General features: G+C 38.3%; 2 protein-coding genes across 3 annotated transcripts; one reads left to right on the forward strand and one right to left on the reverse strand.

The window, feature by feature from the left end:
- Nucleotides 1-9,100: 9,100 nt before the first annotated feature.
- DCLRE1A (DNA cross-link repair 1A) lies at nt 9,101-29,581 on the reverse strand. Its single transcript, XM_090278637.1, has 9 exons — nt 29,007-29,581; nt 25,544-27,229; nt 23,917-24,050; nt 22,716-22,834; nt 19,820-19,960; nt 18,173-18,318; nt 17,261-17,415; nt 11,282-11,423; nt 9,101-9,925 (listed from the first exon to the last, which is right to left on the reverse strand). The coding sequence occupies exons 1-9, from the start codon at nt 29,467-29,469 to the stop codon at nt 9,765-9,767; spliced, it is 3,147 nt and encodes a 1,048-aa protein (XP_090134763.1). The 5' UTR covers nt 29,470-29,581; the 3' UTR covers nt 9,101-9,764.
- Nucleotides 29,582-30,958: 1,377 nt separating this feature from the next.
- On the forward strand, nt 30,959-89,028 carry NHLRC2 (NHL repeat containing 2). Of its 2 annotated transcripts, none has more exons than XM_090278638.1 (12): nt 30,959-31,384; nt 34,238-34,390; nt 47,161-47,616; nt 50,836-50,957; nt 57,383-57,512; nt 68,298-68,397; nt 72,840-73,071; nt 73,619-73,741; nt 74,632-74,841; nt 75,847-76,066; nt 81,620-82,412; nt 88,821-89,028. In XM_090278638.1, the coding sequence occupies exons 1-11, from the start codon at nt 31,207-31,209 to the stop codon at nt 81,874-81,876; spliced, it is 2,181 nt and encodes a 726-aa protein (XP_090134764.1). In that variant the 5' UTR covers nt 30,959-31,206; the 3' UTR covers nt 81,877-82,412; nt 88,821-89,028. The 2 variants fall into 2 exon arrangements, with proteins under 2 accessions (XP_090134764.1, XP_090134765.1); XM_090278639.1 differs by lacking the exon at nt 88,821-89,028 and adding an exon at nt 85,687-85,846.
- Nucleotides 89,029-126,083: the final 37,055 nt, after the last annotated feature.

Genomic DNA, 126,083 nt, shown 5'->3' on the forward strand with positions numbered 1-126,083 from the left:
CCCCAATGGAAACTTCCAGGAACTGATTGTCAAGATTAGTCACCAGGAGTAACTCCCCGCCTAGGAATGGAGCAGAGCTTTTGAAGTAGTAGTTGGGGAATGTGAGGGTAGCACGCGTAATTTAAGAGTTAGCTAACACAGACAAAGCTATTTACAAGCAAGGTCTTTCATTCTTTTATCAGTGAAGCAAACCAGCTGCCCTGTTAGCCTTGACACTGTAATCTGACCAGTAAAATGGCAGTTGGTTAACAACATCCTCTCACCAAGCCAGGAAATGATGAAAAATGTCTCCATGGACCCCTTTAGCAATAAACAGAGGGACATGCTTAGTATCTTTTGAGCATTTAGCTGTTGGCAGTGAGCAGAAAGAAGCTGCAAAAACAGATGAAGGATTAACAGTGGGGTTTGTATCCTGGCGGTTGGTTGGTGGGTTTGCATCCGTCTTCCTGGTGGCTGAAGAGCTTGTCTTCAGAGAATCATCCAGAAAAAGAGAATGGAACTTTGAAAAGCTGTTCTATTTTTAAATTTTTGATTTATTGTTGTTCTATTACAGTTGTCCCACTTTTCCCCCCATTGCTCCCCCTCACCCAGCCCACCCCTTCTCCCACAGTCAGCCCCTCCCCGTTGTCCATGTCCATGAGTCATTTATACAGGCTCCTTGACTAGACCCTTCCCTTACTTACCCCTCTTCTCTCCCTCCTGCCCTCCCTGCTGGTAACTGTTACTCTGCTCCTTGTTTACATGCCTCTGGTTCAATTTTGCTCATTTGTTTGTGTTGTTCATTAGTCTCCTATATTAGGTGATATCATATGGTCTTTTTCTTTCACTGCCTGGCTTATTTTCCTAAGCACAATTCTCTCTAGTTCCATCCATGTTATCGCAAATGGCAGGAGTTCCTTCTTTCTGCTACACAGTATTCCATTGTGTAAATGTACCACAGTTTTTTGATCCACTCATCTACAGATGGGCACTTAGGTTGTTTCCAGCACTTGGCTATTGTAACCAGTGCTGCTATGAACATAGTGATGCATAAGTTCTTTTGAATTGGGGTTTCAGGCTCTTGGGGTATAATGCTAGCAGTGGAATCACTGGTTCAAAAGGTAGTTCCATTTCTAGTTTTTTGAGGAAATTCCATACTGTTCTCCACAGTGGCTGCACCAGTCTGCATTCCCATCAATGGTGCACCAGGGTTCCCGTTTCTCCACATCCTCGCCAGCACTTGTTGTTTGTTGATTTGTTGATGACGGCCATTCTGTCTGGTGTGAGGTGGCATCTCATTGTGGTTTTAATTTGCATCTCTGATGGCTAGTGATGTTGAGCATCCTTTCATATGCCTATGGACCCTCTGTATGTCCTCCTTGGAGAAATGTTTTTCAGGTGAAAAGCTGTTTTTTGCCAAAAACCTAACAGCTCTGTCCTCCTGTGTTCCCATTAGGGACCAGACCTCTCTGTGTCTTGCCTTGCCAAATAGGGACTTCATCTTCCATGTGGGAACCTGGCTATGATAAGCCTGAAGAGGGAATCCCAAGCACAGGGACAGGAATGGGATGCAGGAAGTGGGCAGTTCTTACTCAAGGTCACTCAACATTTTATATGTTTCACTTCCAATTCTCCCCAAAGCCACTTCAAACTTTCAAATGCTTCCTTTTCGTTCATGCCTCTTGGACTGCCAATTTATTCTAGGTGCAGGGGAGGAGCAAATATTGAAGTGTATTATCAGCCAATGGAATCAGCAAAGAGGTTCCACAGATCTGCCAAAGCCTACCCAATGGAGCACATCACTAGGCTGACTCTGGGAACTGCAGTACTGAGCTGCAAAGCATTCCTTGGTAACTGATGTAACATATAGGTCTTACCAATTGGCATCAACACCTTATGAAAACGAGTCCCCTGCATCTGTGGAGTTGTTCTGTTCACTGTACCCTGAGAATGCTAGAGAATGAATGTGCTACACTTACTCTCATTACTATGGACAGGCTATTCTGTTGCTACTGCCCCCTGGCCCCGTTTGAGAGTTAACACTACCATTTTAGTTAATACCACTATAAGGGACTGATTCTCCCATTGCTCTACTTCCAAGACCTCAAACCTAAGTTGGAGGAAGTTCTGCTATTTATAGCCAAGAAAAAATACAACGAATAAACGAAACGAATTGGCTCAGAACCTTTTCTCATCCAATGTATTTTAATATTGTAGAACATGTGCATTGTGATAAGTAGCTTGACCAAAACAATCCTGTCCAAGTCCTGCAAACGTATGAAACACTCTGAAAAAGAAAATAAAAAAGCAACTGAGCTAACAGACTCATAGTAGAGGCATGGCCTAGAGATCAATCAGCTCTCTGGTTCCAGTAGAGGAAACAGACCTATTTCAGTAATTCAGGGAAGTGAATTAATTTGGCCAAGGTCACAGAATTAGTTGGCAGAAAAAAGGTCTAAATTATAGTCTCTGGAAACTAAGCCAAAGGTTTTCATTACTACACCCGCTGGATCAGCAAGATCTCCTCTCGAAGAGTTCGAAATCACTTACAAGTTGTATGTATGATGATGCTACCAAGGGCCTTTTGCAGAGCTAACCTCCAACCCCTCCGATCATCACAAAATGGTGTTAGTGTTCCCAGCTCACTTGGCTAATTTCACCACGTTCAATGGGAGCTGGAAAAATTCCCCTTTCTTTGGTTGGTGGCCATTCGAACCAAAAGGTTTTCATCATCAAAGAGCCATGCTGGGGAGTGAAGGTGCTTTACCCACTTATGTTCATCTCTAAAAGCTACTCAAGACCTGCCATCCATCATTTTATCTGCTCCTGTCCGGGCTGCTGTGAGGGACCATCATTCCCCTGTGGAATGCTGACTTGGCTTTATCTCTAGGAGTTTCCAACTGTGATGTCTCATATGCTCCCCAAAACTATCAGGGTCAGTGGCTGCCTGAGGTCTCATTCATTCAGACATTGAAGAGCTGCTAAGACCTGTATTTGCTATTGAAATCTACAGCACATACTTGATGCCTGCCACCCAGAAGGTGCTCAGTAGAATGTTTTTTGAATGAACATTTTGATGACAAAACAGGGGGTAAACAATTAGAAACATGTTGTCTCAACACAGTACATGCCACCACAAAACACCAGGCCCTTAACTTCCCTGTGCCATCTGCCAGATCACTGGCTGCTCCCAAGAGTTATTATAAAGAGAAAATCATGAGTAGAAGCAAGAAACCAGGTTGGTTAATTAGAAAAAAAAAGTAATAATATTATGGAGCTGTGATAAAAAGAGAATTGATGGCCTGAGGGAAGAAAGACGGCAAGAACATTTGGAAAACTACACAATCCAAATGTCAATCAATGATCAAGAACTTGACAGCAGCTTAATTCTTAGTTATAAACGCAATTATCCTTCTCTGGGTCTGTGTGTGTGTGTCTTCATTCTGGGAAAGATGCACAAGATGCACAGGAACTGTGGATGTGATCAGAAGGCAGGGACAGCCAAGTGTGTGAAGGACTGGTTTTGAGGGAGCCACATGATGGGCCAGCATACACACGTCCCTGTCAGCTCACTGATAAGACACTGATTACGAATGTGACCAAGTGGAAAAACCTCCCCACTGCCAAGCTAGTCATTGGAACTTTGATAAGAAGGTGACAATTTAGTAGTGGATACAAGTTCAGAGATGCATTAAAATTAAAGGGGGGAAAACTAAGGAGGAAGGAAAGGTCACAGATCACTCCATCAGTCTCCTGAACACAAGAAAATGGTGCACAATCTCGTTAATTTTGCTGTATATTCTAAAACTCCCCAGGCGATTGTCACTAACAACCTCTTTGTTCTAAATACACAGGCATTTTCAGACCTGATCTTCAAGCTCATTGGCAGCATTCCTCAATGCTGACTGTCCCTTCTCTTGTGACACCCAATTTCCCCTTTCCTCTCTGGTTCCTATTTACTCTCCGACATGGCCTCTGTCCTTTAATCTGGGAGTTACTGGGAGGCTCTGTTCTATCTTCTCCTCCCACCCAACGTATATATCTAATGGAATATTATCCCCTCTCTGACTAAAGGTACCATTTTTATGCTGGCGACTCTCAGACCTATTCCTGGCCAAGCCCTGGCAGCCCTGGAGATCCAACTGCTCACTGACTGACTTCACATGAATGAGCACCAGGAATCCATAACCCTCCAGTCCAAGTTACTTTACCGGTCTCCCTCTACTCCTCTCTGCACTAGATGGGGCTTTGATGTGTGCAGGCAAACAGGTCCCTTTAGTCTGACGACACCTGGTCTCTGAAGACTTCCGTAAGGAATCCAAGCCCCTTCCTCTGCCCAGCAGAGTGTCTTACACATAATTAGCATCTAGTAAATGTTCCCTGAATGAACAAACTAAGTTACCCAAAGAGGATTCAAATAAACTTGTTCCTACTATGCATTAAAAAACGATTTCCAGCTTCTACCATTAAGTATCAAGCAGTGGAAAAGACTAGACAGTTAACATCAACCACCATTCCTAGCCTGGACGCAGACAGGAAGCAAAAGGGTATTTAACATTTTCCTTAACTGTTTATTTGGCAAAGCAAGGGTAATGTAACCAAACCCACCTCTCTCCTCTTGTCCAGGGATTTTCAACGGTGATAAAAAAGAAAACAACTTTATGCTGACCTTCTAATGACTCCTGACTTATCTCACCTGCTCTTTGTCAGAAACATGTTTAAAATTTTAATACATATGAATAAATTACTAGGACACAACCTGGAATAAGTATAGAGTTCTTATATAAAAGTAAACAGCTTTGAAACAAAAAGATTATTTATTCTCATGACATGTGAATAGCTGAGTTGTTTAAAACACTATGCTTTTATTATGCACTTTTAAAGAACTTGATGTTCACCAGGAAATATATAATAATAGGGTTTAGGGCTAAAGGGGACCAAGTAAGTTATTTATTTTATTATCTAGCTTTCCAAAAAGATCTCAAATAGCAAGCTGCAAGTTTAAAGTTTAAAAACAGAATAATGATTTACATTTACATGTTCACATGACCATTGTGGGCCACTTTTATAAATGACACTGCTTATTCAAGGTCAGCTGATGTTACCTACCCTGATATTCGAAACCTTCCTATCTCAAGTCTTCCTTTCCAACTTATAAAGATCACTTGGCTTCCTTCTGCAAGTGGAGGCAGTAAGTCTGTCTTATCTGCACTGCATATAACCACTTCATGACACCTGCATGCTGCTATGCATTGATAAATTTATCTTGTTTTCAACTCAAATAATTCTCACTGGACTAAAACTGTAGGCTTGTCATTATTAAACATCATCATCTTCTAGCAAATCTAGGCCGATGTCTATAAAACTGACAATTTTGCTTCAGTTTAAATAATACATTTTAGAACAAGCATTTAACTGAGTGTTTTGTAAAGTGTCCTCTTTCAAAAGGTTAGTAAAAAAAAATAGTCAACACCATTTGTCTTAGGGAAACAAATAAAAACCACAAGATACCACTTCACACCCACCAACACGACTGGAATCAAAAAGGCAGACAAGTGTTGGTGAGGATGGGGAGAGATTGGAGCCCTCTCACACTGCCAGTGGGAATGAAAAATGATATAGTCATCTGGGAAAACAATTTGACAGCCCCTCAAAAAATTTACACATAGTTATCATATGACCCAGCTGTTCCACTTCTATATATGTCCAAGAGAAATAAAAATATATGTCCACACAAAAGCTTGTACAAAAATGTTAAAGCAGTGTTATCATAATAGTCAAAATGTGGAAACAACCCACATATCCACCAAGAGATGAACAAAATGTACTATTTTCAAACAATGGAATATGAGTTGGCCATAAAAAAATGAAGTACTACTACATGTCAAACATGGGTGAAACTTGAAAACATTGTTAAGTCAAAAAATTCAAAGATCACACACCATGCATTACGTTCCATTTATATGAAAAGTCCAGAATAAGTAAACCTATAGTTACAAAGATTAGTTGTGTGGTGATGGTGGTGGGGTAGGGGGATGAGGACGAGGGAACAACTACTAATGGGCATGGAATTTCTTTTTGAGTGATAAAAATAACCTGAAGTTGACTAGGTGATGGTTGCACAATTCTAGTTAAGTATGCTAGAAACCACTGTATCGCACAATGTGTTATATGGTATGTGAAATTATATCTCAATAAAGTTGTTAAACAAGAGTTCGGCACTCTTTCCATGAATAAAAGACATTAATAAAAAAATTGGCTGATTTAGCAAAACAAGGGTATGTGGCCTTTATTCCCCCTTCCAGATAACTGTTGTTTTTAGTTCATTTACAATTTTATCTGTTTATCTCATGGGATACATAATCAGAGCTCAAAGCCACAACAGGAAGTCCAAAACAGTTCTTTCAAACAAACTTAAAAAAAAAAAAAGTTTAATAACATTATATAATAGTGTATTAAAGCACTGCTTTGATGCGATTTTATGATCTTAAGCTCTTGCTTTCCATTTTGCAATAACAAAAGGGCTTATACAGATAACAATTTGACTTTCCAAAATTTTTTTCCTTGGGAAAAATGTCTGTCATATTTAAGGCAAAACAAATAGTGTACTTAGGTGTTTTTAAATCCCCACAACACCAAGAACTGTGTGGGGCACAGGGCAGCTAATCAATAAGGAGTGTTCATTGATAGAATATAAGTTCCTAGAGGGAGAATTCAAACGCTCAATGACTGATTTTAGTGATAAACAGCTCGACCAAAAAGAGAAGCTTATCCTCTAAATTTTTCCTACATTGAAATGGACTTTAAATAACAGATATTTCAATGCACCAAAACAATCAACTGAGTAGTTTCAATATATTTTTTGTTGTCAGTGGTTCTTCTGGAATAAGACTATTTTCATTGGAAGAAAACACATAAAACAATTTGGAAAGTCAAATTCTTAAAGTATAGATGATGCATTTTTCTCACGGTTTATTCCAGGTTCATTCAAGCATTTACAATCTATTAGCACTGTCTCTGGACCAGACAGTGAAAAAGATGCTAGCTCATAAAATGAATACGATATGGGCCCTGTCCTCAGAGTGTTCGCAGTGCCTTGCGGTGAGGATCTCAAAGGATCTGGGTTTGGTGCTTCAGAAAAGCTGGGTCTAAGTAGCTCTACATTGGTGAACCTGGTAGTTCTTGAATATGTACGCTCTTAAATTCAGGTTGTGATATTTATGTTTCAAAGTATATTCAAAAAAAGCTATAACATTAATTTAGAAAACCATTTGAATTCACCAACAGCAATAAAACCAAAAACAAACAAAAACGCCCAGACATAGTGAGATGTTATGAACCAGCAGGGACTAGGGTGAGGCAAAAGAGGTTTTATACTCCGTAACATATGATTTATAAATTATATCTGGCTTACCAAAAATGGAACTGGGAAATCATTAGGCGAAGGAGTTACTACAGAAAGAGGTTATATCTACTTTTTGAAGGAAAGGGAAAATACTAAGGGAAAGATGAAACAATTAGCATATTGAAATAATTACCAAGTTAAGCTTCCAACTTTTCAGATAAGTAATTCTCATGTCCAAACTGTTCTACTATTATCTATAACCATTAAATTATGATTTTGCTTACTTCATATAATGTCTTTACTGGAATTTTTCTAAGATCAATACTAAATGAACTGAATGAAAAGTACTAAGTCCACCAGAAAAGTTATAAGTCACCATCAATACTCTTTCAAGACAAATCACTTTGGGGACTAATACTGAGGAAGATTCTCTTTCGTTCCTTAGTCTAGTTAGTGACAGTTATTCAGGACCAAATAAGGAAATTCTGAATGTATTTGGTTCACAGGAATAGAATTCAGTAACTGAACAAAGCATTAATTTATTGTTCTGAAAACCAGAACATTAATAAATATAGAGTAAGTGATAAATAACTGAGATCTAAAAGACACTGACATCAAGTAGAAAATATTTTCCTATTACATCAAAGTCATGGGAACTTGAAATCCGCCTGTCGTCGCTGCATCTGGTAGTTCAATGCTCAATGCCAGATAAGATGGTAAAAGGCTTTCTGAAGAGTTCCAAATACATATATAGTAAAACATCTTGCCCTATGTTGGCTTAACTCTATTTCTCCTTCTCTATACGCATTTAGAATACTCAAGAGCTATCATCCACTTATTTTGGATTATTTGAAGTAATTTCTTCTTTCATTTCACTTTAAAATTGAAAATTTTCACCTATCAAAATGTTAGGTATTAGAGCTAAAAATTTCACATACAGCACTCAACAGAGCCTAGAAAAGTTTGGTTGTGATTGTGACTGACTTATAAAACTATTTGGGATGGTCCCTAAATGAGCCTTTGTAGATTCTTCAGAAATAGCAGCAAAACAAATCATTCCAAGCAGCCATAAATAGTGCTGTTTGAGTACAAAGATGTTTTTGTGTTGAATAATTAAAGACTGTGGCTGCTCTTTAACATGCCTGGATTATCAAAGTAAAACATTCAAAATCATTAAAACCTGTTTATCAACAAAGAATGATAATTCAAGGAAAAAAAGATTACTCAAATAATAAATAAAAAAGACCCCAAATGATCTAACCATCTGTTTTATGTTAAAAATATAAAATTTGTCGAATCTTTAAAGGTTTTTTTCTAATTATGACTTAACTTATAAAAAGCTTAAGGCACCAAGCCCAAACAAATTAAAATAATTTTAACTATATAACTGAAGTTAACTGAGAACAGTTAAATTGAATTCATTGCAAGTGTGCCCCTAAAAGCTTTTTCTCCCCTAATGTGACCCCTACAACTCTTACTTCCATAACAAAGTAAAATCCAAGCTCACGAAAATAAAGTTCATGGAGAATAATATCCTTCGGCTGTCTGGGGTCATTACTGAAAATAATTTTCCATGACAAAATTTACTAAGAACTCCCTAAATTAATGTCACCACTAGAGGTAACATAAAAATACACATAAGCACACATGCACATATTCATTCTGTTAGCCATTTTCATATTTAAACCCAATAAAAAACATTTTAACATGCATTGGCCTAAATTTCCATTTTGAATCAGTTATTTATTCTGTACTGCAGAGATCAAGATTCACAAATAAATTATAAAATTTACTTAAAAAAACACTGCAATCTAAACTTTAGTTATCTGATATCTTGAGTAAACAGTTCAGGTAAACATCACCCATGCAAACTTTCCTCCATCCTTTATTGGGTGATTATCTAGGCTCCTTGAATCATCTTTGTCAGAGTAAAATGTTGAATTACTTTTACTGAAATTTTATAAAATTGCATGAAAGGCAGAGTTAGAAATCCTAAAAACCAAGACACTATATAGCAAGTTTAAGATTAATTTTTTAATTTACATATACATATAATATAAAAGATTTATCTCATAAAAATAAGTTCCATATTAAAAAATTTTAAAGATACATAATTATTTATATATACTGTTTTCAATCTAATTATCCATTACAATGAATCCTTTTGGACCCTGAATCTGCCTTTACTTCCTTTGTAAAGGATGGATGCAGAATATAACTGCCCCCACTGGGATGGGCAAGAATCAAGGGTACCAGGGAGGCCTGCCTCAGTTATCACTGATGATACTGAGAGGCACTCGGTACCATGAACATATTATTCAAATGTAATTAAGAAAATAAGCTATATGAGTGATCTTCATGAGGGTTTTCACATAAATATTTAATTATTAACAAGCTATACCTAAGTTACTTAACTACTTCTAACTCCTTAGAGGTAACATCAATATCCAGCTTCCAATTTCCATTCTTTAAAATATTTCTCCATTGTGCTCCTATATTTGAAAGTGCCAACGTTCACAGTAGGAATGATTTTCTGGGGTTTCAGCCACTGAACAAAACGTTTCATCTCTAGATAGCTGCTGTGTTCACTATAAGGGATTCCTAGAATACAAAAGAAAAGATTGCCTACTAAAAATCAAATTAATTAAAAAAAAAAAATCACAAGCTCAAAATAAAAGGAAAGCAATCACAGTATTTTTGTCAAAAACTCCTTGATGCTTGATTTCTGATAATAAAATTTACCTTTTATGAAACAAAGATTAAATAACATTAAAACGATACAAAACTTTGAACAGTAAAAAATTCTATTACTTTTCTATGTAGACAATAATATGCATTCCTATGGATTCTTATTTATAAATAGGCTTTTCTTTTTAAGTAATTTTTGCCTTTAAGCACTTTGCTTAGCTATGAAATTTCAAGAAAATCCTAGATGAAATGTGAGTGAAATTTGAACAAGCAGAATAGACTTGCTTTCCATACCAAGAAAGCAAATTCCAGTCCCCAAGCTTTGCACACATAAAAAATAAGCAAACAGAAAACAAATTAAGTCCTTTAAAAAAATCCCAAAATGACAACAAGCTCACAACTATCAACAACTGAATCTAAAAAATAAGAACAAAATCCAACGAAGCAAACCAGAACAGGAACAGAAATCATAGGCATGGGGATCATTTGGAGGATTATCAGCTGGGAGGGGGGAAGGGGAGGAATGGGGAAATGATGCAGGGATTAAGCATAATCGGTTGGTACAAAATAGACAGGGGGAAGTTAAGAATAATATAGGAAAGGGGGAAGCCAAAGAACTTATACACACGACCCATGGGCATGAACTAAGGGGGGGTGGGATTGCTGGAGGGAAGGGGGTACTGGGCGGAGGGGAGCAAAGGGGGAAAAATTGGGACTACTGTAACAACATAATCAATAAAATATACTTAAAAAAAAAAACAACCCTTCATCTTCTTTACTGTAGGTCAAGTACTATAGAAACAGGGAGAAAGGGCCCTGTGCTGAGTGAAGTAGGGTTTCCATCAGCCATTATCGTAAAGAGCCCGTTTCTGAGGACAATGGGAAACCTCCTCCAAGAGATGAGAAAAAGTCGAGACTGCAGCTCTGCCACCACGTCTACCCAGTCTTCCTGCTCTGGTTTCACTGCGCCATCTACGCGTGCAGCACACAGTTGCGCCACCCTCCTTTCAAGTAGTTCTAAAATCTCCTCTCCGTCTCACTGATCTCCCCGAACAACAGGATCTCTACTAAGTCAATGTCTATTTACCAGGTCATACTCCTTTATATCAGTTTATAATGTAATGAAGGCACAGGTTTAGCATTCCCAGAGCAATCTGAAACTCTTAAATTGTTAAAGGTTCTTTCATGCCTGTTTTTCTTGCATCTTTCATTTTATAGCCCTTCTAAACAATGTAATTATACATGTGAGAAGTGAGAAAATCATTATACCATATATTGAGATGTTTCCTTTGGTCTGGGGTACAACATCTGTGATATTCATTAACTTATTAGAATGGGTCCATCCTGTTGGTCGAAAAGCCAAAATCTGATCATATCTCCCATCATACATCTTCAAATGACTCTGTAAACCCTGTGAAATAAAAATAGGAGATCGATCTAATGGTCAGGGAAGATGGGCTATGTGGAAGGAAACAATGACTAAAGATGTTACATTGGCAGAGTCACAGAAGTTTTCACGTGGTAAACATTAGCCTGCAACAATCTAGTGTCCTACTTAAAAAAAATTAAAAATCGCTGAAAAATATTTTTACCTTTACTTATTTCAAGTTAAGCAGGCTTAGAACAGTCTGAAAAAAACTAAGATGGGACAACTTTAAACCTAAGTAAGTATATATTTCAAAATTACAATCTAGCCCTGGCTGGAATGGCTCAGTTGGTTGGGTGCCATCCTGTACACCAAAAAGTCACAGGTTCAGTTCCTGGTCAGGTCACACACCTAGGTTGTGGGTTCAGACCCTGCTCAGGGCACACACAAAAGGCCTCTCACATCAATGTTTCTTTCCCTTTCTTCTTCTTTCCCTTACACTCTCGCTAAAATGAATAAGCATGTCCTCAGGTGAGGATTTAGAAAATTACATTTCAGATGGCTACCAAAATAAAACACACCTCTCTAAATGCTACTAATATTAGGATATTAAAATCGGAGATATGGCCTGTGAACCAAGTGTCACTGGTTCAGTTCCCAGCCAGGGCACATAACTAGGCTGCACGTCATCTGGTTGGGGGCGCAAGTGAGAGGCAACCACACAGTGATGTTTCTCTCCCTCTCTTTCTCCTTTCCTTTCTCTCTAAAAATAATTAATTAATTAATTAATTTAATTAAATGAAAAAAATCGCAGATACTAGGGTCTAGTAGCATTCCTACTGGATACAAATATTAATCCTGATAAATATGAATCCAAACATATCCCCATGCATGTACACCAACAGAGGATGGACAGATGAATAGAAAGATGGAAATAATTTTATATACTCAACACGGACATGCATTTTAAAGAGGCACAGTGGTAGTCTTCTCAGGTTCCACCTTTAAGTATGAACTAGAATAATATTAAAACTTTTCATGCTGCTACATTTGGAATATGCGTCCCAAACAAATCATGAGAAGAAAATAAAACTTTCCAAACTAAAGTCATTTTAAGTGATGACATTTGATACAATTCTTAGAAAATCAATAACCGAAGTTCAATCTTTGAAAAACAAAAGAAATCCAGTTAAAGATAATAATGGCACAAGGGATATAAAAAAAAGTCTAATACTCTTAGTCTTCAGACTAAACCCAGAGTTTCAAAGGCTTGGTGTAAATTCATAGTAAAATCCAAGTTTTCTTTAAAATAATAAAAACATCTAAACCGCACATAGCATCATCTTGGATTTCCAAAAGTCTCCTTTTTCCTCCCTAATCATACATATTCTGAACTATTGAAGTGTTCTAAAAGATGCTGCTCTCCACGCATCCATCTACCTAGTCACTCATCCAGAAGTATCTGGTCCGGCATTAGTGCCAGGTGCCGCTGTCAGTGCGGTGAAGGAGGGACACGGCCTTCATCGTCCGGAAGCTCACAGCCTCGGTGGGGAAGGAGACAGCCAATAAACCCCACCTTCTGGGTCTTTTTAAATGGAAGCTCTCTGCCCTTTCTTAGCTTTTTATAACTTTCATCATCTAATATACCACCAGCACCCTTAGGAGCCTTACAATTTGACCTTTTCACAAATAACTCATTTTTTCAGTATAAATTCTTAGAAATGGAATTGTTGAGTTAAAGGATTTACCCCTAATTTCTACTACTATTCAAGCAGACAACAGTGCCAATTTCTCTGTCAGCATAGAAATATTACCTTTAAAATATGCTAATTTGGTAGAAGACAAACATGTCACTGTCATTTCACTTTTATGTTTAATTACTAGGAAGGGGCTGAACATTTATTGTGTTTATCAGACATATCTCACTGACAATAACAATCCTTTCATTTTTCTTTCCTATTAAACAATGATCTTTTATTAATTTGAAGTCAATGCAAGAATAAATACCATTAAACAATCATATTTCTTACCAACTACTGCTTCCCTCCTCACCAAGTTTAAGTTATACACATATAACTAAGTTTTCATTACACGATCCCTAGCTTTGCAAATGTTCTTGCTTAGTCTAGAAACCAGCAAATGTAATGCAGTTTGCTCAATTCCTAATCTTTTCCCCTTGTCCTCACAAAGAAAAGGAAATAACAGGAAACAGAGGTTTAGAGTAATTACACATGCAATACCATAAGCTGAGAATCCAACTTTCATCAAACTTATCTATTCATATTTATCTCGGCAAAAACACTCAGGAGAATTAAATGAGAAGTAATTTTTGCTTTTCAAAAGACAAATTAGTTACCATGAAAACAACATTAACCTGTGCCACAAACAAAAACATGCTAATATTATATAAGCCAAACACACCGAAAAGATTACCAATAGCAACTTGTCATTAATTAGCCACAGAGAACTACAATCATGAGAGATTTTATTAAAAAAGAATGAGTTAGTGAACATAAGTTCCTGATCTATGACTTGTCTTTGTTTATTGGTAACCAGTTTGTGTTCCATATATGTCACTAGAATTATTTTTTCAGTACGCAAATAATCATCTGTAAAATTGTTATAATGTTGTACCACATTCAATTAGGTTAAATCAGGGTGGTAGTAATATCTACATAATGTACATATTGTAAACGTGCGATGTTGAACTAGATAGCATGAATGGTATTATTTACATATAGAGTTTTTAAGGCTTTCAAGAGCGCTTTAGAAAGCCTGGAAATTGTATCAGATTATATTTTTACAAAAAGTCATTAGCTCTGATGCAACAACTATTTTTGGCTGGTAAAAGAATGGCTTTAAGTACTAACTAAAATATAGCTTCATGGTAACCATCAACTTCTGCTCTGTGTTTTGAAGATAAGAAATCATCAAAAAATGTTAACATTGTTACTTTACTGGAGGAAGGGGAAGGTCTCCTGAAGGCAATACTAATAACAAATGACAAATACAGAAAAGTAGACAATGATTTCAGATCATTCCTTTTTCCAAAACACTTTAAAAAAAAAAACAACTGATTGAAAATGTATACATATTTTAGATTTAGATAGTGGTGATGGTCATACAACTTTATGAATATACCAAAAACCACTGAACTGTCCATTGGGGGGGAGTGGGGGGGGATAAGACTGGATTGGCAGTTATCTGCCTTGAAGATAAAAACAAAAAAGGAATGAATTAGAGGTGAAGAGAGGGAGACCAGAAGCACACACAGGTGACGGCTGTGAAGAAGAGCCCCACGTGTTGCTGGCGAGAGGGAAGCACACAAGGTAGCTTGTTTTCTTGTTTGTTTGTTTGTTAGCTGGAAGAGAAGAGGAATTTCATGCTGTGAGGGACATGTGAGAGAAGGTATGTGAGAGAAGGGAATAATAAATGAAGTTAGGTTTCTGGTAAGGATCTGGAAGCACCATTAGGTGGATTTATTAGCCTGAAAGAGGAAAAGGGTCACCTCTTCCTCTGTGACATCTCCCTTGCAACCTACAGCCTTTGCAGACTGTTTGTACTGATAGGCATTGCCTGCTTTTAGAGATCGTATATTTACAAATCCAAACTTCAATGAGAATTAACTCTTCAAACAACTGCAAACTCAAGTTCCATTTTTCATGCAGGAACTCACGTCAGTTTGAATGGCTCAGAAGGACAGTGGTCCCTCTCTGTAACACTGTTCACGCATTGCAGCCTCACTGTATCGCGGGGCTTTTTAAAATATTATATTTAATAAGTTATCGTGGATTTTTCGCTCTATCGCGGGATTTTGTGGTACTGTACAGTAAATACTAAAATAAATGTAAGGTTCCTACTTTGCGGATTTTCACCTACCGCGGGGGGGTCTAGAACGTAATACCCGCGATAAGTGAGGGATCACTGTATTTGCATCATCCCCCAAAGAAACGTCGTACCCATTAAGTCACACCACATTCCCTCTCCCGCAAGCCCTGACAACTACTATCTACCTACTCTCTCTACAGTTACCTGTTCTGGACAGTTCATACAAAAGGAATTACACAAAGTCTGCTTCCTTCACGTGGCATAATGTTCTCAAGGCTAACTCGTACTGTAGCATATTTAGTACTTCGTTACTTTTTATAGCTGCATAATAGTCCTATTTTATGACCATATCATGTTTTGTTTATCCATTCACCATTTGATGGGCACTTGAGTTGTTATTATGAATAATGCTGCTATGAACGATCCTGTAGAAATTTCTGTGTAGACATGCTGTCAAATTTCCAGGGCACATACCTGGGACTGGAATTGCTGGGTGATATGGTCACTCTGTTTAACTCGTTAAGAAATTATCCAACTGTTTTCCACAGCAGCCACAACATTTTACAATCTCACCAGCAATGAATGAGATTTCTAATTTCTCTGTATCAACACCAACAATTGGTGTTGCCTGTCTTTTTTTATTACAGCTATCCTAGTGAGTGTGAGGCGGTACCTCATGGCCGTTTTGAGTGGCAATTCCCTGCTGGCTAACAATATTGAGCCTCTTTGCATGTGCTTACAGGCCACTTGTGTAACTTCCTCATTCATTCCTTGGGCGCGGGCCATCTGGCTTTCTCCAATACCACTTCACTGCAGCAATTCTTATATAGGTCACCAAAGATCTGCCGTATTGCCCTTCTTTCCCTGTAAGACCCCTCCGCAGCATGGAGCCCTTTTAAATACTCTTGTAAAGGTCTCATTTCCATAATACTCAGACTCCTCCATCTCCACTCTCTTCCTAAATGGATAAGTTGTTCAAATGGAACCAACTAAGTTAGAAAAGTTTTAAATAAAATAATTTAAAAATGCTATAGCCTCTTCAAGATAACTTTATTTTATGGTTCATCACCATCTCATTAGCCTCCACACAAACAAAGTGGATGCTTCCCAAATTTAAAATAAGTTTGCGAGGCTGGCATAAAAACCAACGAACAAAACTCTGACTTGATTATCCCTGAAATTTCTTATGAATGATACACTCATAAAAAAAAGGCCATAAAAATTTTACCTTAACCTTATGAACCAGTTAGAATTTCCTTACTCAGGGGATAGACCTAAAATGTGCATTTTCTTTACAAAATACCTGTTACTATTTGTAAGACAGACACAGTGATCCGTACCCAAGCTAGTTCAAAAAGTTATTTCATGAACATTATAGAAAAAAATTAAAATACATCTTTTTGTGTACATTATGCTCTGAATCATTTTTAATACACAGGTTTGGTGTATTTAATTGCTAGGTGTCAAAACATTAGCAAGTGGAATAAATATGAATATATGAATAATTCTGACTAGCCCTCTCAAATCATAATGGGGTTGCGTCTCATGTATCTTAATTTACACCTCAGAATGAACACTGGGACTTCCTCTTAAGATGTACTTCCACTATTTTATTTAATCCTCACAAGTAAATTTCCAACATATATCAATGCTCTAAGGGCTTGCTTTTAACACAGAATAGGCTTGAGAAAAAGTAAGAACTCCTTAGAATTTTCCACTTACCTCCCCACTCACCCAGGAAGAACTGGAGAAGACCTAAGAACAGGAGGTGTGAGTGCCCAGACCTGCTGCCTTTGTGTATTTCCTTACGCCAGTTCTCTAATCCTTAACCTCCTTGTGGGCATGTGAGTTACAATAGAGAGCTGCACACACAAAAAACTAAAAACATTTTAAATTCCCCTTAAAAGATTTTCTAGGGCAAATTGACTATAGGTGATGACTTCACTGTAACTGGATTCCTCTAAGTTAAATGCAGGTAAATGGAATTCTAGTTTACAATCATCGGATTACCTTTTCTAGTTCATCCAAAAAAGACGTATCTCTTGGGTGCTTACCTTAAAATTTATCTGCATCATCGGAAGAAGGTGAACCAGTGAACTGCACATGTCTGTAGTGATGAAGGAATTAATTTCCGGTATATTGAGGCACTGCAATGTTTTATATTTTTCTCGGGACATGCCCACCTTTGAACATAAAACTTCAGCAATGGCTATAGACAAAGAAAAACGTTAAAAATACTAAGATTATAGCTTATGGAAAAAAAAAAAATTACAACTTAACCAAATTTTAAAATTAGAATTTACCAAATAAAAAGGAATTCAAACCATTCACTTTTGCCATATCTTAAAAAGGCTAATTTTGTTGGTGAACTGTGGAATAAGTTGTGAGAAAACCAAAGCATTTATTTTTAAAAACCTAGTCTTTAAACTCTGCAAAATATGTAAAGAAAGGGGTAGAAGAAGCGAAGAAACCAAATTTGGAGGAGTTAAAACCCTGGTTTCATCACTTCGTATCTTAATGTAAGAAGAAATGGAAAGTACTTTGCAAAATAGTTCAGTACTATTTAGATAAATTACAGTTACATATCCAGGAATCATTTAGGAACAAAAATTAAAACTATTCGCTAAGATAATTGATGGTTATCATCGAAGAATGCAGTAACACAGCTATGTATTAGACAGCTTTCAAAGTTGATTAAAATACTAACGGTGCTCAGGCATTTGCTCTATAAACATTTGTAGATATAAAGGTTACCATAAACACACATCAAATGTTTCCATTCAGTTAAGCCTTTCAAAGTTTAAATGAATTAAACTCTACCAAATTTTCCTTCAACTTCGAAGGTAATATTAAACCATTTCAGGAAAGAAATATCAAGCACAAGAACAGAGACTGAAAGCACTTTATGCAAAAAGGAGCTGATCTTTATAATATATTAATGTAAATTAGATACAGCTAACACCCACCTAGGAAGACTTTCTCTTTTCCAATAGAATAAGTGCCGCAGACAACAAGAGTCCGTGGGTTTAGAGTTACAGCCTCAAAGGCAGTGTTGATGGCAAACTGGATAACCTCTTGCTGAGACGGAAAGCAGTATTCTGGGCTGCAATATCTGTAATATGGAAATATGGTACTTATTAAAAGAGCAACAAGGCAGCCATAGTATAAATTGGATGCTGTTTTAGAAAATAAGTGCTAACAAAATTACAAACAACAGAGCATAATATATTAACCCCACTGCAAGTTATCTCCCTGGGGTTAAAAATTTGTTACCAGCTATTGATAACTTAGAATAGGAGTAGGCATTTTCAGTATACTTTTTTTCATTATGTTTATCACCTTCAAATAAAGAAATTGCCTCTTTTTTTCTTCAAAAATATTTCTAGCTAGCCAGCTATTTTAGCTCTGAATTGTATATATAGTTCAATATCTTCTTTAACCCCAATCACCATCAAAGAAAATCTATTGATAGGGATATCTTTGGAGTAAAGAATTCTGCTATAGTAAAAAAATACTATTAAAATATTAAAATGAAACATAAATTTAATGAAGTAGTTTTAAATCAAACAGTTAATATTCTTCTCTTCTTAGGAGATACAGGAATATATATATAGCATTATAGGAATATAACAAATCCAGTGGGTATACCTCAACACAATAATAGCCACTAAAAAACTAACCCTAAGACTACTATCTATATATATTTAGATGAAAATTAAGTGCTTTTTCACTAAAAGTCATAAAGTACAAACACCAAAATCATATTTTTCCCAATTTTCAAAACTGTTTTTTTTTTTTTTTTTTTTGCTGATCAGCCATCAGACTAGAAAAAATAATCTTAATCCTTTCTCCTACAAAAAACCTAAAAAGAAATTCAGAATTGTATGTAGAATAGTACTAAGTATCAAGAAAAGGGTTTATTAAACTTACTATTTTCTTAATTTACCCAGTGTTTAAAGTATATATAAAGGAATGGAAAAATAACTAGTGTTTGAAAACAGGATGTGGAAAGACCATCTTTTACTAAAATATGCTATCCAAACTCATTTCTCCTTGAAACAGGTTGAAATAGGTAACATAATTAATTTCTAACAAATTGGTGAGGTATTTTAATATATAATAAAAAGATAATGGTTTATACCATTATGCTTATAGCACTCAGAAATTCAAAGTTGTCACTTGGGAATTACCTTTTAAGAATAAAACAAATTCTGTATATTACTATAGAATCATACTTTAGCCTCAGTTTTCTCTTCACAATTATACTCTGTAGGTACAGATATTTTGAAAGGATGACATAAAAGGGTGTTTTCCTAAAGTTTGCCCCCAATGTTTTTTTTCTTGTTTCAGTAATAGGACTCTCACATAAACCATATTTTCAAAAGGAAATTATAAGAAAAACAGAGCTGCAGTCAGTTAAGACTTGTAATCCCAAACCTGTCCTTAAGCAAGTGTTTGTTTTCAAACAGCATCCCTCTGATAAATAGCCTCAAAATGATAAATGACAAAAAGCCATAGTTTTGATTACCTAAGCAAATGCTCAAATTATTCACAATACACACGGCCAACGCTGTCTGTGGGAAAAGAAAGCACAAAAACAAAGCTTCTCTTACGTGGTATCTAAATACAGCGTGTGGACTTTCTGGCCAGCAAGAAGCGAACGTTCCATGGTGGGATCGGCTCGGAAGTCTCCGGTATGTAATATGACATTACCATTAGGAAGATAAAAAAGGATCATGACAGCACCTGGACAGCTGAACACAAACATTTCAAAGAGACAGTCTTAACACAGGGGAGGCATCGAAACAAAGAGGACGTATTTCAATATCAAGTTAATACACTTTATTAGCTGACCGCGATGACAAAGCATTGTACTACAGAGAAAATGGAGCACTTTAATTAAGGAAGTTTACATTAAAAAGACAACAATGATGACAACAAAACCTGGTGTGCCAGAAAAGATTAATTCCACAGGTCTGGTTTCTCAACCTCCACACATTCCCAAGAAAGGCCCGTCTTTAGGACTTGTCCTTGGGGGGTGAGTTCTGAGTCCTTGGTTATGCATGCCTGAGGCCTGCGCCATGGGTCATTAGTGGGCCAGAGAGAGTTTAGGCCAACAATGTGCTCTAGGTGAATTTCTGTTTTTGCTCTAGGGGACTGGAGTCTGAGTAGCTGAAATCAACCTCAGTCAGGTCCTACATGGTTGACCCTCAATAAAAACAAAGGCAGCAAGGCTCCAGTGAGCGTCTGTGGTTAGCAACACCATCTGTGTGTCATTACCCATTGTCGCTGGCAGAATTAAGCACACCTGTGCCACTCCACTAGAGGAGGACACCTACAAACTTGTGCCTGGTTTCTCCAGGATTCACCCCCATTGCCTTTTCCCCTTGCTGATTTTAATCTCCATTTGTTCCCTGTGATAAACTGTGCAAGATTAAAAGCTTTGCTGAGTGCTGTGAGTCCTTGTAGTGAACCACTGAGTCTAAAGGTAGTCTTAGGGACCCCTGACACAATGGGGTTTGGAAATTACAGCCAAAACACAGGAATTTTCATTTTAAATTCCAAGAAAACACAGGAAATAATTACACTTATAATTAAAACCTTCCCCTTACCTCCTTCCTCCAAAACTTCAGACCCTAATAACTTTACTGGGTAATTCTATCAAATACTTAGGGAAAAATAATATCAAATATGACAACCATCTTTCAGAAAATAAGAGGAGTGAAAATTTCATGAGGCCAGCATTATCCTGATAGTAAAACCAGACAAAAGCATTATAAAAAAATAAAGGCCTATATCCATCACAAAAACAGACATAAAATTCCCTAGCAAAATATTAGCATATCAAATCCAGCAATCTGTTTTTTTGAAAGGGTAATACATGAAGACCAAGTGGGTTTTATTCCAGCGATGCAAGGCTGGCTTCACCTTCAAAAACTCCAACATTGTAATTTACCATGTTAACATTAGAAAGGAGAAAAATCATATGAACACATCGATACCAAAGCAGCATTTGACAAAATTCAACACCTATTCATGATTACAAACTCTCAGCAGCCTAGCAAGAGATAGGAAATTCCTCAACTTCATAAAAGGCATCTGTTAACATCATGCTTAATGGAGAAAGAATTGAAAGCTTTTCCCTGTAAGATCAGGAACAAGGCAGTATGTCTGCCCTCATCATTCCTATCCAACATGGTACTGAAGGTCTGAGCCAGTACAATACACAAGAGGGGAAAAATGCACTCCAAATAGAAAGAAGCGAAACATAACTTCCTTTACTCACAGATGGCATGATTGCATATACAGAAAACTTTCAAGAGTCTACAAAAAACCTATTACAACTGATTAGCAAGTTTAGCAAGATCTGGGGATACGAAGTCAATAACAAAAAGCAGTTGCCTATCAAGAGGTGAGGATCTGAGATAAACCGTAGGGTATCCATACAACAGATACCACTCAACAATGAAAATATGAACACACTACTAATACACAAAAACATGACCAGCGACAGAAACCAGACATAAAAGAGTAGACACTGTGATATCATTTAGATAAACCCCTAGGAAAGACAAATATAATCCATAGTGATAGGAACCAGATCAATGGTGTCCTGGGCCGGAGGCGGGGGTTGGGGATTCATGGAGAAAAGAGCACAGGGGAACCTTTTGGAGGGGGAAAATTTTTCTCTATTTTTATTGTGGCAAAAATTATGTGGGTGCACACTTTTGCCAAAATTCAGCGAACACTTAAAATAAGAATAATTTTATTAATGAAAATTATACCTAAATAAAGTTGACTTAAAAAAAGTAGAACTGGACTTGTTGTAATTAGTAATTTTAAAAAAATCAGCAGGAAAGTTAGCAGACCGGAAAGGCAACCTGAAGGAAGAGCATTGGCCTCGATTTTAGGAGACCTAGATTTAGTCTTAATTTAATTCTCTAAGCATCTATGATCCCCGATATACGTGAGGCTAACACTCTGTGAGAAGTAGAGAGAAGCCAAGTTGATAGTGGCATTTTTGCAATGTGAATAAGTGACAGTACTTCACATTTTTTAAAAATGAAGGAAAGAGGAAAACCATTTCCAAAAAAAAAAGTTTTCCAGTTCTTTAGTGTTAAAAGTCAGAAAAATTTACTTAAAGGGCAAAGAAAACCCTCTAGTATCTGCATGGAGTACCAGCTGTTCATTTATATAAGTGATATTAAAAGAAATGGCAAAAGGTTATCTCTTAAAAAACAGCAGCAATGTTAACATATTTTTAAAAAGATAAGGGGTCTCATGTCAAGCACAGTCATTTAAACTGGATAAAAAATGGGTTAAATAATATTAAGATCTCTACATTTACTCTTTGATTCTGTAACTGGGTACATTATTTTTTTCAAGAGGAGAAACGTGTAAGTCAAGCCTATATGTTTCAAAAAAAAAGTTCTTAAGTAATCATGCTAATGTGTCTTCCTTTTGAATATTAAAAAAATAGGCTGTTATTTAGGTAAGTTTAATACTTACTGATTGGCATCAAGCAAAACAACTTTGATACCATTCACCATACATTCGGTGTCCATTGGTAATGGATGGATATATTGTTCTTTCACATGAAGTTTGCTCTTCAACAAATTGCCAGTTATCTGAAAAACCAAATGCACTTATTGCTGATCCAATAAAACATTAAATAAGTATTTATTTCATATCTAGTTTGGAGCCCAAGCATCATGATAATCTCCCTGTTCTCTCCCACTTACATCATCCAATGTAAATCCTCCAGAATGCCAGGGAAAACTTCCTAAGATGGCGGTGTCACAGCTCTGCTTCAATACTGTCACTGGCTCTTTCTTATCTGTGAAAAGTCCAGCCCTGGCATGACATACACAGCCCTTCATGATCTGATCCCTGCCCATTTCTGCCGGATTATCTCCTAGTATGCCCCGTCTTGTGTTTAGCCAATCTGAAATACCTGAAGTGCCTGGAACGGTCTGTTTCTCAGACGTCTGCCTTTTTATAACAAACTCCACTCTCCCCCTGGAATGCTCTCTCCCCTCTTTTCTCTGCCTGGTTCTGGAATCGAACAACCTGTTTTAATTTCTGGTTCTGCTATTACCACCTCTGGGATTTGAGGTATGTCACTTAACCTCAGTTACTTCGTTAATAAAAAGAGGATAACTCAAGAATGCCGTGAGAATTAAACCAAATTCTAGCCAAAGGCCTTAGTAGTATGCATTGAAATGTCCACCTTTCAAGATATCTCTTTCATCATGAAACTTTCTCTAACCTTAGCCTGGGACAGAGTAAAGCACTCTTTTCTCCCCACTTCCAGGCAACTCTGTTCACTTTTCTATTACAGTACTGATCCCACCCTGGTATTATTTGTGAATGTGTCCTCTAAGGCTGTAAGCTCCTTGAAGTTAGCTACTTTGCCTTGAATTATTTTTTAGGTACTCAATAAATGCTTACTAAATGAAACTTAGATTCTTTTTAGTACATTGTGAAGTGGCTTATCTATTGTTTCCATATGCTAAAAATATATATTTTTCAACTTTTATAACTATTGACAACAACTCACTGAATTTTAGATTCTCAATGTGGAATCTGTTTTCTCGTATCTTGTCTAGTAGAATGGTAAATCTTACAATTTTAATTATTCCTTTTTAACCAAACTGCTTAGAAATTCACTGCACTCCACAAATTCATAATTTAAAATACTAAAACTTACCTCACTACAGTAAACTGGAAATGTGAAGTTCTTAGACAATCCAGCATAATGATCAGCATGGAAATGGGTGAGAAAATAGGCTGTGCAACCTTCCACCGATCCATACTGAAAGGCATCAACTGTGAAGCCAGTTCCTGCAGTGAAAATACCAATACAACCGCTTGAGCAACACCAACAAAGAAAAACATACTCGGTTTGATTACAAATACTGAACCCTCTAACATCTTCACATCTCACTTCGAACTTAACTTTATAATTTAACTTAAAACTTATACCAGATTAAGTCAGGAAAGATGATACTAGAGATGAAAAAGTCTTCTAAGTTTCCACTAAATGTCCCAGTATAGGCTTTTTTAGTGAATAATTATACAAAAAAAAAAAAAAATCAAAATACTAAACTACAAACCAATTACTTTTTTGTTATTTTGAATATTATTTCTTTGAATATTTTCCCAATACTTACTGGGCACCTAAATTCCTTTACTTTTGCAAAATAGCCAAAAGAGAATGCTAATTTTTGTTTGAAACATGAATGCTCAATGAGGGTGACAGTGACAGGTTTCTAAGGGGACAAACTAATTGCAGGCCAAATAATCTTACAGATTACAACAGTCTGTGGCCCTGCAAAGGGCCACAGTACAGTAACAGATAAACAGCATATCAGTAGTATTTAAATTTCATTGTGCAGGGTGGGAAACAAGAAAAAAAATGCCTTAAAAAGTCTCCATAGAGAAGCAATAATAAAAATAATAAAAGGGTTGAGCTGTTCTAAAATGTGTTCATGAAAGAAATACCGAAGTGTGTTCATGAAATACCCAATTACATATGCAAGCAAAAAAGCAAATGATTCTACTGAGATGTATCAACAAAGGGATACTAGTTTTAGACTTATGTAAAATACAGAAAATCAAAATAATTATTCAAAACAAAACTAGTGCTATGATATACAAAAATGCTATTCTCTACATATTTTGAACAAATTATAGCTCTAAATCATCAATAAAGCACTTTAAAAAAATCTTTCTGAAACCAAGTATACTTTGGCAGTGTTCTTTTATATTCTTTTCAGAAGAAGAGTTATTGGTTCCTTCAATAACAAAATTCATTTCACCACCCATTTTTTCTACTAACTCTTCTATGAAGACATGAAAAATTACAAGGATATAAAAAGGCTGAGAAATTAAGTCACAATGTGGTTTTTAAAATGTTTGGCATTTATGATGCTGACCTGTATAACCTGTGACATTTTCTGTTTTGGAAGCTAGTTAGTGCTTTGCGTTTCTCTTAAGTGCTTAGAGACTGTCTTTTATTATAGTTATTTTATAGAGAGCTTTTCCTCCTTCTGTATTAAGTGGATCTTTTCTAGTCTTTGTCAAATCTATAATGCCAACCAAACTAGCACAGTACCTTGTATACAGAATATGTTGAATCAAACTTTACTGAATGGAACAAAAAGATTAAATACACATACACAAAAAAATCTGTTACAAGTCAGTGAAGTATCATAAAACAAAATAAAGCAAACACAAAGCTTGTTTCATGCAAATACATACACTGGGCAATAAACATCAAATTCAAAACAGTTGATTTTTTTGTAGATACAATAAGCATTGATATTTCAACTTACCAGGTATTTTCTTATAGAATGGACATGTCCTTCTTCTTACTTCTCTTGCATCAGATAATTGCGGGATTTTCCTGTTGCCTCTGTGCAGCCTGCCACAAGCTGACTTTATGAAAACTTCGTCTCTGCTTAAATTGCCTGCCTCAGCTTTTATCTTGTTAATAATGTAATCTGACCTCTTCCGCGGTGTTCCTTCCTGTGGTGAGTCTGACTTTTTAAACCTCTTTCTTCGATGCTGCGACCTCTCGCTAGGAAGTTCCACAGCTTGCCAGTTCTCATTTAAATTCTTTGCATCCAATTCTAAGTCACTTAAAGATTTTTCTGCTTTCCTCTTGCACTGCCGGGCGCTCTTGTTAGGACTTACGACTGGCTTTAGATTCATCCTTTCTACTACACTTTCCTCCACCAATTTCTCTTGTCTTTTAGGTGGTAGACCAAAATACACACCTATATCCATTTGTTTCATTACCTTGGTAGCAGGGGGTGTAGCATTAGAACGAAGACCAGATGGCAACATTTTCAAAGACTTAGCAGCAGTGGGGGTACTAGAAAATGTCTCTGTATTTAAAACCGGGACTTGACTGCCTAGCACACCACCTACTGCCTTTCTACAGAAACATGCTGAGTCAGTATTATTCTTAGCACTGAAAGTCTTACTGGATAACTCTCTAATTTTACTTTGGGTTGGATGGAGAGAAAAACACCTTCCTCCCTGGCTTTCAAAAGCTTCTGACGTTTTACTCTTAAGTAATGGAAGAGAATTTTGATTGTGAACAGCTGATTCTCCAATTACCTGTTTCTGTTTATTTGAGGGAAATGACCGAAGTTCTGGCTCATCAGGTTTTGCTTTAGTGGCTTGATAACTAGACGAAGCAAGCCCCCCTGCTAACGCACGTGGAAAAAACAAGAAACCATCATCGGTGTATGGTGGCTCACGACACAAAATACTCTTGTTTTGGAAAAGTTGAGATGAATTATTCCAAGTGTCCTGTGTATACAATTCTTCATTGTATTTATCTTGAGTTAGGATGCTATTCGCTTCGGGGCCTCTGTCCTCCTGATCCCTCAGTAAGGGACAGTGGAAGTTTTTAAACAAACAGCTGTTGTCAACATCCTCTAGGGTGCCATCTTCCGCGCTTTCTGTAAAAAGTAGTTCCTGTTGTGAATCATCCAGCTGTTCATCCACATCAGAGGCTTCTTCATCACTCTGAAGCGGAGAGTAGGAGATTTCACAGTCGCCGAAGTTGTTTTCCGGCAACGGCGAATTTCTGCCTTCCGAGGTGTTTCGGCTGCCTAAGTGCTCAGCAAGAGGCAACCCCACTCCTCCCAGCGTGTCGTTAGTAACACATTGTGTAAACTGTGGAGCTTGTTGGGATGTTGGGGTATTTGTCCAAGAGGAAATCTTTCTCTTGGTTTCAGTTGGAGATTGAGATTTTCTCAGACATTGTGTCACCGACAAGGGATCAACTGAAACATTTTTGAAGTTCTCAGTTAGTTTTTGAGCTGGAGACCATTTTTCCTCAAGGCTACAGAGCAAGCCTGAATTAGTCTCAGTGAAACTACCACCTGACCCACGTGATGGGCTGCTGAAAGGACTTTTACTAGCCCTACTTTGAGCTAGCAGGAGGTGAGTGTATCTCTTGTAGTGAGAAGGAATTGTTGAAGTACACAGAAGACCGTCAGGACACTCTGAAAATTGTAATAAAGAAACTAAGTATTAGAGTATCAAGGTCTGGACTACGTTTTGACAGTACTTGCATTATAAAATAACACGTAAGTGCAAAGTCATCAACCCTGCTTTGAGGCCTTAGGACAACAGCTATCTTTACACACATCAAAAGATCGGCATAAAACAATCCAGTCTGTGTTTGCAAGGTGCTAGTTATTATCTTTAAATCAAACAAATATGAGCTTCCTCAAAATCCATGCCGTGCAATACGTATTTCTGAAACAGATGTTACAAATTGACACCATCAGTTTCACTCCTTCACTGTTGCTCAGGCAAGAAAGAATAAAGACTGATGTATCTCCCACAGAACCAAAGTTCTACCCCAATTTTTCTTATGGAGCCACACAGATTTATGACAATCGTAGCAGCAAATTAGATTCCATTCTTTCATAGTCACACTGTATACAATAATAACAATCTTAATTAGTTATAGCTGTTCATACCCTGGACAATTTAGATTCTGTTCTAAGATCTGAAATTCAATTTGATAAACTGATTAATAATAAGGCTTTAATTACCTGAAAACCATTCCCCGTCATATCGTTATGATTGAGTAACGTTCTGTAAACCATCTTGGCCTATCCCCTTCTATGTTTATTTGTTAATGATCCCTTCTGCTCCCTTGCCCCCCTCCAAATGTTACATTAAATTAGAAGACTTGTTGCTTAAAACTTAAAACTGCCTCATAAAATAATTTGTTATAGACTATTTAGAACAGTTTAGTCAGTTTAAAAAAATCTCTTTGAGGTGGTTTCATCTGTAAGACATTTCACCCTGAGGTGTGCACCATGAGATTCCAGCTTCCATTTCTGGTTTTCAGGCCACTTAAAAGCAAATTAGTAACATTTGATGAGGCTTCCACTTGCTATACTTTTATGAGAAAGGCTAATGCCAAATTTTAAGAGTTCTTAGGCATCTTCACACAGAACTTTAAAATGACAGGCTAATAACAACATGTCTTCTGAGTCATATTTAACATGAAAGCTATCCTATTATTACTTTATTGAATTTTAATTCTTTGAGATTTAAAATACTAATGTACTGTGTATATTACTATAAAATATACAAATCATAACCCATTCTCCATATACCCCAAGTTGAATTTTCTACATTTTAAACATGACATTATATATCTTAAGAGACAAAAACATAGCACTACTTCAGTTACCAATTGGCACATTTTTATGATTAGAATCTTAATAAACTGAGACTCCTTCCCAGTTCCTCTTCCTATACATTAGTTAGAGGCATCCAACATAACCACATTTGGAAGGCTGGATTATATTCATAATTCTCTTAAAGTCTGTTTCATAAAAGAACAGAATGCACAAGTTGTTGAACATTTAAGAACCCTCACCGAGAAAATGTCAATACCACCTACTTTGTGCAGGTGTTGTGAGAGTCAAGTAAGTAAACAAAGTGAAAGTACCTAGCATATGTGCTTAATTAGCACTTATGAAAAATAACTGAGATGTTTAGGGACTTTTATGAAATAAGATGCATTTGGACTGTTTTCAAAATTCTTTACAATTATACCTTTGGCTGTTAGCTTCTTTTACCTGTCCCAAGAAAGGTAAACACGCATTACCTTGTTTGCTTCTAGGGTTAAATCATTTGTCCTTAAGAGTGTCTCATCTCTCTTTTGGTTTATTGCTTCCCTTGCTTGTTTCACTGGACTGATATGCCTGGCCTACTGTAGGTCTCTTTAAAGACCACTAATGTCTTTTGTGATCTTACCTGTTCCAGAGACTGGTGGAGAATCCAAACACTCAAACACATGCCATCGAGGTGTCTGGCCTAATAGGGAGGAAAAAGGCAGCTGACAGTTTGGGCAGTATCCATCATAAACTACACGCATCTTTGGAGACACCTGTTTGCTTTTGCTAGTCCTACTGCGCTTTCCTGGAGTGGTCTCCTTGCCTTGGGACAGCTGGGTACCATCTTCACAGCTAGAATTCTGACAAGAAACTACAGAAATCTGACTATCTGTTTCTCCAAGGCACATTTCAGAGTCCTTCACCTTCTCTTTAGCGTCCACAGTTGTTTTATTTCTGTTTCGTTTTGACTGGTACTTCCCATCTGTGGCTTTTTTGTCAGATTTTGGAATATTCTCAGAGCAATTATTTGTGTGGACTCGTTTTGGTTTTCTTTTGGATTTATATTCCCAGATGTCTTCTTCAGAAAAAGTGTCTTCTAACATGGCAAAATGATTTTAATCATTAAAAGAAGCACAAATCTTAAGTAAATTGAGTCTCCTTCTTGTTACAAAATTTTTAAGTGGAATTATTTTGCCGTAAAAAAAGTAACAAAATATGGGGGGAAAATGGAACAACTGTAATTGAAAAACCAAAAAATAAAATTAAAAAATAAAGTTACAAAATACCCACTAGCTTGATGGGAATATAAAGGTCTGGTAATGAATATATTGGCAAATGACAAACCTTATACCTGAGAACACCTATTACAATAAAATTAAGAGAATCTACCACAGGAGTAGCATCTGAGAAGTTTTCTATTTGTGGCTACTATTTCATTCCGTTACCGTGCCTTTTCCAGGACTTGATTCATAGAAATTAGAATCAGTAATAGTTTGAAAAGTAAGTCCTAATGGGAGTCTTAGAACGAGCTTTGTAACACTGTTATAAAGCTCCTATCAGTTCTCTTTCAACTAGACAACTGTCCAAATAATTCACAAATCCACCCAAAGTCCCTGGGCGATTGGCTCAGCAGGTGTTTCAAACACTAAATCTACCTCAGTTCGCTAATTAACCCTAGTCCCTCCATAATCAAACGGGTATGTGGTTCCCAATACACATAACTGCCCATATCCATGACTCGTGGATATTCAACAACTTCAGTTTCCTGGGTCTGTCCACCATCTTCCTCCAGCAGCAATGAACAAACACTGCACAGTAAACAAAATTCAAATACGTTAAGTCGTGCCTGCACTGAGGCTACACGTCTAAGTCCGGACAGCAGAGGTGGCCAGCCCTCTCTCCACCAGCCTCAGAACCAAGGGTCACCTGCCCGTTGCCTTGCACGGGCTCCACCTGCCCCGCACGCTGAGGCTGCCAGAGCAGAGAACAGGGATTTTATTCCCTCCAAGGCTGGAAGCGAATGAGCTGCTAGCACGGCTCACGCCATAAAAGCAATCTCAGCCCTCCGCTTCTGAGGACGGAAGCCGGGCACTCAGCGATCCTCGCCGCAGCCCACCTGTCCCCAGCACCCCTGGGAGCAGCCCCAGCTGCGTCTGCTCCCCCGGCGTCCCCACCACCTCCGCTCAGCTGACAACGTATTCATGCCCGCACTTTCAGCACTGCAGGGCGACAAATGACTGGACTTGGGTATAAGCCAAAGCCACTGGCCAGTCACCCCCAACTTTGAAAAGCCTCTCTTGAGACTGTCCCTACTCCTTTACCTTTCCTGTCTTGGCGGGAACGGCTTCCTGTTGCCAGTGTTGTGTCGAATCGGCTGGTTCCGGTCTAAGAGCCGGACTTTAGAAAGAGTAAAAAAAAAACCAAAACTATACCTTTTTAAGTCCTGCGGATTAATTTCATCTTATTTTTTGTCCTAAAAGTGAAAGGTGGGGGCGGGGAGTGGTGGTTCTTCTACAGCTTCTAGAACGCTAAACGGAGGCCTTTCCCTGTTGAATCTGCCGTTCCGAATGTCCAGGCGCCGCTGTGGCCGAAGGATTTCCTAGGGGCGGGGTGGTTTGGGGCGGTAGTTTAACTACGTGCCCGGGAATTGGCGACGAGTTGCAGTAACTTTAGTATTTGAATGCATGCTTACAAAAGAAAAAAGTGCCCTTCGTGCGGTCCGTGGAGAGTGACGTGAATGTGCCGTTCTGAAACCGAAGGCCACAAAGCGCCCCCTCCGCCTTCGCAGACGAGCGCATCCCGCGGGCCGGGCGGCCGCCCCTGGACTGTCCGGAGACAACATGGCGGGCCCCGGAGCCCGGAGCTGCAGCCTCTCGGGCCTGCTGCCGGCTCAGACGTCGCTGGAGTACGCCCTGCTGGACGCTGTCACCCAGGAGGAAAAGGACAGCCTCATCTACCAGTATCTGCAGAAGGTGGACGGCTGGGAGCAGGACTTGTCAGTGCCCGAGTTTCCGGAAGGTGAGGGGCTGGCTTCGGGGTGGGGACCCCTCCGGAACCTCCCCTTTTCTCGGGGACGGCTCCCTCCCCTTGAAGCGGTGAGCGAGGCGGGATGGTGCCGGGCGCTTTTTCCCGGCGGGAGCCGCCGCTCTCGGGCTCTGCCATTCCCAGGTGTCCCGCAGCGGCGGGGGCCCCGTCGGGACCTTAGGTGGTCAACGAACTAGACGTCCCAGGACCGTGTAGTGGCCCCAGTAAGCCGAGATCATTAGCCCCTGCCACCGCGTCCTTTCAGGCTGGTCGCGCCTCATCTCTGTTGTCATCTTTCTGCATCATACTAGCTACCATTTATGAACCACTTCTTAGGTGATGCATAGTTCTCATTACTTCAGGGACCTTATCTTATCGAATCCTCCCTACCACCCATGGAGGTGCTCTTCTGACTCGTCCTCTTTTACAGTCGAGGAAACTGAGGCCCAGGAAGCCTAAGTTTATTTGCCGAGGGCCTCACAACGACTCCCTCCCAGGGTCGGATGATAGAGACCCAAGATCGGCCGGGTTCTCCGCTGAGCCACACACTTCTCTGTTCCAAGTCATGAAACTTGTCATTTTAAACATTGCAACCCCACGTGGCTCGTCTCCAAGGCGTGAACCCCGGCGCCCTGAGAGCTTGGAACACGAGGGAGCTGGTATTCCCAGCGCCGCTATTTGTGAAGCCCGTCTCGCTATGCCCAGTGAAAGCCTGCTTTCCCTTCTTTGGTCGGGACTGTCGTTGTTTTGCCTGGCGGTGTTGGCATGTCTCCTGGCGTGACACCGAAACCGCATGTATAGTTAATCGGTTGGATGGGGCAGGGTTCAGTATCTCACGGGAGGTAGCTACTGTGTATCGGAACCTTACCTCTGACAACAGTCTTGTGTGTCTTTCCAAGCCCTTTGCTCCCACCTTGAAATGTGTTGTTTTTGTCCCCCTCTTTTATTAAGCCTGTACCGGAATTGAAATATTGTGGAATTCTTACAAAGAAATTGGGAGCATGAGTGCTTATCCCATCAAAGGATCTTTAAAAGATGATATACCTATGTGCGTATTCTTTTAGAAGTTTGTGAGAAGTTATACACTGTTACAAAAGAGCAGGCCATCAGCTAGGATTTAGGCCAATGTTTTTATTTTCTGGGCTTGTTTGTATTTACAATGACTGTATTTTATTACCATGAGATTTGACCTCTGTGACTGGCAAATAATGTAAGAAAATATTCATGCTTCCCGTTTGACGTAGTCAGATGTCTTACTGGGCCTAATTACTGAGGACAGAATTGTAGAGATGAAGTTTTTTTTCTTGGTTTCTTTATCAGTAAACTGTAATCAAGATGTCATAAACAACTCTTGTCTCAAAAACAGTATGTTGTGTTCATTTCTTAAGAAAGACATGCTTATGGGAAACACTGGTATAATGGATGGTCAGGCAGACCTAGGATTAAATCCCAGTTATTCCATTTGTTAGCTGCATGATTTTGAGCAAGTTACTTACTTCTCACTTACAAAATAGAATGTGTATTTACCTTTCATGTTTAGTATATGGACTGGAGGTTATACATGTATCTAAAGTTCTTAGTCCATAGGCGAGTTCAATAAATGTTATCAGCTCTTCAAATTATAGTTATTGTAATTATTGTTTTTATGAAGTTTATTATTAAGCCTGAGAGGCACCTAGCACAGTAACTGACATATAATAATATTTTCCCTATCCACCAGTCTAGGTCACTCTTGACGATTTGCAGAAAATAAATTTAAAAAATAGATTCATAAATATTTTGCAACTAGAATGTAAAATATACATTAATTAGTTTGAAGTTTTATATGACCATTTGATCTGGCATACAGTTAACACTTTATTAAAATGGTTAATTTAGAGGTCACTGTACCTTAAGACTTCTCTAGTTTGGATGAAGTGACAAAAATGGTGATTTGATTTGAAGTTTGTTTTTTCTTCTTTTTAGAATTTTGTTATAATTGAGTAACTCCAGTTACTGTTATTAGTCATTAGCTGTTATTATGCACCTGTTCTCCCTAACTCTGGCTTTCAGTTTCTGTAAAGTATTTCCAAATACCTGCTTTAAGGTATAATCAAATATTGTATGTCAACTATACTTTAAAAATGTATAATTGTTATAGTAGCTGCATTTATTTATGAGTAACAAACTCATTATCTTTGTTTTCTTAAGTTGGTTACATGAAGATGCTGTACTTTTAATATTAGTTTAACAAAATCTATCTTCATAGTACATAGTTAAAATTGTAAATAATGGTCAAGTAATTATAAATTCCAATTTGCAAAAGTATAGATTGAGATTTTATTTGGAGTGAAGGGAACACACCTTATCAGTATTAATGTTGCTTCCATAAGAACTGTGTTTTGTTGGACTTTGTATAAAATATTTTGTTTTTAAGGTCTCATTCAAATCTAGAGTACTTCTGCTCTTTCTCTTATAAAATTGGCTTAGGCATTTTGTGTGTTTATCCTTTTATTTGAACACTTTGTTCCCTTTTGACTTTTATTCTCAGTAACCCATTTGTACCTAATTGTGTACTTAGGCCTTCTTAGTATTTGGTATTTCCTCTTGTTTTTACCTGAATGTTTTGATCTTATTTTCTTTCACACACAGACTATTAATACACGATTTCTGGAAGAATTTGGTAGCTTGTCGTTGCTATATTTGTAGACTGCCTCATTGCAGCCTCTTTACCATCTTGTTCCCCTATCCACCCCCCTCACCCGCATCCTCTCCTTAGAAATAAGTGGTTCACATTTTAATGAAAAGTTTTAGATAAGTTGTTGTCTTCTTCTTTAGTCATGATAACTTACTTTGTGTAAATTTCAGGATTAGAATGGCTGAACACGGAAGGGCCTATTTCTGTCTACAAGGATCTCTGTGGGAAAGTGGTCATCCTTGATTTCTTCACCTACTGCTGCATAAACTGCATTCACCTATTGCCTGATCTCCATGCCTTAGAACACACCTACTCTGATAAAGGTAACTGCTTTTTTAATTGCTTTCTAGCAGATGATTGTGGCATAGGCACTGGAAGAGGAGCTGACTCATTTGCTCATGGGAGAATGAACATTTGGCAAGACTTCAGTAATTCTAAAAGTAATTCCTAATCTATAAATTCAGGACCTCATGTACCTTCTCAAGAAGAGTTAAGCTTAGTGATAACGGAACCAACATTGAGGATATTTAGAATATTTTTCTCTAAGTATAAGACGTAAGGTACTTTTTTTCACAATGAAGTATTTTTAAAAGGTCAGTTTATGTATCTAGACTTACCTGATTTATTCTATTAAAAAATTAAATATGTGACTCTGACTTCATACTCCTCTCAAGAATGGTGAAAAAGGGTTTAAAGTTCTTTTCCCCCCACATACCAGTGAACAAAGGCACACATTTTTTTCCCTTAAATTCTCATCTGAGGACATGCTTACTGATTTTAGAGAGAGGGGATGGGAAGGAGGAACAAGAGGGAGTGAAATATCAATGTGAGAGAGAAATATCAATTGGCTGCCTTTCCTAAGCGCTCTGATTGGGAAGAACCCACAGCCCAGGCATGTGTCCTGACCAGGAATTGAATGCTTATCCTTCTGGTTTGCTGGACAACACCCAACCAACAGCCACACCAGCCAGGACAGGTTTAAAGTTCTTAATAGGAAATGTGATTATTCTTACTTTAATTTCAAATGACATGAACAACAGTGGAATGCAGAATATTATAACAGATACTTTTTCTTTGACCTGCTTTATGACAGATGTCTTCTAAAGCACACAAGGAAATCCTTTCATGGTATTGCAGATTCTGAAGATGTAAGAGATTATACTTAGTATTTGTTTAGAAGTTTGAAATTTTTTCAGAGTCTTTTTTTGTTTGTTTGTTTTGTTCTTCCTAAAACAGAGCATTGGTGGCGGGGTGGGGGTTGGAAGGGGGCAATAAATAAAATTAAAGGTTCCATGTAATTAGGCTGACATTAACTGAAGCGCTGCTCTTGGATAAAAAAGAGGGTTCACTGATCTTGTGAGTGAAGAGGAGAACAGAGTATACATGTACAAGATGAAGGATATCGTGAAACTTAAAAAAAAGGGAGTGATAAAATCTTCAGTGTTAGTGAAACTTCAGTTGTTTTCCGATTGTAACAGGTTGTATCTTGAAATTACTGAACAATACAATTTATCAAGAACTCAAATATTCCCAGTAGCCAAATCGTGTTTTTAAAACTGTATTTGTATGGATTTAAGAAATATGAGTATCTCATCTCTTAGGCTTTGAATGCCTACGTGTCTTGTTCAAGTCCATGTAAATAAATACATTTATCAAACGTGTATTATGTATAAGGTACTCTGCTAATTGCTGGGGAAATATGTATCAAAGTTGAATGAAAAGCTTTATGGAACCTGAGGAAAGGAGTAACTCACTTTGCCTAAAAGCATTGGAAAAGATTTCTCAGAGAAAGAGAAAATTAAGACGGAACTGGGAAAATGAGCAGCAGTGCGGCTGAAAATGATAATGGGCCAGGAGGGACGCTCCTGGTGGAGGAGGCAACAGGTAGACAAACAGGAAAGCACAGAAGACTATCTTTCTAGGGGGCTCCTGGGAAAACTGGAAGGTAGGTTAGGTTTGGATCATATTGTGAAAGGCTTTGTATAATATTCTTAATAATTTGGACTTTTCCCTTCATTGAAGATACAGAGATATTAAAAGTTTTCAATTTGTTTTTTGTTTTAATAGAAGAATCTTGTAATGAAATTTTGAGTTTTAGAGAGGCGCTGCAGACTGGGTTAAGAATGCCAGGGTTAACTATTTCCATACTTAAGATACCCCTTAAAGACTGTCTATGGTTAACTTTCTTGGTTAACCCCATACCTGGAACACATTCAGTGACTTCTTAGAAGGTATCTATAAAATTTTTACTACTTTACTGGAAACATCATTTTTATAGCACGTTATATAATAATAGGGAAAAAAACACCTATTTTTACATACACTTCTGAAAAGTAAAATACTTTTTAAATGGTCTCAACATTATAATCTCAAAGAAACATTATTTCAGTAATCCACTACTATTTGAAAATGCTGGTAACTTAAAAGATTTTTATATTGCTCAGAAGATAAATTCAGTTCATAGTCACAAAAGCAGGCATGCCCAGAGATTTTTACATCAAAGGTCAGCGAGATGTCACTTAACTTTATTGGCTCTCTTGCAGGTAGGTGTCTTGTCTCACTAACTTTATTGGCTCTCTTGCAGCTAGGTGTCTTGTCTCACTACTATCTGCTCTGTTTCTGAACATATTTGCAGCAGTGCTAATAGTTCTAGAAAGTGACATTCAGCAGCCCATTTTCAATTCGTAAGATCTTCAGGTCATTTTATCAGTAAGCCAGAATTGCTCAGCTTTACAAGGAAGTCCTTATTAATTCAGAACACCTTGAAAGAGGTCCAGTTTAATACCCAATGTCCTTCATCCAATTTAATACCCAGTTTCCTTCTTCTGTAAAGCATCTTTTAAAGTCAGGTTTGTTATGGTGACCAGTATCACTTTTTCAGTAGCATGGGGGAAATTATAATGCCAAAGAGTCTAAAGCAAAAAGTAAAAAGATATACTGTACTTAATAGTTATGAATGGCCCTGGTCTTCAGACATTGTTTAAGAAATGGCCCTGGCCAGTGTAGCTTAGTTGGTTGGGCATCAGCCTGCAAAGTGAAAGGTCACCAGTTCAGTTCCTGGTCAGGGCACATGCCTGGGTTGGGGCCCATCCCTGGTCAGGGTGCGTGCTAGAGGCAACCAATCAGTTTCTCTTCCCCTCTTTCTCCGTGTCTTCCCCTCTCTCTAAAATAAATAAAAAAAGTTTTAAATGCAGCTATGCCCTGAGGTTGTTATTAATTCTTAACAGTTCAGTTCACATTTCTATTACACTGACAGCTACCTTGGTGGGGTATTTTTTTCCTTTTCTACTTGAGAGTTTCTAAGTTTCTCTTACCTTTTCATGCTGGATACATTAATGGTATGTTATTATATAATACCCAGTTTTAACACAATGGCTATTATGTAAGGAAAGGCATTCTTGTTTTGTAAGGAAATGACTATTAGAAAAACTTGGTATATTTTAAAATGTGATTGCCAGGTGTACATTAATATATAATTAAATAAGACTTTTAAAAACCTAGATGCCATACTACTGCTAAATAAATGCTGGTATTCTCATTATGAGCATATACTATTTTTCTGTTTTATACTTTATTGAAAATGCATTTTTAATTTTATGGTGAAGCTAAACCTTTCAAGCAGCCAGTATATGATTTCATTTTGTGTTAGGGTTCCTAAAACCACCACCGGATTCAATGATTCTTTAGGAGGACTCACAAGATGTAGCACGTAGTTGTGTTCATGACTATAATTTATTATAGCAAAAGGAAAAAGCAGAATTGGCAAAGGGAAAAGACTCAGTCCTTCCTGTATGATTAACAGGAAAAGCAAAATATTTTAAGAAAAATATCTGTATTAAGGTTTTTGACACTGAAAAAATGGTAGGCATCATTACTTGGCAATTGTCCTTGTAAGAAGATGAATATAAATATTTATTTAGATAATATGATATAGTTCATATTGTCAATGTAAGAATGTCTAAACCTGTAGAGAATTTTTATGAGTTTGAGCCAAACTGATGACATACATGAAACAAGATCTCAAATGTTCAGAGAATGACAGCTTTGCAGTTTCTTTTATACATTTGGAATCGAGGGAAAGTAAGGAAGATTACCTGAAGGTAGGAGGAAGTAAGGTGGGGACTACAGCATAGTTAACAAGGTAATGTGCTCCCTTGACATTGGTTATACCTCTCTTCCCATTCTTTCTATTACTTATAGTTTGTCTTCTTTTTTTTCTTTTTTTTTTTACACAAAAGGTGACTTACTCTCTAGTCATTACATTTTGTCTATACATTTTTGTACACTTTGTTTTTTTCATGTAACAGCTTGAAAAAAGCAAAGTGTATAAAAATCCTGGCAGTCACTCCATATGGCGAACTTCCTGATTATTTTTAATAGCTGTATAATACTTCATTGTGATTATGTATATATGTACGTGTATTTATTCAGCCCCTCTCCTAGCTTAAGTATTGTCTCTTAGGATGTTTCTAATATTCAGTAGTTACAAATAATGGATAATCTTGTGGATATATTTTTGCATTGCTGGTGGTGTATCTTAAGGGTAAATTCCTAGAAGTGGGATTGCTGGGTCAAAGTTACATGCATTTAAAGTTGTGTTTGATATTGCCAAATTCCACACCAGGAAAATTACCCAGTTTGGCTTCCTAGTCGCAGTGTATGAGTGAATACTTTTTAATTTTTATTGATCTAAAGTAAGAAATGAATGGCATCTTGGTGTAGTTCTCAATGCATTTTAGAGTGGGGTCAAACATCTTTTTGTGTGTTTATGGCTGTTTATTGTAAATGGGGTCTTGTCAATCATTATATTCTCTAACTGGTTATTGTATAGGTATATAAAGGCTATTGATTTTCATGTGTTAATTTTATATTCTGCTACTTTCTGAATGTTGTATTTTTTGGTTTAGTTTTATAATTGATTCTCTGGGGCTTCCCTATCATACTCTAGTATCTGCAAAGAAACTTTCCAGTTTTTTTTTTTTTAAGTATATTTCATTGATTATGTTATTACAGCTGTCCTAATATTTCCCACTTTGCCCCTCCCCTTCACCCAGTACCCCCTTCCATTTAGCAATTGGCCACCCTGTAGTTCATGTCCATGGGTCATGCATATAAGGTCTTCAGCTTCTCAGTTTCCTATACTATTCTTGACATCCTCCTATTTTGTACCTACCAATTATGCTTCTTAATTCCTGCACCTTCCTCCCTCCTTTCTCCCCTTTATCCCTTCCCGCTGATAACCCACCAAATGATCTCCATATCTATGATTCTGTTCCTGTTTCAGTTGTTTGCTTAGTTTGTTTTTGTTTTTTAGATTCAGTTGTTGATACTTGTTAGCTTGTTGTCATTTTAATGCTCATAGTTTTGATCTTCTTTTTCTTAAATAAGTCCCTCTAAAATTTCATATAAGGGCCTATTGATGATGAACTCCTTTAGCTTTACCTTGTCTGGGAAGCACTTTATCTGCCCTTCCATTCTAAATGATAGCTTTGCTGGATAGAGTAATCTTGGTTCTAGGTCCTTGCTTTTTATTACTTTGAATACTTCCTGCCAGTGCCTTCTTGCCTGCAGTTTCTTTTGACAAATCAGCTGATGGTCTTATGGGAACTCCTTTGTAGGTAACTCTGTGCTTTTTTTTTCACTTGCTGCTTTTAAGATTCACTCTTTATCTTTAACCATTGGCATGTTAATTATGATGTGTCTTGGTGTGGTCCTCTTTGGATCTAGCTTGTTTGGGACTCTCTGTGCTTCCTGGACTTGTATGTCTTATTTACTTCACCAAATTAGGGAAAGTTCCTTTCATTATTTTTTCAAATAAGTTTTTACTTTCTTGCTCTTCCTCCTCTCCTTCTGGCATCCCTATGATTGGTATGTTGGCACTTTTGGAGATATCCCAGAGTCTTCTTACTCTGTCCTTGTATTTTTTTAATTCTCGATTCTTCATTCTGTTCTGGTTGACTGTTTATTTCTTCATTATGTTTGAAATAGTTGATTTGAACCCCAGTTTCCTCCCCTTCACTGGTGGTTCCCTGTGGATTTTTCTTTATTTCATTTAGTGTAGCCTTTATTTTTTCCCTTATGCTTTTGCCATACTCAGTGACTTCTCTGAGCATCCTTATTACCAGTGTTTTGAACTCTGCATCCTAGGTTGGCTATTTCCATTTCATTTTGTTCTTTTTCTGGGGTTTTGTTTCGTTCTTTCATTTGAGCTGTATTTCTTTGTCTCCTCAATTTGTTAGCCTCCCTGTGTTTGTTTCTGTGTATTAGGTAGAGCTGCTTTGACTCCCTGTCTTGGCACACCTGTTAGGTTGTATGGGACAGAGCCTTAGGTAATCACCATAATGGGGCAACCCGTTTCACCGCTATGTGGCTCTGTATGTGGGGGAGGGGTTGGGGAGGGCACAGTGCTGCTGCTTGGATGCTGGAGGCTTGCTCAGCACTCACCCCATTTCCAATCACTTCACTCACTTCCCGTATATGACTGGTACCCCTCCAACTGTTGCCCTGGTGGTGTTTCCCAAAGTGGGTTCGTTTATGTACGTTCTAGTACTGTGCAAGCCCTTTAAATGGACTTTCCTGAAAGACCAGCAATCTCTTCCCTGCCTCAAACCCCACTGGTTTTTATAGCCAGAAGTTATGAGGCTTTATTTTCCTGATGCCGAAACCGAGGCTTCGTTCTCTGGTGGGGCTGGGATCTCTCCACCCACCACATGTGAATGTGGGACCGTCCGTTCTACCAGCTTTCACCACCTTGCCGCCACCTACCATGTGGCTTCTTTAAGTCCTTGGTTGTTGGACTTTCATTCAATTTGATTTTCTGGCAGTTTGGGTGTTTTTTGTTTTGAGGTTAGTTGTGATCCTTCTTACGGTTATGCAGTGGGGCAAAGTATGTCTACTTATGCCTCCATTTTGACCGGAAGTCAAATTTTCCAGTTGTTATGCATGTAATTGATTTCTCATTTTTCTCCATTAAGTAGGAGGCTGGTTTTAGGACTTAGTTATATTTATTAGTCAATTAACAAAGTATTAAAGGATAAAATTTAAGAAAATTACATTTCAATAAACTTGATGCTAAAAACAAGAATTTATCTATGCTGCTTCTGGATTTGGAGGAAAACAGTGGCCACCTGACTTTGAGTCTTTTTCTTTCTGCTCCCCTCCAAACATAACAAGGAGAGTAAATAGACCACACTTGATCCTACATTCATCAATAGTAGGAGACAAAGAATATCATGGCCTTCACATTACCTGTAAGTTGGGAAATAAACTGAATTTCATTAAAGGTCCTGCTACTGCAAGCCTGCAGGTACTGAGAACAGGGACAGGGAGGCTTAAGAGATCCATGGAAAAAGTGGTGCAGAGTTCTTGGGCAAAGCACAGATTAACCCCTTGCCTGCAGAAAGAGAAACCCCAATACTACGTACAAAACTGAACACTGGTTTGTATACCAGATCATACCACCAGCTGTTGAAAAAGGGAGGGATTAGGAACAGGAGCCTCAGAGAAGCATTGCTTCTGGGTGAGAATCAGATGTATAGATGTGTGGTTTCTCTTGGAAATAGCCTAGTGAAGAGATAAAGGACACTAAGAGTAAAAAGTTAAGGATCCTACAGGAACTAAGGAATAATACACATCAACCTCGCCTTCCAACAGTGCTATCCAAAAATGAAGCTGCACAGAAAAGGGGAAATGTCAGAAGAGGGCACTCTCAAACTGAGAGCCCTGTCCATGAAATGAATAAGAATATTAAAAACTGGAAAAAGCTGAAAATGTGACTCAAAGTTGAAATGCTGATGACAATTCTCACTTAAAAAGCAATTACAAAGTTGGCAAAAACTGTAACATGATTTTTCAATTCAATTATGTAGTATCCTCAGACAGCTTTTAGGAATAATGAAAATGCAACTTGAATCAGAAATTCAAAAACGAAGAACAGAAATGGACCAAAAAGGGGGTGGGGTGGAAATGTGTTGCTTGAACTCAAAAAAAGAAACAGAAGGAAAAGGTCAGAATTATATTAGAAGTTAAGACTAAATTTCAAGGTGTCTAAGGGACAATAAATTCATATAAAAATGGAATCAGGAGCATTGAACTAAAGCAGTGGGGGAGAAACTTAGGGAATAAAAATGAGCTAAAGAAAGAAGTAAAAAAATTTAGGAAATGATTGACTTGGAAGACAGGAGAGATCCAACATAAGACTACTTGGAGACTCTGAAGAATAAATTCAGAACAACTTACTGGAGCTAATATGTAAATTAGAATCCAGGAAAATGTTCTGGAAATAAAATAAGCCTTGAATCTATATACTTAAAGGTCCTACCAGATACCAGGGGAATTTGACCTAGAACATCCCAAGAGGTATCCTAGTAAAAATATTACACTTTAATGTTGTTTTAAAAAAATCATCAGAGCCTCCAGGAAAAAAGACTTTTAAAGGCATGTAAATTACACTGGACAGACTTCACAAATGTATAAAGGAAGGCAACAGGAGAGCAACATTTTTCAAGACTCTTTAAGTACTGAAAGTACAAACCAAGGAAAATGCATTCAAACAGCTGTCTTTTAAGAATCAATTAGGGTTATAGCAAAATTTTGAATGTGCAAGAACTCAGAATACTGTGTGCACATGTGAATCTACGTTCTGGTGAATCTACTTAAGGGAGAGCAGCTTTAACTGGGGATGACTAAGGAAACTACCAAATGGATGACTATTTCATACGTGTGTTTGTAGAGATAGGACAAAAATGAGGATGTAGAGTTGTGGTCTATCAGGGTTTGATAAGAGAAGCAGAAACACTAAAAGTAGTGAAATAATAAAGGAGTTATTTTAGGCATTTAATCTTTATATAATTGTGGGAGCTGGTTATCTAGTCTACATGTGACTACTGTGTCTTAGTGCCTCAACTTGAAGTCTGCAGGTCAGGCAATTGAAAAGGAAAGATGGATATGAAGTAGGGCAGAGCAAGGGCAAGCTGCAACGTGCAAGCCTGAGCTGGAACCCATGTAAGTTTCTAACTTAAATATGAGGTGACCAGCAGCGTAAGTTGGTGCCCTTCTTCATGGAGCTAAACACTCACCTGGTCTAAGATACAGAGATGCTGAGGGAGATTTGGCAGGAGCTGGTGCAACTGTGGGTCTTAGCTGCTACCTCACAACCAATAAGGTGAGCCAGCAGAAAATCTGTGAGGATAGAGCCTGGTGTAACCTTTTCTTTCCTTTCTTCTTCTTTTTTTTTTGCTAAGTAACTTATAATTTACCTGAAAAGAGAAAAGGAAGTAGGTAATACAGTACACATATATGTGGCTTATTATTGTGCCAGGTATTATGCTAAGGATGTGACATGAATTATCAACTTTAAACTCAAATATTAAGTGAGGAAGATCCTCACAGCCCCCAGTTTTTACAAATTTATTTTTTACTGAGGTATCACTGGTGTATGAGTTTCAAGTGTACAACATTGTGAATTGACATCTGTACATACTACATTATTTTCACCGCCAAAAGTCAAGCTACCATCCGTTGCCATACAGTTGATCCCCTTTTCCATTCTCCTTCCCCTCTGTGGTCTGCCTCTGTAAGTTTGTTTTTATTTTATTTTGTTTATTTGTTGTTTTTTTGTTTCTGTATTCCACATATGAATGAAATCGTGCATTATTTCTCTTTTTCCATCTGACTTAGTTCACTTAGGATAATACTCTCAAGGTTTATTCATGTTGTCACAGAAGACAGAATTTCACCTTTTTTATGGCAAATAGTATCCCATTGTGTGGGTGTGTATATCACATCACATCTTTTTTATCCATTCACCTTTCAGCGGACGCTTAAGTTATTTTGATTTCTTATCTGTTGTAAATAATGCTGCTATAAACATGGGGGAGTATATATCTTTATGAATTCGTCTTTTTGTATTTGTCTGATACATATCCCGAAATGGAATCACTGAGTCATTTGGTAGTTCTGGTCTTAAAATTTTTGAGGACTCTCCATACTGTTTTCCATACTGGTTGCACTAAGTTACATTCCCACCAACAGTGTACAAGGGGGTTCCCTTTTTCCTGTATCCTCTCTTAACACTCGTTGTTTCTTGTCTTTTGGTGATAGCCATTCTAACAGGTGTGGGGTGATACGTTATTATGGTTTTGATTTGCATTTCCCTGATAATTAGTGATGTTGAATATATTTTCATGTGCCTGTGGCCATCTGCATGTCTTTGGGAAGATATCTGTTCAGGTCCTCTGCACATATTTTAATTGGGTTGTTTGATTTTTTTTGTTGTTGAGAGGATGAGTTCTTTATATATTTTGATATCAACTCCTTACAGGATGTATGATTTGAAAATATCTTTTCCCATTGGTAGGTTGCCTTTTCATTGTGTTTATAGTTTTCTTTGCTCTGTGCACACTTTTTAGTTTGATGTAGTCTTATTTGTTTATTTTTGCTTTTATTGCCTTTGCTCTTAGTGTCAAATCCTCCCCCGCAACAAAATCATGACCAAGACTGATGCGAAGTAGCTTACTGCCTGTGTTTTCTTCTAGGAGTTTTATAGTTTCAGGTTTTGTGTTCAAGTCTTTGAGTTATATTTTGTGTTTAATCTTCACGTATTTGTGACTTTTTCAGTTTCTTCTTGTAGTTGACTTTTAGTTTCATACTGTAGTGGTCAGAAAAGATGCTTGATATGATTTCATTTTTCTTAAATTTATTGAAAATTATTTTGTGTCCTAATTTACAGGTTACCCTTGAGAATATTCCATGTGCACTTGAGAAGAATGTGTTGTCGCTTTTGGATGGACGTTTTGTACATATGTATATTAAGTCTATCTGGTGTAATATGTTCTTTAAGGCCACCATTTTCTTGTTGATTTTTTTGTCTGGATGATCTATCCATTGATGTAAATGTATATCTTTAATCAAATTTTTGGAGTTTTGGCATTATTCAAATACTTTTTTCTGCCCTAATCATATCTCTACTTCTGGATCCCAGTTACACACATATGAGATCTTTTGGGACTGTTTCCTGTCCACAGGTGCCTGAGATTCTGTTCTTTTTCCCCCTTTACTCTTTTTTCTTTGTGTTCTTTAGATTGGATCATTTCTATTGAACTGTCTATTTTTTAAGGGTAATAACTGAATCATTTCTGTTTTCTTGATCAACCCACAATTCTTCCCCAGTTACAAAGAATAATAGACTGTTGCAAGAGGTAGGACAGGGCAATATTATGAAGACAGATATGAATATATAATAGTTAACACTGCTGTAAGGGAAAATAAAACAGCACAGTTTATGTCTTATTACTGTTACTGATAATAACATTAATGCAGCAGCCTCAGAAATGGAGGTCTCTCTTTTTTTTTTTTTTGTTTACCAAGCAGTAGATAAAGGGATTTGCAAATGTCGCTTTCAAATCTTGCGACAGCCCTTTGAGGCGAGCTTACTCAGGCTCTTGAGCCGTCCTTAGGTTCATTGACTTTCCGCTGTCCTCTCCTTTCTGCTATTGAGTTCATCCAGTGAATTTATTTCAAATATGGTTTTTTCAGTTCTAAAATTTGTATGTAGTTCTTTTTTTCACAGTTTCTGTTTCTCTGTTTATATTCTTTTACCTTTTCATTTCAAGAGTATTTACCTCATGGAGGATAGTTTTCGTAGCTCCTTTAAAGACTGTGTGTACTAACTGAAACATCTGCTTCGTTTTGGTGTCAGGATCAGTCCGTTGTATTGTTTTTCTTTGACAATAGGTTGCATTACCTTGTTCTCTGAATGTCAGGTAAGTTTGCATTGTATCCTGGACCTGGAAACGTAATGATGTGCAGGCTCTGGGTCTTGTTATAAACCTCTGGGGGATACTGACAGGGTTGTTTTGGTAGATATTCAACCCCATTAGTTCAGACTAAGTTTTTTCTCATCTTTCATCATCTCTGTCTCTCCTTCCATCAACTTAGTTAATTCAATTCTCAGTTCTCCAAGCATTTGCTGTACATTCTGGGACTGTCTCACACGTGTAGTTGAGGAGTTAAGCTGAGACTTGTGAGTCGTTAAACTCAGAAGTAGGGAATCACCTTCTCTAGCTCTTTCCCTCAGGGCTTCTCCCGTCCTCTTCCTGATTCTTTGGGCTAGAAACATAGTGGGGGTTCTAGTGGAGTTTTAGCCACATGTGTGGCTTCAAAACCTCAGTGCAAAGCCATGAGAAGGGAAGCAAAAAAACCAAACAAACAAAAAAAGAACTGGAAACACCTTCATATGGTCTGCTTTTCCAGATGTCTAAGAGACTCATGCTTTTGTTTACTTTTTCAGTCCTCAGGTCGGGTATGAGTATGTGTGTGATTTGGTTTAGCTGTAAATTGAAGGATGAGCTGTTTTATTTCTTCATTCTGGTTTGTATAGCTTTGATGGGTGTGTTGGGAAATTGTAATTTACATAGCCATTATTACCTCTACTACCTTGGTAATCAATATTGATTTTTTTTCTCTGAATTTAGCCTAACACTTCCTTTTTTCCCCCTGTACTATTTTCTTGACATACTATAGTAAATATAAGAAATACGTTATTAGTTTTTAGCAGTTTTGCTATCTACAATAAGGCTTGTACTAAAAATTACATATTAGAAATTTTAAATAAATCAAATACCTTATATTATGGAAATATCTTGCTTGTGTCATTGTTAATCTATAATATAGTTAGGTAAGAAAAATTTAGAACAATGTGATAGTAAATACCAACAAAAAACAGTCATAGAAACTGAATTTCAAAGAGGCTCACAACAGATGGGGGAGAAGTTAACAAAATTTCAACATCTTCATATAAAAATAGTGTTGTTGTTTTTTTAAAGCCTTGTCTAGATTAAGGACACAAAGGGTTTTAATCCTGAAATAGTCACCTGACTTTGATCATATGTTTTTATGTAGTTATTAAGATTGTCATGAGATTTAAATATTAATTTTTATACATGTGTTGGAGACACTAATTTAGTTCTGCCTTTTTTCTTGTTTTTATCTCTGGACTATATATATTTATTAATGACCCAACACATAATGTGTGGATGATGCTATTCGGACTTTAATACTTCATAATATTTAACTTCTGGTTTCTTTCATTTAGATGGCCTTCTGATCGTTGGTGTTCACTCAGCTAAGTTTCCAAATGAAAAGGTCCTGGACAACATCAGGAGTGCTGTCCTTCGGTATGACATCACCCACCCTGTGGTTAATGATGCAGAGGCCAGCCTTTGGCAAGAACTGGAGGTGTCCTGCTGGCCAACCCTGCTCGTACTCGGACCCCGTGGAAACATGCTGTTTTCTCTCATTGGAGAGGGACACAAAGATAAATTATTTTCGTATACTTCGATAGCTTTAAAGTATTACAAAGACAGGGGACAGATCAGAGATAATAAAATTGGAATAAAGCTCTATAAAGATTCTTTGCCACCTTCACCACTGCTGTTTCCTGGCAAAGTAACAGTAGACCATGTTTCTAAGAGATTGGTAATATCAGACACTGGACATCATAGAATTTTGGTCGTCGGGAAGAATGGACAAATTCAGTACAGCATTGGAGGTAAAGTTTGTTTCTCATTATGATATGTAATGTATTTTTAGTAAAGTTGAAGGAAATGTATTAAAATTGAAATTTATAAATAAGAACTAATTATAGAAGGGTAGTTTGCATTGACTTTTAACTTCATGAAATTGTGTTGTTAATTACTGTGTGATATCTGAATTAATCTCACTCCCTCGAAAAACAAAGATACCTACAGAGCCCCATTCAAATCAAAAGAATGAAATCTTTAATACTTTTGAAAGTATATTTGTATATCATCTTTTTCTTTTTTCAAAAAACTACCATACTTACTGTATTTTATGAAACTATTATAGTAAGTCCTCATTTAACATAATCAGTAGGTTCTTCAAGTGAAATGACATATAACAAAACAAATTTTAATAGGCTAATTGATATAAAGAAGCAGTCAATTAAGTTCCTATAGAATGTCATCACTGTTATAATAAAACAATGCTGAATGTTATTTGAGGACCTACTCTATACTCCATATACATTTTAGGTTTGGAGCATTTTGAATGGAAGTATTATATTTAACTTTCCATCAAAATATAACCATATTTTTATTTTTTAAAGTCTGGGACAGTACCCTAGGAACTTCAGACTTAGATTATAAAATAAATAACCTAGGATTTGTATATAATTTTACTTTTCTTTCCTTCCGTGAGAACTTAAGCATACTTTTGGATCATTTCCCTTTGAGTGTAGCAAAATATAAGTATCATTCAAGCACAAATCATTTTGTTCCATATCTCCCTGTCCATAGAGCTGCATAATTAATAAAATCTTACTCATTTCTAATAATTTGTTATTATTAACAACATATTAGTCAGAGAAAAGTGATTCATCTCTGCAGTCCCTCTTTAGTAACACATGCAGCATTAGTATGTAAAGTAGTAATACCTGCATTCCTAATGCAAATAAACTAATCATACTCCTAACCCCTGGTGCTGTTCTTCCTCTGCCAAGCTATTATTCCCTTTGCTCTTCAATTTTTTGTTTCTTATTTCTTGTTTTTGTTAGAGTATGTGTGTTTTATGTTGCTTATTTTGTTTAGCAACTTAGTATTTTGGTTTATGATATGCACTTAGGAGAATTGTTACTCAATATCTGTTGTAGCAGGTTGAATTGAAATGGTTACAAGAGTTTTTAGTAGATTCTATAATTTTCAAAATAGTGTATGTGAATTTTTTTTGAACAGAAGAGAATTTCTATTTTACTTGTGGGTCAGACACATTCTTTTTTTCCCCTCACCCGAGGACATGATTATTGATTTTAGAAAGAAGAAGGGAGGGAGAGAGAGAGGGAGAGAAGCAATGATTGGTTACCTCTCGTATGTGCCCCAACCAGTGACCTAACCCACAACCTGGCATGTGCCCTGACCAGGAATTGAATCTGTGACCTTTTGGTCAACCGGATGACGCTCCAACCAACTGAGCCACACCAGCCAGGGCGAATATTTTTTGTTAAAACAGAGAACTAGCAACAAGCTGGCTTTTCCAAACATGTTTCTAGGAATACTGTTTGTTACCTTGTAATAAATTAATAGTTATATAGAATTTTTACAAAGGAATTCTGTGGTCCGATTTACTCAGGAAACACTAGTTCGATATGGTGGTGGTGGTTTCACCATACTTCTCTTGTCTTTTACTCTGCTAATGTACTTCCTAAACAACAGCACACAATACCTTCTAATTGTAAAAGACCACAGTTCTCTCCCTTTTTTCCCAACAAGGAACTCTCACCACCAACAATAATAGTATTATTAAGAACAATAATAATAGTAGAACTGTTGATACTAGTAATAACAATATTGGTAATAACAGTAATACATACATGTCTGTATTATTCTAAACACTTGACCTGTGTTATTTAGTTAGTCCTCCCAGTGCTATGAGTTAGTTGTATTGTTAGTTCCATTTTACAGAAGACAAACTGAGTCACCAAGAACTTGCCCAGATCATCAGCCTGGAAGATGTAGAGCTGGGATTTCAACCAAGTCTTTTGGGCTCTTGAATCATGTTCCTGTCCACTGCATTATGCTATTGCCTCTCTTCCTAACATCTTGGGGACAAGGGAGTTCTGCAAAACATAGTTTGGAAATGCTGACTTAGAGGCTTTGAATGGCTTGTCCTCTGGTCAAAGAAATAACAACTATTTCATTACACTGTGTACTCTCCACTCTTGAAACTACATGTATTACCAAGGCTAAAAATAGGCCATTAGACCAGAATCACTGTCTCTTATAGTGTTTATAAGATATTATAGAACTCTGTGGCAAAGTGAAGTAGTAAATGAAGGATTCTTAACCTAGGGTTTAGGGACTATTAAGAAATGTTTGAGTGGACTTGAGGGTCTAGGAACCCCTTGAAATTATTTGCAACATTTTATGGGTATGTGTATTTTTCTATAAGGAAAGGTTTCATAATTTTCATTGTACAGTTGACCCTTCAGCAATGTGGGGCTTAGGGGTGCCGACATCCATGCAGGAGAAAATTCACATGCAACTTTTGACTTCTCCAAAACTGAACTACTAATAGCCTAAACTAATAGTCTGCTGTTGACCAGAGCCTTACTGATAACATAAATAATCAATTAACACAAATTTTATATATTATGTTATATACTGTATTCTTACAATAAAGCTAGAGTAAAATGTTAAGAAAATCGTAAGGAAAATACATTTACAACATTTATTTAAAAAAATTCACATAAGGAGCTCCTTCCTACTTATTAGACAGGAATGCTGCCTGATTCAGGAATCACTCAATAAAGCCAATTAGATCTTTAAATGTAAAGTAAATTTAAAAATCCATGTATGAGTGGACCCACACAGTTCAAACCTGTGTTGTTCAAGGGTCAGTGGTATTATCAAATGAGTGCATCTTCCCAAATTGTTAAATATACGTCTAGGTGCTAAAAGATTAAAATTGTATTTAATTCTTTCTAGTCTTGGTAATAAGTAATTGAGATGCTTTTAAAAGTATTTTCTTTTGATATATGTTATGGTAGTTAAGTGCACTAGTAACCATTTTCCAATAAATCCTGTCATTAGCAACACTTGTTACTCTGGAGAAAAAGAGAGATCTTAGGAAACATTTTAGTGTTTTTGTAGAAATATCTTGTTGTTTATATTAAAATCCCAGCTTTAAAGACAATTTTTATTTTGGGGGTTTTATTGAGTTGAAAAATTTTGTCTTATGGCTTTCTGTCTTTTAGGACCCAATCCTGGAAGAAAAGATGGAATATTTTCAGAGTCAAGTTTTAATTCACCACAGGGTGTAGCCATAATGAACAATGTCATATATGTGGCAGATACTGAAAACCACCTTATAAGAAAGGTAATTTTTCATTTTAAATGAAGTTTTAATACTTCCAGTCAGAAAAACTGATATTTACATGCTACATTAAATATTTAAAGTGAGAAGGTGATTCTTTAAATACCTCAGGTCATCTTTATTCAGCTGTTTTCAGAGTTACTGGTTTTATTTTTATTCTTAGGTGTCTTGTTCTGTGAATCAGAAAATAAACTCATCAGTCAAGTCCCTTTTTTGTCCTGTTTCTCAAAGTCATGTGCCTAATCACCCAAAAGCTCATTTTGTGATATTTTCTGAACCACTGTTTGTAAAGTGGTGTTGTATTCTTTTTCATTTACATTTTCTGAAACCTAGGGAAAAAGATCATACCACTTCCTGCCTTTTTTCGGCTCTTTTGCTTCGCTTGCAAATATTTATCAGCCAATTAAAAATTGTTTTATCTCATGATAAAAGTAATATGTAATCTTGTTTTTAAAAGGTGAATTAATACATAAAGGTAAAAAAAAAAGCCCCTGATCGTTTATTCCAGCTCCCCACAGGTAACCAACCATTATTAAATTTTCCAGAAATTTTGTACTCATGTACAAATAAACTTACAGTAAAAAGACTGACTCTAGACAATCCTTCTATACTTATATAATCTTCTGCAGTCTTTTTTTAACTTACTTTTTCCATATTAGTCACATGAATGATACGACTGCATCATATCCACTGTAGAGGTATGTAGTTATCTTAAACATTCCTTGTTGATGAATATTTTGACTGTAATCTAGTGGTCTTTAAGTTGCTGTCCCTTTTGAAAATGAGTAAGCTTCTCTAACCCATTCTGCCTAAACATACTGTTTCAGATACTGCCTTCCTTTTCCATTGATATTTTTGCCCATTTTATTTAACAATATTATCACACATTATACATATAATATTTGCTGCTCTGTAAATTTCCACGAGGGCGTAAAATTTATTTTCCTTACCTCTGAAATCCTAAGCATCTCCTTGCCTACAGTGGGTGTTCAGTAGGTATTTCTTGAATGAATTTCTGAGCAAAGAACGAATTTCTGAGCAAAGAACATCTTTTTGCAGAAGTATTTTCTGAAGTCTATATTTCTATTAATCTGAAAGGTGTTACATGAAAAAAGGACTTTTTGGATTTATTAATTAAAGCAGATTTAGTTTTTTGAAAGTCTTGGAGACTGTCTTCTTAGAGACTCATATGCTAATGCATTGTGAACACATTGGTTAGGGGATGTATGCAGCAGTATCTCTAACATACTGGGCCAAGGATCACTTTTTAGGCAGAACTTTTCATAGGACTAATGATTTCATGGGATGTATTTTGCAAAAAGGGGTTTCCTGCTGTTACTAAGTCCTTAAAGGTCAGTATTTATAATTATCTTTTGGGGGTTGTAGGCTTCTTTAATTTATCATAGTCTCATAACTATCTTAACCAGGGTATTGAAGTAGTAAATATTTACCCTGTAACATTGAGGGGACACGTGGCCTTTTTCAATTGTATGTTATTCTCGTGCTCTAGAACTTACTGGATTTTGAAGTATTGACTGCATTTCAAATACTTTTTAAGTAGCAGAATCACAGATTTAGGTTACCTGAAGTTATTTTTATATTATGTGACTTAATTTAGTTTCTGCAAAAATAGGAAGTGAAATGAAATTGTTATTTCTTCCTTTCTTTTTCAAAATATTTATTTTACTTTTAAGACCTCATTTACAGAGGAGTGATCATAATCATACATTTACAGCTCATATTTTACCATGTAGACCTGCCTCTTGTTTAGAATAGTTTTTTTTCTTAACTTATAATTTCCTCTTCATCCCCATTCCCATTTTTTTCTGCATAAATACATTACAGACAGTCATTCTGATATGTTTAATGCACCTTTTTATTTGTATTTGACCTTGTAAAACATGTAGTGTTTTGTGTATTTTTTAACAAATTATACATTTTATGTAGCATTAAATTTCAAGTATAGAGTAAATTTAACAAGTTGTGCAATCATAACCATAAACCATCTTTAGAACATTTTTACCCTCCCAGTAAGAACCTTCATATCCAATATAGTTAATACCCATTCCCACTCACAGCACTAATCTTTATAGAGACAGAAAGTCTCTTGAGCATTACATATAAGTTAAGAGTCATAACATATATAGTCCTTTGTGTTTGGTTTCTGTCATTCTACATAATGCTTTTGAGGCTGATCTATAGTTTATCCCTTTGTATTGTTGAGTAGCATTCCATTGTATGGCTGTACCACATCATGTCTGTCCATTCACCTGTTCATGAACGTTTAGAGTGTTTCCAGTTTTTGACTATTAGAATAAATAATTCTTGTACAAGTTTTGTGTGGACATAATTTTTTATTTTTTGTGGGTTGATACTTATGTACGCAAGTTGTTGAGTCATATGTTTTATACTTTGTTTTAACTTTTTGAGAAACTGCTGAACTGTTTTCCCAGTAGTTGCCCCATTTTACCTTTCTACCCACAATATAGATGGGTTCTAATTTCTCTATATTTTCACCATACTTGTGAATTTTCCATTTTTTTAAATTCTAGCCATCCTACTAGGTATGAAGTGGTTTCTCATGCTTTTGATATGCATTTCCCTAATGGGTAATGATGTCAATCAAGCATCTTTTCCTATGCTTATGGACCACTTGCATATCTTCCTTTGAGAAGTGTCTATTCAGATTCTTTGCCAGTTTTTAAATTGTGTTATTTGTGTTTTTTTATTATTGAGTTGTAAGAGTTCTTTATATATTCTAGCTACAAATCGCTTTCTGTGGTTTTCCTTGTTACTTTTTTAATCATGTTTTTGAATTTTAAATTTTGATGATTCCCAATTTATTGGTTTTTCTTTCATTGCTTACGCTTTTGGTATCAAAATGTAAAAATCCATTGCCAAATTCAAGGTCACAAAAATTTACTCTTTTTTTTTTTTTTCCCAGAGTTTTATAGTTCTGACTCTTACACTTAGGTCTTTGATGCATTTTGACTTAGTTTTTGTATATGGTGTGAGGTGTAGGAATCCAGTTCATTCTTTTGCATGTGGGTATCAAATTCCCCCAGAACCATTTTTTGAAGAGACTGTTCCTTCTCCATTGAATAATCATGGCAAACTTGTAGAAAATCAGTTATTCATACATTCATTGTTTTATTTCTGAATTTTCAAGTCTATTCCATGGATCTATACCACATTGGTTGGATTGCTGTGACTTTTAGTAAGTTTTGAAGTCATTTAAGTATGACTTCTCACAGTCTTATTTTTCAATTATCATTTGGTTATTCTGGGTCCCTTAAAATTCCCTATGAATTTTAGAATCAGCTTATCCATTTCTGCAAAAAACTCCTGTTTGATTCTCGTATAAATAATTATGTTGTTTGCAAAAAACAAATGGCAGGTTTATATTTTCCCTTCTTTATGCCCTTCCTGTTTTATTATATTGCTGGATCGAATCTTTATTGCTTTTGAATATCAGCAGTGATAGTGGGTATTTTGTCATGCTCATTATCATAAAGGGAATATGTGTAAATTTTCTCCAGTGTTTAAGTTTCTGTAGCTTTGGGAAAAAATATGGATGAAGCAAAGGGACTTTATATTCCTAGTTGCTAAGAATTATTTTATTATATAATTTTATAAAGTAAATTTCCTACATTTATTGAAGTAATTATGTAAATTTTTTGCCCTCAGTATGTTGATGTGATTAATTATATTAATGGATTATTTTATGTTAAACCATCTTTTCATTCCTGGGATAAACCTTAATGATAAATTTGTTAAAGTCAAGTTGGATTTGATTATCCAAAATTATATTTAGTATTTAAAAATTCATGTTTATAAATTAAATAGCTCTATATCTTCTTGTACTATTGTAACCTGGTTTTGGAATCAAGAGCTGGTTAGTTTTCTTTCTTTTTCTTTTTCTTTTTTCCTACTTTTGGAAAAATTTGTCTAACGTAGGAATTAATATTTCTGAACATTCATTAGAATGCTCCAGTAACATCACCTGGACCCGGGGCTTTCTGCAAGAGGAATTCTTTGGTTGTTAGGTCAATTTCTATGATACATTTCTTAAATCAAGATTATTTCAAGGGCCTATTCCTAGCTGCCTATTGCATTTTTTCAGTAAAAATATAGATAAGGTTATATTAGTATTCTTTACAATTTTAAAAGATTTTAGAGATGTCACTAAAAATAATGCTGGAGGATATTGCTACATCAGTGTAATTCATCCTAGTAAAGGATCGAAGATAATAACTGATTACTATATGTATTCAGAAAAGCATTTAAAAACATGTAATACCTATTCATGATAAAAATTAGCAAACTTGAGAAGGAAATGAACATTGTGAATATGATAAAGGGCATCTACAAAATGCCTCTAGCTACACTAAATGCAAAATATTGAATGCTTTTCCTGTTAAGATTGGGAACAAGGCAAGGATCCCCACTCTCACCATGCATATTAAACATTGTACTAAGTACTAGCCATTGTATAATAAGGCATCAAAGAGGAATATAAAAGGCATCCTGGTTACAAAAGAAGAACTGTCTTTATTTGCCAATGGCATGTCATATACATAGAAAATTCTAAGAAATTATGAAAAAGCTACTTGAACTAGTAGGAAAATTTAGGAAGGTTGCAGAATGCAAAGTCAATATAAAAAGATCAACTGTGTTTTTATAAACTACTAACAGTCAGTTGGAAATTAAAATTTTAAAGTTCTAGTTATAATAGCACCATAATATAAAATACTTAGAATAAATTCAGATTTAATAAAATACATACAAGACTTGTATACTTCAAACTATAAAGCATTGCTGAGAAAAATTAATTCAGTATTGGATTGGAAGTTTCAATATTAAGATGTCAGCTCTTTTCAAATTGATCTTTAGATGCAGTACAATCCCAGTCAAAACTCCATTAGACTTTTTTGTAGATAATAACAAATGGGTTCCAAATTTTACATGAAAGTGCAAAATAAAGGATTTATTACATCTAAAATAATCTTGAAAATGAACAGTTAAAAGACTTAACAGTATTTGATTTCAGGATATATTATAATGTTACAATAATCAAGACCGTGGTACTTTCTTAAGAATATATAGATTAAAAAAAAGAATGAAGTGCCTAGAAGAAACATCATACTAAATACAGTTATTTGATTTTCTGAAAAGCATCAAATCAGCCAAGGGAGAAAGGAAAGTCATTTTAGCAAATTGTGCTTGAACAACTGGATACCCATGAAGGGAAAGAAAAGAAACATGACCGCTACCTCACATACAGTATAGAAACAAATTCAGGATGCATCACAGACCTAAATTTAAGCACTAAAATCTTACAGCTTTCAGATGAAAACAGAATATCTTTATGACTTGCAGGTGGGCAGAGGTTTCCAAAGACAAGACACACACACACAGAGTCATAAAAGAAAAAGTGATGAATTCGAATTTATCAAAATTTAAAACTTCTGCTCATTAAAAGTTACTGTTAAAAAAGTAATCCAAAAGCCACAGGTTGTCAAAACATAATCTAAAAATTCCCAAAACATATCTTTGAAGGAATTAATATCTATGAAATATAAAGATTCCTACAACTACAAAAGGAGACGATAACCCAATAAAAAATGGGTCTAAGATTTGAACAGACATTTTTCAAAAGAAGATGTAACAATGAACTGTGGGTCATTTATATTTCCTTTTTAAATGTATTTCAATGATGCCTGGCTAGTAAAGGACACATATAGAGCTAAATTACTGATCTAGGTGTCATCCATCCATTCATCCTCATAATGACTGTGATTTTTATTCTTTTACAGGAAACTAAGGCACAATCATTATGTAACTTTCTTAAGATCCCACAGCTAGTAAGTCCAGGATCTGGGGTTTGAACACAGGCAGTTCTAGCTCTACTACAGTGTATTGCCTCCAGTACATAAACTGAAAAAAGGATGTTCTAGTTTCACCTCCTGAGATCCTTCACCCAACATTTTACCACGAAAATTTTCAAACACAGAAAAAGTTAAAAGAATTTTGCAGCAGAGATCCATACACACACCATCTACTATCAACATTTCACTTACTTGCTTTATCACATATTTTATCCAACTATCAATCTACCCACCAATAATGTATGAGAGTTCCAATTGCACTTACCTTTAAAATATTTTATAGTTAAGATGCAATCAACACCAGTTCCAGTAGAAGCATAATGAGGAGGAAAGTGGGGGGCTGGATGGGTAAGGAATGAAAAGGACTGAGTTTTGTGCTCTTTGAATAACAAGATTACCCTACACTTGATGAGCTTTATTTTAAGCTTTTTATCTTTTTAAAGAAAGGGTATTTGTGTTGCAAGTACTTGAAAATCTTCATGTACCAACAGAAAATAGAAAGGAACATGCATTGCATAAAGTATGTATTAATTTCTGCAGATTGACTTAGAAGCTGAGATGGTAAGCACCGTAGCTGGCATTGGGATCCAAGGTACAGATAAAGAAGGTGGAGCTAAAGGAGAGGAACAGCCCATTAGTTCCCCGTGGGATGTCGTTTGGGGATCATCAGGTATGTAAACTTGTAATATAAATTATAAGTAAACTTTGCTTGATAAACATAAGATTTTAAAAATATTCTGGGGCTGTCATTTGAACTACTTCTGTTTCTAGTAATTTTATACTTTTATATCTATGGTTTGAGATTTGTTAATTGTGTAAAAGCAAAGCCAGCAGTAATGTATACAAGATAGAGTGTATATTATTATATGTATAACATTACGTATTCTATTTTACACATATAATAGAATATATATTACTCTAAATTAACATTGAAGAATCTCATCTTAGCCATAGCTTCCAGTTAATGTAGATCTGAATATTATTAAATTAGAAGTATTATATAGTTTCAGAAGTTCAAAAGATTATTCATGAACTATACCATATAACAATGTCATTTTTCTAGTTTAAGTTTAAAAAATGAGTTGCTTTTTCTTTTTAGATTATTAAAATTTGTATTGAAACATGATAGCTTCCTTTCAATAATTTTTTTAAAACTTTACCCTACTGAATTCTGTAGATTCTGATAATGAATAAGATTGACATTATCTTTACAATCTTTATTACCTACATTAATTGGCTATAAAATGATCCAGGGGCATAAGTACTCTTTATTTTTCATTGGCCCTCAGTGATACTGAGATGGCTATCTACATGTCTAAAACCAGAGCAATGAATAAAGTAAGTTAGTAGAATATATTGAAAATGGAATTTGGGACTAAGTGGTTTGTGTGGTCTTAATATATTTATAGAGTGACTAAGCATCAGTTTAGCTGAATGGCTTTACATTTGAGATAATTTTCTATTATGATGCTAATTTGCTTACAATTCAGAGACCTTAATTTTTTCATTGTAATTAATATTCATAAAATAACTAAATGAACTTTTGGTACCATCTGTACTTAATATATATAACTTAGGTAATTTTGCATAAGTTTTCTTTTTTTAGATTTTCATTTTTGGAGTTCTGTGTTTTAATAATCCAAGTGGGGAAGGGGTTACAGTACGTCCCAAGTGCAATCAATAAGGCAGTGATTCTCAACCTTCCTAATGCCGTGACCCTTTAATACAGTTCCTCGTGTTGTGGTGACCCCCAACCATAAAATTATTTTCGTTGCTACTTCATAACTGTAATTTTGCTACTGTTATGAATCATAATGTAAATATCTGATATGCAGGATGTATTTTCGTTGTTACAAATTGAACATAATTAAAGCATAGTGATTAATCACAAAAACAATATGTAATATATATATATATATATATATATATGTGTTTTCGGATGGTCTTAGGCAACCCCTATGAAAGGATTGTTCGACCCCCAAAGGGGTCGCGACCCACAGGTTGAGAACCACTACAATAAGGGAGTAGATTACATGCAGACAATTTGAAATACTGTAGCGGTAAAACTAACTACAACCCAGTCTTCTTTCTGTCACCAAGTACCAGCAATTCTAAATAAATTCAGTGTTCAAAATACTCATCACCAGTAGGACTTAACACTCCTGCCTATTTCAACATAAATCTTATAAGTGGAAAAATAGTCTGAATCATTCCTATCAGTAAAATAGTCAAAGTGAATGAGAATTGTTACTTTCGTGTGCTGTTACCCTCCCCAAGGAAAAAAATGTCTGCCGTTAGTGTGTGAGCCCTCAATGATTTATAGTTACTAGTCCATATAGAATTCAGTTATTGATTTTTACATTTTGCAACTAACAGCCTGTATTTATGGTATCTGCCAATAACTACCACAATAATACTTCATAAGATATCATCCCAAAATTCATACAAACCTAAACTTTCATTTCTCATTCACATATGGGATTGGGGCTCAGCTGGTCAAGGTAGAGCCCGGGCTGGTTTCAGGGTGTTTCTTGGGTACACATCTGCTCCATTTGTTTCTCCTTCTCCTCGGACCAGTAGCTTCCTGGGCACATTCTTTTGGCAAAAGGTGGGAGCATAAGGCAGGAAGCCCAGTTACACATATTAAGCCTTTGCTATGTCATATCTGCTTACCTGCTGTTATTAAAGCAAGTCACATAACTAAGCTCAAAGTTACGGAGCAGGGATAGGCACCTTGCCTACAGTGAGGCCATGTCAGAGGTGTGGGTATATCCTACTACTACACAGGAGTGAGGAATTTAGACCAATAATTCAATCTGTCACACATATCAGGATTTGCATTGTTTATAAACAGGATACACTGTACTGGATACTTTCCTAAGTTGGATTTATTTAATGGCCAAGGAGTGCTTGATTTTTCTAGGCTAAAAGTTTTTTTTATCATACTTTATAGCATGGAATTTCTGGTTGTTTGTCTTGTATTGAGAATGCACCAAAATTGCTTTCCAAGGAATATCTTGATTCTATTGAGTCCTCCCTCCACTTCCAGCTGGAGTGACATGCTCTCTGAGGCTTGTGTCATTATTAAGCTCAGTTTTCAGTAAAGGAAGTGAGTCCTACCTTACTTAACTCAACAGATCATTATAAGCATGTGGCTCTTTAACTTACAGCTTGAAATAGCTTCACTTCAGGTACTTGGCAAGAGGACGAGTAATCTTGAATGCACTTAAACTCAGCACCTTTCAAAATGTTGGCTGAGAGAAAAAGGTATCCAAGCACTGTGTGAAGGGCTTATAATCACAATGACCACTCTAGCCTAAGAGTTTTTAACATTGATGGTCAGGCTTTATAGTTTAAACTTCCCAGAAATTCTTTTTAAGATTTGGAGAAATTGGTCAGAATCTCATCAAGAGTTTCAAAGTGGTATGTTACCCAAAAACATTTTAAGAGCTACTAATTTAAGTTACTTTAAAATCTAATCCTGGCTTAATGTATTGTCAGAGTATGGGGAAATTCGATCATAGAATATTTGCTCTCCTTACAATTGTTTTTATTGAACTGTATTTTGGTAACATGTCATTTACTAAAAATATATATCAACACATAAAATCACATTCATTTATATTTATAGGTTTGTGTATGTGTTTCATACTATGTATTTCATCAAAACACAGCCCTATATAGGCCTTGTTCCTATTTTTACTATAGGATTTGCTGGTGGTTTCAGTTATTGCCTTTTAAATAATGTCTCTGATTATTGACTGGACAATTTTTTTCTGATCCAGTATTATAGACATTTACACTTTTTCCTAAGTGTCAGGTTTGTTTTTAAGCTCCTAGAAAATTTGAATGTCATAAATGATTGTGTTTGCATTGTATTGAATGCTAGGAAACTGAGACCAATTTATCTTTAAGCAAAGAGTAATGGAAACATGACATTCAATTTTTATTATTAGTATAACTTCATCTGCTTTCTACCTTATTTACCCATTGCTTCAATTTTCTTACTGATTTTAAATGCATTTATCTTATTAGGGTTTATTTCTTTGTAAATTGTAATAAAAGTAGAAGTAAATAGTGCTGGCCTGTGTGGCTCAGTTGGTTGGAGCACCATCCCATGAACTGAAAGGTCACAGGTTTGGTTCCCTGTCAGGACACATGCCTGGCTTGTTGTGTGTTTGGTCCCCAGTTAGGGCACACATGAGAAGCAACCAGCTGATGTTTCTTTCTCACATCATGTTTCTCTTCTTCTCTCTCTCCCTCCCTCCCCCTCTCAGTAAAATCAATAAGCATGTCCTTGGGTAAGGATTTAAAAAAGTAGAACTAAATAAATACAGTAGAATCCCTTACTGAAGTGATTGGCTATGATAATTTTTATGCTAGGGAAAAAAAACCTATTAATCAGAATCATAAAACTAAAAATGCTTTATTTTAATTTATGAACTATAAATGTATAATTTTTAGCCAGTCTTTGATGTAGGACCACCCCTAATTCAAGACCAATTTGACTTAGCCACATTTTTCTTGAGTCTTTCCAAAGTATTCAACTTTGTCTTCATAGAAACAACTTCCTTTTTACATTCATATTGAATTGGTTCATATAAATTTGAATTACATAATTGTACTAGTTTAAACAGATTTGGGATTAAACAATTTAAAGGGGATTGTGGCTGAGAAAAATTGTTCTTGTAAATACTTAGGTTTTTTAATATTTTAAGCATTTGATAAAATGTTTCTGAAATTCTACCATGGTTAGGAATTTGAGAATGGCATTATTGGAGGTAAAATATGAAAAATAGAGTAAGTATTCTGATAACTTCATATATTAGTCAAAATAGATTAGATCAAGAGAATGAAAAATAACAAGGACTAATATATCATTAAATATATACCCTACCAAGAGACCCAGTTACTAAACAAAGGTACTTGAAATACTTCTGATTATTTGAAACATGTAATACATGTAATATATAAATGTGTTTCTGTGTATATTTTAATTAGTATTTGAATATTTAACCTAATTATGCCATTACAGTGATAAAATAACTTAAAGTGATTTTTACAGAAGTGATGATTTCATCTTTGTTGGTTTTGGATTATCACTCTAAATATGGTCAGAACTACATAATGCACTGAAAGTAATTACTAACTACAATAAATTCATTTTCAGCAGAAACTCTGCCATGTTTCTTAAAATGCATGACTACTCATGTCAGACAATAACCTGAGATATTTTTTATCATAAGGTTCAAAACCCCCACTGTTCTCTAAGTAGACTTTCCCTGATTTAGAATCATTTATAGAAAGGATAATGTGCCTGAATCTCATTCACCTTCCTTGGCCTTTTAATCAGTATTTCCCTTAGATAGACATTTAGCAGTTCTTATACAACCTTTTATGATTGAAATCAACTATTTAGTATGCTAGTCTTATAATCTACAGTGCTGGTACTTACGTGCTTAGATATGTTTCACAGGGTTCCATTAATGTGCTATAAAATACCATAAAAACATTCACCCTCTAAAATCAGATGATACAGAATTTTTGAGGAAAAAATGTTACACAGTATGACTGGTGTGTTTTTATTTAATTAAACTAAAAGGAGTTGTATTTGTTGTCTAAAATTTGAGATGATTCTTATCACATTGGCTTGGTAGTTATAAGGTTTTTAAAAGCTGTCTTTTAGTCTGTTATTTACAGAAAATAATATTCACCCTTGTTAGGTATAAGTTATATGAATTTTGACACACATATTCAGTCTTATAACCATTACTACAATCAACATGTAGAATATTCCCATCACCCCTAAACTTTTCTCGTGACCTTTTGCTCAGTCTCCCTCCCATCACCTCCAACACCCTCTTCAGCCATTGACAACAACGTATTTCTTGATCCTTAGTATAGTCTTTTATGTCCGGCTTACGTCATTCAGCAGAATGCTTTTGAGAATCATCCCTGTTGCTGCATGTATCAATAGTTGGTTCTTTTTTATTGTCTAGTAATATTTCATTATTTGGCTGTGCCACAGTTTATTAATGCATCAGTTGATAAACATTTCTGGCGCCCCTAGTTTACAGCAATCATTATTAAAGTCCCTATAAGTACAGGTTTTTATGTGAACATAAGTATAACATTTATTTCTATTGGGAAAATGCTTAGGAATGAAATTGTTGGGTCATATGATAAATGTGTAATTTTATAAGAAACTGCCAAAGTGCTTTCCAAATTGTCTGGGGTTTTTTTTAGTCCCAAGTGTCCTTGAATAATAGTGTTTCTGGCTAAAGAACTTCCTTTAGCATTTCTTGTAGCAGATGGCTGCTGGCAGTGATTTCTCTTGGCCTTTTTTTGTGGGCGAGGGGGGAGTCTGGAAAAGTATTCAGCCTTCATTTTTGGAAGATATTTTTACTCCATATGTCTGGATTGACTTTCTTTTTTCTTCTTTGATACTTTAAAGATGTCATTCCATCGTCTTATAGCTTACATAGTATTAATTAAGAGGTCTGATTTATTTTTTCCCCTAGTTTCTATGTAAGTAAAGTGTGTTTTTTTCCTGGCTCCCTTCAAGATTTTCTCTTTGGTTTTCAGCAGTTTGGCTGATACGTTTAGGAGTTTTTCTGCTTAGAATTCTTAAGTCTGTTTGATGTCCTTCATTATTGTGGAAAAAATTCTCACTCATTATCTCTTCAAATATTTTTTCTGCTCTTTCGGGGATTTCAGTTACTCATATGTTAGACTCTGATATTATATTCAGCACTTTTTACATATTGTATTTTTTATTTTACCCTTTTTTTCCTCTTTGTGTTTCAGTATGATAATTTTTATTGCTTTATCTTTATGGTCATCGTTTCCTCAGCTGTGTCTAGTCAGCTGATGAGACTGTTGAAGGAATTTTCCATCTGAAATATTTTATGACATTTCTATATTACTGTTTTTTAGATTCCATCTGATTAAATTCCGCTCCTATTTAGGTATGTTGGCCACATTTTTTGCTAGTCTTTAACATAGTAAGCATAGTAGTTTCAAAGTCCCATGTCATGTAGTTGCAGATTTCAGATCATCTCTGAGTCTGTTTCTGTTGATTGCTTTGTCTCTTGAAAATGTTTTCTCGTTTGGTTTCAGTAGGGTCTTTTTGTTTAATTTGGGTGGTGGATTTTATTTATTCATTCATTTTGCCCCCTTTATGTTTTTTATTTTAAAATAAATTACAGTCATCTTGTGTGAAACTATAGAAGCTGAGGTCAACAGCATTTATGCAATTATTATGGGAGGCTGAGTCAATGTAGTCAGAAGCTGGGCTGCGTAAGGGTTTCATATTGTTCACCATAGTTTTTGAATTCCTCCCGCTGTGGGCTGGTGTTGCCTGAGTTTGGGGGCCTGGAGACTGGAGGGTTAGTACTCCGCCTCAGCTGAGCCACAGAGTGGTTCTCTCCCTCTCTCTTCACTCTTGCAGCTCCACTCTCGCTGCTTATGATTCTGTACCAGGTTGCATGGGCGCTAAGGGAGCATTATCAGTTGCTCTAATCAGCCTCAGTCTTAGGGAGACCCTGTGTGCCCAGGGCCCATGAAAGGAGGTGGGGAGCTTTTCCTCGTTGTTGCTCTCATTTCTCTCTGTGGCAGCTAAACTCTGCCTTGAATCTCTTGAGTGATTTTGAAGAGCTTCCTGCTTTTGCCCCAGCAGTAGGGAACCCCTGTTTGGTGTCAATATGGATTCTTTGGCCAAAGACAATTCCCTGCCCCAGCCCAGAGGTAGAGAGACTTTTTTCTTCTATCCTTCCACTTCTCAGATTAGTCTTTTCCTGTGCCCTGGGCGTGACAGCAGGCTTTGCTGCTTTTTCCTAGTGGCTTAAGGCTTTGCTTAGTAGGAGGTTTAGAGACGGTGGAGAAAAACTATTTACACTAATAGATGATTTCACAAATGCTATTGAGGGTTCTAATCAGTAACGTCTATTTTGATCATAGTTGCTTAAAATAGCAAGGGATATTTAAAAGCAGGATTGCAGGTCATTTTTTCATTTTTATATTTCATTTACTGATTTTATTCTTGTTTCTGAAACTTCAGTTAATCCTCATTGATACAATAATTACGAGGGTTTTGCCTTCAAAAAACCTTTTTAGCTTTTAGTTTTTTGTTTTTTTTTTAAGATTTTATTTGCTTTTAGAGAGAGGTGAAGGGAGGGAGAAAGAAAGGGAGAGAAACAGAAATGTACAAGAGATATGTGGATTGGTTGCCTCTCTCTCACCCCCAACCAGGGACCTGGCCCGCAACCCAGGCATGTGCCCTCACCGAGAATCTAACTGGCGACTTTTTGGTTCACAGACCAGCACTCATTCCACTGAGCCACACCAGCCAGGGTTCCTTTTTAAATTTGTGACTGTTCAAAGACAGTGATAGTAAGTGTATGTACTCTAAATTTAAAATTGAAATGTTCATGACTGTTACACACTCATGTTGGAGGGAACAAAACCCTAACCCTAACCCATACTCAATGATACAATTATGTGCTTTAGATTTTAAAATCCAGGATAAATAGTATAAATTATTATTATGACTTTTTAGTTTGATATTATAAATGTCATACTACTTTTTTTTTTTAACTCTCGTTTTATTTGTAAGAACAAATTCTTCAGCCCTCAGTGAAATGATTGGGCAGATAAACACTTTTTGAAAGACCGTATAGCGTGGTAGTTAGGACTCTGGATCCAGACTGCTTGGGTTCTAATTAGTTTCACATCTTAGTAGTTGTGTGACTTTGAACCAGTTACTTAGACTTTTTATGTCTCAATTTCCTCATCTAAATTAAAGATACTAATAGTACCTATCGAAGGCATTCTGTGAGAATTATGAGAATACGTATAAGAAAGCACTTAGAACAGTGGTTGGCACATATAATGTTTAATATATAAATGTTTGTAATTATCATTGTTGAGGTAGGAATGGAGTCTCATCATAAAAGTCACAAAGTGATGTTGAGAAGCTGAACCAAACCAAAAATGAAAAGACAAGGGACTGGAAAAACTACCTGCAAAGGATTATCCAGCCAGAAGCTATAGGGAGAGAAGTGAGGAAGGAGTGAACCTGGAGTAAAAAGTCTTGTTTATCTGACCAGATCGCTTTTCTGATCACACAATGACAGTGCAGTTGGATTCGTGAAGCCAGAGCTAAATCATGGGGCAGAGGCAGAAGGGAGGAAGAAGAGACCAAGGAAGCAAGATTTGGCCAGAGGAGCATAGGCTCACTTCTATATTCCTGCATTCTGATAACACTAATAATCTGTAATCAGGCTTACTGATGGATTGTTCTTCAAGGTTAGTTGTGTGAATTTCAATGAATCATCTAACTCCTTTGAATTTCACCATTTTTATAAAATAGAGATGATACTAGATTTGCTAAGGTTGGAAGGAAATGTTAAATTATTAAAGGAAATACCTCATATAAAGTGTTTATTATCTTAGTACCTTAAACATAGGAAGTGTTCTGAATGGTTGTCATTTTGATGACCACCACCACCACCATCATTAACTGATAGATAGAATCACAAACACCTGACTCCTGACCTGACACAGCCTGGTCACTTTTTCTCATTCCTTAAGCTTTTAAAGGAAATAAGTACACAGAGACCAAGACTGTGAAGCTTTTGTCCTTATATAGTAGACCCTAGCTGAACTAGACTGACCTGTTTGGAGAACTAGGTAACGGAGACCTGATTTGGCCTTCCACGTATATACCAGCTCTTCTTTGGCAAGGTAGAGGCTTTAAAAGTCCGTTATCATCTAATAATTATAGTTTTACCTTCATACTTGCTGCTGCTTTTTCTTGTTGTACATATTAGGACCTTTATATGATGCTTAAATAAGTGTTTATAGCAGATATCCTTGTCTCATTTCTATTCTCAGGGGAATGTCTTAGTCAGCTCGGGCTGCCATAACAAAATACCACAGACCGGGTTGTTTAAACAACAGAAATTTATTTTCTCACAGTTCTGAAGGCTAGAAGTCCAAGGTCAAGGTGCCAGCATGACTGGTTTCCGGTGAGAGCTCTCTTTTGGCTTATAGTCGTCACCTTCCCGCTTTGTCCTTCCGTGGAAGGGCCACAGTTAAATAATCATGAAAGCTTTGATCTAATTTTAAAATAACTAAACAGACCGACTCCCCAAAATATGTGGATGCCATTGTCACTTTTAATACAATGTATGTTTAAAAAATATTTGGCTATGAAAAATTAAATTGAAATAAACTATTTTCCTTCATATTTTATAGTATAGTAATTAAGAATACAGAGAAAAAAGCATGTGAAATAGATTTTTCAGTTGGACTGCCTGGGTTAAGATCCCTTCCTTCATGTACTAGCTCTGTGATCCTGGCAAGTTACCTAACCTCTCTAATCAGTTTCTTCACCTATAAAAAGGACCTCCTAGAGCTACCTGTCTCCTGGGGCTTTGAGAAAACGTGAGTGATGCTCTCTGCGAAGTGCTCGGCACTAGCAACCACAGTTTGAGAACCATCATCATCAGTTTTTTTACTGTTGAATTGAAAGGCACCTGAAAGTAATGCAAGTTAAGAAAGAAAAGTTCCTTTTGAATACAAATGACTTGAAGTTAAAGAAAATATAAATAAAATAGCTTTTCTAAGATAATTGTTTAGTGTATATGGCTGAGCAAGTTAGTTTAGTTAAAATGTCTGTTACATGTAAAAGTAACCTCAGAATACATCTAAAATTAAAATATTTAATTATTTTAACAATAAGATTAATTTGAGAAGTAGAGCTTTGTCACATTGTAATAGGTTGTAAATTAATTTTTACAACTTATTCATTTTAATTATTTAACTTCAGTAAACATTTCTTTATTTTTATAAACAGCTATATTGTAATAAATTGTACCCTTAGCTTTTTTCGCATATCAGCTATATCTTTCTGAAAAAGTTTCCTAACAAATTAAACAGTTGGTATTTAAATAGCAGTTGTGATGTGTATCTAAGTCTAAAAGCAGATAATATGGCAGAAATACACATTTCTTAAGCTATTAAAAGAGACAGTTTTTTTTTATGAGAAGTTGTTCAAAGAACCTGTTACTAAAGTATATAATTTAGGTAGGTAGTGCTGGGTATTTGACTGCCAGTTTCTTTGGAAAGTTTGTGTCAACCTATTTCTTTTATCACATAAAATAAAAAATCAAATGTTTAAAAACATTGTTCGCAGAGAAGCAGGGACATATTACTATTAAGGATAGTTTGGATTTCCATGAATTTATAGGTAAATTTATAAGTCTAAAGAAGTATATCTTTGACAAGGGAAATAGAAAATTTTCAAAAACAACTCAAAACATTGCAATATTTTTGTTTTCTTCTATCAGATTATTTATAAACATATTGCTGCCTTCCCTTAAATTTCTCAAAAAGTTGGTGTTTTTGTATTAACCAAATACATATATAATGTTTACTCTTTATTTTTATAAAGATTTAGAGGTCCAAAGAGATGATATTCTGTGGCTAGCCATGGCAGGGACTCATCAGATATGGGCACTTCTCTTGGACGATTGCCGACTACCAAAGAAAAAGTAAGTGGCACCATCTCTTTTTGGGTAAATTGCACAACTTGGAGTTCACAGAATTCCCTTTCCCAAGTGTCCGTCCTCTCAAACTCTCTGTGCCAGCCAGGATGTGTGGGGTACGTGCCACCATAGCAAACAGCTCAGATACCGGCTGGCTTAAGACAAGGTTGTGGCTTTGCTCACTCACAGCGGCTCCCTGGGAGCACCGCTCTGCCGCACAGGCTTGTGCAGCGGCCACAGTCTATAGCTCGGCCAGTTGTCCTGGCTGAGAGAGGAGTTGAGTCACTTCCTAGGTCTTCAAGCTTCTGTTCAGAAGTGACACATTACTTCTTACATTTCATCAGCCAAAGTCAGTCTCATGACCACACCTAACCTGGACAGGCAATCCCACCAAGGATTCCAAAAAGAGGACTGAGAACATTTGGTGGGCACTTATCTTTTCACCGCAGTTCAGATAGCCTTGATCGTTAATTCAGGTGTTCTTGTAAAGTATAGCAGTTAATAGCTCAGGTTTTGTAGTGAGGCCTGAGACTGGATGCTGGCTTTGCTGTTTACTCTCTGTGTGAGCCTAGGAGAGCTACTTGAACATGCTAAGCTCAGTTTCCTTATTAATGTCTCCCTTTTAGGCTTGTTTGAGCATTAATAGTATGTGTGAAGAGCTCACTCAGCTTAATGCGTGGCATAGTCAGTAAATGCTCATAGCTTTGTTGCCACTGATGGGGATATAAAGATGAAAAAGTGGTGTCTCTACAAAGTACTTTTTTCTTTTCAGTAGAGCCTTTCTTATTCCCAACACTCCAGGTAGAACTGACTATACTCTCCTCTGTGGTTACACTACTTATGTAGTCGTATCCCTGCCCTGGTAAATTTTCTCCCTCTTCCCCTCCCCTCCTCTTTCCCTCTGTCTCTCCTTCCCTGGTTTTGGTTGCATTTATATTTGTTTACAGAACTATTTTGTCTCAGTGAATTGCTTCTTAAAGGAAAGGATCCTTTATCATTCATTTTTGTGTCACCTAGAACCATATCTGTTTCATAATAGGAGCCCTATAAGGGTTTGTAGAATAAATAAATGAATGACAGCCCTAGACCAGAAAGACTAAAAAGTCACCATAGAAAGTGGCTGTCATTTCAGTTACCTTTATCAGTAGAGAGGAGCAGTTGTATAGATAAAATATATACAACAAAATATGAGATATATTCCAAATAGTATATATATGTATTTTTTTTTAATTTTAAAAAATTTTTATTCATTTATTTTTAAAGAGAGGGACAGAAACATTAGTGTGTGAGAGATATATCATCAGTTGCCTCTTGTGCACCCCCAACTGGGGACCTAGCCCACAACCCAGGTATGTGCCCTGACTGGGACTCAAACCAGCGACCTTTGGGTTTGCAGGTTGGCATTCAATCCACTGAGCCACACCAGCCAGGGCTGTGTGTGTGTCATTGTGTGATGTTTTGCGACATTTAATCATTCATCTAACAACTGTTTATTAAACATACTATATGCTAGGCACTATGCTAGGCAGTAGGGCTGAAATATGTTCACTAATTAAGAATAAAATTAGAAAATGTGGTTGCTGTCCTCAGTGGGCTTCCAGAAGAAGAATCAGATTAGCAAACAAACAAAACATAGTACAGGTGCTGTGTGTGAAAGGAGTCGCTGCAGTAGTCCTTTACGTTGACATTGTCCCTTATATAAATAAGAATACCTGGAATCCATCAAGGAAGGCTTCCTGGAAAAAACTACTAAATTAAAACCTAATAGAGGAGTAGAAGTTAGACTAAGAGAGTGGAGGCTTCCAGGCAAGAAATGACTCTGGTAATGTCAGTAGAAGCCGGATCACAAAGTTCCTTGTGAGCCCCTTTAAGAGATTTCAGCGTTATTCTACATGCCTTTCTAGAAGTTTTAAGCTGGAAAGTGACATAAGATTTGTATTTTTGAAAGAACATGCGCAGCATTTGGAAAGGAACAAGACTGAAAACATAGATATCAGTGAGGAAGCTATTGCTGTTATCCAGACAAGAGATGATAGTAGCTTGAATAGTGAAGTGACCAATATTTCACGAGACACAATTATAAAAAGAAATTAAGAGATGACTAGAATGTTCCAAGTGATGGCTGTGTTGGATCTAGATGGTCAAGAGTGAACTAAATTTCAAGATAAGTAGAGTGAGTGGTCACTCTCATCCTTAACAGGAAAATGTCCACCAGATCACATTGACCTGTATCATAATTTTAAGGGTGCTTTATCTTAATAAGGATCTGCAAGTGGTAATTTTAGAAATTACTGTTTCTCCCTACTCTGTCTCTTATGTACTTAACAGAACTCCTTTTTAGATTTAGATTTCTTAGTAATTACCTTTTAATTTATTTCTTTGGCATGTTAGTTATTAACTAGATTATTTTAACAAGTTCTTTGAATAAGTGGCCATATTTTATACATTCTGTATCCCCTTGCCTCTATCCTCTGCTCCCTACCAAACTGAGCATATCAACCCAAGAGTGATTGATGATCACTTTAGACTTTTGCATTGTTGTGCTATATTTGGATATGATATGCATATAGTCTCATTATTTTGCTTCTAAGGCAGCTTCTTCCCTTTCCTCAACACAAGACACCACCAAGTATTCCTTACAATCCCTGTGGCATAAATTTACAAAAGGAATCATTGCAATAATCCATTAAGTAGAAATTTCCCTAGTGTATAAAAAATTGATATAATTAATTAAAGAGCATGCATAATCATCCTATATCCATTTCTTAAAATGGATGATGCTTGACCTGATGATCTTTCAAAAGGTTTCTTTCAATTTATTTTGCTAGTCTCTACTATGTACAAAAAACAAAACATTTTTAATGGAATTTTAAGCTTTAAACTATCAACAGCTAGATAATCTTCTTAGCAGTGTTCCTCTGTTTTTTTTTCTCTCCTCCTCCTCCTCCTCACGCTTTAACATTTCTTATATTACTGATTTGCTGGTAACAAACTCCTTTAATTTTTTTCTTGTTTGGGAAGATCTTTGTTTCTCCTTCAATTTTAAATGATAACCTTTCTGGATAAAGTAGTGTTGGTTGTAAGTCCTTGCTTTTCATCTCTTTTAATATTTCATGGCAATCCCTTCTGGCCTGAAATGTTTCTGTTGAGAAATCAGCTGACGGTCTTATGGGAGCTCCCTTGTAGTTAACTGTCTGTCTTTTGTGGCTTTTAAGATTCTCTCTCTGTCTTTAATCTTTGCTGTTATGATGTGTCTTGCTGTGGGCTTCTTTGGGTCCATCTTGTTTGGACCTCTCACCACTTCATAGACTTGTGTGTGTTTTTCCTTTACCAGGTTAGTTAAGTTTTCAGTTATTATTTCTTCAAATAGGTTCTCAATCTCTTGCCCTCTCTCTTCTCTTTTTGGTACCCCTGTGATGTGGATGTTGTTACACTTCATGTTGTCCCAAAGGTCCCTTAAACTATCCTCATTTTTTTCTTTTTGCTGCTCTCATTGGGTGTTTTTTCTACCATATCTTCCAAATCACTGATTCAGTCCTCTGCTTCATCCAACCTATTACTTATTCTTTCTGCTGTATTCTTCATTTTAGATATTGTAGTCTTCATTTTGACTGGTCCTTTTTAATGCTGTTAAACTTCCTTATAACCATTACTTTGAAGTCTGTATCTGATAAATTGCTTACCTCCATTTCATTTAGCTCTTTTTCTGGAGATTTCTCCTGTTTTTTCATTTGGGGCCTTTGGATCCCTCTTTGTGTTTGTTTCTCTGTATTAGATAGACGTGCTATGACTCCCAGTCTTTGTGGGGTGGCCTTACCTAGTAGGTGTCCCGTGGGGTCCAGTGTACAGTCTCCTTAATCACTTGAGCGGGGTGCTCTGGGAGTGAACCTTGTATGTGTTATATGGGCCCTCCTGTTGTAATTGATCTTGATTGCTATTGGCTCATTCAGTTGCTTCTTCAGGATGATTGTTATATAATTTATTGTAATTCCAGTTTGGTCCTAGGAGGGGGTGAGTGTAGGTAGCTCTACCTATTCCACCACCATCCTGGATCCTCTGATAATCTTTTAAATTCCCTTTCAGAACCTAATATTGCATGAAGCTAAGAAGTAAAAATGGGATCTAGCTATACCAATCTCTGCATATTTGGAGGAAAAAATTGTATCCCATCAACGATATGATCAGTATTCTTATCATTCTAACCTTGTCAGGGATTTCCTGTCTGACCATTGAGAATATGTAGTTTCAGTATATCAAAAAAGTAGAAAGGTCCCTACACAGTAGATAAATAAGTTAATGATTAGAAAAACTGACTTGCACAATTTAACTGAGCCAGATCAGTAGACTTTTTTTACAATGCTTATCACCATTGATTTCATCATTTTACACTCATTTAATAACTAAATTGGATACAATATAACAGTGTTGAACTTGTCTTTCATTTTCAGTGAGTTAAAAAAAGGAACCTGCCTTCGGTTTGCTGGAAGTGGAAATGAAGAGAATCGAAATAATGCATATCCCCACAAGGCAGGGTTTGCCCAGCCTTCAGGTCTCTCCCTGGCTGCAGAGGACCCCTGGAGCTGCCTGTTTGTAGCCGATAGTGAGAGCAGTACTGTGAGAACGGTCTCACTGAAGGACGGAGCTGTGAAGCACCTCGTCGGGGGAGAGAGAGATCCCATGGTAACGAAAGCCCCTTCTACACGGGGTGCCCAGACACTTACCAAGTTTGCAATTTTCTGAATTTTGAGGGAGGGAGTTCTTGGCATATCCATAGGTTAAAGTGAAAGTGAAATCAAAAGGAAATGTGAATATAAAGAAACACAAACAAAACCATCTAAGAAAAGTAAACTTACTCTCCTTGATTATATATAAATTTCAAGGACCAGAGAGAAAAGAAAGGATAGAACATTGATGAATTAAAGAAGAGGAAAATGTAAATTAGATGTTTGGCTGAATGGTGGAAAGAGTACCAGATTGGTAGACCTGACCTTTTCCTGACCAGATGTGTGGTTATGGTCAATAAAACTAAGCACCACAAATTAGTACAAGTTCAAAATTCTATAATGTTTTTCTTGTCTGAATCAAATGCCCAGCTTAGTTGGTATGAAATAAGACCCTTTCTCCTTTAACTTAAGTAGCATATACAGTCATCTTAATTTTCACTTTAAGTGCTAACAAAACACTAAAAATTTTAATACATCTTATATTTTTCTTTTTTAAAATGAAGAATTTATTTGCTTTTGGTGATGTTGATGGAGTAGGAATCAGTGCAAAGCTTCAGCACCCACTTGGAGTAACGTGGGACAAGAAAAGAAATTTACTTTATGTGGCAGACTCTTACAATCACAAGGTAAGTCTTGACAGAATTATATAATACCCTGCTTTTCATCTGTGTTATTTAAAATGCTAAAAAATCTATGAGCCTCCTACAATTGCCACTCTAAAGTATAAAGAGGAATAATAGTCTTTGATAACTACATATAAGCCTTTCTGTTCTTTTCTCTGTCCTTTACAAAGAGGTTATGATGGTATTCTGAGCTCAGGAAAGGACTTGATAAACACATTCCCAAGACTGTAGCCAAAATTGTGAATTGCAGCCCATCAAACCTGCAAAGTAACAAATTCAGTAAATAATGAGAAGGCAGGTAGCACAGAAATTAATAAATATGTCATTTACCAAATGAACGTTTTTGAGCTGTAGCATAGTTGTAGCACCTATTAGCAAATAAGTGCATTAAAATGGAATTAAAAGCATTTCATTGACTATCCAACTTTATTTTTATTTTTTATAAAAGTGGAAGATATTTTGTGATGAGAGACTATACATTGAATACAGCTGAAACAATGGAAATCATTAAGTTTAACATTAGTAGCAAATCTTCAGCATATGTTAGATGTTCATGAGAAGAAAAGTCAGTTCATCTGTGTCCCATTGTGAGAAAAAATACCAGTTTGAAATTTTTTTAATTTCATCAAACATTGCTTCCTGAGGACAACGTGTAACTGGGGGTTTTACATAGTTTTCAGCTCTCAGACAGAGTATCTCCCCTTAGACTATAATTTGAATGTTTGGCTTTTTCAAGGAAAATAGGAAAATGCCTATTCTTTTTCTGTGGTTTTCTTTTTTTTTTAGGAATACTAATAAGAAGCTGAAATTTTCTGGCTTGATACTGTACTTTTCCATACTACAAACATGAGAGTGAGCTTCAGATATATAATGTTTTTTGTTTTTTGTTTTAGATTAAAGTTGTGGATCCAAAAACAAAAAACTGTGTAACGTTAGCAGGAACTGGAGACGCAAGTAATGTTGTCAGTTCCAGTTTTACTGAGTCAACTTTTAATGAACCAGGAGGCTTGTGTATTGCAGAGGATGACCAGTTATTATATGTAGCAGACACGAATAATCATCAAATTAAAGTGATGGATTTAGAAATGAAAACAATTTCTGTGGTAAGTAATCCTACAGTATAATTTAAAGGGTATCATTTTATGAATGAGCCTAAGATCCTCACGGGACTGACGGGCACTTTTGGTTAGTTGACCTCCAGTGGTGGAAGTGAAACGTAGGTAGAATAGTAAGTGAATCACTGTTTCAAGGATATCACCATTTTTAAATTTAAAAATTCCATTTGTGTCAAGAGTGTTTGAGAAAGATACTGGAGTTTGGAAAGAATTTTATGATATTTTAGAAAAGGAAAAAAAAGGGCTGGCCAAGGGGTAAGTGGGCAGAGGGGGTAAAATGGGACATCTGTAATAGGTGTAAACAAGAAAAATAATACAACTTATGAATTGTTTAAATAAATAAACACATAGATACACACACACACACACACTACCCACACATACTATGTGGGTTGGGTTGTTCAGTCTTATTTTTAATGATTCTTAGATTAATGTGAAATCTTTGTTTCCTATGGTGAATTCATTACCAAATAATCTTCCAAAGGAGGTCTAGAAGCCACATTTCTCAAAACATTGAAAATAAGATGGAAAGAAAAATAAGTTCTAATCAGTTTTTAAAGATATGGTCATGGTCTAATTTTGATATATCACATTTGTTTGCCTGAAAAAAAAAATGCAAGAGGTTTTCTTTTTCTAATCCTAAGAATTACCAAGATATGTTTTAAAATAAAAACAGATTGTCATCATGTGTCATTTCTCTTGTCATAGATCTCTGCTAATAGATGAATGACATAGTTGACAAAATAATAAGAGGATGTACATTATATCTACTACATTGAAGTTGATATAGTTTTACTTTAATTTTCTATTGTTTATAAACATATTGAACAATTAATTTAATTCTGTTTAATTCATATGTGTAGGTAATCTTTTTGCCAGAATGAAATATATTTCTGAACCTCATTTTAGACTGAAGTCTGAAACTAAATTCTCTCACTCTATAATTACTTCAAAGTAATTGTGATTTAATAATCAAATGTCCTTATTTCCTAGCTCCCAGTCTTCAAAGCTGGAAATGCTGTGGTAGACGGCCCGTCCCCAGTAGAAAACCAGAAGACAGTGCCCAAACTACCCAGATCAGCTCCAGGCATCACACTTGCCCCAGTGGCTGCCTCTCCAGGACAGACTCTTCAGTTCCAGCTCCGATTAGACCTCCCACCAGGAACAAAGCTAACTGAAGGAGGATCCAGCCGCTGGTTTCTAACAGCGGAAGGTGTGAGACTAGTCTTGCAAATGCAAATATTTCACAAATTCTTGATGTTTAATAATCTTTCTCATTTGCATATGATGATTTTACTCTACAGCTGGGCAGGATTTGAGGGAAGTCTTGTGACAAAATAGATCCAGACCTAACCCCACTTTAGCAGTTTTCTTTAGACTTAGAAATTCTTTTCTCTCTTTCATTAAAGAACAGTGTCATCACCTAAAATTACTCAATCATAATTGCCCCCATTTGCTACTAGGCAAGTCCATCACATGGGGCAGAACTCTCTAGTCTCAGAAGGACAGGTCCTCAAATATTAAAGCTGTGAAAACACAGTGTCTATTATGGGGACACTAATGGCTCAAAGAGATAGTGATTATAATAAATGCTTTTATGATGATTATCACAAATGCTCAAGAGCACATGTTGAATTAAGTCAAAAAATGGAATTTGAACCCAGTTCTGCTTGTTCTTAGTTTAGTGTCTTTTCCATTGTGCTACTCCCTCCCTGCATGGGCAACAGCAGACCCTCCATATCACCCTGCCCAGGCTCTGTAGCTTCAGCTTCACTGGAGAGGACACTCCAGCGTCATTGCAAGATGTCGATTCAACATGGGAGGAGACAGATACCGTGTCACTCCCGAGTCGGACTGCACAGCCATTCTCGGCGATGCAGATAGACTCTTAAGAAGCTACACCATCGTCTCTCGAGACGGACGGCTGCCGACGACTCCCTCTCAAACTAGCTCTAGGGCAATCAGCCCTAAAAATTTCATTTATTTAAAAAGACTAAGTTCAAAGCCACTAATTATACATTTGGATGTTATGAAAGTTTCTAAACCTTACTCTCTGTGTCTATGTTTAACTCACCCTGGTCCGGGAGTGAACACCAGTCCCCAGACTGTCCTTGGAGTTGCACTGTCTGGGGTACTCTTTAACACAAAGAGGGCAGAGGGATGAGGAGGGACGAGGAAAAGAGGCAGATGAGTGAGTAGCAAGTAGGAGCAAAACCAAGAGAGAGTAGTTTCCTGGGGCCAGTGGTTTAAGGAGAGAGTGACCAGCCACGTCAAGTACTACTGATAGACCAGGTAAGATAAGGACACAGAATTGATCTTTTTTTGTTGTTTCCTAATTATATTTTATTGATTATGTTGTTATACAGTTGTCCCAATTTATTTTTCCCTTTGCTCCCCTCCGCCCAGTACCCCCCTTTCCAGTAATCCCACCCCTCATAGTTCATGTCCATATGTCATGCATATAAGTTCTTTGGCTTCGCCCTTTCCTATATTATTCTTAACATCCCGCTGTCTATTTTGTACCAACCAATTTTCCTTCTTAATCCCTGCACCATTTCCCCATTTCTCCCCCTTCCCCTCCTAGTTAATAATCCTACGAATGATCCCCATACCTATGGTTCTGTTCCTATTCTGGTTTGCTTTGTTGGATTTTGTTTTTATTTTTTAGATTCAGTTGTTGATAGTTGTGAGTTTGTTGTCATTTTAATGTTCATAGTTTTGATCTTCTTTTTCTTAAGTAAGTCCCTTTGACATTTCATATAATAATGGCTTGGTGATGATGAACTCCTTTAGCTTTACCTTGTCTGGGAAGCGCTTTATCTGCTCTTCCATTCTAAATGATAGCTTTGCTGGATAGAGTAATCTTGGTTATAGGTCCTTGATTTTCATCACATTGAATACTTTTTGCCAGTCCCTTCTTGCCTGCGAAGTTCCTTTTGAGAAATCAGCTGATAGTCTTATAGGCACCCCTTTGTAGGTAACTCTGCTTTTCTCTTGCTGCTTTTAAGATTCTCTTTATCTTTCACCTTTGGCATTTTAATTATGATGTGTCTTGGTGTGTTCCTCTTTGGGTCTAGCTTGTTTGGGACTCTCTGTGCTTCCTGGACTTGTATGTCTATTTCCTTCACCAAATTTGGGGAGTTTTCCTTCATTATTTTTTCACATAAGCTTTCAATTTCTTGCTCTTCCTCTTCTTCTGGCACCCCTATGATTCAGATGTTGACACGTTTAAAGTTGTCCAAGAGGTTCTTAAGCCTCTCCTCATTTTTTTCTATTCTTGGTTCCTCATTCTGTACTGGTTGATTATTGAATTGATCATTGATATAATGTTACAGTGTTAGCCGATGTCCTCAACCTCAGCTGTTTCAGAATGATGGAGAAGGAGATGCTAAAGTAGGTTAAAAAAGAATAGAAAGGGAACTAGAGAAAGCAAATACAGATAATTCAGGAGTTTAGCTACAAAGATAAGGGGAAATAGAGCAGTTGCTAGAAGGGGGAATGGAGTTGAGAGAACAGCTTATTTATCGGTGGCAAGGATTCAGTTGAGAAGAGTTGGTGATATGTGATGGGTGGGTATCTTTTAGGATTTAGAGGGAACAGGGCCAACTGCACAAGTAGAAAACTGGCCTCTGCCTGGAATGTGAACGTGTGCACAGTGTGGAGAGAAGGCCCCAGAAGTCTAGATGTGTGGCAGTGGAGGAAGGTGCTTGTGGAGGCTCTTTTCTGATTCTTTCTTAGTACATTGAGAAGCACAGGCCATCAACTGAGAGGGAGAGAAGGGAGAAGGTTTTGGAGGTTTGAAGAGAGAAGAAGGTCATGCAGGAGGGTGAGTACATGAGGGAATCACAGTGTGATTGCTGACCAGCTTGAGGCTAGCTATCATGAGTGGAAAGCCAGGCTAGTCCACAGGGAGGCTGTTTCTCCTTGGCCAAGCTTAGCCTGAGGGTGCAGGCAGTGTAGGTTAGTACTGGGTAGTAGCAGTAAGCGGGGTCTGCTACCATGGCAGGTAATGTGCCATCAACTCTGGTCTCCGGAATCCTGGTCCAGTAGAAATTGTGTTTACCACTATACCTTTCAAGTAACATGGTAATAGAATTTCACACATTCTAAAGAATTAAATTGAGTACGATATTTTTAAAAAACATATGCTTTCTTTTTACTGAAGTAACTGACATAAGTTCTTTCCAGTTCAGTTCTTTGGTGGTTTTATTATCTTTTGCTTGTCCGTAGAGCATCTATCAAGTGTTTTAGAGCTTTCAAATGCTGTTTACTTTATTTCAATATAAAATAATAGAATAGAATATCATTAAGACTTGACTTACCAGTTATTAAGCCTGAAGCAGCATTTTCTTCTTTAGTGATGCCAGAGGAAGAATTTACGCCCCATTACTCGCTTGCTACAAGAAAATGGATTCCAAAGCCATATTTTAAAAATATGCCATTTAAGTAGAATAACAACATTGTTGGAGGAGATGTAATTGAATACAAATGAATTACTGTGATCAGAATCTAGGCAGACAGAGCCTTTGTTCTCACTGTAATAATTTGTGATCTTTTAATCTAAGACCACTTCCTGTTTGAGTCTATTCTCGAAGTATTTAATTACTGTAAATTATGTAAAGATTTGAATGCGTGTTTCAATCAGCATGAATTTAATAAGTTATAGTAAGGAATCAAGTATGCTGCCTGCCTTATAGTGGTGCGTTCCAGCATCTTTACTGGTCTGAACACAAATTTTAAAGTAAGATATCAGACATCGAGAACTGAATTCTGACTTCTTGTCTCTCATGATCCTCCTCTGCCCTAGTCTCCCACGCTCTTTCATGTTATCACTCGTCTTCCACTTCCTCCTCGGCCCCCTCCCCCCTCCTGCCCTCTCACACGCTTTTCTTTTGTACATTATCCAGATCTGGGCTCTATGCCTTCTGACCTGGTACATTCTCAGGGTGGCAGCCACTGTCCTGCAACAACCCACTTGGTGTTGACACCCAGAGATCAGAGAGAGCTTGGTGGACTAGCCAGGAGGAACTGCGGGGTTAGAACTTGGGAGTCTGGTTCTGGGGTGACTGAGCCTGTGGGGAAGCCACCAGCCTGCCTACTCTGCACACAGGAGAGGGCTGAGCCATGCGCTGCTGGGAGGGTGTTTGGAGCTGGCTCTGTGGACAGAAGAGGACTCACGTCCTGGCCACTGCTCGTGGCGCTGCTCTGCCTGTGTCCTCCAGCCTGAAAGCGTTGCGTTCGTTGGGGAGCACTGTGAATTTCATTTCTCTTTGTGAAATTAAAGAGCAGTATATTGCTTTTTAAAATAGCATATTGACACATTAACATTTTACTGTAACTATTCTGTCAAACAAATTAATATTGATTCATTGGACTATAAATATGGATAGTATTAAAGGAAAGTGAAGGAGTCAGTAGAGCAAATTCTTTGCTATTTTATCACTTGTCCACTTTTATTGTATGGGAGCAAATAAGATTTCATGCAAGAATCCCAATAATTTAAGATTTTTGAAAATGATTTTTATAGGGTACATTTGTACACCTATGATAAAGGACTTTTTTTTTTTTTTTTTTTTGACCAGTTATTGAGAGACAGAATGACTTATTTTTAACTAAATTTTGGTCTGTATAATCTTAAATTTTTCAGTGTATGTGAAGATTTTAAGCTAAAAAATAAAAGCATAAAAGCACCACTAGCATATTATCACTCCACAAATCTCATGTATAATGTATCTGAAAAAATATCTAAAGAAACATTTTCTGTGTTTTATATCTAGAACTAGACATTAAAATAGCCCAGTTTACTTTGCTGTTTGATTTAAAACATAAAAAGTTCCCCACCAACCTGCTGTTGAGCAAAATCAAACATTCATGAAAATAAAACATACTCCTCAGTCCAGAAATAAACAAAGAAGGCCAAAGAATTTTAAAGATAACTTTTAAGTAATTGTTTAAAAACTGGACTTAAATCAACTCTTTAGATCCTCACCTTCTACCTTCTCACTCTTATTTGACATGTTTTTCTCAAATTTGATTTTTCGGTCAAGAGAATATCAGAAGCAAAAAAATTAAAGAAAAGATGGAGAGGACCAATAGAGACAGGTGCTCTGAGCATTGGCTCATCTTGAGGTCCAAAGAAAGAAACAGGAAAGCTAAAGGGTAGGCCTAGAATTTCATCACTCAATAGGTGGTTCAGTTTTTGTACAGACAGCCCTGAATCATTGATAAGTCATTAGATTATGTTCAGTGTGTTCTAGTTAAGGTGGCAGGAAAGTATGTCCTGCCTCTCCCAATGCTGGCTCTTGACATGTAAACCCCCCCTACAGCTGCATGTCTGTAAGTACATGCTTCCTCAATATGGTACATGCATTCCTTCTGACAGAAGGCACCAGATAAATAAAGACATTTAAAAAATTTAAATACTAAAAGGTTAGTTTTTAGTGGTTTATTATACTTTTGTAATATAGATAATCTACATATTTAAGTCTTGAAAGAGTTTTATGTGTTAAAGATGTAGGCAAAATCTCCTAATTTTTACATTGTTTGAGCCCATGAGAGTAATATATGCAGTGTTATTTATTTCTTAAAAATCAGTATTTTTTATTACCTTTTTGATAGTCAATAATGTATCATAATCTTGTTTTGCAAGTCACTGCTGAGTTAATATAAACATCTGTATACCCTAGCTTGTCTTGTAGTTTTCATATTATGTTCCTGAATATTTTTATCTTTCTTACACAGTCTTAATCACCTTTTTATTTTTCAGACAACGAATGGCTTCTTCAAGGACAGGTGCCATCTGGAGAAATAGAGAGCATCTCCAACCAACCAACCATCTCACTGCCGATTCCTGGGGCCTGCTTGTCACCTGAAGCCGTTGTATCTATCCGCGTGTTTCTTTATTACTGCAGCGCAGACAGCAGCGCCTGTATGATGAAGGGGATCTCGTTCAGTCAGCCTTTGCAGATAACCGATGCGCAGCAAGGTTGCGTGGCTCCAGTAGAGCTCAAGTACACGTTTTAGCCAGCTAGCTAGCAACCGGGTCTCCACGGCCACCTGTCCTCCCGCCTCACCATCACTGTCACTTGTGACAGGGAGCTTTACTTCTGCCTCTGGATACCACAAAACCCACTGCTCAGTTCTAGCCACGGATATTGAAGTACAGCTATGCTCCCTATTTAATTATTTATTATAAACAAATTCCTTCGTTCTGGCCGTGTACCAGCCAAGTCACTGACCATCAGCTGAACCACGATGTGTTATAATCTATGCTGCTATTGCCACATGACTTAAGTCTACACTTACAGTGTAGAATATTATCCTGAGATAATTTGCAGTGATTACTAATAACAACGATACCAAATATTTTAACTAACTTTTTCTACCTTGATTAATAGCAAGCAGCACATTTGAATGGGTAAATTTCACAATAACTTGGAACCAAGATTCAGTTTATATGTTGGTTATAAGGACACCTGACATTCAAGGCATAAGGTGTGTTCTAAGCCTCCCCCACCCCAAAAAGCCATCACAGTAGAAGCTTTAAGAGTACCTGGGTGGTAAATACATTCTTTGTTCTCTTCTGCAATTTTCTCAGTTGAGATACATTGAAAAGAGAATTTGTATCTATTTTTATTATGTGATTTACTATTCTAACTTACTGTTATTAATGCCTTAAAACTCTATACAGAGACATTTCTAAGGACTTACAGACTCACTCCCTTAACTGTTTTATGAATGAACAGTCTTACCAGATAACGAGTTCTCAGAAATAGGACTTTCAAGCACTAAGGGATTTAGGAACATAGGACCAAGGGACTTAGGGACTTAGGGACATACTACTTGATACTATATAATGATAAAGAATTGCAACAGCTAAATCTGGTGTAAATGGGTATATATGTTTTAGAAATTTAATTTTACTTATAAGCATTAAATGCAGATTTGTTGGGTTTTGGTATTATCAGTTCCCATAGTCAAAATTTAAGTTACAACCATTTATTGTGATGTTTTTTAAAATCACTTTTAAACCTTTAAACTGAAAATTTCAATGTGTTGCACTTTTATGCTATAGATATATATAGTATATCCTAAGATGTTACTCTTTTAAAATGTTAAAGCTGAAATATACAGGGATTTGATAACACTGGGGATTTTTTAGCCCCAAATGTATTGAAATTTTTATCATAATTTCTCTATATAAGTATTTAAAGCCTGTTCCTGTTTTTACTAAAACTGATTCAACATGTTGTGATTTAATCAGCTTACAAGGTTTTTTAAAAAATCAGGTGAACCATATTCAATAAATATTTATAGATAATATGGCATAGGCCTTTCCCCCTTCAAAAACAGTGCTAAGTTTGAAATATAAGCTTTTTAGCACCATCATCTGCCTATTTTCTTACATATTTTTTTGAAACATAGTTTTGAACATACTCTCTTTTATTCAGGTTACCTTAATCTTTGAAGTAAGCAAATGCACTTATCATGACTTTGACTTAATTTGTAACCTGCTAAAGCTATTTAAAGAGAGGTATAAATGTTAAGAATTCTGTTTAAAATTATATGTAATTACCTCATAAACCTTTTCTCTCCAAAAATATATCTATGTTATTTTGTAATAAAAGGATGTATAACGTTAATATTCTCTTTTATGGAGACTAGGCCATAGTCATTTTAAATATCATTTGATTATTACACTTCTCATTTCCAGTTGGACAGAATGAGAATATTTTGGCTTTACCTTTTCCTATTTAAGGACATAAACAGTTTCACTCTAAAGGAGTTTATAAAATTTTAACTTGCTGATTCAGATATAGCTGATAATTAATTTTCAATATTGTACACAAACATGGTGAGCATTTTCATGTACATTAAAATCCAAAAATGTTTCTTAGAATATTATGTTTCCTTTGTCTAGACAATGTTTTATGTTAGTATTTCTTGTCCTTCAAAGTATAGTTTTAATGAACATTCTTATTCTTACCCATCTACCAGTCTGCATTGCTTTTTACATTCAAAATGTTATTTATATAATTAGTATAACTTTTTGTAAATTATACTAAAGCAATATAAATAGGTTTCTAGAATTTGTGACTAACCTATCTGTTACATAAGAGGAAAGTATGAGGAAGTTTACTTTAAAAAATTTCTTGATCCTTTTCTGCCTTCTGTTTTCTATAGGAATGTCTGTGTATTTTTAACTTCTGCTATTTTTTGTGCATAAATTATGGTATAGTGTGAGTCACCTAATCAGAGTGCCAGGAGTGTGGCATCACAAACACTTTGATGTAACACCTGGAATCTTTGCCCTAAATTATTCTACTGGTTTGTCACTATTTTTCTGCCACTCTCTGTGATGCCATTTCACAAGTTTTTTTGTCTGCGTTTATCCTCTGGGTTGATAGGACCCCTGAAAATAATTTACTTCTCTTGAGTATGCTGACTCAGCAAATATTTAATAACTATGCACAAGGGCATACTTTACAGTTTAATCACCCATAAGTGTAACTTTGGCAGAGTTCAGTGACTTAAAAAAAAAAAGAAAAGAATTTTCTCTTTAACGGTTCTAATAATATATTTGTTATCAGGCCTGTAGAAAGCTAAAAAAGGGGGTTTAATATATGTGGGTGAGGGTATGTATATACATACACAGATATAGGGATCAACTCAGGAATTTCTCACATAAGTTTCTCTTATGGCCAATATGTTTTTTGAGCTAATACCACTGAAATAAATTACTCTCTGCTTGTTTCTCTATAATTGAAAAATTTAGGTAGGTGCTGATAATGCTCTCTCTATAATATAATAATTTTCTGCTTGCACAAAATTTACTATTAGTTTATATCTGCCAATTAAAACAAGTTCAGTCTAGCCATTGGATTTGGCATCATGTTTAAGGACAATCATCAAAAATAAACTAAATTCCATAGTTCAGAATTACATAAAAACATGTGCAAAAGACTTATGTCAACAGTGGTTCTCCTGAATGGCGGAATTATGAATATTTTTATTTTACTTCTACTTTTCCGTATTCCTTTTTCAGTGCACAATGTGTTATTTTTTTTAAAAAACCAACCAGAAATGTTTTTTAACGATTTTAAATGAACTAAATAGTAAGCACTTATTACATAATAACTTTTCTAAAGTCACTTTTATTACCAAAGATCAAAACATAGTTTAGGGCTCTTAGATCTACCAGTTTTTAGTTTGTGGTTTGGTGAAGACAGAAATGTTGATGGCTTCTTTTTTTGGTGTTTTTATTGTGTAATGGAATGTAGTGGTGAAGAGCGGGACCTTGTAGTCATCTGGCTTCTAACCCTGTGACATAGGGCTGCTACCCCTGCCTCAAGGGGCAGCTGTAAGGATTCAGTGACATCGTGTTTGTGAAGCATTTCGTAATTAATGAAACTACTAATTATTGGCTTAGTTAATAATTATGATCATAAACACGTGGCTTGACATTATGTCTGTAACCACAATTTCTAAAGGAAACCATTTCTCTACCAACTATTTGATATATTAATATTCTCCATAGAGTTGGGATTCAAGAAATAGTTTTATAATAAAGCATATTACTATTTTATAAATGATACTATAGTTATAAAGCAGTGTACTTGTGTTATTTAAAAAATTTTTTTAAAGACCTTCTACAACTACAAATAATAAACTTCCATTGAGAGGGTCTAGACATACTCACCCCAGACCACATTCTTGTAACATACTCTGATGGTGCTTTACAAGCTCTTCAAAGTACTTTTATGCATTTCGCTTTATTTGAGTTTCAGGATAACCTAATGAATCGGACGAATAGATGTTATGTTGATTTTGCAGAACAGGAAACAGCTTTGGAATGTTGGTGACGTAAAGGATCGGAGCTCGCAGGGTGTCCAGCGCGAGCTACTGTTTGGCCGGAGCTGTTGCGTGATTGGTGCGTGACCAAAGGGTAGTGAGTGATGGATCGTTTCTTTGAACGTGGGTCTCCTAACTCCAAGCACTTCGCCTAGATGTGGAGTGAAAACGAACTGAGACAGGAAGAGTACTCATTTCCTCTTGTGATTGCTTTCTTAAGCCTTTGCAGTGTTCAAATAAAGCAATAAAGATGATAGCTAAGGTTCCTGGGTGCTTACTATGTGCCTGGCACTTTTCTAAGTGGTTTATATATATAACTCCTTTAACTTTCACAACCACCTTATGAGAGAGGTTATTTCCCTGACGAGGAAACTGAGAAAAAAGTCATAAGCAGTTACACAAGCATAATAGCTCCCACAGTTAGGAAGCGGCTGAGCCTGCTGCACCTCCCCACCTACCATGCTGTGTAGCCTCTCACAGTCGTTCCCTAATAACAAACCTTTTGTAGTTATGTATAGTAACCAAACAATCCAAGGAACCCAAACAGCCCTAGTGATCATTGGTTTTGAACTTTAAATCCATTTAATTGTATTAGCTTTTTGGATTTTTCATTATACACTCTTATCCTTAAGGGTTTGGAACAGTATGTATAATTGTTGTTTCCCAAAAGATTTTCTGTACCATTCTTTCTTAAATTCAGATGTTATCCAGAGTTTTTCTTGGCAGATGGATGTATTAATGAATTAAATAGCTCTTCAGTATTAGTTCCAACAATGCTATTTTTAATCAGTCTTCAAAAGGCAATCATAAGACCTTATCATAAAGTTTAACTGTATTCTTAGCACTAAACTCAAACCAAATAAACTCATTTATATGTAAGAAAATTTTGTTTTAATAAGCAACGTGAGCTCTAGAAACATAATATTTGGCCAGTCCATTAACACACATAAAGGCCCAATAGTGACTCAAATATACGGAATTCTATTAAAGTTTTCCCCAGGTCAACTTACTATTCCATCTTTAGGTACTACTAGAAGGAATGAAACAAAATGCGTGCCACTGGAATATGATTCATGATCATCCACATGCAAAAATATAAACATTTTTCATTTTTTGCTCATTTAAATTAAGTAATGTTAAAATTTGTTAATTTTGTTGTAACTAATTTCTGAAATGCATAAGGACTTGCACATCAACTTAAAAGGGCAGTGATAATATACTTTAGAAGTAGAATTCACTGTCAGTCACCAAGGTTTCCTCCTTTTCTTCCTGTGGCACAGAATATCGTTTACTTAAAGAATTCCCATTCACCGTAAATCACTACTCTGTCCTGGATTAAAAGTTTGCATTTCCCCATTTCCTTGCAATAGGGGAATGTAAACAATGGTGTTAAAAGTCAGAGGCTTGGCTGATCTGCCTGTGCGTCTTATGTCCAGCAAGCTTGGCCCTCCCACATGTAGGACATTAGGAGAGACGGTCTGCTGCTGGCTTTTCGCGGGTCTGGCCTCAGAGAGCCCAGCCGGAGGCAGCGCTTGGCAACCCCTCTAACCACTCCCCTTCCATTGCTGACTTGCTTTAATTATCTCCAAGGTGAGAGTTGGAAATGAAAACCCTAGATACTTGTTGTGGAGTGTTTGCTAGTTAAAGTTATTCATTGCTTGGTGTGTCCCCCTTTGCGGGCATGTTGCTCTAAAGTGTACGACCAAAGGACGTTTCGTTCCATTGCAAGTTCCACAACCAAAAAACAAACAGAATCACAAGTATTTCCCAGTACACTTCCCAGCCTGCAAAGCCCTGCACAAGCACCGTGGATTGCGGACCAGGGACTCACGCAGCATTTGGTAACTGTAGGGGTGTGGCGGGAATTCTTGCGTCTCAGCGTCTAAGCAGTGACTTACAGACCTGGCATTTTTCAGTAATACAGAGTTAAACAAAATTGTCAGATTTTTGTAATGTGGAAAACTTGAAACTGGTGGGTGAGATGGGCAAACAAAATGCTACCTTTTGCTCTTAATACATTTCATTCCATATTTACATTCGAAATAAAGCAAAATGAGGCCTTGTAATATTGAGAAGTAGAGGGAAAAAATTAGCTCTCCGATTTAAGTATGCTCTTGTTAAACAGTATTTTTATGATTCTTACTCTAATGTGCTGTGCTCATGAAAAAATGTTAAGGTGCATAGGATAAAACATGAGTTGATAAATTATGGTAATGGAGAGTAAAAATAGAATGTTCTTCTCTCAAAAATGTAGGACTCTGCCACAGAGCTGTCTTCTATTTTTAGAACGCGTAGTTGTTCTTTTTAGTCCCACCAGAAATGTATTCCGTTCTGTGAGCCTTGTACATTGTGTTCATTATGGCGTTCGTTACAGGGTTCAGAAACGCTAACTAGCATTTGTGTGTCCAGTTCAAACGTTTTGTTCAGGCGTGCCTCTGATATTTACTAGCACTTCCTGTACACACCTGGGCCTTTACAAACAATAGAAGCTTCTGTGGAGGCTGTGCTGAGGAAGTGCAATGATTTTGTTGTGGTCAAGTTGTTTTCTGTTATTCCTAGTATCTCAGTCTGCAAAGGAAGAGAAAAAATACCCTAGGCCACTTTGAAATTAATTTTTCTCTCTTTTGAGATACACCTTCCTAACTATATTTTAGGTAGATTAATATGAAAAATTCTTAATTCTCACCGTGAGGGCCCACTGAGAGCCAGTTTGGAAATATTTTAATTGCTTGTCATTACTTTTCATGTGGATTATGGACGAGTCAAACTTGTGTGTGTGAAATATACATAATAATTTCAAATTGTAACAGTTCATAAATTTGTCAAATTTTAAAGACAAATTCTTTTGTGTTGATAAAGTTGTGGTTTTATTTCTGAGACTAGAGTTGGTCTGCTGTGCTGACTTCATGTCTGTCATTCCAAAGGTTCGTTTGTATTTATTATTATTCTCCAAATATGAAAAAATGCAATGAAAATCCAATTTACAATAGTATATATTGATATTTCTAGACATGGTCTAGTTCTATAAAAATTTACTTGATTTGCATTTTTAAGCGTTTCCTGTAGACAAATTAATATATTTTTATACAACACTGTATTTCTACGTTTATTTCTAGACTGTTTTCAGTGACTTTCTCAATACATGTGTTAACAGAAGATTGTTTGGAATGAGTGTGGAGTGGCCTTCATTACCAAGTCAAAAGCAGTGTAATGCATGTGACCACAGGAAGCAAGAATGTGCTTATCCTGTACCCTGAGACCTAACAACTCTTTCCTATAGCTTTGTACATTTTTTCATGCAACATTAAATATTTTCTCTCTAAAGCCATGTTTCTGTGTAATATGCTTCTTAAGTATATCATGAGATGATTTTACTGCTTACAAACCTGGAAGTCATGATTTCTTGTTTGTACTTTGGAGAAATGAGCATAATACTTGGTTTAAAACAAAAACTCTGCAAGCAAATAATTCAAAATGAAATGTAATCATAATTACAAGAGCTTTTTCTAGGTACATTTGGAAAAGGTGCTCTAGTCAGTAAAAGATATTGAGAATATTTGAAAAAAAAAAAGTTGAACTCTACACTGTACATAGACTTTGAGAGGAATTAATGATGTGAAAAATACATAAAAATGCCAGAAGAAATAAAGAAGTCTATAATATTGTGGGTGGGGATCTAAAAACTACGAGCTCATGGATACAGAGAATAGATCGGTGGTTGCCAGAAGGCGGGGGGTGGGGGTGGGGGACACACAAAATGGGCGAAGAGGGTCAAAAGGTACAAACTTGTTAAAAAAAAAAACAGCTCTGACCTGTGCATATTTGTTTATGCCACACACACACACAAATACATACATGGATGGTCCCTGCTTTGCACAGTAAAAGACCATAAAAATGACTGCAAGCTGAAACCGTGCAAAGCAATCTTAATCAGTGGGAAAAATAGGATTATTCCATGACCTTTAAAAATGTTTAAAATATTAAAAATTTAGTGTCAATCATAAATGTATGGAAAATGAAGTAAAGCTAATATTTAGTACACTATCATTTCAGATATTGAGAATTAAAGTTATTACTTCACTGTAAGGAACCTTATCAAGAGTAATTTGAACAGGGCTTGCTTTTCTCTCTAATTTATGAGGCAGGGCAAGCATCTTTTCTTTGTCCTGGCACATTGCCGTAGTTTAAGTTTGGATCCACTAACAGTTTAATCTTTGTGCTTTCACTGTTGTGCTGTATTTCCAAGAGTTTCTTTAAGGTGACATTTTCTGCCAGTCACTTCCTCTGGGATATTGTCATCCTTTTCATCACTGCCACTTTGCTAGTGTCTGTCAGTAAGTTCGCCTTCACTAAGTTTCTCTGCTTGCTGCCTGGAGTCTAGCAAACATGCCCATGGTCAACTACTTTCTCTGTATTTTGCATTCAATTCACATTTCGCTTCCAGTGTTTACACTTTTCATTTCTTTGCTGTACTTTTTGTCTTGTGGGCCAGTTTCCTCTTTCGATTATCTTTGTAAGATTGTCACGTGGCTGTATCGCTAGGACAGAAGAAGGCGACAACTACACCATTTTGCACTAAGGAACATGCACAGTGACCAGTCACCAACAGACTTGGAAAGAAGTGACATTACTAGATGATCATGAGACACACAACCTGTTATTACATAGCAAATTGTGGACGGAAGAGCTGACAATGAAGATTGTACTTAGATAATTGCTTCTAAGTTAATGTCCTATGACAACTGACCTTGATTGTGTTGATTTAAACCGCAATAACTGAAGTTGTGTACTAAATAGATCAACAGAATGACACAACAGACTCCTAATAACTGCAGAGTTGAATACAGGGGATAGGGAGGGACTAGTATTTACTTATCATATATTTGCATTGTTTAACTTTTTACCAATGAATATTGTGATTTTTTTTTAGAGAAATCTAAAGTGGGGAAAGATTATTTGTTTCCCATGATGGCATTGCTTGCTCTGTGTGCAACTAGAACAGGGAACCAGAAGAGTAACGAGAAACTGTGTTGAATAAATAAATGTTTGTTGGGGGAGCCTATGATGGTTATCTTAGAATATGTGAAATGTCAACTGAGAGTAAATTTGTCGCACAGCATGTCATTTCCAAAACACCGATTTTGTGCCAGCTGACCTGACACCATCACTTAATAACAGAATGGCCTTGAGCAAGTTACTTCACCTCCATCAACGTTGTTTCCTCACCTATAAAAACTGAATATTAATACCTCATAAATTGTTTTATGATAATGTTAGAAAGGTACTTGGCCCAGTGACTGACAACTAGTAAATGCTCCAGACATTCAGCCCTGAGTTCTCTGCCTATAAATGTCTTCAAATAGAGGTGGTGAGGTAATTGGTCCAAATGCTTATCAGAGTGAGTGGGAAATGGAACCAGATGACCTCAAGTTCTGAGCCAGTCTAAGGTTCTGAGATTTGGAATAGATAACGGAAAAATTGTTTAGTTTTACTACAAAATAATTTGTTATTTACACCTTCAGAGTTGATAATATTTTTTAGAATGAAACACACACTACAAACCACAAGTATTGGTACATTCACAGATTTTTAGTAAGACTCAGAAAACTATTTAAAACACTTTCAGCTAATCAAGTGCAGCCTTGTTAGTGTAAATAATTTGTGTAACTCCAGTCTCTAGCTAATTCAGTTGCATTTTTAAACTCCTAACTAGGTTAAGACATTTCTAAGAAAAGGATCTTCAGGGGGGAAAAAGTTGAATGTTCATCCCCCCCCTTTTTTCTTTATGAACATGCCACAAAAAAGATTTCAGATGTCCATTATGTATATAAAACCTTACTTAGAATGTTTTTAAACCGTTAAAATGAAGGTTTATAAAAAGCCATGGGCTGTCCACCTGGTGGTCAGTGTGCTATTTTACAGATGTGTGATCTTGATCATAAAGCTTTCCAAAAACGTATCTTCTTCTTTATTATGTGATTTGTTTCATCACACATAGAATACATCTAGATATCGATATTTTGTGTTCAATTCTTACCTTGTCAGCTGTTAAGGAGCAGTTATAATCGCAGAACTCGGAAAAGTGAAATGACAGGCAAATGCATTTTCAAACCCCTGCGATCTGAAGTTCACCTGTCAATCTGTGAAGCAACCCCTCATCCAACGATCTGTCAGTGCTGGCTAATTATTTCCCAGCAGGTATAAATCCCCCAAATTAACAGGATTCCTTCAAATTGGTCATCATTAGAGATATCCATCCATCTATCTATATACAATATAAATAGACATTTTTAAAGTTGTGGCATCATATAAATTTAGTATGCATAATTTGTCTATATTGGACAAATATAATTTCTAGTTTCCCCCTTTGACCCAAAATTCAAATTATAGTCAATCTTAGAGCACAAGTTCCATAAGTAACAACTTTGATCATACTTTGCAAATCACTATTTAAATAATAGCTCCAGCATATTTTAATTTTGTTGATAAGAGAAGCTGAAAGTATCACTGCATTTGCTGTTACTTCTACCTCTTATTGAAGGATTCACTTAACTGCCATGAGAAGAATGGGGGAATCCCTAAGAAAGGCTAACTGTTGTAATCCTGCCAACAATAAGAGCATTCGTGTCCCCTAATATTTTTAAGATTTTCATTTGAAAATAATAAGCCCATTAAACAAAGCTATCTCTTTAAATTGAAGTTGTTCTGAATCTGGCATTTCATTTGAAATGACACCACAACCTTATTAGAAGGAGCAAGATAAGGAGGATAAACATTTGAAGTATAGTTTATCTCCACGTCCTGGAAAGGGAAGAACAATAGCTTGTCCGTGTTCAGGAAACCGATGTGCCCTAAGAATCCAAGCATTGCAAGGAATCTAACGAGGCTGTTTACCCTGTGCCCAGTCTTTGGGCAGCAACACACCTCAGTCAGCCTTGCAGAAAGCCGAGTAGAAAGACAGCTGCTTCTGTTGGTTTACCTCTTGGGAGGAAGAGCAAAATAAACATCCGCGGGGCCCAGAACCTTGTTTGGTTTACTTCCACCTCGCTGTTACAAACTTGAAAGTATTATTGGGTGCTTTGCTACAGTTCAGTGTTGCAGGGGAAAGGGACAAAACTGCAGTGATTTTAATAATTTGTGTAAATAAAGTGCCTCTGCCAAGTTCTATAATGAATAAGGTGATAGAGACGCTGCATTTCGGTCACTCATGAGATCAGCCGTCTGAAGCGTCTGGCGTGTTTTCAGATGCTGTTCTGCCACCTTTATGTGCAGAGCATCCTGTTTTTGGACAACCTGGCAAAGAGACTGTTTCTTGCGTCTGATCTCTGTACCTTGCCCTGCAGTAAGCTTTCCATTTGTTTGCTGCTCAGTGAACACATATACTAGCTCTTCATCACCTTAACCTTCTCTAATCAAAGTTAATCGTTTCGTATTCTGACCTGGCTTCAATATTAATTCCCCACCTGTATGGCCTCTAAGTTCCTTTTCTCAGTTTGCTGTCTTCTCTCTCTCAGCCCTCTGTGAACTGTTCACGGCCACCCTAAGTAATAAAGCCAAGAGTCGAGCAATGCGTTCTGCAGAAAGATAAACCAGTGCCAGAGAGTAAGTATTACTTGCAGAACGACACATGAGGAGCTTGGAGGACCCTCTTTCCAGCGAACGACCATAACTGATGAAAAATATTTGTCAATTGTTAATTGTCCCAAGGGCATACAGCAAATTAAGAAACACGTATTCAAGAAAATCTATGAACACCTGGAGACTCTGTGGCACTAAAGCCATGACCCACTCCCTTGCTCCCCTGCCCTAGAGCAGTACAAGCCTCACTCCAGGTTGGATGTGGCTAAGGGGTCTCGATTCCCTCTCCCTTCCTTGCCCAGTAAAGAGCTGGTTCCTCAAGAGGGCACACTGCCAGCATTCCCATCCTCCCCCACACCCCATTGTGTTGAAAAGACTAAATTCCAGGTGTGTACAGCCAAGAGGCCACAGGCTGCCTCCCTTCACCCAGCCGCACTCATACAGTGGAGGCTCTACCCCGGGCATCGCAGGCCAACAATACTGGGACCCTGGGCACCCTCACCTCGCCTCACCTCACTCATGGGGCAGAGGTTCCATAGCAGAAAACACAAGCCAAAAAGACAAGAGGCTATTGCCCCCACCCAGTGCCATGCTCACAAAGCATGAGTATCTGTCCAAAGAAAGCAGGGCACTGTCCTCTCCCCCCCATCTTCACAATAGTACACAGAGAAGCAGAAATGAAAGAGGAGACATTATTACTGAACTTACAGAAATAAAAAGGATTGGAAATGAATAACATGAAATGGAAAAATTTCTACAAATACAAAAACTTTTGAAATTTTAACATATTTATAAAAGCATGTAGATTGAATTAGTAACTTAAAAACTTCTCTCAAAAAAAAATTCCCAATAGCAGATGGTTTCACTAGTAAATTCTAGCAAATTTTTAAAGAGGAATTAATACCAATACTTCACAAAACTTTCAAAAGTAGAACACTTGCCCTGGCTGGTGTGGCTCAGTGGATTGAGCGTCGGCCTGCGAGCCGAGTGTTGCTGGTTCGATTCCCAGTCAGGGCACATGCCAAGATTGCATATCAGGTCCCCAGTTGGGGGCACGAGTGAGAGGCAACCACACGGTGATGTTTCTCTCCCTCTCTTTCTCCTTTCCCCTCTCTCTAAAAATAAAATAAACAAATAAATAAATAATTTAAAAAAAAAACAAAAACAAAAGTAGAACACTTCCCAACCCATTCTATGAAGCTGATATCAGAACAAGACAAAGACCTCACAAGAAAACTACAAATTTCTTATGACCATTGATGCAAAAATTCTTAATAAAAATACAAACTGAATCTAGAAACATATAAGAAGGATGACATGCCATGAGTCTTGTATAACAAATTTGTCTGGTCTGTAATGGAGCTTCTAAAGCCCTTGGAATTCCTGAAGTGTCTTTGCTTTTTATAAACCCCTTGGATCTTACCTACTTTTATGCTAATGAGGTGACTCACAGACATTAGGAAGCTTCAGGATGGGGCTGGTCATGCTGTAAAGACCAACCATGTGATTAGAAAGCTGAAACTTGGAGCCACATATTAACCTGACCTCCAGTGAGGGAAAAGAGAGAGAGGAGGGCTCGAGATAAGAGTTCAATCACATGGCCAATGTTGACTAAATCATACCTATGTAATGAAACCCTACTAAAAACTCTGGACATAATTGATGGAGCTGCCTGGGTAGTGCACAAAACAATGTGCCGGGAGGGTGACACACACAGGTTCTGTGGGGAGAAGTCACTGAACCACTGTGTTTGGGATCCTCCCAGACCTCACTCTAAATTTGGTTGTTAAGTATAGTGTTTTCCTGAGTTCTGTGAATTGTTAAACCCAAAAGGGTCATAGGAACCCCTTAGGCATGTGGCCAGTTGATCTAACATGAGATCAGTCTCATTGTGAATCGTGCCTTTTAACTTGTGGAGTCTATACTATCAAATGCCTGGTTGATAGCATTTGTCTTTGACTACTTTGAATATGTTATTCCACTCTCTTTGGCCTCAGTTGTTTCTGTTGAGAAGTTGGCTGTTAATCTTATGGGAATACTCTTGTGACAAATTATTTTCTTCTCGCTGCTTTTAAGATTTTATCTTGTCTTTGACATTCATCCTTTTTATCATGATGTGTCCACTCATGGATCTCTTTGCATTTATACTATTGGGAGTTAATTGAGTTTCCTGGAGTATAGGTTATTGTGTTTTCAATAAATTTGGGAAGTTTCTTTTTAAATTTTTTGATTATTTTTTCTGTTTTCTCTCTCTCCTCCACTTCCAGTAGTCCTACGATGTTATTGATGGTGTCCCCTCTTTTCTGAAGCTGTTTATTTTCTACCTTCTTTTTTCTATCTGTGCTTCAGCTGGCATAATTATATTGACTTATCTTCAAGTTTACTAATATTTTTCTGCTGCTAGTTAACTTTTAATAGACTTTTTTAGAACAGTTTAGATTCACAGCAAAATTGAGCAGAAAGTACAGGGAGCTCCCATGTATTTCCTGCCTCAACGCAAGCACAGCTTCCCCCACTACCAGCATCCTCTGCTGAGTGTGCACATTTGTTACAACCAATGAACCTACATTAACACATCATCATCACCCGAAGTCCATGGCTTACACTAGGGTTCACTCTTGGTGTTGTACATTCTATAGGCATATACAAAGGCACAATAATATATATCCATATTATAGTATCACACAAGATAATATTACTGCTCTAAAAAACCTTCTGTGATCTGCCTGTTCATTCCTGTGTCCTGCCTAACCCTTGGAAATGGCTAATCTTTTCACTGTCTCCATGCTTCTCTCTTTTCCAGAATGTCATATGGTTGGAATCACAGTATATAGTCTTTCAGATTGGTTTATTTTACTTAGCTGTATATATTTAAATTTTCCATTGTCTTTTTATGGTTTGATACCATTTGTTTTAATAATATTCTATTATCCAGATGTGTCAGAGTTCATCTATTCACCTATTTAAGGACACTTTGTTCGTGTCCAAATTTTGACTGTTGTGAATAAACCTACTAGAAACATTTGCGTGCAGGTTTTTAAATGAACATAAGGTTTCAACATATTTGGTTAAATACCAAGAAGTGCAATTCCTGCATCACATGGTAAGATTAGGCTTATTTATGTAAGGGACCACCAAACTGCCTTCCAAAGTGGCTGGGCCGTTCCCACCAGCAATGAGTGAGAGTTCCCGTGGCTTGACCCCTTCATCAGCGTTCAGTGTTATTGGTGTTCTAGATTTTGGCCATTCTAATACTTGTGTGGTGGTATCTCCTTGTTTTAATTTGCATTTTCCTGGTGACATGGGATATGCATCTTTTTATATGCTTATTTACCATCTGTATTTCTTCTCTGGTGAAATGCCTGTTCAGATGTTTTGCCCTTTTTAAAAGAAGAGGCTTATTTTCTTATACTTGAGTGCTTAGATAATAGTTCTTTAGCAGAGATGTCTTTTGCAAGTATTTGCTCTGTCGTTTGTCTTCTCATTCTCTTGAAATATTTCATTCCAATTATTGTATTTTTAAACTCCAGAACTTCCGCTTGCTTTTTGAAAAATAATTTTTCCCTCTTCATTGATATTCTCTATTTAATGCAACATCATCCTCATACCTTTCTTTAGTACTTTAATCACACTTGATTTCCGTAAACATATTTATAGCGGCTTATTTTGAAGTCTTAATTAAATTCAACATCTGGTCGCTCTCAGACAGTTTCTGTTGCCTATTTATTTCCTGGTGTATGGGTTTTACTTTCCTGTTTCCTTGCATTTCTTTTGCTGGAAAAGAAACATTTTAGATAACTTTGTAGCAACTCTGGATACTGGCACTCCACTTATTATTTACTTAATATTAGCAACTGGCTGTATCATTTTATTGAACACACACACACACACACACACAGAGTTAAGCCTCTGATGTTGCTTCTCAGAGAGGCACAGCTTTTTCAAAACTTTCCGACAGTCACCCTAAGTTGACTGTGGTGTTGGTAGGGGTCTCTTCCTCTTTCACTGATGACAACCACACTGCCTTCCAGCTGATTGCTCTATTGCCAACAGTCTCCAGAGCATAAATTACTCTACAGATGAGCCCAGTCAAACTGTGGCTCCTTCGAAGGAATAGTTTCTTAGGTCAGTGTGTGACATTTGTTCTGACCTCAGGCAAGCTTCTCGCAGCTGTCTAATTCCTGAGTTCTAGTCAGCCTACATACAGCTTAGGCTGTATTTTTTGAAATCCAGGCTTGTCTGTTAAATCCATAAACCACCTCTCCACTGCCTTTAATCACAGCCTCCACTGTTCTTGAGAGCGCCTTTATATTTGAGCTTTCCCTCCCCGCCTCTGTTGTAAATGATATCAGTTCCTCTGGGAAGAGATTAGGAGCTGTTTTCACATCCTGCTTTTTTCCCTCTTCCTCTCTCCCTCTCTTCTGCAGGCAAAATCTCGGATCCAGGGCTCTGGAACTGGGAATGGCACACTGCTAAGCTTCTCTCTGAGCCACATGGCTGCTCTCCTTGCCAAGTGCCCAATGCAAGGTGGGGAGGCAGCAGCCTGAGGTCCTCTTGGCTTACCTCTCCCCCAGCAAGGAGCCTCCACCTGATCAGCCAGGGCAGGGGTAGTTGGGGGCCCCTGTGTTCTCAGTGCACTTTATCCAAGGTAGAGTCTTCAGTCTGTGAGCTAGAATGGGGCAGAAGAAGGGAGCCCCCACCTCCCAACCACGCTTGCCCATGGCTAAGCCTCAGCAGGAGGTAGCTGGGGGTCAGAAACACTGAAGTCCTGCTCCTCCCAGGAAGAAAGCCCTGCCACTGGGAGCCGAGGGGGAGGGAGTCCTTCATTCTCAGCTGCCAGTCTGCAGTGGGGTCCTCACCTTGCTGAGTTGGAGGGATCAGGGAGAGCAACCTTGTTTCAAATGCCATGGGCTCTCAAGGTTTTACCAAATGTTTGCAGATTTTCCCTCACTGCCTTGTCTTAGGACTATTTTCGGAGACTTTACCTGGTTGCTTTTTTAGAATTTTTCCAGTTTCACGAGGGAGCACATCAGCACAGTTCCGCACAGTCACTGTGGAAGTCAGTCTCCTCTTCCAGGATGGTGACTTTAGTGTCAGGGATACCTGTGTTGTACTCTAGGCAAGGACCCCATCCCTGCCTTGTGTCCATGACATACTTACTTGCTTTATGATTGTCCTTTCTAGCCACTCCAAGTCATCCTGGGTTTTTTATTTATTCACTTTTACTTAATATTTATTGTATTTTTTTCTATTTTCATTTAATCTCCTTTTACCCGCCTCCTCCTAGCAATCACCACACTGCTGTCCACGTCCATGAGTTCGTTTTCCTTTTTGATCAGTCCCTCCGCCCCCTTACTCCCCCTGTCCCCACTAGCTGTCATCTGCATCCTGGGTCTTTCCATGTTGTCAAAGGAAGGAGGCTTTTATCCAATCACAAATGAAAAGTCAAGCAGCACTTGCAGAAATTCCAAAAGAGCAAAAAACTCATGCAGCGTTCGATGGGTTCAAAGTGTATGTGTGAAGGACAAAGACTGGAAGACAAGAATTTTACTTAGTGTTTTAGTTTGTTCTGGCTGCTCTAAGACAATGTCACAGACTGGGCAACATGAATTTGTCTTTCACAGTTCTGGGGGCTGAAAGTCCAAGATCAAGGTTCCAACATGGTCGTCTGGTGAAAAACCCCTTCAGGGTTGTACACGGTCAATTTCTCACTGTATCCTCACATGGTGGAGAGGTGGGGCTAACTCTCTGGGGTCTCTTTTATGAGAGCACTAATCCCATTAATGAGGGCTCCACCATCGCGACCTAAGCACCTCCCCAAGGGCTCACCTCCTAATACCATCATGTTGGGGGTTAGAATTTCAACAGATGAATTTGCAGGGTGGGCAGGACCCAAATAATTCAGACCATGGCACTTACATCTCTAGTTTCATTATTTTTACTTGACACATAGGCCAAATTATTAAATAGATGTTTCCCAAGGTGTGTTCTGGGAAATGCTAAAGAAATTACATGAAAAAAAAAAAAGACTCCTTGCTTAATAATTTTCAGTTTGCATAAAAATAATTCCAGAAGAAGCTTAGCTGCCAATCTTATGAGATCTCAGGAGAAAGACTCAAAGAATGAGCCTTTTTGAAGAATGACTAATAATTTACCCATTAGACTAAAACCAAACATGAACAAGTGGTATGATTCCCATTTTATGGTTGGGGAAGCTGAGCCAGTGAAATGGTAACTGTACCAGGCTGCATAGAGTTCCCCCAAATTCATGGCCACCTGGAACTTCAGGTGTGATCTTATTTGGAAATAGTGTCTTTGCATATGTAATTAAGATGAGGTCATAATGTATGAAGGTGGTCCTAATCCAGTGACCAGTGTCCTTAGAAAAAGAGGGAAATTTGAACACAGACACATGAGCAAGAAGGCCATGTGAAGACACAGAGACAGACAGGCAAAGACAAGAGGCAAAGATTGAGAGATACAGGATTAAGCAAAAAATATGTGTGTGTGACACCTAGGTACAGACAGCAGAATGGTGACAGCCAGAGGGAAAGGCAGATGGAAGTGGGCAAAGGGTGGGTAAGGGGATGGAAGGGGTCTTTACTTCGGGCAATGAGCGCAGGATGCGGTGTGCCGATGATATAATGCAGAACCGTACACTTGAAACCTGTATGTTTTTTTGTTAACCAATGTTACCCCAATAACTTCAGTTTAAAAGTACTGTCCTTTTCAGAGTTAGTAAAAGATATATTAACTGGGGGGGGGGTGGGGGATCTAAAGAACAGCCAAGATTTCTAGAAGCCCCCAGAAGCTAGGAGAAAGAAATGAAAGAATTCTCTGGAACCTCAGAGGAAGTATGGCCCTGTCAAGACATAGTGTTCATACTTACAGCTTCCAGAATGATGAGAGAAAATATTTGTGTTTTTAAGCCATCAAGTCTGTGGTACTTTGCTGCAGCAGCCCTAGGAAACAGCTACAGACTCTATTTGAATTAACTCTAGGCAAATATTTACCATTGTTTAAAAAAATAACAACAAAGCAATATTGTTTTCTAACTGGGTGGAAAACAAGGTTGATTCAGAGGTGTCCCAAACCCATAGGCGCTGTTTTTATTTTTGACAATGAATAATCATATTCTTTGAAAAAATTGTGTTTGTTCTCGTGGATTAAAATGCTCCTGAATTTGGAGTAAATTCTGTATTCTTTTTCCAGCCCAGATTGATTTTTGAAAAATTTATTTATAAAAAACATTATTAAGCATTTTCAGACTTCTGCAGTTAACAAGTTTACTTATTTTTTTTTTTCTCATTTTCTTCTGGAATATTGCTAATGGGAGTCCAGCTTGTTCTGAAAATAAGGTCCTTTAATTAATTAATCCTTTAGAGGCAACATATGGTAACCAGATTAAAGATTAAAACAAGGACACAAAATAGGTCTGTCAAAGGACGATTAGCTTGCCTCTTCGGAGCCTAACACTTGAGCACAGAATCGCCTTGCTGCTGGACGGTGGCCCTCGGGAAAGTGAGAAAAGCCTGGAGGGAGTTTCCTGCTATGTCACCTACCTCCTTCTTTTAGAATCTTCCTTTGGAGATTGTAATTCTGATGGGGGGAAAGGGAAGGAATCTTTTAAAGATAACTTGAGGTCCCCAAAAAGCTACTTTCGTTTTTTAGTTTTATTTATTTACTTTTAGAGAGAAGGGAAGGAAGGGAGAAAGAGGGAGAGAAACATTGATCGTTGCTTCTTGCACGCCCCCAAGTGAGGACCTGGCCTGCAACCCACGCACGCGTGCCCTGACTGGGAATTGAACCAGTGACTTTTGGGTTCGCAGTCTGGCACTCAATCCACTGAGCCACACCAGCCAGGGCCAAAAATACCTTCTTTAAAAATGTAAGTTATCTTAAAGGTATAGGAATATTGCTATTGCTATTGTTCTTTTTTTCGGGAGCAGCAGCAGCTAGTGTGATGGAGGGCAATGCAGCAAGGTCTCTGTTTAAAGAAACGTCTGATCTTATTTACTGTCAGGTAAGGAATAGAGGCAGACAATGGTAAATAAGGACAAGGCCAGAGTAAATGCAGCTGCTGGTGAGACTCGGTTTACTCGCTCCAAAAGCACGCTGGGCTTGTCCATAGCTCCTGCTTAGGACCCAGCCCCCTCCCTAAACTCTCACCTGGAAGCCTTGCCTCCCTGTGAAGGTAAGGGCTGAGTTCAACAGAAGACCTTTTCCTGTTGTCTCCTGGGTGCCTCCTTGGCATTTGTTAAACATGCTGGATCATTTCTTAAAATACAGACATCCGCTTGCCTCTGTCATGTCGGCTGAGTTAGTGTTTGGGTAAAATGCACGGTGAGCTATGTGATTTTGCAAGAGAGAAGCCAGAATGACGGATCTGGTCGGAATCCGTTCCAGAAGTTCTGGACTCCCAGCTTATTCTGACAGCTAAAGAAGTGTGACATGAATCACCCACCGCCATGGGCCATCACTGTCCTGTCCCCGCCACCCACCACCCGCCAACACATAGGGATCCTGGTTGTGTGGTAGGCAGAACAAGGCCCCCGCCCCCAAAGATGACCGCATCCTAATCCTGGAACCCGTGACTATGTCACCAGGGAAGAGGGTGGCCTTTAGAACCAGATAGGGCAAGGTCACGTTCTTTCCTAGAGCCTCCGGAAGGCAGGCAGGCCTGCCAATGACCTCATCTGAGCTCACAGAGACATTTTGACTTCTGACCTCTGGACCTATGAGCTAATAAATGTGTGTTGTTTTAAGCCACTGAGTTGGTGGTAATTTATTACAACAGCGTAGAAAACTGATACAGGTAGGAAGTTCTAGTTTAAAAAAGAGGCAAGGAAGAAAAAAGGAGGGAGGAAGAAAAAAGTAAAGCAGGCCTCAGAGTCCCTTCCACCTTAGTCCAGCCAAGGTATTAGTATCGAATCAACCTACTTCATTAAGTCACTGCCCTTGAAAAGGCTGGTAAGGTGAGTCCGAAGGCTGGGCCACATGCCCCAGGGCCAGGATCAGGCCTGGGCCAAAGGCACTCATTGACTCCTGGCTGGTTTGTTGTAGTTTCCAAGTTCAGGGTTTTCTTTCTTACCACCATCCTGCATTCGCCCTCGCCCAGTACAGCTGCTCCTCAACTTACAATGGGGGTTATGTCTCCAGACACCCACTGTAAGTTGGAAATATCATTCAGTCGAAAATGCATTGAATACACCTAACCTGCCAAACATCAGAGCTCAGCAGCGCCTCCCTTAAATGTGCTCAGGACGCTGACATTAGTCTTCCGTCAGGCAAAGTCATCTAACACAATGCGCACCCTGGAGAGTATTGGCTGCTGTCCTTGTGACCGCCTGGCTGGGAACCGTAGCTCACCACCCAGCATCACGTGAGGGTATTATACTACAACTGGCTAGCCTGGAAAAGATCAAAACTCAAAGTAGGGTTTCTACTGAATGCTTTTCGCTTTCACACCATTGTAAAGTCAAAAAATCGTAAGTCGGACCATCGAGACCGTCTCTATACATGTGGTGCCTTGGTGTGAAACCCAACAACAAGTGTTGAGGAAAACAGGCCTTTATTTACAGTGTTCCGGCCTGGGGAGGACAGTGAGCACTTCAGCTCAGAGCCCTGTTCTCCCATGGGACTCAGCACTTCCCTTGCTCCTCAAAAGGCTAGAAGCCAAAAACATGCCCAGAAGTTCCCCATCCCTTATCTGTCATCTGTCTCCTTCAGGATCTGGGGTGCGATGTCATCAGCCTCCATATAACAGTCCAGGAAAGCATGTGCTGTGTTGCCCTGGATCATGCATGGTCTTTCTTTTCCCATTCATAACCTCATGGTGCTCTCCCTCCTTCTAAAACAGCATGGTGTTCTCCCTGCAAAATGGCTGTTGCCTTACTTTTAAATCCCTGATGTGGCCTGTGACACAGTGGGTGGGGTAACTAGTTCTGACCATTCACAGAACCTTGTGCAGGCCCTGTATGCTCTTTCCTCACCGTTATATGGTCAAAACCCCTCCCATCTCCTAGGGGCCTTAGGACAACCAAAACCATTTGCATAACTAAGAAACAAGCTACCAGCCATAGAGAAGTAAAGTTGTCTTGAAAGTGGTCTTTTGCTGAGTCCCCTCCCCTATCCCCAAACCATGGGCCCTAGGGAATTTTGGGGACCCCACTCTGTAACAGAACCACCTCAAAATGGTCCTATCCTGTTAAATGAGACACCGAGCTGCTTTTCAGAGACAAGAGACCAAAACCACAAATCATTCAAAGCATGTGCAGAAGGGAGAACTTTGACCTCCATCTGCACCCGGAACCAAAGTCTCAACCCCCACTTACCCTGCACAAATGAAACCAAAGTAACAGGACAAAACCACAACTTGAACCCCAGAACCCTTTCAGAAGCAAAGGGTCTGTTGTCCCGGAAGATCTAGTGTTGATACCTTTTACCATAAATGCCCAAGTTCCAGGGTCCTACATTTAAAACTTGCCCTACCGTTTTATAAACCTATTCCCTCTGACCCCTTAAAAACCTTTAACCTAGTTCAGTGAGTAAGATGGATTTGATGACACCAGTAGGTCTCCCATCTTCTTCTTCTTCTTCTTTTTTAATTGATTCTTTGTGTGTGTAAGGAGAAACATTGATGGGTTGTTCCACTTACTTATGCGATCATTGGTTGAGTCTTGTATGTGCCCTCACCGGGGATCAACCCTGGAACCCTGGCGTATCAGGAGCAACTGAGCTACCCAGCCAGGGTCAGGTCTCCCATATTCCTGATCAATAAACCTTACTCCAAACTCTGACATTTTGAGTTTCAGCCTTTTAAAGCATCAGGCACCCAAACTTGGGTTTGATAACACAGCCTTTTCTTTTAATAAGTGGTGGATTACAAAAGGCAGTCTTTCTTTAAACTGCATCTTTTATGTAGCGCAAACATAATATCTACTAAGAGGACAGCAAGCGCATCACCTGTTTTATGTAAAGCAAATGCATCACGGTGACAAAGCCTGAACTTCTTATTGCTTCCTGACTGCATGTGTCATGGCGGCTGGCGAGCTAGAGGAAGGAAGCAGCGTGCTTAGGGAGCAAATGAATGGGGGAAAGGCATTCTTTGTGTTCATTTTCATGGTTTGTTACCAAGCTTGTATTCTGCTTATGTGGCCCTTTACAATGATATTTATAACTTCACAGATCATGAGCAGTGAAACCAGACACACAACAGAACGGGTGGCCCATTTCCCAGCAGAAGACCGCTTCCTCATCTAAAAGCAACAGTGATCTGTGTTTGATTTTCCAGTGAGGAAACCCACGTGGGGAGGCTACAGCAGCACGCACTCCCACCAGGAGACGGCTGCCCCACTTGCAACATGGAAACAAGGATATGCAGTGTGGAACTGAATGAACATGGAAGTTTCTAAAACTCCCTGTAAAGACCTTCCATCACTCTGAAGAAGTGCTGGGTAAGTTTTGTTCATCTGGATACAGCTCTTCTGGAACATCGTTTCTTCTCCAAACAGAGGACATGCCCTCCACCTCCATTTAACCATGCAGGGCTCCCATCCATCTGATACTGGGAAGTGGCCCTGAAAGGAACATCCCCAAATGAATCCCCATGAGAAGAGATGGCTGCCACCTTATGTCACATCAGAGCTCAGTCATGTGGGGGTCTTTCCCCTGGATGTAGGAAAAGCACATATCAACTTCCAAAGTGGGAAATGACAGCTGGTGAGAGCTGGTTGGAGCTCTCAGAAGGTCACAGGACTGTGTGGACCAGCGACTTGACCCATCACGTTCTCAGGGGAATCTGGCCCAGGGAGCCTGTGACTAATCCACATCCCCACTGTAAATGGCAGAACGTGGCTTAGAACTCAGGCATCCAGCAAGGCCTGTCCAGGACTCTTACTGTGCGGTGAAACCATCATGGTCTTCTTGATTGTACCACAGGTGCCCCCAAGGCTGCTGAGAGACTCGCACTGCCATTTCCTTGCCCAACATGGCAGAAAAATTGGAAGAGTGATATCCTTTCATCTCTTGTTTACTTTGTCTGAACACTGATAAAATGTTTTTGTACCCATAACAAAATGCACTTGTTTCCCATGAGATTAAATCTGTTATTTACTTAGGGCTTAAACCTGGGCACACGGGAGGTATCCTTGCTGTCTCGTTTCCTCCTAGGAGGGGTGGTGGATGGCAGAGACCTTTTTGGACGGAGGCGTTTGCCTAATGAAGAGACTGTCACTGTTCTCAGAAATCCCTGGATACCAGCTAAGGCTCTTTACGTATCTGTCCAGCTCCGGTACAAGTGGCCCTGCGAACGGTGCTATCTTATCTTCATGACACCACCAGGAAGTGGGGACTGTTGTTATCCCATTTACTGAAGAGGAAACGGAACCAAGGAGCCTTTAAATGACTCGCCCAAAGTTACCCCGACAGTGCTATGGAGCCAAGACTCAACCCCTGGTCCCTGCGACTCTAGAGCCACCAACACTGCTTCACAGTGGGCAACAAAACCCTTTTAACCAAAATGTCCATTTAGAATCTGACACATTTTAGATAGACAGAAATTAAAGCATAAAAAGGTCTTAGGAGGTAGTGTTAAAATTACATACGCGAACAAATTCAGAATACGTCAAAGTCCATAAAAAAATGACAAATGACATTAATTACAAATTGCTGTTGTTTTTCCATTTGAACAAACTACCAAAAGCCCCCCTCTACCAAGGAACTTTCTATTTCTCTTGGTTGAAAGTAAGGGAATGGCATTTTCTTTATAATTGCCTAACGCTGACTTCACGTGCATTCAGGTCGAACTTGACTTATCTGAAAGACGACTTTTCTTTATTATAATACAAGAAAGAAGTTTTAAAGAGTCACCAATAGGACCATCAATACATCTTTTCTGCATGGAAATAGGGTTTATTAACAGACTCACAGTCAAGTTAGAGGACAAACAAAGCCACACCCAGCTCTCATTCAAGTCACTCATTGTCCTCACCTAAGAAACAAACATCAGGCTCCAGAAAAGCCAGGTGTCTTCGAATTCTGTGCACGGCATTTATTTCTGTTTGCCAGCGGAATGGGTTTTCTCTTTGATGTCTCTTTCTTTTGCATGTGCAAGGACAATGTAATTTAATTGGAATCATCATCAACCTAGTTTTTAAAACCAACTTCAATCATACTGCTGTAGTCCACAAGTAGGGCAGGGCACTGGAAAACATACTTAACATTTCATTTGAAAACTGATCTCTGCAGTGCTCATTCCTAATCCCCATGACAATCACTGGGAATTTTAAAGGGTGGGATTGCTTTGTCATTTGGAGGAGAGGGTAAGCCGATTTTCATGAAGCTCTCTATCTGAGCAGGGTATTTCCGCTGTGTCTGAATGCAGGGTTTAGCCTGGGTGCTTGAGGAAGAAAGGGGAAGGAGAAGTTCCCAGGAGAACCAGAAGATAGAAGTGTGCCATAGGGACAGTTCAAGGGCCTGCGACTCTTTCTGCTGATGTAGTTCTGATCCAGAGCAAGGCAGGGTGAGAAAGTAGAAAGCGCAGTTGGGGAAGAGTTCTGAAACCTTATTTATGCTTGAGTTGGAGAAGGCTCAGAAATTAGTGGAGTGCTTGGGAGAGTCAACCTCAGAGGACGAGAAGGGAGCGAAGTGATGGGGCCCCTGGAGAAGTCTGACAGCCATGGAGGAACCACCGCACCAGGTCTAGTCATCACATGTCCTTCTTAAAATCGCTCCTCCAAAGGTCGCGTGACCTGGGGCTGCATCTATACTGGCCCTTGATGCAACCAGATGCTCAGGCCAGAGAGGAACCCAAAGACCTCAGAGAGGCTGCCTGAGAAACTAAGAAAACTAGAACACCGTCTGTGATCCCATCTACAGAATCCAGAGGATCTGAATTCTTCATGTTGCTATACAAATCCAAGTGGCTTTAAATTTTTAAAAAAATCTTTTTAAAGAAATGATTAAGAGCCTATAACCCTCCTTGAGTCATGGTGTGGAATGCAACCTAATAACTGGAATCACTTGAGCAGGACACGGCTTAAGGAAACCTAAGTGTTTATGAAGTCCCTACCCTCTGGTTAATTCCCTATCAGAACCACAGGTTGGAATGTGGATGACTGAAAATGAACACTTTCACTGGGTTAAGAGAATAAAAACTTCTGCTTCCTCAATAGGTTAAGAGAATAAAAACCACATAGAATGGAAATGTCAAAACCAACTACACTCACAGCTCAGAACTTCATTTTTCTCTCTTTTAGGAACCGTCAGCATTATCATGAATCAAGGCAAAGTTGGCAACATTGCAGCTTTGCAAAACTTTCATAAAATCATTTTATCCTCGATTCTGTCTTCTTTGTTCCTTTTCAGTTCACTTTAAAAAAAATTTTTTCCCCCGCCAACCATCTCCTACTTCAGGAAAGACTTTTGACAACCCCTCATAAGCCTGCATATTTCGTGACAGATCTATGATTATATTTAAGTAGCCTTGTCAAGAGAAGCACACTCAGGGCTTTCTTTGTTGCCCTGATTTTAAACGGTGTGCTGAACTCATTGGTGTTCTAATAAGAACCTTCTGCACCTGAAAAGAAGAGGGAAGTGGGTGGGACTTATAGAAGGTGCTGGTTATTATTAATAAATAAAAGCAAAATAAACACGCTAAACTAAGCCACGCTAAGCAAGTCAGTGTGGACCTTACCCTTCTGGGAAACTAAGGCAGGGTGAGCTGAATAGCCTAGTCGGGTAAGGGGATCCATGGGGAGAGTAATCCTCCTGGACACAGAAGGCTCTGATTATGTTCTGGCGGTTCTGAACGGTGGTCAGTGGATATGGCAGGAAAACAGATTCCCTCTGATTATAGGGAAGATCTGGACAACAATTAGTCATAGCTATAAACGGAGTGGATGGAAGACATTATGCACTCCTCACTCTCCAACATTTTCAACCAGAGACTCAGTGATCAACTGGCAAAGAGCCTGTGGAAAGTGTTATTCCTTTGGGTTAGAAATGAAATAGATAGCAAAAGGCTAAAGGTGTCTTCCCACTCAAAGAATTCAGGATTCCACAGCTTTGGACAATCAATAACACACCCTGGGTCTCACTTTCCTTATCTGGAAAGTGAGGACCTTGACCCAAGATAGATATCTGCAGTCTTTTCCAGCCAGAGGTGGTATAAACCAGTAATGCTCAGGCATCCTAACTTGCTGTCCAACCCGGAAGAGGCCCGTGAACATCTCTGGGCCTTGCTCTGGGGTCTTCCCTGTAACCCAGACAAGACTGTGGGCTGGGAGGACATGAGCCTGCCAAGGGCTTGAAGCACCACTGCAAAAGGCAATCGGGCACATGCCTGAAGTCGAAACATTCTTCAAAGAGGGGTTTCTGAACCTTAGTTCAGACAGTATCGATCAACAAGAGCATTGGGACAATGACTTAGAGTTCCTTGTTAGGGAATTTAAGGGTAGTGCTCCCAGTGAAGCTCATGTTGAACTTGGCTCAGAGAGTACATTTCAGGCCTAAACAGGAAACTCCTGAGCAGGGAGGAAGCACAACTGTCCCAGAAGGCTGCTACATCACGCCTCATCCTAGTGAGGCGGTTTTCAGCCCCATTAGTGTTTAGTACACAGTTGGTGCTTGAAAATGTTTGAATGAACAAAGTAAGTTTTATTGAGGGAAGATGTCTGTCTTTAACACATCTATTATATATTTATATATTCACTTCAAATGTGCATATTATATACAACATCTTTCAAAATCACCTTCGCAATTGGAGTTGAAACACTGCTAAGGTAAATTCTTTTGTGGTGAAAAGAACATCTCTGATAGTGCAGGGGCATGTGTCAGGGCTGTCAGGCTGGATAAAACCCTGAGCACCTTGAGGCTATTCCCTGACATGCTCCTTAATTTCTGATTAAATCTTTCCATGATTGAGTTAACCTTTGCCTCTCAGGAAAGCCAGTTGCCTCCATGCATAGAAGAAAGACGTTTGCATTAACCTGAAAGGTACTCTCCTCGCTAAGCTTTTGGGGAAAGGGAGAGCAGGGCTCCCTTTGCTTACAAAACTGAAATGCCAAGACTTTTAAGACTCTGCTTATAAAGGTTTGGGTCTCCAGGGCCCGCAGCCAGGGAGCTCCTGCCTCGTGAGCTGATGCTGGGGAAAGTGGTGAAATGGCCGAGAGAATCTCTCTGGTTCTGTCCCGCTGCTCAGGGTATCTTCCTACTCATCCCCAATGCTTGCTCCAAGTTCCACTGATATCATCCCCCAGGCATTCTCTTGGTGCCCATATTCATGATAGTCATGAGGTTCAGTCTCCCATGCAGCTCTGCAGCTCACTGCTCCCACTGCAGCCCCCCATCCTAAGTGGGGCTTCAAGTGGTTGATGAAAATGTAGCTGATACGTGGCCCAGGGTGTTACCCTTCCAAGGATAGAGAGTTTGCCATAAGAATGACTGAGGCAGAGAAGGCAGGTGGCAGAGAACACAGATTGGATGCAGAAAACCCTGACTACATGGCCTTCAGCTTTTCCCGGCCAACAGTCAGGACACATCAACTGAAAAGACAATGGTATATCTTAAATCAGAGACATTTGAAAAATTCAGGATATTTCGCTGACAAATATGTTTCACTAACTCTTACTTGTATGACTAACCATGTCCTCTGCTAACAATTTTTTCTCTAATTCTTCAAACAATTTGCTAGATGGGAGCTAGTCTATACTCCGCAGAAGGAGTCTAGCTGGAGTCTAGTTACTTACATACAAGTTTTATCTCTCTGATTAGACTGTAAGTTAACTGATAGCAAGGATCTTGCCCTAATAACCTCCACATCCATAGTTCATGGTGGTAGACCCATAGCAATTTGCTCGATAAATATGGATAGATGAGTAGATAAATAAGTGGATAGATGGATGGATGAATGGATATAACTTAGTGGCACCCACAACTTAAACTATAGGTGCTGTAGGGACAGAGATTGTCCAGAGAAAAATGCAGATTTAAGAAGAAGACAATAGAGAAGCAAGTAGGGAGAGAAATGGAGAGCAAGGAGCCTTGGGCTACCTGGTTTGGAGGGAAGACCAAGAAGGTTCCAGGTAGACAGGAGGGGCTCTTGTGCCTTTGCTTCTCTGTCTTCCAAAGGAGCGTGTTTAGGTCATCTGTAAGGTTCTTTCCAGCTTGAAAACCTATTGACCTACAAATTGTGAATTTGGAGTCACTGGGCTCTGGTGAACACAGGCGGCGCAGCTGCCTTCATCAGTAGGTTAGCTAGAGAGTGGCAGGCATTTTTGAACAGTTTTAAGGGTCATCTTTAAATTTTAATCATAATTTACATGAGGAGCTATTTCTCCTCCTACAAGAGGAAATGCTTGTGTTTCAAGCAAACACGAGCCAAGAGCCCCGTGCCATCACATTGAATGTGAACAACATTCCTTTAGCCTCCCTCTCCTTTTAAACAATGCTGCTGATTCTTCTGTGTGAACCTGCCAACTTGGATGCAAAGAACAATGTGTCCCACTGCCATCCCACCACACCCAGTCCTTCTCCAGCTGAAACCTGACCTCTGCTTCTTATTACAAGCCATTACAATTATGAGGCCACAGAGGCTACCAAAAACGCTGCACACATACACAGAGGTGCTGTGAGCAAATTGCTCCCAGGGCATTCAAGGTCAAAAGCATGAAAGTAGAAAATCTCACACACCATGCTTGTGTCCTGTAATGTTTATCATCTATGATCACAGCCAATGAATCTACTCTCAGAGTCCCTTCTCCTCTCCCAGCCCTGGGTTAGAAAAACTGGCTTGCAAGTAGAGCAGAAACATTGTGCTGACCAGCAGGGGAAACAGGAGACTGAAATCGAGGTAGAGCCTCCAGGGCTTGAGGGATGGGACCTCAGCTGGGGGAGCCAGGCATTCTCTGACCCACTTTCAAGAAGCCCTTCCACACAAAGTTGCCACTGGGGAAGTTCGTGGCTGGAATCTTCTTCCAGGGAGATAATCCGTGAACTGGTTTCCCAGGGCCACCATTACAAATGACCACAAACTGAGTGGCTTAAAACAACACAGATTTATTCTGGCAGCTAGAAGACCGAAATCAAGGTGTGGGCAGGGTTTCACTCCCTCTGAAGGCTCTGGGACAGACTTCTTCCTTGCCTCTCCCTGACTTTTGGTGGTTGCTAGCAGTCCCTGGCAGTCCTTGGTTTGTGGCTACAATACTCCAATCTCTGCCTCTGTCATCACATGGCCATTGTCCCTATACGTGCCTCTGTCTTGACATGGCCTTCTTATAAAGACACAAGTCCATGGTTTTAGTGGCTACCTTAATCCAGTATGACCTCATCTTAATTAATTATATCTGCAAAGACCCTCGTTCCAAATAGGGTCACATTCTAAAGTTCTGAGTTGACATGAATTTTATCTACCGAGTACAGTATAGCAAAGGGCAAAGGCCACAGCCTAGATGTCAGGAGACCTGGGTTCAGGGTCAGACTCTTACTTGTCACTTATGTGGACTTAGACAAGTCATTAACTTCTCAGCACCTTTACTATAAAGTGGCAATGATAACGACAACAATAATAGTACGTGCATTTCAAGGTTGTTGTGAGACTAGAGTGATGATGACTGTGGAAGTCATGGTGGGGGACTTATCTCGAGGTGATGGCCGCCACCAGGTCTACTTCTAGGCTGGCTAAACAGAAAGTCACGGAAGGTCAGCTGGTAGGCAGCTTCTAAGGCAGCCCCGGTGCCTCCTGTGTCCTGGTATTCACACCTTCCTTGAGTATTGACTGGACCTAGTGACTTACTTCTAAGGAATCTGGCAAAAGGGATGGGCTGTCACTCCTGAGATTAGGTTACAAAACGACTCTGGCTCTGTCTTGCTCACCCACTCTCTTGCGTTCTTACTCCCTCGCTGTGATGGCAGACAGCTGGCATGTGGTAGGCTGCCTTATGGAGAGGCCCGCGTGGCCAAGAGCTGAGGGAGACCTCTGGCCAGCAGCCCACGAGAAGCCGGAGGATCCTGCCAACCCCACATAAGCAAGCTGAGAAGCAGCACCTCCCCCCGTCAGCCTTGAGAAGCCTGCAGCCCTGGCCAACACCTCTTTTTTTAGTTCCAAAGACTTTTTATTTTTCATTTATTTTTATTGTTCATTTAGTTGTCTCACTTTTTCCCCCACTGCTCTCTGCTGACTCCCCCTCCTCACTGACCTCGCCCCCCTCCAACCTGGCTCCCATAGTCAATACCCACCCTACTGTCCACGTCCATGGGTCATTTATACTAGTTCCTTGACGAGACCCTTCCCCTTCTTTCCCCCATTACCCTCCTCCTCCCTCCCCTCTGGTCACTGTAAGCCTGTTCCTTGTTTCCATGTCACTGGTTCTATTTTGCTCGTTTGTTTGTTTTGTTCATTAGGTTCCTCTTAAGTGAGATCACATGGTATTTGTCTTTCCCTGTCTGGCTTATTTCACTCAGCATAATACTCTCCAGTTCCATCCATGCTGTGATGAAAGGTAGGAGTTCCTTCTTTCTGCTGCATAGTATTCCACTGTGTAAATGTACCACGGTTTTTTGATCCACTCATCTACCGATGGGCACTTAGGCTGTTTCCAGCCCTTGGCTATTGCAAATAATGCTGCTATAAACATAGGGGTGCATATGTTCTTTTGAATTGGTGTTTCAGGATTCTTAGGGTATATTCCCAGCAGTGAGATCACTGGATCAAAAGGCAGTTCCATTTTTACTTTTTTGAGGTAATTCCATACTGTTTTCCACAGTGGCTGCACCAGTCTGCATTCCCACCAGCAGTGCACTGGGGTTTGTTGATTTGCTTATGATGGCCATTCTGACCTATCTGAGTTGGTATCTCATTGTGGTTTTAATTTGCATATCTGATGGTTAGTGACATTGAGCATTCTTTCATATGCCTATGGACCCTCTGTATCTCCTCCTTGGAGAAATGTCTGTTCAGGACCTTTGCCCATTTTTTAATTGGATCATCTCTCTTCCTGGTGTTGAGTCGTATAAGTTCTTTATATATTTTGGAGATCAAACCCTTGTCCGAGGTATCATTGGCAAATATGTTTCCCATACAGATGGTCCCCTTTTCATTTGATGTTTTCTTTAGCCATGCAGAAGCTTTTTAATTTGATGTAGTCCTATTTATTTTTTCCTTATTTTCCTTGCCCTGGGAGATATATAGGCAAAAATATTGCTACGTGGGATATTTGAAATTTTTCTGTCTATGTTTTTCCTCTAGGACTTTTATGGTGCCACAACTTATATTTAAGTCTTTGATCCATCTTGAGTTTATTCTGGTGTATGGTGTAAGTTGGTGGTCTACTTTCTTTCTTTCTTTCTTTTTTATTTGCATGTATCTGTCCAGATCTCCCAAAACCATTTATTGAAGAGGCTATTTTTACTCCATTTTATGCTCCTTACCCCTTCATCAAATATTAATTGACCACAGAGATTTAGGTTTATTTCTGGACTTTCTATTCTGTTTTATTGATCTTTGTGTCTGTTCTTATGTTGGTACTAGACTGTTTTGATTACAGTGGCCTTATAATATAGTCTGATATTAGGTATTGTGATCCCTCCTACTTTGTTCTTCTTTCTCAAAATTGCTGAGGTTATTCAGGGTCGTTCATGGTTGCATATGCATTTTTTGAAACTTTTGTTCTATATCTGTGAAATATATCATTGGTATTTTAACTGGGATTGCATTGAATCTATAGACTGCATTGGGCTGGCCAACACCTTGATCACAGCTTATGACAGACCAGATTCCTCCCAGCCCACAGAAATATGAATAAATAGTTTTTTTTATTTTAAGGCACTGGTTTGGGAGTAATTTTTTTTACACATTCATAGATATTTAATTGCTATAGACTGAATGTTTCTGTGCCCCCTCACCCCCACCCTAATTCTTAATTTGAAACCTAATCCTTAGTGTAATAGCATTTCTTTGGAAGTGAGGCCTATGGGAGGTGATTAGGTCATGAGGGTGAAGCCCTTATGAATGGAATTAATGAATACTCTTATAAGAGACCCCAGAGAGCTCTCTTGCTCCTTCTACCACATGAGAACACAGAGCGACAAGAGTCATCTATGAACAAGGAAGTGGGACCTCATCAGACAGACATGGCAGCACCTTGATCTTGGACTTCCCAGCCTCCAGCACTGTGAGAAATAAATTTCTGTTGCTCATAAGCCACCCAGTCTAAGGTCTTCTGCTGTAGCAGCCCAAATGGACTAAAGCATTAATACAGTTCTTAAATCAGTTTAAAAACTGAGAAACAAGAGGAAAGAGATGACATAGGGTACAAGTGGCGTGAAGGACCACACTATCTGAGCCCTGGGTTAGGCAACATTCACATGTTCAGTTTCTCTCTCAGCCATGTCAGCCTTCCCAACCGATGGTTTGATTACAGGGACCAGAGTTGAGGTTTGAGCAAAGGGTCCCACGGGCCGAAGGGACCTGTGCCAATAGCACTCGCGTGCTCCATGGGGAACCTGCAGGGCCAAGTACTCATGGCTACAGCTATAGCTTGTCAGTTACCCTGTTGAGTAGTATGATTTTGTTGTTGTCGTCGTTCTGGCAGCAACGCATGAGACCAGAATGGGTAACAGCAATGCGTGGCTATTTTAAGACTTTATAAATACTGACTGCCTCCTGTAACTTATGCATATTTAGTATATCATGCATATTTTGTACCTTGTATGCATTGTGTGTTATAAATATTTAATGCCTACTTGTTTTTTTCATCCTTGATTTTTTGTTGTTGTTGTTAAAAGAGTAATTTATTAATCTTACTATTGTTACTCATGCCATCTGCTTTATTGGCCACACCTTTGCCACATTTTTACCTTGCCCAGAATGCCTTCTGCCAAGCCTATCAGACTCCTACCCATCTTCCAAAGCCCATACTTAGTCCCACCTTCTTCAGAAAGCCTGCCCCAACACCAGCCTATGGTGTGCTAGAACTGGCTCATACTAATTTGCAAAAGCAAATGGGTAATTTTTCAGGAATTTTTAGAGCAGATTTACAAATGAGGTGTTAATTTTTCGGAGTGGATGTGTTTTATATTTGTTGGTCATTATTTAAAAAAAAATATTTTATTTATGTATTTTTAGAGAGGGTGGGAGGGAGGGAGAAAGAGAGGGAAAGAGATATCAATGTGTGGTTGCCTCTCATGTGCCCCCAACTGGGGACCTGGCCCACAACTCAGACATGTGCCCTGACTGGGAATTGAACCAGTGGCCCTTTGGTTTGAAGGCCGGCGCTCAATCCACTGAGCCATACCAGCCAGGTTCATTATTATTCTTCTAGTTGAAATCTAACGATGATTTTTCATTTCATTGGTCATGGATCGGTCCATGTGAGAATAATAACAGCATATATCATGTTTAAGTACTATTTTTGTAGTTAGTTTTGAGCTCATTATTGAACATAGACATTATTAAAAATCAAAGTATATAAACTTACAACGGAATAAATTATATCAGAGACAAAGGTAGTAAATGCTCAGAACTCATCCCTTCTGAATTATTACAATACACTTGATATCATCTATGCTTGAGCTTATTTATATCTATTGCACCGTTGTGGTGGAACTACTACATTTACACCAAGGAAAGTGGCAAATGCTACAAAGCAGAGGTCTTATTTTCTTCCCAGAACGATGGTTGTTAAACATTTCCCAGCAGCACCAGTGACTCCAGCCAAAGTAACCTCTAAATTCTAAACTCTCAGAGCACTTCCTGTGTTTTCTGCTCAGTAAATGGGCATTTTAGCATTTGCTGCCTTAGTTACAAGGTAACTTCCTGTGCGTGTGTACACATGTGCATACTCATTTTCTTCCCCTAACTGGGTTGTTGCCCCCTTCAGGGGCAGAGACAGTATCCATTCAGCCATCCTGAGCCCCGTTTTCCTTTCATGACCGAACAAAATGTATTGCCCTCCACAGTGTGAGAGCCAGCACCATCTTCAGACTTCCTGGCTCTCCCGTGGGCACACACTTTCACCATCTTCTCTATGCCCATTCTGGCTCCTGGCCTATCCCTGCAGTTGCTCTCCTGCTTCTGCCCCACATTAGCCTTTACTGTTCCTCCCCGCCCTGACCCCCCCCCCCCCCAACCGCCAAGCACCATGGACCCAGCAATATATCTTTATCTAGGGTTTGAAGCTTATGGGCTGAGGAACAGCACAGAATTAGCCATAATTCACCATCAGGCATCATTTCCCCAATATATCCATTCCCATCATTAAGGCTCTTTCCATGTCCTTTGTCCTGGGTCCCTCTTTTCTTGGCCCCTCTCCACCAGGACCCTATCTCTATGTGTGAGGATTCCCAAGCTCCGGTTTTCTTATCCACCAAGGGAAAAATCACAGTCATGTAACTTTATGATGCCAAGAGATTTTCTCTGAATCCCTCCCCAATTATGGATCCCTCTTTGTACATTAAGAAAAAAAGATTATGCTAAAACTCTCAACAAACTTGTTATAGAAGAAATACACCTTAACATAAAGGCCATGGCTAATATTATACTCAATGATGGGAAGCTGAAAGCTTTTCTTCTAAGATCAGGAAAAAGACAAGGATGCCCACTGTCACCACTTTTATTCAACATAGTATTAGAAATCCTAGCCAGAGCAAGTAGGCAAGAAAAGAGAATGAAATGTAGACAAATCAAAGGGAATAAGTCTTTAAAAACTGTCTCTATTTGCAGACGACATGATATTATATGTAGAAAATGCCAAAGATACCATGAAAAACTTGCAACTAAATTAATGCAGTGAAGTTGCAGGATACAAAATCAGTATACAAAAGTCACTTATATTTCTGTGTACCCATAATTAACTATTGGAAAGAGAAATTTTTTAAAATACCATTTACAATTACATTTAAAAATAAAATATCTGGAAATAAATTTAATCAAGGAGGCAAATTTTATCAATGAAAACTATATAACACTGATAAAAGAACTGAAGAAGAAGACACAAGAAATGGAAAGATATTCCATGCTCATGGATTGGAACAATAAATATTGTTAAAATGCCCATAGCACCCAAAGTAATCTATAGATTTAATGTAATCCCTATCAAATTCCAATGGCATTTTTCACAGAAAGAAAAAAATCCTACAATTTTATGAAACCACAAAACACTTCACACAGCCAAAGCAATCTTGAGAAAGAAGAACAAAGCTGAAGGCATCCCACTTCCCAATTTCCAACTACATTACAAAGCTAGAGTAACTAAAACAGTATGGTACTGGCAGAAAAACAGACACATAGAGCAATAGAACAGAATAAGGAGTCCAGAAATAAACTCACACAAATATGGTCAATTAATTTATGACAAAGAAGCCAAGGACATACAATGGGGAAAGCATAGCCTCTTGGATAAATGGCATTGGAAAACTGGACAGCCATGCGCAAAAGAATGCACCCAGACCACTCTCGTACACCGTACACAAAATTAACTCAAAATGAAGACTTGGACATAAGCTCCTTGGCATCAGTCTTGGCAATGATTTTTTGGACTTGGTAACTAAAGCAAAGGCAACAAAAGCAAAAATGAACAACGGGGAACTACATCAAACTCAAAACTTTTGGAAAGCAAAAAAAAAAGCATCAACCAAATTAAAAGTCAACCTACACAATGGGAAGAAATATTTGCAAATCATATATTTGATAAGGGGTTAATATCCAATAATATATAAAAAACTTATACAACTCAATAGGAAAAAAAAAAAAGAAGCTGATTAAGAACTGGGCAGAGGACCTGAACAGACATTTTTTCCTAAGAAGACATACACACAGCCAACAAGTATATGAAAAGGTGCTCAGCATCACCAGTCATCAGGAAAATGCAGGTCAAAACCACGGTGGGACATTACCTCATACCTGTTAGAGTGGCTATTATCAAAAAGACAAGAAATAAATGTTGGCAAGGATGTGGAAAAAAGGGACCCCTCAAGCACTGTTAGTGGGAATGTAAATTGGTGCAGCTACTATGGAAAACAGAATGAAAATTCCTCAAAAATGAAAAACCACCATATGACCTAGCAATTCCACTTCTGAGTAATCATTCAAAAGAATTCAAAACAGGACCTGGAAGAGATATTTGCACAGCCATATTCACCCTAGCATTATTTACAATAGCCAGGAGGTTGAATGTTCCTCAGCAGATGACTGGATAAGCAAAATGTGGCATATACATACAATGAAATATTATCCGGCCTCAAAAAAAACTGTTAAGAGGGTAAATTTAAGTTATGATTTTTCATGACAATATTTTTTAAAAGGGAGGGAACGAACTAATCTTCCCATTCTAAAAATATGTGATTCTATAATAGGACTTTAGACACAATACAAGACAATAATACATGAGCTTGATATAAATTATTTTCGGACTATCTGTGATTTTGAAATATCTAGGTCACTCTTCATCACCATCATTGTGGGATAAGAGGTATGTTTAATGAGGTGTCCAAGCGTGGCAGTGAGCCCACTTTTAGCTCTGGGACATTCTGTCCACTGTATAACCATCTTATGATTGGGAAGTCTTCTCCCGTGTAATAAATGCACATGTACACAGGAGACACAGCGCAGGGATGGCCTCACATAGCGCTGAAGGAAGCCGGTCACCTCCAACTGCCACTCTCCACACTCAGGCAGATGGCCTTCCTTTCTGCCTGTGAGCAGCCTTTGGGGAAACCTCACCTTATGTAAATGAACTTACAGTATATTCTTTAGAAGAGAGAAAAATACCTTTTACTCTTTATTTTGTGCACAGTGTTTTCTTAAGCAGAATTCCCTCTACAATCACACTAGACCGTTTGTCAAAGGCTTATACAAAAGGATGGCCACCCACTGTCACAACTGCTTTGACATTCCCCTACAAGAAAAACACTTCTGCACTTTACCCCATTTAAAAAAAAAAAAAAAAAAGAAGAGAGCAGCAGGTGATGAAATGGGGTCAGACACAGCTAGAGGTCAGTCTCTCTGCAAGATCGTTCCCACATGGGCCCGGTCCCACTTCCCCCTCTTGTCTCCAAGCAGGGTCTCAGCGTCCATATGAAAGTTTAGACTTGAGCTTGAGCCAGTGAGTTTCGAGGTCTGGAGCATCCCTTAAAGGAGTCTTATTGTTCTTGACAGACTATTCATTAAAATACTTGTGTCCTCAGCCTGTGTTTGCACTGAGCCCCATCCAGCTCAGAATGGAAATAAAGCACAGGATATGTTCTTTACTGCAGGGTCCAGCCAGATACGGGCCAACCTTTATTGTCAATGGCACCAAATTCTGCACCATCTGCCCAACTCGGAGACTCCAAATGGCTTCCCAAGGCTACGAGCTTTATGTAGACATGGGGTTTGGAAGAGGTCAATTTGAATCTGGCAAATGCACCTGTGGCCACCTTGCAAGCCTGAAGACATTTATCAGGATGATTTTAATTCCAAATTAACATCAGGTGATTTTATCCATGGTGGCTCCATTTATGTCATAAAATCAGCATTTTTAGAGCTAGAAAGGATCTTTGAAGTCTTCTAGGTCCACACCCTCAATCCACCAAGGAGGAAACTGGGCGGGGGGTTGTGGCAGTGTGTTGAAGAGGGTCATCAAAGGACAGAATCTAGTGGGGCCTCCTGATTCCCTATGATTGTATCTTCCCACTACCACCCGTCAGAGTTTCCAGATAACCAAACCATCGACAAGACCCTGCCAGGAGCCCACCAACATCGGTCAATATTTGCTACAGCAAAATTCCAGCAGAACCTAGAGATTTTGACATTTGCATTCATGTGGTTTGATGTGTTCAACTGGAAAACGATTTTTGACTTATCTCTAAGTGAGCTGTTGATTTAGCTTGCCCTGCTTGAGTGTTTTGTACTTCTATACCAGATTCACACTCAGTAAATGTTCCACAAACACCCAGACCATTTCTCCTCTTTCCGTACCCCTGGAAAGGACCCACGTAACAAACACCTTCTGGTCTCAAGGGAGGCTGACTGGGTAGTAGATTGGGACTAGTTATTTTCTAGTATTTGATCCTGGGGAACCTCACTTAATGGAGTCACTGAACCAAAGTCAGGGGACCTGGGTTGGAGTTCGGGTCCATTCGATCCCTGTCTGGCTCCCTTGGAAAGGTTCGGTCCTGGCCTAGTCTTCAGCAGCCAGGAGGGATTTAAGCTCTCAGCTTCAGCTCGTGCCAACTGCCCATTTCCTAGGTTGGTAGCCATACTTTGTTCTTCCATGCCTCAGGGGTAACTTGCCACAGAATCCTCAGTGTCCCTACTTGTTCTCTTCTGCACACTCACATTCACTGTCCCCCATAACTCTAAGTCAGACCTCCCTTGTGCTAAGCTCTAGATTCACTGTGTCCCACCCACTTCCTGGGAGCCAGGAAAATCTTGGGCTAGACCTCTCTCCAGTGCTGAAGGATCTCCTGGCTGGGCTGGGATGCAGTGCGTGAGGGTTCTGATTCTCTACATCTGTGAGCATTCAGATCCCCAAGCTGATGCCCTACCAAGATTGGGGACCACTAAAGAGCTCTCTGGCTTTCCTCCCAGTCTCAGCTAGGTCTGCCCTCCTGCTTTCCCACTCATTAACCCCCATTCCTCTTTCAACCCTTGGCTGAGTCCAGTTCTACTTTAAGCCTATCCTACTTTTTGAAAGTCAGAACGGGGGTGCAGGCTGGACACACATGATTTAAAGAAGGGCTGTGCACAAATCTGCAAGCACATGCATTGATTCTCTGGTTGTTAGCATGAGGAGTATACAGGACAGCGTGAGAAGAACTGAACCGTAGAAAGCAAGGCAGCTGGGACTCATAGGTAGGTTGGATTATTTACTAATGCCTTTAAAGGGGTCTGGTTTTGGAAGAGTTGAAGTGTGCCCCCCTAAATGGGGAAGAAGAAAACTCTGAAGATTTGAACATGCTGTTAGGTCCATCCCATCCCCAGGCTCCCATGGATGTCACTAAAACATGGAAATCATCAGCAAGAGGAGAGATCAAAACAAGACTTTGATTTTGTGGGCCTATTTTTAAAGCATGCATGTTTCTTGTTAAAAGTACTAAATCTGGTGATATAACAAATGGCCTTAGTTTCTATTTAAGTTTTGTTGATCAGGAATTTGGGTTCATGATTTGCCCCCTTGACAATTGCCCAAAGCATGAGCCTTCCTCATTCAGCTCTTAGAACTGAACCTTGCCTGGGCCGCTGTCCTAGACTCAGGACTTCGGCTTTCTCCTGAAGCCCTGAGAAAGGCCATACAGGGAGCACAGTGGGAACAAGCTGAAGACCCCTGGGTAGAAAACAGCACAGCCTTAGCAGTGGTGGAGGCCCCAAGAGGCCCGAGGAAATGACGGCTCACACAGAGCCAGGAGTGTTGCTCATCACGGAGGCTGATTGCGGTAAGCAGCAGAACAGCTAGCTTTAGCTCTCCTTTTGACCTCTTGTTCTATCCTGACTCCAATCATTCAGAGATATAAGATTTGTACAGTCAGCTCTGCAGTGACTTCAAATGGTAATTCCCTCCAAGTATGTTTCGCTTGCAAATTTTCAAAATGCTTACGTAAACTGTTTTCAGTTGGGTTCCCCAGAAGCAGATTTATGGGCCAGTGATTTACAAGGGAGGTGCCTCCGTGAGAAGTAGGCAGGGGATGGAGGGGAGAAGGCAGAAGCAGCTCCCGCAGCCCAAGGACCATTTCCAAAGGAGGTGTCAGGTGAGAGCCTCTGGAAGCAAAGCACTCAGAAACTGGGGGACAGGCACACAGAAACAGTAAGAGGGCTCCAAGGAGGTCTGGGTACAGTAGCGACAGTGTCTGCCACACTTAGGCTAGCTCAGCAGGTTCCCAAAGAACTTGGAAGGCAGGAAGCATTCCCCCCATTTACAGAACGGAGAAGGTAAGACAAAGACAAGCTGTACCCCAAAGAGTCACGGGGATGTAACTTCTAGCACCGGACATATAGCCAAGAATATAGTGATAACTGAGTATGGGGCCAGGTGGGTACCAGAAATATTGGGGGGAACACTTTGTAAGGTATATGATTATTTAATCACTATGTTGGACACCTGAAACCAATAGAAAATAATATTGAAAGTAAACTGTACTTGAAAAACAAAAATAAAACACACACACACAAAGACAAGCTGTACCCAAGGTCACACACTCAGTATAAATAACAAGGTGTGCAGAGCTCACCTGGCTGTGTTCTGACCCCCAGGCTCTTCCCTCTCTACCACAGAGATGGAGTCTTCTTGCTGTTCACGAGGGTTTCCCACTTGGCCAACGTGATGGGCGTCCAGGGTGGCAATATAACTAAGAAGTCAAATCAGCTGCGTTCCCGCACCAGCTGGATTTACTTTGGGATTCGTTGATGTTGTTCATTCTGCAGCTTCTTAGCCCCTAAATCAGAACAGATAACCAGGATTTGGGGGCAGTTTTGTACTTATTAACCTTGATGCTTCTAGGAAACAGACTTCAGAATAGGGTTGTTTAGATAAACAAACTCATCTTATATGGTTCCTTCCCCCCAATACCTATGCCGTCCCCATCTGTGTGATACACTTCCTTCTACTCACAGCTTCCTGGCAGTCAAGAAACACCCTTCCCCAACCCCTAAGCCTCTGAGCAAGGCCTCCCCACCCCCAAAACACCCCGTGGCATCTGACAGTCTTGGGGGTTTGCTGTACAGCTTATTAGTGGTATCTCGTCCTGCCCACCTTCTTAATGGGCTGGCTTCTTTCTGCCCAAATCAGAGATCTGTTTCTTAGTCCTAGCTTGTTAGGACCAATGTCACATCTGTGTGTCCTCTGCAAAGCCCCCCATGACGTTTCAGAAACAGTAGATGTTTGAAGAGCATGTAGTCACTTGATTTTAGAGAGAGAGAAATGGCAGTACCGAGAGCAACCTGCCCAGGTAAATCATGAGCCACGGGCAACACTCAGCTCAGAAATATTTTTTCTCCACTTTCCTTGTTGAAGCTGGGAAGGACCTGAGAGGTCTCGGTTGGAGACCCCCTTCTAGGCCTGGCGGAGAAAGGGACGGGCTGTAGAGTCAACCTTCCCCTCTGAGCCATTAACTGTGTGATCTCAGGCCAACTCACGTCACTTGTTCCTGCCTCTGTTTTCTACTCTGTAAAATAGGATTAATAATGCAGCTGTCTCATGGGATTATAGGGATTAAAGTGAGTTTCATGCGCATAAAGAACTTTGAAGGGTGCAGAGTAAGCGTTCTAAGTACATTTATCTATTATTATTATTACTACTGTGGTTATAAGCATTCAGAAAAGTAAGGAGTTTGCCTAAACATTCCCCATCTAGGGACACTGTGCTCACGTGTCACCTTCTGGGTGACGCCTTCCCTGACCACCCTATTTAAGTGGTAACCCTCCCCTGTCTGTACTCCTTATCCCCCATCCTGGTTTGTCACCTACTATGTAATTTACTTCTTTTGCTTATTATTTGTTCCCCTCACTAGGGGGAAAGCAGGGGCCGGGATCTTGCCCATTTTGTTCACTGCCATATCCCCAGTGTCTGGGGCAATGCCAGGCACACAGTAGGCACTGTGTATTTGTTTCCTGATGGATGAAGTGGCAAGCCTGGGATTCAGGGTTGCCTGGGTGGCTGTGAGCAGCCCCACACACTGGCCTGGGTGATGACCTGGGGTGAAGCTACCCGTGAACGCCCCTCCCTCTCAAAAAGCCCCCAATCCCAACCACCACAGACACGCAGTAACACTTCTCTAGGAAATCCCAGAAAAGGCTCTACTCCCACGTGCAGGTGCTGCATGACTTTGAAGGAGCACACCTGGGCTGCCAGGCAGACAGCCACATTTGATTTCCGGGCTTGACTGATATCCAGCTGTGTGACCTGGGCAAGGCCTTCTGCCTCTTTCGCCTCTTCTCCTGGGCATGGGGTCTCCAGGCATCTCCTAGCTTCCTCAGTCCCAGCTTCAAGGCTTCCTCATTTGCAGAAGCCAGGAGCACTGAGGTCTCGCTGGCCTTCCCAGTTACCCCGGGTCCAAACCAGCAAGGGTAGCTCTAGGCACCACTGCCCTCAAGGCAGCCCTGGCCCTCGGGCGAGGAAGGGCAGGGAACAGCCTCCCTGGCCAGGCCAGCCCTCCTGGGACCTGCCCTGGTGCCCTCAGGCCTGGACACTTGCTGAAGGCTTTGAAGCTGAGACCCTTGCTTGCGCGGGGTATGTGTCTGCACCAGGCAGTGTTTTTTCTTATTGCCAAGAATGTCCGCTTCCAGGGGCATTCATCTTTCCCAGGAACTCCGTTCAGCTCAAAGAGAAAAGGAAAAGCAAATAAAAGACACTTCCCTGGACAGGGAGACTTTCTTTTTCTGACTGTGAGTCCTTGATAAGAAAACACATTGCCAATTGTGGCATCCTGTTCTAGACCAGCCCTGCTACTCAGGGCTTCTCTGGGTGTGATTAAAGGCAGTGTGGGGCCTGCGTGGCCTTCGGGTGGTTGCTGCAAGGTCAGCAGGAGATGAACTTTTAGGCTCCGGGACATGATTTCAAGCTTCAGCCAAGAGTGCAAAATTGCCCAGCTGAGACTGATTGACTTTGATTAACTTCTCTCTCTCTCTCTTTCTCTCTCTCTCCCATACCCATGTCTTAATAACAACTTATGCACATGGCCTGCTAGACAGTTTAAAAAGATAAAAACGATCATATCTTTTCTATTCTAAGATACTTCTACTTTGGTGAGAAAACTCACAGCATGGACCCACGGGAGACTGGACTCTTCTGAATGAGGCTCTGCTGTCCAGCACGGAAGCCACTTGCCACCTGCAGCTGCTGAGCACTCGAAATGTGGCTAGTTCAAACCGAGATGGGTTATCAGTGGAAATACACACTAGGTTGCAAAGACAATATGATAAAAATTGCAAAATGGCTCAATAATTTTTATATTGGCTCCGTGTTGAAATGATAATGTTTGGGATATATTGGGTTAAACAAAAAATATTACAAAAAATTAATCTTTAGCCTGGCTGCTGTGGCTCAGTGGATTGAGCGTCGGCCTGTGAGCCAAGTGTCGCTGGTTCGATTCCCAGTCAGGGCACATGACTAGGGTGCACGTCAGGTCCCCAGTTGGGGGTGCAAGTGAGAGGCAACCACACAGAGATGTTTCTCTCCCTCCCTTTCTCCTTTCCCCTCTCTGTGAAAATAAATAAATAAATAAATAAATAAATAAACAAAGAAACAAAAATAAATTATTAAAAATAATAATAATCTTTAGTTGACAACTAGGGAATTTAAAATTACATTTATGACTTTCATTATATTCTATTGGATTTTGCTGATCTAAAACTTAGTTCTCTTAGAATTTTTTCTAAGTCTCTAAATTCAAACAAGGAAGACCAACATTTTGCCTTGCCTGCCTTCCTTGGACATCCAATCCCTTTTCCCCAGGTTGCAAGATAAGCAAGAGCAATCATTTACTTCTCACTAGTCATTCCTTCCAGAAGCTCTGAGAACAGGGGTGAGCACAGGGATTTCATCAGTCTGTCAAAAGCTCCAAAAGGGATTAAGTTTTCATTTCTCTCTGCAGACCAGTCACGGTAGTTTTTGCAGTGGGTGATTTTCGTTTCCAACGGTTCCTCTTGGGAACATTCATTATTTCAGAATCCTCTTTGTAAAACCACTGTTCTCCTAATTAACTAGAAGGTACTTGGAAGGCAGCTGCGTTAGTGATAGCTCTGGTAGGACATGTTTAAGAATAAGTCATATCCTTATTGCTGTGTGCTGCCCTAATTTGACTCTGCTAAGAGAAATTTCTATAACTGGTCC

Source organism: Furipterus horrens, unplaced genomic scaffold (genome assembly GCF_987537825.1).
Source record: "Furipterus horrens unplaced genomic scaffold, mFurHor1.1.pri manual_scaffold_5, whole genome shotgun sequence".
Taxonomy (NCBI): domain Eukaryota; kingdom Metazoa; phylum Chordata; class Mammalia; order Chiroptera; family Furipteridae; genus Furipterus; species Furipterus horrens.

Bases quoted from the DNA above. Each gene is read 5' to 3' on its own strand.
- NHLRC2 (XM_090278638.1), top strand. From the start codon at position 31,207: ATGGCGGGCCCCGGAGCCCGGAGCTGCAGCCTCTCGGGCCTGCTGCCG. The intron at 73,742-74,631 runs GTAAGTCTTGAC...TTTTTGTTTTAG, and splicing joins CAGACTCTTACAATCACAAG to ATTAAAGTTGTGGATCCAAA. The intron at 76,067-81,619 runs GTGTGAGACTAG...TTTATTTTTCAG, and splicing joins CTGGTTTCTAACAGCGGAAG to ACAACGAATGGCTTCTTCAA.
- DCLRE1A (XM_090278637.1), bottom strand. From the start codon at position 29,469: ATGTTAGAAGACACTTTTTCTGAAGAAGACATCTGGGAATATAAATCC. The intron at 24,051-25,543 runs GTAAGTTGAAAT...TTTTCACTGCAG, and splicing joins ATTCTATAAGAAAATACCTG to GAACTGGCTTCACAGTTGAT. The intron at 18,319-19,819 runs GTAAGAGAAGCT...TCCATATTACAG, and splicing joins ACGCTGTATTTAGATACCAC to ATATTGCAGCCCAGAATACT.